The sequence below is a fragment of the Ostrea edulis genome, chromosome 2 (assembly GCF_947568905.1).
Source record: "Ostrea edulis chromosome 2, xbOstEdul1.1, whole genome shotgun sequence".
Classification (NCBI taxonomy): domain Eukaryota; kingdom Metazoa; phylum Mollusca; class Bivalvia; order Ostreida; family Ostreidae; genus Ostrea; species Ostrea edulis.
The window spans coordinates 39,880,368-40,002,139 of record NC_079165.1 but is presented as its reverse complement, the minus strand read 5'-3'; the positions used below and the strand labels follow the sequence as shown (position 1 = coordinate 40,002,139).

The 121,772-nt window shown below is 35.5% G+C and overlaps 4 protein-coding genes, 4 long non-coding RNA genes and 1 other non-coding gene across 17 annotated transcripts; 7 read left to right on the top strand and 2 right to left on the bottom strand.

The window, feature by feature from the left end:
• Nucleotides 1-10,273: 10,273 nt before the first annotated feature.
• On the top strand, nt 10,274-19,763 carry LOC125679400 (uncharacterized). 7 transcript variants are annotated; one of them, XR_008799937.1, is made up of 8 exons: nt 10,355-10,472; nt 11,143-11,528; nt 12,019-12,133; nt 12,752-12,879; nt 15,829-15,876; nt 16,130-16,244; nt 16,476-16,585; nt 18,872-19,763. XR_008799937.1 is itself a non-coding variant. In XM_048918620.2 (7 exons), exons 1-7 carry the CDS (start codon nt 10,424-10,426, stop codon nt 18,967-18,969), a joined length of 663 nt encoding a protein of 220 aa, XP_048774577.1. In that variant the 5' UTR covers nt 10,274-10,423; the 3' UTR covers nt 18,970-19,763. The 7 variants fall into 7 exon arrangements, 5 of the variants coding, with proteins under 5 accessions (XP_048774577.1, XP_056009952.1, XP_048774580.1 ...); XM_048918620.2 differs by lacking the exon at nt 11,143-11,528 and having other exon boundaries at nt 10,274-10,472; XM_048918621.2 differs by lacking the exon at nt 11,143-11,528 and having other exon boundaries at nt 10,359-10,472; nt 16,130-16,232.
• A 10,988-nt stretch (nt 19,764-30,751) lies between these two features.
• Nucleotides 30,752-42,740, top strand: LOC125682808 (uncharacterized). Of its 2 annotated transcripts, none has more exons than XM_048923395.2 (12): nt 30,752-30,955; nt 33,258-33,314; nt 33,568-33,673; nt 35,521-35,648; nt 36,058-38,526; nt 38,644-38,808; nt 39,333-39,400; nt 39,495-39,600; nt 40,031-40,101; nt 40,877-40,928; nt 41,366-41,440; nt 42,625-42,740. In XM_048923395.2, the coding sequence occupies exons 5-12, from the start codon at nt 38,467-38,469 to the stop codon at nt 42,682-42,684; spliced, it is 657 nt and encodes a 218-aa protein (XP_048779352.1). In that variant the 5' UTR covers nt 30,752-30,955; nt 33,258-33,314; nt 33,568-33,673; nt 35,521-35,648; nt 36,058-38,466; the 3' UTR covers nt 42,685-42,740. The 2 variants fall into 2 exon arrangements, with proteins under 2 accessions (XP_048779352.1, XP_048779355.1); XM_048923398.2 differs by having other exon boundaries at nt 30,772-30,955; nt 38,647-38,808.
• A 13,658-nt stretch (nt 42,741-56,398) lies between these two features.
• Nucleotides 56,399-57,937, top strand: LOC130051664 (uncharacterized). The gene is made up of 3 exons (XR_008799936.1): nt 56,399-56,481; nt 56,963-57,033; nt 57,902-57,937. It is a non-coding gene; the product is annotated as an uncharacterized LOC130051664 (long non-coding RNA).
• Nucleotides 57,938-58,091: 154 nt separating this feature from the next.
• LOC130051663 (uncharacterized) lies at nt 58,092-59,378 on the top strand. The gene is made up of 2 exons (XR_008799935.1): nt 58,092-58,162; nt 59,265-59,378. It is a non-coding gene; the product is annotated as an uncharacterized LOC130051663 (long non-coding RNA).
• Nucleotides 59,379-66,286: 6,908 nt separating this feature from the next.
• On the top strand, nt 66,287-67,392 carry LOC130051662 (uncharacterized). The gene is made up of 3 exons (XR_008799934.1): nt 66,287-66,356; nt 67,167-67,218; nt 67,353-67,392. It is a non-coding gene; the product is annotated as an uncharacterized LOC130051662 (long non-coding RNA).
• A 7,035-nt stretch (nt 67,393-74,427) lies between these two features.
• On the top strand, nt 74,428-84,901 carry LOC125679399 (vacuolar protein-sorting-associated protein 25-like). Of its 2 annotated transcripts, none has more exons than XM_048918619.2 (6): nt 74,428-74,654; nt 77,634-77,779; nt 78,038-78,091; nt 82,387-82,478; nt 83,646-83,721; nt 84,352-84,901. In XM_048918619.2, exons 1-6 carry the CDS (start codon nt 74,443-74,445, stop codon nt 84,462-84,464), a joined length of 693 nt encoding a protein of 230 aa, XP_048774576.2. In that variant the 5' UTR covers nt 74,428-74,442; the 3' UTR covers nt 84,465-84,901. The 2 variants fall into 2 exon arrangements, with proteins under 2 accessions (XP_048774576.2, XP_056009951.1); XM_056153976.1 differs by lacking the exon at nt 74,428-74,654 and adding an exon at nt 76,315-77,239.
• Trnas-gga (transfer RNA serine (anticodon GGA)) lies at nt 75,774-75,846 on the bottom strand. The gene has a single exon. It is a non-coding gene; the product is annotated as a tRNA-Ser (tRNA).
• Nucleotides 84,902-88,218: 3,317 nt separating the features above from the next.
• Nucleotides 88,219-112,485, bottom strand: LOC125682802 (transcription initiation factor TFIID subunit 5-like). Its single transcript, XM_048923391.2, has 19 exons — nt 112,303-112,485; nt 112,073-112,185; nt 109,501-109,579; nt 109,239-109,317; nt 108,516-108,639; nt 105,987-106,105; nt 104,894-104,971; nt 104,344-104,444; nt 102,982-103,073; nt 101,667-101,786; nt 97,626-97,771; nt 97,181-97,318; nt 94,991-95,072; nt 94,596-94,707; nt 92,253-92,366; nt 91,797-91,851; nt 91,543-91,665; nt 90,230-90,326; nt 88,219-88,761 (listed from the first exon to the last, which is right to left on the bottom strand). Exons 1-19 carry the CDS (start codon nt 112,453-112,455, stop codon nt 88,620-88,622), a joined length of 2,067 nt encoding a protein of 688 aa, XP_048779348.2. The 5' UTR covers nt 112,456-112,485; the 3' UTR covers nt 88,219-88,619.
• Nucleotides 112,486-112,598: 113 nt separating this feature from the next.
• On the top strand, nt 112,599-117,629 carry LOC125679406 (uncharacterized). Its single transcript, XR_007371810.2, has 4 exons — nt 112,599-112,669; nt 112,780-112,806; nt 113,303-113,358; nt 117,224-117,629. It is a non-coding gene; the product is annotated as an uncharacterized LOC125679406 (long non-coding RNA).
• The last annotated feature ends 4,143 nt before the right edge of the window (nt 117,630-121,772 follow it).

Sequence of the window (121,772 nt, the reverse complement as noted above, 5' to 3'; positions counted from 1 at the left end):
CCTTGTTGTTAAATTCGAACGAACTTCCTTCCCTTAAGTATGGGCACGTTCCGCATCGCCGATCGTCACATTTGGTAACGGTGAAAAAAATTTTGTTGGACTTTTCCTGAAAATTAGATTTACATAACAGTCTCCTAAGATTTTTCGGTTGTCTCTTGCTGTTGATAAAAGTATATTTCTTCATAATTTTCCCCTGAAACTGGAACTACTCTGCGAACTCGTATACGAGTTCATAAACAACACATTTCAGCACCCGAATACAGAAAAATTAAAGTTAGTGAACATATAGATGTGTGTGGCCACGGACAATTCAGTGTATTTCCGTTTTATAAACTGTATACAGAAAATACTATTTCCCGACGAGAAAAAGAAAGACACTTTATTAAGACTTTAAAACCGGCTCTCAATAGCTTACTGTAAAATATGTTTACTGTTATTATCTATGACGTCATAATATGCTTAACGTAAAATCCTTTTCCCTTCATTCGTTTATGACGTCGTTATGTACGTGAAATGTTAGGACGCCTTTATGACGTCAAACCATTTCAAAACTATTTTAAAATGTAACGCCTGAGGATTATAAAATGAAAGCGCTTGCGTTAAATCTTTAACTTTGTGTACTGTTTATTCTATTTCTTTTAATATTTTATACCGGACACTGTGATTTTTTTTAAAAACACAATTTGGACATATATATATATATATAACATATATAGTGTATACATGTATATTAGGCCTATATTTTGTTTTAACGGTACCAATACCTCCGCGGGACCTATCCAAATGAAAGCATTTTCCAAATACAGCATTTGTAATGTCACATTCATACAAACTTGCACAACACACAAAATCCATTACATAATTACGAACCATGCTACATTACAAATGTATATATAACGAACGTGATGGGCAAATACGGAACCCTGGTTATACCAGAGGTGGGACCAGGTGCCTAGGAGGAGTAAGCATCTTCTGTCGACCGGTCATACCCGCCGCCAGCCACATGTCTTGATCAGGTAAACGGAGTAATCCGTAGTCAAAGTCAGTGTGCCAAGCACGGTCTAACATTCTGTATGACATTTGACCCAATAATTGTATTAGTAAACTAGGTCATTTTATCGACCATAACTTTTGTGAAATGCTGACTTTAAACAAGACTGTTGAAATCCCTGTAACATCAACTTGTTTGTTAGTATCCTGCCCCGATTAAAAACCTGATCATACGCAAAACAAGACAAAATCTTGCGTATCGAATCAGTTGGAATATGTTAACACCATATGCCGGTGATGATGGAATATTGCTCCATAAATATGGTTAGTTGACGATGGAGTAACTGAAATCATTCCGTTTATCATAAAATTGAGTCGTTAGTTTGTCGTTAAGGTAGTACTCTACATCGTCATAATGGCTGACTTCCTTTAAAAACATGGATGACAAAATCGATATCAGCAATATTTGACTTTTCCTTTTCCATTTAAATACCTAGCCGAGTAGCTCAGTAGGTTAGAATACCGACTGCTGAACTGTAGGTCGCAGGTTCGAGTCCAGTAGGGGTTTTAAACTTTTTTCAGATTACCTTCTACTAAAACTGTATTTTTTGACAAAATAAATTTGAAAATTTTCCAATTCAAAATATTTTTATACATATCCTACACTTTTCATCTACATAAAATTTCTCCGGTGTAGCATACCTCCTTAATATTCATTTTCAAGAAAACATCTAAGTACGAAGCAGATGTGGAGGACTCGGGTGTCTTATCTCGAGCACACAAGGATGTATCGCATCGACATATGAATGTCTAGAATTAGCATACAAATAATGTAAGTATGCATCTATTCGGTACAATCATTTATTGATGAATATAGTGCGGTGCATATATTTCCTTTTCTGTATTTTGAGCATTATTTACTGGTTGATTTGTGATATGGTAAGTGATTCCAGAGGTAATTTTTTCGTGAAAATTATGTCATTGTTACTGTAATTTATAAAACATGGTTAAATCTGTTTAATATACTGCCAATAGAACTGTGTTTACAAAAGTTTGAAAGTGTTTACAATATCTTTTTTATCATGATGGTCGATGTCATATTTTGATCAATAAACGTTTCTTTCAACACACATTAGGTTTGTTTAATTTTGATGTGTGGGTAATGGAACAAGGAGACATAAATACAGTACATACATACATTGAATTACAGAAGTTATGGTGCGCTAATTTAGAATTTAAACACTAATCTGCTTTATAAGCAAATACCACACCTTTACAACATTTAAAGACTGACCGGCAGTATGGGTAAATGTCGCCCTTATTCAGCAGTTAAACAAACAAAATCAAATACGGATAATGACAAAATAGAGCACTTTGTCAACGAGATTATTTAGAAATTTGGAGTAGCTTTCTAAACAATGTAGATCTGCAAAGAAAGCACCTTCTTATTCTCATTTTTTTTAATTAGTATATTAAAATAGTATACCAGTATCGCTTGTAACGAGGGGTTACGAAGGCAAATACAGTAAAACTCGAATATAGCGAACACGGATATAGCGAAATTACAGCTATAGCGAAGTGAAAACGATTTCCCCGGCAAATTCTTTATATATTCTATATAAACATTCGCGTCTATAACGAACACGGATATAGCGAATTTACGGATATAACGAAGTAAATTCCTAGTCCCCTTGAATTAAAAATGAACGTAAAAATCACCTTTTATAACGAATTTATTTTTTACTTTTTAAGCTCTTTGTGATTTTTACCAATCGTTTTCCATTGGCATAAAGGATCCACACTTATTACAAAATTTCTGTTTGTATATTTTCAAAAAAGGTTGTTAACGCAAAACAATACTTACACATACATTTAGGAAATATATTGTCGGTATTATTTACTATTCTCGTTAATTAAATTTGAAGTTTGATTGCATTTATTTTATCGTACACTCCTTTATTTGTGCAAAGTAGCAAGTATATGACAATTGCAATAGACTGTACTTGTATGTATTGCGCAAAATTTTGTTGACATTTCTCTCTCGACATGTTCTTGCATGACTTAATAATCCATCAAGATAAATTATCATATATAAATCAATGTGTATATGTCTTTTATAAAAATATTTCTTCTCGAAAATATATAGGCTTCTTTTCTCTTAAAGACGACACAAACGCAAGTATATCGATTGCTGCTTTCTTATATAACTGGTATACATGTAAAACAAATCAGTTTTATAACGAATTCGTTGTATTTGAATTATGAATTCGCTATAAACGTATAGCGAATTACGCTTATAGCGAATTTTTATAGAGGGTCCCCAGAAATTCGCTATATCAGAGTTTTACTGTAATAGGAGGACCTTTCTCTGAACCTCCCTTTAAAAGTTTAAGACACCATCCTTGGATGTTGTTCCCAAGACAAAATCTGAAATTTGGCATCATTAACGACTTGTCATTCCCAGATGGAAATTCTATTGTATCCCATCTTCCAAAAGAGTGCTCTGAGGTTCGTGATGCTTCCATTGACGACGTTCTCTCTCTCCCTCTCTGAGCTACCTTTCTTTGTGACGTATAGGCGCAGTGGTCTGCGTGTCGTATTGTACCAATGAATCCTGGAGACTGTCGTCTGTTTAGTTATTGTTGGAATAATAAACTCTGTCATAAACGCTGTCTTCCAAAGAATCTGTAATTGAGTTCAATCGTACAATGTATGTCGCACATTCATACAAAGATAAAACTCGCACTAGCAAACACACGTACATTTCCACAAATGCTGATTAGTCATGGAAATTTATTATGAAATCAAGGAGATGCTGACGAAACGTTATTCGGTTCCGTTACCTCATACATCATTTTGTTACATGAATAGGTGAATATAACGAGTATCGATCAATCTAATAACTCCCACCAAGATTATAAAATTAAGAGCTGGACAAACACGGACCGCTGGACACACTAGAGGTGGGGTCAGGTACATGTACCTAGAAGGAGTTAGCATCTTCTGTCGACCGGTCACACCCGACCCATACAGCATGGGAATATGTCTTTCAAATTTAAGTTTTGATGCAATATGATAATGGCCAATGGAATTTAGAAAAAATTGCGAATTTTCAAAGTTGGAGCAGAGAATTCTAATAAAAGGAGATATCGTTATAAGTGTTTCAGTGATTATTCCGATATCTGTGTTGATTCTTACTTGTAGGGAATTTAAAATTAAATTTGTATCTCTTTGACAAATAATGAATTGTCTTCCTCTTATTTTCAGCGTACCTGTAGACGTCTAATAAGTTATTGGGCTTACCTGGCACTGTCCAATAAGTTGACAATTACTGACCATAATTTTTTTTAGAACGGATAGTATCTGCCCTTTATTAAAAATAAATGGACAACAAGTGTCAACGTATTGGACACCTACAGGTAGCCTTTTCACTACAAGTCGACTTTTTTCTATATATAAAATCCTAATAGTAAAAAGATAAAGGATGGCGTAACAAAAATGTTTTAATTTTCATATAGATACAGACAATCTGCAACCAGTCATTTCCCTGCTCACGTGACTTTTGATGACATTTATGATTAATGTCATTCATTCCTATGGGCGGCATGACAATGTTGCAATTAATATTTAATCATTGAAAGGATTTCCATGTCATGTCCGGAAAATTGGTAAAAGGTCTACTAAATACATTTTTTTTTAAAAATCACACAGCTACTTTTATTAAGAACCGACATTTACTGGCAGCTCGAAAATATGAAAGCAGCCCTACAGGACCACAATGTAAACTAGTTTGAATAATTGTGCGATCCAGTATTTGAATAAAGGATATCATTATTATTATATGAAAGCAGTCCTCGAACTTCTACATGAAGCATATCCAAGTGTTATCCACAGATTATTAATCGTCCTACTACCGTTTTCACGGCTTCACGAAAATAGATTAGTAATACATGTGCAATCCCCATGCTATTTCTATTCAGGATCAATACTCAAACATTGGACGGGGACTGCATACATTGGGTCAGACGCATTTTCATATCACTGAAAGAGAATACTATAGATTTTGTTAGCGATCAATCACACAGACTTTGCCGCGTGAGTTGCACCCTAATGAAGCTTTCTGACTAATTCGAAACCGACAAATGAGGGAGGTTTCTTCAAGCTTGTTAGGTAGAGGTGACAAGTCATTTGACTGCCTACTTAGTGTTAGAGTTCCATAACAGATTACTATGCGGATTTTAACTGGCTTTACTTGTTTTATCGGGGAAGCTGTAATTTTCTTCCAGGTGGAATTACACACCAACTGGTGATTTTTGTTTTGTACCAATTCCTCATATATTCATAAAATTATCTGTAATGATCCCATATCACTAGTTGTCTTTTATTTTTCACAATTTTCGAAATTCATTGGGGGGGTTGGGTTGAATTTCATCACTTTTAATTGCATACTTTAGATACTCATTTCATCTTTTGATATATTCTTGATTACCATGTCTGAATTAAAATAAAAAAAACCATTATTTTGAGCAGTCATACATTTTACAATTATTTATCTTCATTTTCTTGAAAACTGGTCGTTAAATATGTACTAAAATCTACAAATAGAAAATGCACAATCATGTGCGTTAATGATATGCAAAGGTTAAATTGAATAAGAAGTTTCTTCCAATCATAAGTTCAAAACTTTCGGACAGAAGAGTTATCTTTCTTAAAACTGCAAGAACCAAACTTTTGGAAAGTCTTCCCGCGTTATAACGCCTTTTTTCACGTTATAACGCCTTTTGACTGCGTTATTACGCCTTTTTTCTTTTTTTTTTTTTGGCGTGATATTGTCTTTCTATTTATTTTTTCCCCCATAGTTTGATCCTAATAGGTTTTCGTACATGTAGCTATCAAAGAAGAAACTACAGGAATAAAAATTATGAACTGTTAGTATAAGAATATATTTTTGCATACATGTAAGTTTAGAGCAAGCTATATACGAATAATTATATTTACATATATGAGCAAAGCAGTAAAATAAAATGGATAGTCTGTGAAGTCCCTCCCTTGCATATGATGAATAAAAGAAACAATTGCTTAAGCATAGATTGCTATCAACTTCCTCTCCTCGACGATTCTGCTTCTTTTTTCCAGCTCTCGCAATGGTTAAAGCGCTGCTCATACTTGTCTATCTCAAATATTTACTCTTATATAAAGCTTTGAAAAGATCTTCTTTACTATGCAGATACATTTGATTAAACGTAAAACGGTATACCTATATTGTACCTACCTATCCTCTTCGGCTCATAAGGCTTGACAGTATCTTCCGCCATCTCACTCTGTCATTTGCTACTGTAACTGCTTCGCTCCAAGTTTGCCATCCTAGTTGTTCGCGTTCTGCCTCTGCACTTCTTCGCCATGTTGTTTTTGGGCGACCTCTCTTCTTTTACCCTCTGGGGCCCATGTCAGGGCTACTCTGGAGTTGTTGTCATGTGGTTTCCTCAGAGTATGACCTATCCATCTCCATCTTCGGCATTTAACAATTTCACCTACTGGGCATGTCCTTGTCCTACAGTATAGTTCATCGTTACTGAGTTTCATGGGCCAGAAGATGCGAAGTACCCTTCGTAGACATTTTCTCTGAAAAGTTTCCAATCTGGTGACATCACTTTCAGTCAGTTTCCACATTTCTGCTCCATAGAGTAGCACATACATTACATTACTGTTAAATACTCTGATCTTTGTTGCTCTGCTATATTTGGTGGACTTCCAAAGAGGATTAAGCATTGCAAATGCATTCCTGGCTAAACTCAGTCTGTGCTTGATGTCTTCTGTTGTCCCTCCTGTCTTGTTGACAATAGCACTAAGGTATGTGAAAGTGTCCACATCCTCAACGTTTCTTCCCTTGATTGTGATAGGATTGGTTACCTTATTGTTAATTCTCAACACCTTGGTCTTGTTTGTGTTGATCCGGAGACCAATACTTTCAGCATGTGTACACAGTCTTTCGGTCTTTTCCTGCATGTGCTGGTGCTTACTAGATAAGAGGGCAATATCATCAGCGTAATCAAGGTCTTCTAGCTGGTTGATAAACTTCCATCTGATGCCTGTTCTCTTTCCGCCATGGCCGGTCCCAAGCCCGGGTGAGAAAGGAGGAGGGTTGGGCAAGGGGTTAATCACCCCTTCCCGTAAAAAATTCTGATTACGGAAACTTGGACAGTAAAGTAAAACGGTATGTGCCTATGTTATTCCCTACACACTAAAATCAATTTTAAACGGAAGGCTATGAAATTTTACCGGGATTGCAGCCATAATGACGATGGCTCATTTTCTCTTAAATATGAAAATAATTCAAATGCATATAATAAAAGCAGTTTCGAGTTACTGCCGGAACACGGTTTTTACCCGAATTTTATAAACCCCTTTACATTTTGATGGCGTTCTGAATTACGATTTCTTAGGGGAAGAAAATCAAAATCACGACAGAATTTTATAGGTTAAATGTACCAGAGCTTAAACAAACTTTTTCCAAAGGCGGGTGTTACATATTCGACAGTTTTCAAGGTAGAACTGGATAGTGCAAACATGAACTTGCAACGTGTACCGTGTACTTCTCGATATAATACTAGCCAACGACCTGGGGGGAGGAAGGGAGGGAGGGGGAGGCAAATTGTGGTGGCGAAAATTTAGTCTACACTTTGCAGAAGTTATTATTCTTTGTATTGAAACATGAATATTTCAAAATAAAGTTCTCAAAACTACAGACATTGTGTTGGCCTAATTCAACTTTCATATTAAGCGTTTACCATGTGGTTTCACGAGGTCGTACGAGCGTGAACTTTCCGACGCAACAAAGTCAACCAAACTCACCTACTTTCTCGGGTATCTCTTCACAGGAACCGATAATTTTGTCTGTAATATTGATAGTATGGGTATATACCATGTACCATGTGTTTTTTATTAGTGGGTGGCACTAATAAAAACACAAGAAATCAAACGATTGTTTACTCAGAACTTCCGAATTTTTATTAAAAACTTCGATTCAAAATAGCTCTTAAATTTTGCTTAAATCATTGTCACCCAGCTCGAATTTCTTTCTGATACAGTAATTTCAATATCATAAAAATAATCATCATCGACGCGAATAACACAGTATTTGATAGTTTTATGGACTAATTTTCGGCTCATTCCTTGTTTGTCCTGGTTGCCATGAATAAAGTCACTTCCCGTAATGAGATATCTCCATTTACATTAATCGAATAAAATTATATGAACCTTTTTTATGTTAACACATTTATGTATGATATAACTCCATCACAATATTGAAAGAGACCAGTTGGTTTTCGATATTCAAATATAACATTTGGCTTTCAAACTTGAGATTTATCTGCTTAAAAGAGCTATCGGAAGTGGCGTTGTTCAAGGCCACCCGGGCAAACAAGGGAATGAGCCAAAAAGTGGTGCAAAAAACTATCGAATACGTCGGTTTCGAGACACGTCCGAGGTATTTCCCTTTGGAGAACTCGGTCTCGAACATAGTAAGGCGCGAAACAATTTGTTTACATGCGGGAGTGTGACAAATATTCATCACTGCATAATTCAATGTGCTCAGTAAGTTTCTCATATGCAGTTCATCACCCGAATTCGACTAATATACAAACTAAGTAAGTAATAAGTATTCAGGAAGTAATTAAATACGTGGAATTCTTATTATATCACGTATTTTTGTTGGTTATACGTATCATATCCAGGCTATTACTTGCAAATATGACATTGTTATTATGTTTCCAGTTTAGTAAAACATCTGTTTTGATAGTATTTGGTATTTCCTACATTTACATATTTAAAAATAAGCCACTTTTAATGCATTTTATTGTCTTCCTCACTGACTACATGTAGGTCCACTCTGTCCCACTTCTAAGGATTTCAAAGTTCCACTAAATGCACCTCCTACACAGAAGAGCTCTTATCTCGAATCTGGCGTATTCTGTGTGTTATACGTGTCGAAGATGATTGTTTTTATGGTAGATCAATGACATAAATTATTGAAATTACTGGATTAGAAAGAATTTTAGGGTGGATGACGTTAAAAGAAGAATTTTAGAATTATTTTGAATAGTCTGGATCGAGATGGAGGAGTGCGGGTGTTCGAACCTATCTAAATTTCCATCAGCATCTTTACAATTTTAATTTCTTCTTTTTTTCATTAACCTTATGACACATTTTGAAATAAAACAATGTTCAATCTATATGTTTTAAATTGCATGCCATGCAATTGTAAATACAGCAAAATAGCCACAAATCACATTTATTTTCCATTGGTTGATTGTCAGGTCAAACTTTAATTAAAAAAAAAAAGCACTATCATCCAAGTATTGATGGTTCTGGAGCCCTTCGAAAACGAACCAAAATGAACCACAATTTCAAGACTTTCTCCGTCGTTTTTAAATACGGTAGTAGTAGCCTGAGCATTTTTACCAAAAATATTTTTTTTATGTTATCAATATCAACTTTAACAATATTCAAATATGAAAACATCTAGCTGGTTCTGTGACTCTTCTGGTATTTCTGACAATAATATTGTGTCATTTGCATGTAGAAAAAGAAATAATTTTGAATAAATGTTAAGAATAGTTCCTAATTTTTCAGATAAACGAGAAAGACTTTTGACATTGTTGCTATACCTGAATACTTTAAGGTTATTCAGATATAAAGCAAACAGAAATGGTGAAAGATTTTCACCCTGTCAAACTCCAACATTATTGTAAAATGAACTAATTGATGAGGAAACACAAGGAGAGCTTACGTCTTTCTTCACTCTAGTCTGTCGGTAGAAATAGACTACAATGTTAAACATTATACACGCATGTCTAAAATGAAAATGCATTTTAGATTCAATGGCAAACTTAGATTCAAAATCGTTTTTCGATAAGCAGAGTGGGGAGGGGGGTGGTATGATAGAATGCGTACACGCTCGCTCGTTTCATTAACTTTAGTTTTACATCATGTGAAAATACTTAGTACTAGTATAACACAGTATGTTAAACTATTACTCTTCCTTAGTTCCAACTTTTATAATTACATACCTACAGAGTGAATTCATCTCTATTTTCTGTTCCTGTAAATACAAATGTAGCATGAATCGAATTTGACTTTTTATTTAACACTAATGAGGATAGGGACGGTCGATTTGAAGATAAACTACATGTATGTACAAATATTTTTGATGGTCGATGCAAAAGGACAATAAATATTTCATTTAAGAATTTCTGCCGATAAAACACACTTTGACACTTTCCCCGATTATCGAACGTTCAATGTTTCTTAAAGGTGTGTACTATTCATTTTAATAGTGAATAGATATAAAAGGGATATTTAGTATCCTTGTGTTTAGTTATTTCATATACAAGTTGTTATAGGTACATCCGCATAGTGTTAATTATCGTAAGCAATGAAGATATGGTTTTCAGCAGTATTCATTAATTTCATCACATACTTTGGTAAGTGGAATTTAATTGTTGTAGTGAATGGTTTGTAAATCTTATTCTTATTCAACATTTACCTATCAACAAGAAAAAGGGGCATATTTCTTTCTTTATCATTATTTAGAAACAGAGAGTCAACACAATTCTCTGACCCTTAGGTAATTTAAACTCGTTCTCATTTGTCACCCGAAAATTTTGATTAGCTTTAATTATGAAGTTATTATATAAGTATTACAAAATTTGTTTATGACTTCATCTAGCGTAAGAATTACATGTAAGTAGTTCAGTTCAGTCTTGACGCTCGTTCAGAACAGACGTGGGTGTTGTTGTTTATGTCGTCCCATATTACAATCGAAAATTTCAATATGCTCTGTTTGTTCTGTATTAGTACTTTAGTTTTAGTGCTAGTTTGAATTTTTTAAAATTTAGTTTTCATTATTGCCATTCAAATATTTTGTCCTGAAAAAGGGACATATATAATTATATATATATACATGTGTATATATATATATATATATATATATATATATATATATATATATATATATATATATATATATTATATATATATATATATATTTGTGTAGGTGTTTCCATAATTTACAAAGTATTGAAATCACTAAAATGATAAATTCTAAATCATTTGAAAGCGTAGTGGAAGAATCATTTTTGTTTCATTGTGTAGATCTGTAGAAAGAAAACCCAGAAACGGAAACGGAAATGCAAAAATATCGCCAAACACACCACTCACAATTCTCTACTTTAGTCCCGTGGGAACCCGGGTTAGAATAGGTCCTCAGTACCCTTTGCTTGTCGCAGAAGGCAACTAAATGGGGCGGTCCTTCGGATGAGACCGCAAAAACCGAGGCCCTGTGTCACAGCAGGTGTGGTACGATAAAGATCCCTCCCTGCTCAATGGCCATAAGCGCCGAGCATAGACCTAAATTTTGCAGCCCTTCACCGGCAGTGGTGTCGTCTCCATATGAGTGAAAGATTCTCGAGAGGGACGTTGAACAATATTCAATCAATCATTGGTGCTTCCTTTGAATCCTCATAGACAACCCTTTAAAGGTAATAGAATACATGTAACCAAGAACGACTTCTTTAATTAGTACAATTACTAGAGATTTTTTTAGTCCCTCTATGGTCGTTATAACGATCTAGTTTGTCAATACAACCTATCAATCATTGGATCAAATGCTGTCTGACGTGTTTCATACCGATTGTTAAGCCGTTCTTGGCACACTGATTTTGACTGCGGATAACTCCGTTTACCTGAGCAGGATATAGGGCTCACGGCGGGTATGACCGGTCGACAGGGGATGCTTACTCCTCCTAGGCACCTGATCCCACCTCTGGTGTGTCCAGGGGTCCGTGTTTGCCCAACTATCTATTTTATATTGCTTGTATGAGTTGTGAGATTGTTCGCTGTTCGTTATCTTCACCTCCCTTTCGGTCTCTCTAAATGTACAAGTATATGAATTGTATACGAATTTTGAATATATCTCCTTCCAAAAACAATTGAAATTTATTTTTCATTATAATGAAATCAACATTGTAGTGCCAAATGATGGTAGCTGTTCTGAGAAATCATTGTCATCAGCTATTATCAACTGTACAACGACTTTTAATGTCACTGTATTTAACAACCCACATGACAGGAATCTGGTGTGCAGGTATAGAACACGTACACGCATGTGACTATGTTCATGTACGTATATATAATAGTTAAAGTGTCTATTTTGTACTATAATCAGGGTCAGCAGGATCCACAGGAATGGGTGTGTCCTTCAAGCAGAGATTACATTGCATGTCTTAGTCGGCATTCTAATCTTCAAAGCTGGGTCTTAGTCTATAAGACTCGATCCTAATCTTTTGTCAACAAGGACAGGACCTATTCTACAAAACTGGGTCCTAGTCAATACGACTGGGTACTAGGTACAGTGCACATGAATACTGGGACCGGTCGCAACAGCTCGGTGATTGAGTGTTCGCTTCGTAACTGGGAGCTCGTGAGCTCATACCAAATTTAAGACGTAACTATAGGTAGGGATTGCTCCTTCGCAAAACGCTCGGCTTGTAGAAGTGAGAATCACGGGTCTTTCGGATATTACCTCAAAACGGAGGTCCCGTGTAGCGGTAGGCGTTGGCACATTCAAGATCGGCTCTTCAATTCATCCAAAAGTCTTGACGTGCAAATTCTCACGAGCTCTAAAGCATGCATTGATTCATGTAACTTAGATGACATTTTCATTTCTATATAAGCCTATTTACCGTAATTTTGATTATTTGAGGGCCTTCCGAACATCCCTTACTTGTCCTGAGAAGGTATTTCGGGATTGTGACAGAGATCCTATACTCATAGCGAGGAACAGCATTGCTCTACAGTACGTTTCAAATGTATGTGGATGTGTTGGTGAAGGTAAGATGTTCTAAGCAACGTCTTAAGCATTGTACAGTCACTTGACGGAAGTGAGCTACCAAATATGGAATGTTCGATATGAAGTGAGTTTAGATTCAGTTTTGATAGAATGAACATTTAGAAAAAAAACATTATTGAATATTAGGTATATTCAAAATTCATGTCTCTGCAACAGTTTGTCATGAAAGACACTGTAGAGTATTTTAAAAAAAAAGAGATGGTTTTCAAAATACATAGGAAGCTTTTTCTTTATTTGGAAACTCATTATCTCCTCGAAACATACATTTTACGTAACAAGTAATGTCCTTGTATATTCAAAATCCATGTCTCTGCAATAGTTTGTCATGAAAGACACGATAGAGTATTTTTAAAAAAAAAAGAGATTATTTTTAAAATACATAGGAAGCTTTTTTATTTGGGAACTCATTATCTCATCGAAGCATACATGTCCTTGCAGTGAAATACGAGAACTTCATTTAAAATGCATGGCAAGTTAAACGTTGAAATATTTGATCATTTGCCTTTCAATTGTATATCTTATTTGCAGTGTATAATTTTCATTAGCATTTATATGATCCCTGTATCGTATATTTCTTATAACAATTATTTGCATTCCATATTTTTCATTTTCCTTCTTGTATTTTATAAAAAAAATTCTATTTTTATTATGTAAATGGCCTATTGCATTACTTCAACAGCTTGGTTTACAATCAGACCGGTCACACCCACTGTGACCCCTATATCCTGATCAGGTAAACGGAGTAATCCGTAGTCAAAACCAGTGTGTAAAGAATGGCCTAACTATTGGTATGAAACACGTTGGACAACATGTTACCCAATGACAGGTTGTATCGGCAAACTATATCGTTATAACGACCATAGAATATGCAAAATGCTGTCTTTAAATGAGACTGTTTAAACCCCTGTAACATCAGCTTGTTTCTCAGTAGCCTGCCTCGATTTAAAAACTGATCATACGCTGAACAAACTCTTGCGATTCCAATTAGTTGAGAGAGATAAACACCACATGCAGGTGATAATGGAATATTGCTACATAAATATGGGAAGTAGACAATGGAGAAGCTGACGCAGAAGACTGTCATAAAGTTGAGTTGTTAGTTTGCCATCTTGTACATTTCTTGATATACTTGTTTTACTTATATCGTGTTAGTCAGTGGTAACCTTTTGAAAGTTGATCCCACCTCTCGTGTGTACAGGGACCCTTGTTTGCCCCACTGTTAATGTATTTTTATAGGATTTTTGAGATTTGGTCACTGTTCGTTATCTTCACTTTTTCATACAATACAAATGGAAAATTTGATGAAAATATAGAATACACATAAATTATATGCATGTAGTACAAATGTACGGAAGCCGATATGTGCCAGGGTATAGAATTAATATTTATTTAACTGGCGGCCGCCACTTATTATCTGGCGGCCGCCATATAAATTAACTGGCGGCCGCTACTTAATTTATCTGGCGGCCGCCACTTAATTTATGTGGCGGCCACCACTTATTATCTGGCGGTCACCAGTTAATTTATGTGGCGGCCGCCAGTTAATTATATGGCGGCCGTCAGTTAATTTATGTGGCGGCCGCCAGTTAATTTATATGGCGGCCGCCAGTTAATTTAACTGGCGGCCGCCATATAAATTAACTGGCGGCCGCCAGATAAATTAAGTGGCGGCCGCCACTTAATTTATATGGCGGCCGCCACTCAGTTTAAATAATTTATATGGCTGTCACCAGTTATTCAATTCCTCTCTCTTTCTCTATCTCTCTCTCAAAATGAAAGGGGTGCAATCCCTCCCAATGCTTAGTAATATGTACATGTATGTGATATATATATATATATATATATATATATATATATATATATATATATATACAGAATTAAGAGCATTAAATTATTGTTTTTCGATTGTACTGTTAAATACGTAGACCCACGGAGCTGACCCTCCATTTTTTTGACAACGTTCAATTTCTATTATTTTCACATGCAAACTATAATTATTTTTACATGTGAAATAAGATTAATTGGCAGATTGGCCCCCACCCCACTCTTTTGGTGGTAGTAATGAATGGTAAAAATGTAATAATGAATGAACTGATCAATTGAAGAATGAACGGAGCCCTCTCCCTTCAATTTAGGAGTACGAAGTTTGGACAAAAGAGACATTTTAGGTTCCTTTTCTGCTTGTCAACAATTGTAGAAGACAATTTCTCCTCCGACTGTTCCAATACACTTTGAAAAACGATGCTGCGTATTTGCGTACTATTCTAAATCTTTCCAAAATAATCACTCAGCGATACGAATTACATTGTTTTAGCAATTGGCAGCCGCCATATATGAATTAAGTGGCGGCCGCCAGATAAAATAACTGGCGGCCGCCAGATAATAAGTGGCGGTCGCCAGTTAATTTATATGGCGGCCGCCAGTTAAATTAAGTGGCGGCCGCCCGATAAATTAAGTGGCGGCCGCCAGTTAAATAAATATTAATTCTATACCCTGGCACCTATCGGCTTTCGTACAAATGGAAAATTAGTGCCTAAAATACTTACATGTACATGTATTTACATGTAACTCTAGAATAGTCCCGTGGGGATCCGGGTTTAAATAGGTCCTCAGTACCCCCTTGCTTATCTTAAGAAGAGGCGACTAAATTGAGAGTGCTTCGGATAAGACCGCAAAAACCAAGGCCCCGTGTCACAGCAGGTGTAGCACAATAAAGATCCCTTCCTGCTCAAAGGCCGTAAGCGCCGAGCATAGGCCTTAATTGTGCACCGCGCAATGGTGACATCTCCAGTCTCGATTTGGAACGTTAAACAATATACATGTACAATCAATCTGCGCAGAGATAAAAAAAAACAACAACACCCCAATTCAGGATTTTTGATAAAGGATATGTACACAAGTTCATGCTAAACCTTTCTATCCTGTTTCAGAAATACCGGTATGCACTCAAAACTCGATTGAAGACAAACTTATCCCTGGTGAGGTTTTTTTCCTGATTTACTTCAAAAAATTTATAATTTGTCAATTTTAAAATCAAACTACATGTACATGTATCTAAATTGAAAGAAACAACGGAAGGCCTGGGTTTTTTTTAAAGATTTGATCAAATTTGTTCATTGTCGATATTTTTTCGTATATACCATTATAAATCTAACAGACACTCATGATTAATTAGTATTGTAATACTATTACGACATGAAATGGTCAACTATGTTTATAATTCACCCTTAGACAAACACAATACCAACTGTTCCGAAGAGGGATTTCAGAATACAAATAGAAAATACTACGATGCTTTCAACTCATCTGTGTTGGCGAAACCATATGACAAGTTGTATGTATGCAGGTAAACCTTTTTTAAATAATTGAAATGTCCTAAATAATGTGCTGAAGTATATTGTAAGTGAAGTCAAACTCGGGTTCTATACAATGGTAACCGTGATTTTGCTGTGTGAATAATTGTTTATTTTCCATATTGACTTTATGCATTTTGAAATGATCAAAGTCTATTAGTCCACGCACACAACTTATCTAAGTTCTTGAATTGTATTTATATTATATTTTCCCACAATCACAGTGCTTTTAAAACATTGGTGTACAGTACCATTAGGGACTTCATGAGTTGTAAACGTGAAGGAGCTAACATTCTTGCGATGAAATATGTTGCCGATGCATGTGATTGTACCAGTAAGTATGCAAGTTTTACGAGTGGTATCTTGATGTTTTTAGTTTGTGTTTAATATACTTAAAATCGATAATCTCAATATTTTAAAAATCTGGAATGATCTTCGTCGTTCGTATTTTACGAAAATCCAACCATGATATTAGATTGTCACAATTTGATTTTCCTCATTTCTTGGTCACTAAATGGTCCTGTTGCTTTCCGAGGAACACTTCTAGTATACCGGTCCCCAAAATATCGCGCTAAAATAAGTGCCACCAAAGGCGGTTTAGTACATGTGTATATATATATATATATATATATATATATATATATATATATATATATACGATGGCGTGAGCTATCGGTGAAATCGTTAAAACGGCAAAATATCGTATAATTAAGCCCAAAATTGAATTCCCTGTGTTAAATAATATTTAAAAAACTGGTTTTTAAACACAATTTTTAGCTCACTTGAGCTGAAAGCTCATGTGAGCTTTTCTGATTGCCTGTTGTCCGTCGTCTGTCCGACTGCCTGTAACCGTTTTACATTTTCGACTTCTTCTCCAGAGCCACTGGACCAATTTCAATCAAACTTGGCCAAAAGCATCCTTGGGTGAAGGGCTTTCAAGTTTGTTCAAATGAAGGGCCATGTCCCTTTCAAAGGGGAGATAATCACAAAAATAGGGTTGGGTCATTTAAAAATCTTCTTCTCAAGAATCACTGGGACAGAAGAGGTGAATATTACATGAAAGCTTCCTGAAATAGTACAGATTAAAGTTTATTCAAATCATTGCCCCCGGGGTAGGATGGGGTTGATCAAAATTTTACATACAAATATATAGGTAAAATCTTTAAAAATCTTCTTAAGAACCACTGAGCCAGAAAAGCTGATATTTACATGAAGTCTTCTGACATAGTGCAGATTCAAGTTTGCTCAAAGCATGGTCCCCGGGTCCCGGTAGGATGGAGCCACAAAGAGGATCAGTTTTACATGCAAATATATAGGGAAAATCTTTAAAAATCTTCTTCTCAAGAACCATCGGGCCAAATAAGTTGACATTTACATGAAAGCTTTCTGACATAGTGTAGATTCAGGTTTGCAAAAAAGCATGGCCTCCAGGGGTAGGTTGGGGCCATAATAGGAACTAAAGTTTAAAGGGTTTTACATGCAAATATATATGGAAAGTCTTCAGATATGGGCCAAGGTGACTCAGGTGAGCGATGTGACCCATGGGCCTCTTGTTTAAATTCAAAATGAAAACAGAATGCAAAAAGACGAATGTTTTATGTTCCAAAATCGATAGAATCCGTTGTTTAGGAATATTGTGACGTGTGCGTTATCTTACGTAATTCTCCTGAATTACGGTAATCTTCACTGATGTTGATGAAAGCAAACTGAATTTCTTTGGGGATTGAGAAAGGATATTGATTCTTCCTTTTTTACAAAAAAAAAAAAAAAATCTTGTACGTGTAACATTTGGGGAAAAACTTTTTTAAAACGTTTTGATTGACATTTTAACCAACGGATACTTCCGAAATGGGGGCTGCCCAAAACATCCATGCTAAATTTCTTTAAAATCTAAATGATAGACTCACATGATCACCTTTACTTATCGGGGCTCCGCCCCCAAGCCCCCGCTTAATTACGCTCAATCGCCGCTGGGCTTTCTAATCAATTTATTTCACGAAACATTGGCGAGTTTCACGTCTCAGCTTCCGAGGTGAAAATGCAAATACCTGTGTGTTTACAGTCCGCTTAGCAACGGCAAGGGGGATAACTGTTCATATACAGTCGCGTGCTATTGAGGACCGGTTTACTAGAAACTTCCCCTTTCCGATTGCACAATCGGAAGGCTTCAGCGATCACATCAGTGATAATAAGCGAGAAGTTATTGTATGATAGCGGTGGCTCTTGTTAATTTCATTTATCACGTGTTTTTCACAGCTATTAGTGGCTTATTTAGCGTCTTCTATATTCCGCGTCCCAGTATCGGACCTTAATACACTGCACATAGAAGAGTGTACTTATTAATACAAGTTAATTTGATCAATAAATACTTCCGCCAACCAAAACATTACATAAAGTCCTCAAAACTGATATATTTATTCTCGAATCAAAAGATAAAAGGCAGCACTGAAACTAAAATCATTTTTACATTTATTCTCACAAAAGAAAGAAAATTAAATTATTTTTGTACTTAGAGTAATCTTCCCTTGAATGGTACTCTAAAATGATTTTATTGCTCTCAATACTGGTATGTACACTAATTACTTTGATTATTTTAATGAATGATTTATTCTATTTTCAGAAAAGTGTGACTCTAACTCGACAGAGAGAAAATTCGTTGACTTTCGATGCAGTCTATTTCTTTTTTCCATCAGATTAATTTACAAGTTATACTTTTAAAATCTTTGTAATATTTGTTATTTTTATGCCCCCGAGATAGAAGATCAGGGGGAGGGGGTATATTGTTTTTGTCCTGTTTGTCATTCTGTCTGAAACTTTAACCTTGCAAATAACTTTCGAACAGTAAGTGCTAGAGCTTTGATACTTCATATGAGTATTCCTTGTGACAAGAACTTTCTGTGGGTACCAACATTTTTTTACCCTTGACCTTGGAGTTTGACCTACTTTTTGAAAACTTTAACCTTGCTAATAAATTTTGAACAGTAAGTGCTAGAGCTTCGATATTTCACATTAGTCTTTCTTGTGACAAGACGTTTCCGTGGGTACCAAAATGTTTTACCCTGTGACTTTGGAATTTGACCTACTTTTAAAAGAAATCGGCATTCGTCATAACTTCTAAATGGTAAATTTATATTAGAGCTTTCATATTGCATATGAGCATTTCTTGTGACAAGATCTTTCTACTGGTACATGTACCAATATATTTGTCCTTGTGACATTGACCATCTTTAGCATTGGCCATTATTGGGGGCATTTGTGTTTCACAAACACATCTTGTTTGGTTTGGTACATGATATAATGTTGTACTACGAACACACCTATGGACCGTTAATTACATTTATGTATACTAGTATGCTGTATTTTATTTAGTGACGTATGCTTCTTTATTTCCAAATGCATCAATGAACATGTACCGCTTCTTTTCTTCGTGATTTTCTTTTTAAGAATTACAACTATGTTTACTTCACCTCATGAGTTATCAATTTGTATACTAAATAAAGGTTTAAACTGTCTATTGTATACTCATTACTGTTGTACGTGAGAATTTCGTAACATGTGAAAAATTGTATCGGAACCTTTTTCCTTCTTTAGTGCAGCAAAATATAAACTCAAAACAAGTAGGTATTTCATTGTTAGTCCCAGCTGATTCAAATAAATACAAGTATCATTTGGATCAAAATTCTTCGCTCTATCAGACGTGTTTCCCCGAGTCGTGTTTGATGTACAGTGTACATGTAATTACTATGGAGCCTATGCCGATTGAACAGACCTAGAGATCAACCAATTTTGTGCTATTTACAAATAATATATAAATTCATGGAATGCATTTTACAGATTTATTACTAGTATAGGAATTGAATTACTTTTATAATACTAATAATAATAATACCATATTTATATAGCACCCTTTTCATACACTATGTACGCTCAAAGGTGCTTTACAATGCATATATACCTTACAAGGGAATGTTATACACATAATACATAGAAAATAAATAAAACATTAAAAGCTGTACCTATCCTCATTGTACATATAAAACATGAAAACACAAGATACCATAAATATGCTAGATAAGAATAAACATCAGTTTCAGGGCGTATTAAAATAATAATGAAATACACACACGCACACACACCATATAATGTCTCAGGTATAATACATTAAAACATACAATTCCCCCCCCCCCTTTTTTTTATAGCACTTTTCGTTTATTTTGTTATAAGGACAGCTTTTACACACTCTGTAAAACAAACATCTTGTTGCAGAACAGGTACAATTTATCAACATCTACAATGATTTGCCAGTGACTTGAAATCGGCCATAGGTGGGTTCCTCAGTCGCTACCCCTTGAATCATGCGGTAAATTCTGGAATTTATTCCCAGCGCCGAGCATACTCGTAGGCCTAAATTCTGCAGCCCTTCAGCGGCAATAGGGTAGTCTCCATATGAGTGAAAAATTCTCTCGAGATGGACGTTAAACAAAATATAAAGTCAATCAATTATCCCAGCTGAGAGAAAATGCACAAGAAAAACTAATTATACTACATACAGTACGACCACGACGACAGGTGGGATCAACACCCAGTAAAAATCGTGTGAACATCTCCTATGGGTAGTAGAAATAAATTTCATTTTTAAAATACATGAGAATATGAACTGCAATGCTTCACGTCGGCAAACTTCATGAAGCGCTTAAACAGACATATACACATATCCTTTAGATACAAAAAGATATTGCAAAAGACGTAAACATGTTTTCTGAAATCCATTTGTTTCACTCCCTAACGCAAAATTACTTTATCTTGGGGGATGGGGCATGTGTTTTCTTTGTTATAACATTAAAATTTAAATTTTCATAATAAAACTCCGAAACATTTTCTTTACAAGATTAAATGTAATAAGACCTCCATTCAAACACCATATTCAGCATTCGTGGTTTTTGTCGCAAAATTATGTGTGTTTAGTGCAAGAATCATGGTGCATTCTCATTTTAATCGGAATTATATTAGGTGCAATAAAGTAGCCCTCTCCGATTTTTAAAATTCTCCCATCTCCCCCATATATCAGAGAAGGCTACATTATTGCAGCTAGAATATTATGTATGATATCATAAAGATAATGTGCTGCCTTTTTTCTGCATTTTGACATAAACTAGCTATTTTTATGCAGGGTTTCTTCTTGAAAAGATTGAGCGAAAGGAAAAAGTTTATATTCATTTTTATACCATAAATGTATCTTTCTCGTGCAAATAAATGTGATCGAAAGGTGTGTTCCATGTTTCCGGGGGGGGGGGGGGGGGGACCCGGTTACTAAAATTATCATTTTAATTAAGTTTGGAGATACTGGGTCCCTTTTTATGCTACAATACTCCAAATAACTATATACAAATTATACCAAACTGTATTGAACATGACCCGTTGTATGAAATACTGAATTTAGTATTTCTTTACAGCTTTGAATTATACACACAAATATCACATTCTTTATCCCTTGACTCTATGTCCTGTATGTATGTTAACATTGTTCTGTCGTATGTTACATGCAACTGCTCAATCTAACACGCATGTGCTTTCATTTAAAACAAACATGCTTTGTTCTTCTTGTGATTTCTATCCCCTTTTAAAAGTGCTCACTTGATTATTTACCTAATCATACATGTAACTACCGGAAGAACATTCGGCACACCTTTGTTGTTTTCCTTCATGCAAGTTCTCTCCTTAAGAAGGATAGGACATTATCATAACTATAGACTGTTCAATATCTTTACGAAAAGAGCCAATGACAGGAGGCCATGATGATATAGTAACCCTGGATAAACTCACTCCTATTTCATTACACGTTCCCTCAGTAAAACAAATAAGTAGATCAAAAGCTTGTCTATGTGTTTGATGGCCCGCGGTCTGATTTTGTCAGTACTGTATTTTTACAATATGCAAGTTATTAAAACAATGGAGACACTGCTGTCCTGCTATATACAGGATACTATTAGGAGGTACATTACAATGTAAAGTACTTGTAAATGAGACCGCATGAAGAATTAGTTCATTTAGTTTTGTCTGTCAAAATTCATCAAAGAGGATTATAAGCCTTAGAGGAACGCGTATTGTCCAATATCCCTGAAACAAAATAAGCTTTTTATACAACACTGAGGACGACTTTCAGAATGACGTTCTCATGCTAACCCGAATAACCTTCTCCATATTTCGAATAAACGTCTTGGGCCTAATTTGATGCGATTAGTCTTCCTCCAGTGCAACTGTAGGTAGTTAAACTCTAAACTGGTGACGTTTAAATCCGAGTAATGTATACATGTAGGTTATGTCTGTTGTGCTTCATACATAATAAAATATTGTATAAATCACTGAATATAAAAAGAACGTAGCTCTCTCTTAACTGTATTCCTGTGGGAATCCGGGTTAGAATAGAATAAAAAACAAACTGAGACCCGTGTCACAGCAGGTGTGGCACGATAAATATCCCTCCCTGTTCAATGGCCATAAGCGTCGAGCATAGGCCTAAATTTTGCACCCCTTCATCAGCAATGGTGACATCTCCATATGAATGTAAAATTCTCCATAGGGACGTTAAACAATACCCAATCAATCAATCAATCAATCTTACTTGTCAGCTTTATGTTGAAACACTTTGGATTGATTGATTATTGTTTAATGTCACTCTCGAAAATTTTTCACTCATGGAGACGTCACCATTGCCGATGAAGGGCTGTGAAATTTAGGCCTATGCTCGGCGCGTAGGGCCTTTGAGCAGGGAGGGAACTTTATCGTCCAACACCTACTGTGACACGAGGCATAGGTTTTTGTGGCCTTATCGGAAGGACCGCCCCATTTAATCACCTCTTACGACAAGCAAATGGTACTGAGAACCTATTCTAACCCGGATCCCCACGGAAGAAACATTCTAGATATATTCCTACAAACTTGTTAAAAAAAAGTTGAAAGAATAATTTCTTTTAAAACGCTTCAAGATCATGATCCATGACTACGCGAATTTTAACAATTCCCATCATCTGCACTAAAAGTTTAAGAAACTGGCTTACATACTAGACTTAAATATCTTATAATGACTGTGCTTATGTTCATCTTATTTAGGATATGTCTGTACCTGATCAGTGTGTACAAACATAATCATTACGCCAACTTTTTTTTTATCCCAGAAAAGAGTAACTCCTCTTATGCGTTTAACCCATTCTGATAATGTATCAAGTTCTTTTTCATAATTAGCCCATCGTCTGGCATAATCTTCGACAGAATTCAAAATAGAGATGAAGTTCTGTCGCCAATTAAAAGACCGAGGTTATCTGTATTTAGAACGTTTTAGAATAAGGGATTTGAGGTCCTCATTTTCAACTATATTATCATCACCAGTAATGACATGTCCAGCTGGACTATAGTTGAAAGAAGATGAAAAACAAGAACACGTTGGTGGATTACATATAAGATGGTCTATATCTAGGCACTGCAAAGTTGATGTTTTTTTTATAATTAAAAAGTTTGGATGCAATAGTAAAAGTATAGTTGTAGGATATACAGGGTGTAGATATGGTGTCCGGATAGGGTCATTTGCAAAAGCGTGACTGCGCGTTAGTCACAACACGCCGTCACACCAACAAGCAACGCGCTCTCACGCCAACACACAACGCGCAGAAAAGCAACACGCCTTCGCGCTCTCACGCCAACAAGCAACGCGCCTTCGCGCTCTCATGCCAACAAGCAACGCGCCATCACGCCAACAAGCAACACGCCTTCGCGCCGTGTTGCTTGTTGGGGCGAAGGCGCGTTGCTTGTCGGCGCGAAGGCGAGTTGTGTTAGCGTGAAGGCGCTTGCTTGTCGGTGCGAAAGCGCGCTGCTTGTTGGCGTGAGAGCGCGAAGTCGCCGTGCTTGTCTGCGCGAAGGCGCGTTGCTTGTTGGCGTGAGAACGCTAAGGCGCGTTGTTTGTTGGCGTGACGACGTGTTGTGACTAACGCGCAGTCACGCTTTTGCAAATGGCCCTATCCGGACACCATATGTAGACTTAAACTTGAAATAAGTTAGAATACACGACTGAATCCTTTTATGACGAAGGATGTTGCTTATGCTTCGATCGACCTTTTGATTCAGATGTGCCTGGATTTACGCAATAAACACGTTGTTTTCAAACATTTAACAGTAATGCACAAAACTGTTACAAGGAAATCAACACTAACTTGTTTTTAATCCATTTTCAACATGTCCCGTCCCGGGTTTAAATCACAACTATGATTACGTCAGCCAATTCTTAACTGGTCCCCTATTGTGACAGCGCTTCTCCCAAGACCAGTTAACGTAAACCCGGGACAGGGGACATGTCACTTTTACCAGGGTCTGTTACTACAGGTATTCCATGCAAAGTTGGACTATCATCTCTGGTTATTAACACATCTATGATGTGCCCATGAAGATGTGTTGCATCGGAAACATGCTGCAATAATCCAAGTTCCTTTAACCCCTTCTCTACCGTACCGGTCAATTTGACCGATGGCGCGTAAAAACGGGACAGCGCAAAAGGAGTGCCTCTAAATCTTTCAAACTACGGTCATAAGATATATGATCTATATATCATATTTTTGGAAATTTTCTCTATTTTTTAACTATGTAAAAATCAGTTAAGTAAATGAAGCTATTGAATTAATAAAAACATTTAAAGCGAAAGATGGCTTCGTCTAAATATGACGCAACGCTTTGTCGCAAGGCCATTTTCCCCCTCGATACGATTTTTTTAATCTCCCGTATGAATGCACTATTTTTTATATTTTTGAAAAGCATATATTCTCTGCTTTCAGAACATATAAAAATAATTTCTAATGCCTGGCAAAGTTATAAGAAAATAGCTATTTTTTGCACTTGTACGCTTTCTTACAATTTTATTTCTCAATGTTTAAACAGATCGGCGTTTTACCAATATTCATATATGGAAATAGGGAAAAGTAAATACAGCCTGTAAAAGTACAGGAAATTTTCTTTTTGATGGGCCCTTATTCGTGTTGTAATTCTGTTAGTTTTTATATTACGATAAAATGAAATTGGGACATGCTGCGCGGTTTTCTTTAAAATTAGCGATAAAACGTCGGTGCTGAAAGCGATCGACGCGCATCGCACAATAAAGTAGTGAAAACTATTTGTATTGTCCTCTGTTGGTAATATGAATACTTTTTGATACACTAAAACAATATACATATATGTATGAAATAATCAGCCAGGTATTCTCTGCTTTAAAAAAAAAAAGAAGTATAAAAACCATTATTGGTAAATAACAGTTACACCACCTACTTGTATTGTAACTTCATAAAACACCTAATGAGAATGTTACATCGGTAAAGTGAATAAAAAAAAATACTTCAAATTCAGATATAAACGTTATGTACTATTTATTCGGTATAGAAATAGTTTTTTCTGCCAAACAAAGAAAACAAAAAGACCAGTCTGCATATTGTATATATAATACTTTTTCCCCCGTGATCCGGATCGCGGCCGCGGGCCCGGGGTTTTCTGAAAGTGTCCACGGGCAACACACGTGTTTCCGTTTCAACGAAAAAAAACAACACAACAAACGCTTGTATTGTATTTTACCGGTACATCTTGAAAACGACCTGATGTCAGATGAAGAAGTCTGAAGGTACCTTGGATATCCTGTTGCAGGATGACCCAAACGATCATGCATTCAGTATAAACATGTAAGTTGATGTAGCCACATAGGCCGACTAGAAGAAAAAAACGTTCGCGGTTATGTCATGTGTTATGAAAAATGCACGATTAATATATTAACCGCGATTTGATGCCATAATTTGTCGTTTCATGAAAGAAAATATTTATATTTTATGATATCTAAACCAAGTGTATAACACCCAATTGTTTATTAAGAGCTGAACATATCTGACATCAATTAATCTGTCCTGGCCCGGTATTAATCAGTCTGACCCCCCCCCCCCCCTTTTGGTATCTCCTCACCTGACGCGCGAGTGTAAGAAGAGGGTGGATTTAGTGTACGATGAGAAAAGGGTGGGATGGTTTTAATCAGACTGGGCATTCATGACCATTGGTGCGGAGGCTATTTTCCAAGATTTTCTATGTTTATAAAATTTTTTTATCTTTCTATGAAAAGAAAACACAATCTGTTAGGAAAGCATATATTGCATTATTGTATTATCGTAATAATAGAATTTATTACCGTAATTTGAGGTTTTTCTTCATATTGTAACAGAAATAAAAACAAAATGTGTGTTTGGGACAAAAGGTGTGTGCGTGGGGGGGAGGGGGGGGGGGGTTAACATCAATCAAAATCTGGTTATGACAGGCTATTGAAAAAGCATTTAATTATATGATCCATACATGCTGGTGTGCTATGAGCTGATGGGCATGTGCCCACTTCTTGCTTAGATTTTCTCTAATTTCGACTAAATCCACACCCCATCAGAGTACCATGCCAGGGGATTTAGACACTGTGTACAAATACTTTAAATCTGGGGCCATTCAATTTCCCTCAGAGGCACAATATTTTCGCTGGACACTGTATATTTTTTAACCTGAATTTCTTCAGTATTTGCTCCCATGTATATGTTGGGCATAATGCTAACACCTCCATGATGTATAGTGGGGTGTTTTTTTTTTCAATACACACTCTGCTACACTCGCAAAGTATAATGAAATATTCCATTCATTTGATTTCTAACATATGTATGTAAAACTTATACGGTACCAGATGCGCATTTCGACAAATAATGTCTCTTCAGTGATGCTCAACCGAAATCTTTGAAATCCGAAATAACTATGTATGTAATCCCTTACCAAATAGCACTTCAAATATAGGACATCTCTATCTTTAAATAAATATGATCAGTACTTTCATGCGAAACTGTCCCTTACTATCATGAAGCTTATATTTTGCTTTAAAACACAAACCAATAATTCTTAATTGTATTTTTTCATCTTTAAAAAGGTTATTGACATCCCATTATTTAGTGGGAAGCTTCCAGGTATCTTCCACTAGTGACAGTCTACTGGCAAATCCAGACATGCATTGGAAGTATGTTGATGTGGAGGACACAGGGACACCTGATCCAAGAACTGTGGCATTTCATTCGGAGTGACAACCTGGCATGCAGTTGGTATGACTCTTTGAGGTTGAATATAGGGTTAAATCCGTATACATTTAGTTAACATTCAAATGAATCCAGATAATACATTCACAAATGGAATCATGGCATTATGGTACACTGATATACGTGTACCATTTTACTGTTTATCGTTGCATTACTAGATATAACATGCATACAAAAAGAGACAAACCACGGAAAATCATTATTCTGTTTCTAATTATAAGGTATGCTAAGTGTTTTAAATGCTGACAAATAAGGTATGATGGCCAATACTGATTTTATTTGCATTTTTATTTTCAGATATGGGACCTGATTATTCAGAGAATTGCAGATTTTATGAAGCTGTTTTTGACAGAAGATTTGGTTTTCTCCATCTGTGTTGCCACCAACCATTATGCTGTGATGGTCATATCTAGGGGGAAGGATTGTCATATGCTTCCCGAGGAAGTTCGAAGCCTCTCACTGAAGAGGAACTGTACAGGTATTACTAGTTTTAAAGTACCGATATTGTGACAGTGATTTCCAGTTTAAAACGAATAATAAAATGCATTTTATAAGATTACCTTTACCAAAATTAATCTGGCTGTGCATCTAACAGATTTATTAAATGTGTATTACAATGTACCCCAGATAAAATTTTACAAGTAATTAAACGCATAATATTCAGAGGGCCTTGATTATAGAAAACATTTACAGAGCCAATTGAGTATTCAAAAGCTCTGAGAATACATCAGTATATTGGGGCTAAGTATAAACAATCTTCCTTTTTTTCTTCAGATTTTTGGGCATTATCTTATACATGTCTGCTGAGAAGTTCCAGTCGATAGACAGATATTGGTCAACGCATGCCCCTATCGGAACAACCTAGTATCAAGAATTATGTCTAGAAATATGTTTTAAGAGGTTGAATATAAGAAGAACAATTTTTATTAAATATAATGCAAGTACATTTAAATTTAGTGATTGAAAGTAAGTACTTGAACATTCGTATACAAGTACAATTAACTTGGGGAGGAAAAACGGGCATTATTTTCGCATAGCATTTGATATCATAATGGTGTTGTTGCTTAGCAACCAAATATATTTGAATATTTAAAAAATGATTATTTTTTTTTAGATTTTAACAGGAAAGATCTTTGTTTTAATGTTGCAATATTTATACTATTTAGTGGGATACAATGGCAAAACGTCATATTATTAGAAAATGATGAATATGTATATGAAGTACGAAATTTTCATTTTATGACCTTTGACCTTAATTCTCTTCATTATATTTTTTGTTAAAAACCTTTTAAAATGATTAAGATCTAGTCAAAGATTATATTTTTAAAATAATGTGACATTTACTAATCATCATGCAATGTAATTATGTTTGAATTGTGTCGAATGGATGTAGAAAGGCAAATTATGGTCAAAATTACACCATGAGTGTTGTTACTTAGCAACCAAAACTATTTGTTTATCAATAAAATTGATTAATTTGATTGTGATGTTTTTGTAGTATTTTAAAAGACATATCAGCTCATTATGGGCCGGTACGAGCCGGCCCATTCTATGAAATAAGAATTTGAGAAGTGTATGAGTTTCTGCGGGATGAGTGTGTATTTTTTTTTTAAGTTGGATTACTGATTATCATGATACGTTTTCATTTTGTATGTAAAGTAATTCGGTGGTGTTTTCTAAACATTTGTTTTTGTTTGTTTGTTGTTGTTTTTTTGTGTAACACACAGGTCACGTGCGCTTATCTGCTGACCTATTTATAGAGGTGGCGTCATTTTTTTTTTATTTTTTTTTGAAAAATGCATAATTCCAAGGGTGCTAAAGAATGTTTTGATTATTGCATTATACTATTTTGTTAAATATTGTCACAGGTTGTGCCAATAAAATTTTCAATCTTGAATAAATCTGATTTATTTCACAGCGAAAGGTTATGATATTTGGATAACCCAAATTAAATGTCACAGTTTTAATATGGAAAGTGTGAAATTAAATTAATGCAGTATTCATGCAACAGTCATTGGTTGAATTATTTTGCACATTAGAAAATGTTTGCTTAATATATTCAAGTGATAAAAGCTCAATATTTTCCAATAATGAACATTGTAAATATTTATCAAACTTGAGCAGAATAACCCATATCTATTATTTTGAGGTCATTCAGATGAGGCTTGTAAGCCATGGTCCTGTGTCACGATAGGCGTTAGCACGATAAAGAACCCTCACTGCTCAATTCGCCCGAAGGTGACGTCTCTATAAGAGTGAAAAATTCGAGAATGAGACGTAAAGCAGCATATAAACACATTATTCTGAGGTCACAATGGTTTACGGTTAAGGTTCAGACTGCTCTTTAAAAAAGTCCACTGGAGAACCTTTGCCTACTGGACATACACGTAGTTCACAGATCTTTAAGGAGTAACAGATTACTGTTCATTTTGTATGTTAATGGGTCGAATTTGGACACTTGTCCAATCAATATGTTTACGAGACAGTTTTAGTTTATGGAAACAATGATACTCTCTTGGAAATTTGTTCGGCCCATAACTTTGGTGCGTGCACCAATGTTTCTTGTACATTTAGAATTTCCTATTTTTGACTCGAATCCAGTGAGAGGGGTCGTAATATATATATTCCAGAGAAAAAATATTGCAAAAATGTGCACTTAAATGACCTTTGACCCCGTAGAACTCCTTGGGGTCATGGGATAACATGACAAACTTTATGAAAAAAATGTTCCCTGTCCAATTCGTAACAAAATTATATATCACATGCCTACCTAAAATCGTGATACATGCAGATGTAACTCGATTTAAAAATATTGTCATTTAGTCTTTAAAAACCTCTAAAATGTGCCGGTAGAGAAAGGGTTAAAAGGTCTGTAATATCGTGAAAGTACCACCTATGATTTTCAAGAAATGTCATTGCAATCTCCTCTTTTCTTATCTTTCCGTAACCAACGACACACAATATTATTGATTAGCCTATCAATTGTGAACAAACACCAAGCACATGTATCGTGTGTATACAAAAGTTCAAAACTGGTCATCTGTTACGGTATTTTCTTTCTTTTTTCAAATATGCATGTTTTGGAAATGACATGACTTCAGATTTGAAATTTTCAATTTCTTTATCTATATTGATAGTTTATCATATCACTGATCATGATGTTTTTATGAAATATATCCTTAATGTTCGTACATGTAAATATTGCCTCTGTAAGTATTGTAAGCCCAGTGTAACTCCTTGAATATTGACTAAAGTGTAATTAAGATCACAACAATTATCCCATGCACCCATATAGGAGTTCCAAACTCAATGCGACTTTTCTTTACAACCAAACCACATTAACCAATCCCTCTATACTGAATCCTATTTTTTGACAACCAATCAATTCACAAATAAGCTGTGTAGGATAGACTTGGTTTTTTTTTTTATCAAATGTGATATATTTTGTTCATCTTCCTAATTAAATGTAGAAATAATCCTTCAAATATTTGGATGCACATATTGTGACGAAGCAGCCATGAAATTTGGTATAGGTGGACCGACTCTGATATTGGCCTTATTTCTAATAGGTGGGTGCTTCTGTATTTAAACTTAACAATAATGTTTAATTGGAGATCTTAGAAAAATATTTTACGATATAAATGTTGAATTTTAAGTGAATTTCTGAACATTTTCTCGTAAGTTTTCTTGTGTTTGCTATTTGCCTGACATTAGAATTTTTCATACAAAATATCTTCTTTCCCTTCCATGTGATGAATATGCCCATAACACCGATAACACAATCTCTGATAAATCTACCAAAACAAAATATTTACTTTTCCAATGTTTTGCCTTCGATATCTTTACCAATTGAAATGATAGCCATTTCCTCATGAATGTGATCCATTTGTTAACAATGTGTGTATGAATCTTGATAAATATAATACGTCTATTTTTACATCTGGGAATTCCGACAGAAATGAAAGTATACGTAATGGCAACGCTTCAGGCTGACATACAATTAAATACGTGCAATTTAAATAAAATATCGACATAAGCATTTAAAACAAACACTACCTATTTAATTAGTACAAAATAAATTAAGCAATCAAAACATCAAAATTTTAACGAGCAAAGTGGAAGCGTATCTGCCTGTCACCATCTTGGACTAGGGAAACGCACTTTACACTAATTCCATTTCTACATAGTGAGGATGAGCTAACGCGCTTCGTGAAGTATGCTGGCGTGATGCGACACAGTTCATGCCCTCGTATATTTTGAAAAAGGTCAACTTGAAACCGTCGTACATTCTCCCCCCCCCCAAAAAAAAAACCTCATTTAATTACATCTAAATCTGTTTTTGCTCGGTTCTTATTATTCTTCCGCTTCTTCTTTCTCGCGCTTAAAAATGTCCGCAACCGTTATGTGTAACCATTTGAAGAAAGTATTAGATATTCAAGGATTATCCAGTTGTGCAGATTTGATTTTGTTTTCAGATTGAAAGGGGTTGGGTTACATATGGGGAGGGGGGAGGGTGAGGTTCAAATGGGGGCGTCCAATATAGAACTCTTTGGGGGGGGGTAATTCCAAAATTCAACAGATATAACTTGATAGATAAAGTCCTAGGGCCTTCGGAAATGAGAAGGGAATAACCTGGCTGTTCTCTGACTATTAACATAAAAACTGGCTTAAAAACCTCGGAACTAATAGCGACGTAAGATCTTCAGAAATGATAAGAGAGTGACGGGACCTACAATCTAGGATCAAGATCAGGTGATTCCAGTGACCTTGACCTTGGAACATAAAATTGGTATTACTTCAAAAAAATAGAGACACGGGATCTTCAGAAATGATAAAATATAGTGATGAGATCTACTAATTAGTATCAAGCTCAAGTAACCTTGATCATAAAAACTCGTATTACTTTACAACAGGGACCTATAGAGACATGAAATCTTCAGAAATAATAAAACCATGTTGTGACCTGCAAACTAGTATCAAGGTCAAAGTAACCCCGGTGACCTTGACCTCTTACCTTGAACATAAAAGCTGTTATAACTTCAGAACCAGGTCTGATAGGGATCTGGGATCTTCAGAAATGATGAGAGGATGGTGGGACATATAAACTAGTATCAAGGCCAAGTAACTCCAGTGACCTTGACCTTGGCAATAAAAACTTGTCTAACTTTAGAACTGGGACTGAGAGACATGGGATCTTCAGAAATGATGAGAGGATGTTGGGACCTACAATAGAACAGTACTTCGTTTGGGATTTTTTATATTCGGTATCTTCCTCAAACAGTGAGATCATAAACCTCAGTAAGGCATCCCGATACTGTTTTAATCTGAATTGCGTGTTGATTGGCATTTAAAAATATATGCAAACTTATGCACTATTCTTGATATTCTAATAGCCTAGGAAAATTTCCTTAGGAGATTATTTTCCAGAGTAGGAAAATTTCAAAATCTCATCTCAATATTTTAAGTCATACAGCCATTTGGTGAAATCCTGTATAGGATTTTAAATCCCTAGGTAATTTTTGTTTCTTGAAATCCTCACTTACCAGGTTAAATACTCAAAAACAAATTTATATAACTGCCTAAATTTGCTCGATTACCTTCTTTTCTGCCAGGATCGATGGGTTTTCTATGTAGCGTGAATTCATTGCGAATCCTAAGGACTGCTGTTTTCTTTTTTTCCTTTTTTTTTTTTTTACCTAACATATCAGTGCTGTCAAAAATATATTATATATTCCTATTTTAAAACGTAAGTTAAGGGTAGAAAAAAGTTGCAAATGTTAATAGTTCTATAATGATCCCGGCAGATTATGGGATTCATTTAGTTAGAAAAAAACTTGTATCCTAATTATTCATTTATATTCTGTGTTTCAGAAACATGCATTGCACAGAACTTGACAACAGAAATACTCCCCACCATAACAGTACCCGGTAATTTTCTTACATTTTTGTTTGATATAATCATTCTGGTGCTCACTTCGTAAGTACTGTACACATTCTGACAATGCCATTGAGGTACCCCCAGTTCTCTGGTTTTCTCCTACGTCAATGATGCTCTCGCGCCTCTATGTGAGCCAATGAAAGACAACATATTTAATCTTTGTACAATGAATAAAACATCTAAATTAGACAAGATGTTCACTAATACCAGTGTTTCACTTCATTTTCGTTTTCAATTTGGAAGGTGGTGATGAAAAATGTGCGAGTTATTATGGCGCCATCAGCAACTGCTCCGAGACGTTTACTGTACGAATGATAGCCGATCCAAGCAACAAGGCTTTCGTTTGCAGGTATATCTAGTAATAAATACCAGGGCCGTAAATTAACCTTCAATTTGGAGGAGGCAGGATATTAGGCGGGGGCCTGGGCGGCCCCCAGACGCTGAGCACATTTTGTGCACACTGAACACGTTTCGTGCAAAATCCTTGATTCTAGGGCCTTCTAAGATGTTACTTGACTAACTCATTCTAAAAGAAAGATTTGGAATGCTTTTTAAGGGAGGTATCATGTTCTTAGTTATTGGAAACAACATAAATTCTAATGAACTTTAAATTTTAATTTTTTTTGGCTCAAAAGTTGGAGGAGGCAGCTGCCTCCTCCGCCTCCATGTAATTTACGGCCCTGAAATACTATTTAACTTGTGTGCATACCGTCATATCACGGAAACCTTAACCTCTGCGTAAGGGAATAGTAAATTTTGCCTCAAATACAAACCTCTAAAACACTTTCAGAACATTTGTAAGTCATTCTCTTTGGGGGATACAAATTTTACTTCAGCCGACTTCATCTTTTAAAGCTTATATGTATTATGCGTCGGAAAGGTTTAATTTCAAATTGCTAAATGTTTTGTCTACCTATCGTAGTTTTCGTTTGATCACTGTGTACAAGGTCAGCTTCAAATGTGACAGAAAACATATCATTTACATGTGCATGCATGTACTTAATCATTATTCTGTTGACTGAGTAGTTTAGCGAGCCCTTGTATTGGGTTGAAATATTTCAGTGGGCACGTTTGATGCCCCGTTTGATAACTATGGCATTGTGGAAGGGGGCAATAAATCCCTTCTACTTAGCACTATACGGAAACTTGAGCGTAGATACCATTATTTTCCGTCGGACTAGAATGACGATCTATCATTGGATAAAATGCGTCACGTGATTGTCATCTAAATTTCTTTAGATGACGAGTAGTAAAATATCTTTCGTACGTATTAATTGTCGGTTGTTAAAGTCCATTTAAGATTTGGCTTCGCCTCGCCTTCTATGGACTTTAACAACGACAATCAGTAACAGACCTAATAAGTAATATTAATTATCATGATTAGTAAAGGATATTCTGAACAGAATTCTTTCCCTCGGATAACCCCTCGGGATGCAGTTTCTGTCGAGTATAAGTATGATAAAACACAGTACATGTATAATGTACAATTGTCCACTGGCTGTGCAGCGAATAGCTGTTTTCCCTCGGACTTTTATCAAATTCTTGATAATTTTTCCCACCAAGGGCTTTCCCCAAAACACTTTGCCAAGGGTCTGAAAAAAGAATTACTCCCGCACAGAGGGTGGTGGACAAGTGTTTTATACTCAGGGCCGTAACTGCCGATGAGGCAGACGAGGCAACTGCCTCGTCTGATTTTTTGGCAAAAAAGAAAATAAAATTATATAAATGTTATATTATAGGATATATGTTTAAAATGAAGACAAGCACCTTTGTCTTTGACACCATATTACGATTCTTTACATAGTACAAATGAAACACAAACATGATAAATTGGGATTTAAAAAGTGTCATTTTCAGTCGTAAAGTCAATCGGCGGCCCCCAATCCCCTGCCTCCCCTGATTTAGAACCCTACTTACGGCCCTGATACTGATGGGTTTCCCCCAAAAAATAATATCAACGATAAAACTTACGGCTCCCAGGAGATTTGATTGTTTTATTGCATGAGACAGTACTTAGTCCTTTCGAGGGAATACCCCATGAAATTGTTCTATACTAACACCACTCCCCATACAGGTACTGCAGATGTTATTCACCCGATGCAAAACAGTTCTTATCTTTTTTAACTTTATTTAGGCATCATTTTGACAGACGTGTAACAAATGATTTTAACTTCGCTGGATTATTTTCTCTTGAAGTGAGTTAAGAACACTCTCATCGTGCCTCAACGTGATTCTGCAGGTCTGCTATAAGGAGGATCTATACACACAATATACCATTTTCAAAGGTATTGCGGATGCGTGCGGATGTACCCCGGTATCTACAGGTAGAAAAATTGCATGTGATCTCTCTGAGAGTTAGTTGCGTTATTAATAAGATTAAATTTTGATTAATATACAAGCTTTATATTGTAACCATGTAAGCGATAGGCAGGGTGATAGTATCATGCTTTCTCCGTCTTTTCTCATAATTATGAATATCTAAATAGTGACGTATACATTGTATAGCATATGTGTCTGATTAGCAATAAAATACGTTCAGATCATAAGAGTAAAAATGACCTCATACTAGCAGTGTACATGTATATACGACAGTTATTACAATCTCAACTTTAAGTCTAAATATGATTAATTTACACATCTAAATGTAAATCTATTTTAAAATGAATACAATAATTACGATTGTGCATTATGAAATGAATTTTAATCTTATTATTCTTGATATTTCTGCTGCAGGTAATAGAGTGTCGGACAACAGCATCCTGTTCATTCTGGGTTTAATCATTTGTGAATATATCTGTATGTACATGTACTGACGTTCAAGAAGTTTTCAATTTCATAAGAGTTGACAATAGTTTGACTGTTCAAAAACGCCCTATCTATATTTCGATATATTTTTAAAATGAATTGAATATATATCTCTGTGCATTAATCCAAAATGCAGACAACAACCATGTTTGGTGATAGGAAATAAATGCAGTATCACTAACTTTCTTCAAATGTTTTTATTTTAAATCAAAGATCTACATGCTACACTGTACGTGTATTTGAGAATGGAAGCCCATTTACTATAAGATGAATAAAAAATATTTTTGTTTTAATTTTGAAATAACGAGTTTCATTATTTTGAATTTAATTCTTATTTCAAATTTTAAAACTCGGATAAAAGTTATAACGAATTCTAAAGTTTGAAATAACGAATTCAATAGGAAATAACGAAATTAATTCTGAAATTCTTATTTCAAATCAAAAATATAGTTTTGATAGGTCCTAAATGGGCTTCCGTTCTCAAGTGATCTCAATGATGTCGAAATGAAATATACCCGTACAAGGGGAAAGGTTGAAGGATGACAAATTAAAAATAGCCAATCAGGGTCGTCCCAAGAATAAAGAACTGCGCCGGAGTGATGAAACCGTATGAAAAGTACCGGTTACAAAATTTTATCACTAATTAGAAAAATATAAGCACTAGTCAGAAAAGAAAATCAATAAGTTAGAGATCGAATGCTCAGCAGTTAGAATTTTTTTTATCATTTATTAGAAAAATATGTGCAACAGTCAGAAAAATATTATTCTCAATTGGAAAAAATATAGCAACCAGTTTGAAATATGTAATCACCATTTGAAAGATAAAAGCAATCGTCACATAGATACGGACTATTTTTTAAAAATTATACATTTCGTTACCGTGTAACTATCATCGACAAATACATTTCATTTTTATCATAACGTGTATTATGTTCTTTGAACATTTTTATTCGCACCAAAATAGGGTAAATTACATTTGGAACGATTCCAAAATGGTTTAGCATACATGAACCCCTGGGAGGTTTCCATTAGAGATGTTGTAACCTGCGATCACCAGCTGATGTGCCTTGTATTAAAAAAACCCACAACGAGTTGATGCCAAAGTTGTTCGTGCAGTTCATCGATTGATATTCAGATCACACACAAATCATTTAGTCGTTTTGAGATTCTTTTAGTGTGATGCTACAATTACAAAATATGGGAAGGTGGACAGTGATAGCGAGTCGACAGTTTGCCTCCCTTCCTCTTTTTCCCTTTCCTACCATCTCTCTTCTCCCATCTCCTCCCTTCCATTCTTTCTTTTCCCCTCCTTCCTGTACTCCCGTCTCTCTATCTCGTCTACTGCACGTACATCTGACATCACCATTGAAAGGGCATCATAAAATACAACATACTGATGTCAGCGTATCTCTAAAGAGAATCGTACTCATTCCTTAGTATGATGGCCGCGTGTCTACGGGAGGTAAGAATTATATTTGTGCATCTTTAAGTTACAAAAAACATTCATGTATTGATATTTGTAATTTTAATGATTTTACCTTCGATACTTTTTCAAATTCTAATGATACCTTTTTCTTGAGGAATGTGTTACACCGGCATAATCTCACGATCCGCTAACACGCTTCATGAAGTCTGCAAGTGTGAAGTGTCGCAGTTCATGTCCTCATGTATTTTTTTAAATGAAATTTATTTCTTTTAAAATTGACATGCTCTAGAATGAACACTGCATCATTATATAGAACGGGAATTTTTACGTAACAGTGTCATTTGCAAGTCTGAATTCTTCATGGAGGAGGCCATACGAATTGTAAACTTAGGCCTTCTACAAATGTATATGTACATATGTAGTACTTAGATGTCTGTTTACATCACTGTTTCCTGTACACGTGTATCGCAATTCAGTTCACATCACGTTTTACGTGTAGAATCGAATATAACCAAAAAACAAACAAACAAAAACAACAAAAATAAATAAATATAATTTTTTTTTAATGTACATCTACAACGTCACAATACCTGCAACGTCATCATTCAGTTACGTCATAATTATGATCATGCGTTAGGAACGGTCTGTTGAAGTATATATATTTAGATTGACAATGGCTAGTTCACTTGAGGTGAGTTGTAGATACAGAGTGATTGTAAATTCGAACCCAAGCGATATAATTGCCTGTGTTGTAGACCCAATGTACAATATATTAAACGGAGTCTAAAAAGTGAAAAAGGATAGCATGACTTCAAACCGATTCTTTGCACTAAGTAAATATAAACGACGCTGAATATCCGTAAATTCTGACCAATACATGTACATACTTTTTTGGATATTTGTAGAAATCTATGGAGTTGCGAGAATGTTTAAAAAATGGTAGTTTAACGCTTAGAGACCTCGACAATAGGGTAAGTCTATGAACGATATTATTGCTTAGTTTGTGGGTTTTTTTTTTATTTAAATGAATGTAATATATAGTTACTAAGGTGTTCCATACGTGTGCTTTGATTGTCAACTTTTCGTAGCAGAAACGAGGATCCTCAAAAGGGAGAAGAAGACGAGGAAAAGCGAAGACTAAAAAAGAGGCTGTAGTCGGTGATGCTCAAACCTTGGTAAAACCCCGAAGAAATTCGTCGGTGTTAAATAATATAGACATCGGGCTGAACTCTGGTGATAAAGACTCAGAAATGGTTAGATCTATCACGTATATTTTCACACACACACACACACACACACACACACAGAGAGAGAGAGAGAGAGAGAGAGAGAGAGAGAGAGAGAGAGAGAGAGATCTAATAAAACTAACTTTAGATAACTGCATTTAGTGTAAAGAAATACATAAGGAAGAATTATTTTCTTGCAAGATAATAATTATTTAATCACCAAAATGCGATGCATGTACCTGCTATGAGGTTAGAAAGTGTTTGAAATAATTATTTTCTGGTATTATTACTGCGATATATAATATCGAGCAATTTTGATGACAAAATAACAGCTAATGCTCCTATGAATAAAATCCAAAAGTATCATATGATAATCAGCGATCAGTTCCTGCTAGTACTTTCGCCTTTCGACGCTACTGAAAAGATTCCAGAAGAAACGTGAGGCGAAAGTACTAGTAGGAAGTGATCGTTGATTATTATGTGATTATCTTTTTGTATTCTTTATATATATATATATATATATATATATATATCGTCTTGTCCTGTTGTAGATTGTACGTGGTATTATTGATGATGTATTTGACGGTGCGTACAACCAATGCGCCGTAATTGACTACAGGTTTGTACCTTGCCATTTATTGCTGACCTTTTGCAACAATTGATATCTTGTAATTCACAGAATTTCATTGTATTTTACTTTATATTATTTTCAGCATTGCCAAAGAAAAGGCAAATGAATTGGCCAACGTCTTCCTCAAAACCGAAAGAGCCCGTATCACACACAGAGAGAACACTGAGCAGAGAGAGAGGACATTAGAGGTACAGTCTCTACTGAGTTCTGTTGTTGTCAGTACAAACCCCACTGCAATGTACACGTGATATGTTGCAGGCGGGGCTAATAAATTTGTTCACGCAAGTGACGTTTCAACGCTCTCCTACCTCTTTTCTCCTAAACACCCCCCCCCCTTTTCCCCTTACCACCACCACCACCTTTTCCGTCGATTTATAACATGTTCATGAAAGCTTTAATTTGCACGTCACCCACTGCGTATACGAGTTTTAAACTAATTCATAATTCACATGGAGTCATTTGATATGTACAGTATATATTAGTGTATGTACATTTTCACGAGTTGTGATTACACCGTGGACAATCTAGCTAGCGAACTATGCCAATGTTCTGCAAGAATATATCAAATATTTAGACATACATGTTCCCAATCTAAAATTCAATCTTTGTTTTTGACAGTTGTTGTACAAAGCCGCAGAGGAAAATGTAGATGACGTGATACTGCGTGCAACAATGCCCAGTAACCAAAGGTGGGTAGTACTACGTGTAGTATACAACGTAACATACAACTAACATAAATGTCATTCATTTTAGTACATGTACACTTACTTAATTTTATTTATTTACATTAGACATGAAGAGGTATATAAAACCAGTATCACCAGCGTTTCCTGAACGTCACACCTAGTGTCCTCCTCAAAAATGACTGATAATCACGTTAAAACAATTAGAATCAAAGGAGGGAGGGGGGACTCCAACTCTCATTTTACAGCCTTAAATCTCCAGGGTGTTTTTATTTGCAAAGTAAGATAAATTGGCCGATTCCCTACCCTACTAAAATTTAGGGTATTAAAGTTTCGGCTGGAGAATATTTTTATATAGTTATGTATATACATGTAATATTTTAGCAAGTCAAGAATTTCAGACAAGTGTCATGAAATTAACTTCTACTATGACTACCCCGCCCTTTTAAAATGATTTCATGTTGCTGTGTTATGGAACAAACCCAATATAGATCTTGTTATATAAAAGCATTGTGTGAAATAAGCTTGCAGTATATCTATAATAAAAATTGTCTTCCTATAAACAAAATATTCTGTTTAAAGGAAGGCAAGGTTTGTTTTTTTTTTTTTATCGTAGACTTAGATATTTTTTAAAACGTCATTTTTTAAATTATAAATATCTATAACGTCGAGTGCCTGTGATCTATGTATGTGTAATGCAGGGTTTATGAGTTCATTTTCAGATTTTTCAAAAGATTGTGTTCTGCGGCATTGTAATAATACTGATTTGTATTGTTTGCAGCATGCACAGCGTGTCTGGGACAGACCAGATCCTCGGAGAAATGATGGTACAAGTACGTATTTAACATTAAAGTCAGGGCCGTAAATTAACCTTCAATTTGGAGGAGGCAGGAAATTAGGCGGGGGTCTGAGCACATTTTGTGCACACTGAACACGTTTCGTGCAAAATCCTTGATTCTAGGGCCTTCTAAGATGTTACTTGACTAACTCATTCTAAAAGAAAGATTTGGAATGCTTTTTAAGGGAGGTATCATGTTCTTAGTTATTGGAAACAACATAAATTCTAATGAACTTTAAATTTTAATTTTTTTTTTGGCTCAAAAGTTGGAGGAGGCAGCTGCCTCCTCCGCCTCCATGTAATTTACGGCCCTGAAAGTTTCCTTAATCCTTTTGATTCGTTTCTTGGGAAAAGCAGAGAAAACACCATGGGGTATTTCTTTCTATTGCAAAAGAATGCTTTCTCAAAAATGATTTTTCTGATACATACTAGGATGAAGATAGTTATTTGCCAAAGAGGAGCTGGAAGTGGTTACTATGTGGTTCCTGTGTGTCAAGGCCATATCAGGTAATTATGAGAATCCGCATATTACGCCATATCTAACAATGTTTTGTCTGCGGTATAGTCTGTCTGTGAATAGTAATTATAGCCATTTCCTCATGAACGCGCTATAGTTGTATACAATGCGCGTATGAATATTGATAAATTTAGGATTATGTCTGTTTAACTACTGGAAATTCCGACAAAAATGAAAGTAGAATATAAATATAAAGAATGAATTTTATTCTAAGCTCACCTGAGCTGAAAGCTCATCTGAGCTTTTCTGATCGCCTGTTGTCTGTCTGTACGTCTGTAAACTTTTCTCATTTTCGACTTCTTCTCCAGAACCACCTGGCCAATTTCAACCAAACTTGACCAAAAGCGTTCTTGGGTAAAGGGTTTTTAAATTTCTTCAAATGAAGGACCATGCCCCTTCAAAGGGGTCATTATCACCAAAATGCAAAAATAGGCTGGGGTCATTTAAAAATCTTCTTCTCAAGAACCATTGAGCCAGAAGAGCTGAAATGTATATGAAAGCTCTCTGACATAGTGCAGATTCAAGTTTGTTAAAGTCATGACCCCGGGGGTAGCATGGGGCCACAATAGGGGATCAAAGTTTTACATACAAAAATAGAGAGAAAATCTTCAAAAATCTTCTCAAGAACCATTGGGCCAGAGAAGTTTACATTTGCATGAAAGCTTCCTGTCATAGTGCTGCTTCAAGTTTAATTCTAAAAATCATGGCCCCAGGGGTGTGGTGGGGCCACAATAGATACTAAAGTTCTACATGCAAATATATGTGAAAAATCTTTAAATATGGCCAAGTAACTCAGGTGGGCGATGTGACCCATGGGACTCTTGTTGAAATTCATGAAGGTGTAACCTGCCACGTTTCACGCTGGCATACTTCATGAAACGTGTTAGCTTACAAATTTAGTTATGTCTTTAAAAAAAATAATTCTCACTTTAGGCCTATATGCAATGCTTTTTCCACAGGTGCCTGTGGACATAACTACAAAACCCACCTTTTATTAGTTATTGAATATAAATTGTATAAAATCATTTTCATTTCTTTACTTATTTTTGAATAAAAGGAAAAAATGCAATTATTTTCCACCTTTACTATGTCTCCAAAATCGACTTCATACTATTGTGTTTAGAATATAGTCATATCCATAGGCAACTGACAGTGTTGTCTTTCTTTATTTCAGCAAAAGAAAGAGAAATCAGGATTTCTTGCACGGCTTCACCGCTTGTTCAGACGTCAATAAATGTATTGCTAGTGTTATTATTATTATTAAAAGATTCAATTATTTTTCAAATAATATACAACTTGTTGTTGTTTCTCGCAAGTCAATTTATACAGAAGGAGTATAAAAATTGTATTGATTTCCATTTTTAAAATATAGTTTCAAATTTAATCAATGACCAAAGAAAATGTATGTTGCCACCATTTTAAAGATGTTAAACATACACAAACACGCGCGCACACACAAACACACACACGCACGCACACACACACACACACACCACGCAAAATTTGATGGTGGGGGGGGGGTTAAGCGAATATTTTAGCAAATAAATGGGTCTTTTGCAGGGGGAATGTTATCGCCATTACTATTTATGTCAATGATTTTGAGATAAATTTCGTTAGGGTTACAAAATATGTTAAATTCTCTCCGTAATTATTCTGATGATTGGGATTTGATTGTAAATGTGTCAAAATCCAAGGTTGTTATTTTTAGAAATAGTGGAAAAATTGATATGGAAACTGACAAATGGATGTAAAATGAACAATTTCTTGAAGTTGTAAATACATGTACAAGCATTTAGGAATGTTGTTTAATTACAGTGGCAATTGTTTCAAACACAAAAACATGTTGCCGAACAAGGACGTAATTAAGCACGTTTTTCAATATCTAATTCTTTGAGAAATCATTTACGCAGAGTTAAAGTCTCTAGAATCTGAGGAGGTAGGAATTATACACAGAGTTAAAGTCTTTAGATCCTGAGGAGGTAGGAATTATACGCAGAGTTAAATCTCTAGAATCTTGGGAGGTAGGAATTAAAGTCTCTAGAATCTGAGGAGGTAGGAATTATACGCAGAGTTAAAGTCTCTAGAGTCTGAGGAGGTATGAATTATACGCAGTTAAAGTCTCTAGAATCTGAGGATGTAGGAATTATACACAGAATTAAAGGCTCTAGAATCTGAGGAGGTAGGTATTACACGCAGTGTTAAAGTCTTTAGAATCTGAGGAAGGAATTATACGCAGTGTTAAAGTCTCTAGAATCTGAGGAGGAAGGAATTATACGCAGAGTAAAAGTTTCTAGAATCTGAGGAGGTAGGACTTATACGCAGAGTTAAAGCCTCTAGAATCTGAGGAGGTAGGAATTATACGCAGTTATAAGTCTCTAGAGTCTGAGGAGGTAGGAATTATACGAATACCAATTACCATTTTTTTTAACCAATTATTGCAATATTCAACTTGTGCATGCAGTGTCATCAACTCAAAAATGTTCAAACAAATCATCCTGCATGGCTCAAGGCTAAGCCGAAAATATTGTGGAATACAAAAATAAATTTGAAGAAAATCTTCAGTCTTTGATTTACAACAAGTTACATACTGAATCAGACATTACAGAGTATATAACCAAACTGACCAAGATTTTACATACATATGCATACGAATGCATTCCCTCATCATCCTTCAACCCATTTATCCGTTCTGGTTGGACTAACTCTGTTAAAGAACTCCATAAAATCGAACGAGCCAAACGACGCACATGGATAGAGGAAGGTAGACCCCGAGGAATGATGTTCACATCCTACCGCGAAGACAAAAGGGCAAAAAGAAATTTCCTTAGGGCCTTCGATGGGGCACATGAACGTTATATGTGCGACGTTTACAAAGACATTGACGAAGCTGCAGAAGTACACATTCAACTATTCTGGAGGTTAACAAAACGCAGAAAACCTAGCGTTTCTCCAATATACCCCGAGATCCGAGATGATGAAGGGACAATTCACACAAATCCCGAAGCTGTAGCAGAAAATTTTGCGAAATATTACGAGAAAATATACATCCCTTTAGAAGATGACAACTTTAAGAACGACTTTAAATCTCAAATAGAACTTGAAATCATTCGTATAACTGAAACTTGTGAAAGTAATATACAAAATTTCCCTGGAGGAGACATTACTACAATAGAACTAAATGCTATAATCAACTGTCTGAAGCTTCACAAAGCCCTCGGTCATGACTCTATCACTAATGAACACATCATACACGGAGAAAATTCCCTCGTTCTCTGCCTCGAGAATATACATGTGTATAACACAATTGTGTCTTGTGGTAAAATACCCCTAGAATGGAAACGAGGATTGATAGTGCCCTTGTACAAAGGTGGTTCAAAACCCCAAAATACGTGTGACAGTTACAGACCAGTAGCGTTACTACCTTGCTTTCTTTAAATTTTTGATAAAAATATTCTGTCTCGCATATATGAATGTTTGATATCAAATGAGTATTTCCCCAAGCAACAGCAAGGATTTCAAAAATCGTTCAGCTGCCTTACCGCCTCATTTGATTTACAAGAAACAATTTTTCACATTATAGAGCAAGGAAACAATATACATGTATATGCAAGTTTTTTAGACTCTAGCAAAGCGTTTGACACAGTTTGGAGACAAGGCCTTATGTTTAAATTGTATAATGTTGGTGTTACTGGCAAAATATGGACATTAATTAACAATTGCCACCAAAGTACTATAAGCTCTGCTGTGGTTAACCAAACTCAGACAACATGGTTTCCTGTCAATGAAGGTGTTCGACAAGGAGATGTATTGTCTGCATTTTTGTATCTTGTTTTTATTAATGATCTCTTAAACGATTTAGAGAGTTGTAGTAGAAATATTGGTGTACTAAATGTTCCCAGTAACTGTCCCTCCTTAGCGGATGATATATCATGTATCAGCTTATCTCCAACAAGTCTCCAGTCCCTTTTGAACACTGCCTTAATTTACTCAAACAAATGGCGATTTAGATTTAATGCAGCCAAATCATGCGTGTTAATATTTCGTTCGAAAAAATGCAAATTTGATTGAAATAAGCAAGGGTTTTTTGCGAATTATTGATTTCTAATGAGGAAAATTATAATCATTTGGGCATAATTGTTGATCATAATTGTAGACTTTCTACAAGGATAACAGAAACATGCAACAAGGGACGTAAATCGTACTTCGCACTTTCCGACTTAGGCTCGCAGTTTCTCAATCCAAATACAATATCCCACTTGTACAAAACGGTTGTACAGCCTTCCGTTTTATTTGGCTGCGAACTCTGGAATTGCATATCTCCCTCTGATTTCCAGAAACTAAATACTTTTCAACACTTCGTCTGTAAGAACGCACTGAATCTTCCAAGATTGTGTAGATCTGACATTTGTGAATCCTTTTTTGATGTTCTACCGATAGCAGCAGAGATCGACGTGAGGAAACTATTATTCTTCGGAAGACTGTGTCGTTTGAATTCTGCTGCTCTTACAAAGAAACTATTTTTGACACGCCTTTATTCATTCATCTATAACTAAGCACGGACTCAATTTGGTTTTATTCCTGAAATTCTAAAAATTATGGAAACGTACGGACTTACAGAACACTTGCAAGACTGGTTACAGGAAGGGTCGTTCCCCGATAATCCGGTATGAAAGAAGATCCGTAGGAACTTTGTCTCATCAGTGCACAAACTACAACACCACACCCGTTTATTCCGTGACTCCGACTTCTCCCTCTTTCAACTTATTTTCGACATTACAGAACCGTCATCACTTTGGAAAATGCCTAGAAATTGCTACGAAATCAACTTGTGCAAATTTATTTGCAAACTTACCTCAAGTATCTGGAAACCAACGTGATACATATGGAGCGCCAAATTAACATAAACTCAAATAATTGAAGATATCTTCTATTATTTGAAGATATCATTAATTCATTTGATGCGCGCAACAATTGAATTAAAGATCTCTTCAAATAATTAATGATATCTTCAATTCTGAATTATTGCGCGCATTAAATGAATTGATGATAGCATTAATTCTTCTGCTGAATTGATGCGCGCTTTAATTGAATTAATGATCACTTCAAATGAATACGCAAGATCGCGACTACTTTTTCCGTCTTGGTTTTAAATTTTACTTTCCCCTTTCGAAGTCTCGCAAGACCCAACGTATGCGAGAATTTGGGCATGTTCGTAAATAATACCAGTTCTGAAACTTTTGTCGTGATCGATCCACCCGATTTTATCAATGGTGCACTATCATTGCATTGCATTAGACTGTAGTAATGATTCAAGAAAGAAACATAATACGCAGAAATATCCACAAATGATAGATTTTAATGGAAATGTGGTGGATTTTTTCCCCACTACTGTCAGCCAGGAAATTCTCAAAGCTGAGAAGAGCTTGCGTCAAAATATATAGCGAGCTAAATTCAGAAGTTCATTTTTCCTGTATCCAGACGTTTTTACACACCTTTCATTTGAAAATGCTTTTAATTGCGGAAAGCACATGGATGTTAAATCGTCTTCCGATCCAATGTTTTGAATAAACAAAAAATGCCCAAGATTGACACGCTTTTCCGGACTTCTTTACAAGAGAGTTCCACTAACTCGGTATTTACGATCTTGCGTATTAATGATATCAACAATTGAATTGATGCGCGCTACAATTCAATTAATAAAAGAATTGGCTTTATGACCATGACCTGACCTAGGGTGTGTTAAATTTACCTAGAGATGCCATTGTGCTAAAATAAACTTAATATACAGCACAACCAGCCACAAGACATCTGACCTACTACCCGAATTGAATAGTGACCTTAACCTAATATCTGAATAGACCAGTAGGTGTGTCGAAGCTTAATTGGCTGCCCTGTAATCCCTCATAGGCTGCTTAGCAGCTGCAATGACAAGAGTGATACAAGTTTAATATTAATTAATTGGATCAGAAACAGGATGCAAATTTACATATATGGTGGAAAGGGTCGCATGCAAACTTTTTGTGGGGAACTGGGGAGGCGGCCAGTGTGCCAGTTTGACTACCAAATTAGGGGCAACACAGGGGGCCCTATGTGGACATAGGTGCCCGAACCTGAACGAGTCCCCACGTTCTAAGGGAGGTAGAGATCTCTGCGCATCTCACCGGTCTCCTGCGTGCTACCTGGTTTAATTAGCAAGTGCGGAGCAAGCTTGTAGACCCTCCTACAGTTGTCGCAACATGCACCAGCCTGTAGCATCCCCTCCCATAGTAGGAGGTGGATGTGGCCCCAGTTATGAACTAGCTGAGAGCCCCACGAATTAAACTTTAGCAACTTATGCAAGAAATTAGTATTTTCTATGAATATCCACTGACCCTTGACCTAGTTTAATGGTCGTCTGGAGGGTACACGTGAAATACCTGCCCCCTGCTTTAGTAGTAGGTGGGAGGAGAGCCGGTTTTGGCGCAGAATTAGTGATCAACTACCCCAACGCACTCCCCAGTCCGCCACAGACATTGGAACAATGTCCCCCACAAAAATTGATATTTGTATGTTTCCTTTTTTCTTTATGCATACTTGAAATTGGAGGCACTTAAACAGTGGGGTGGGCGACGTGCACCCTCGTCGTCGCCCAGGGCCCGCAGGCGCGAGGGGAGAACATTTATCTCTACGCTCCCCTCTCCGAACCCCCTGTGCACTCTCAAGCAATGGTTACTAAGACCAAGTTATCACCAAATTGACACATTTCGGTAATCGCTCTCAACTTGAAGATTACCTGCATTTCCTGTAATTTTCGTGGGAATATTTAAAACTTTCAGGATTTCCGACCAGTAATTAGATTGAATTTGCAGTTGACCATTGGAAAAAGTGTAACCTCGAAGGTAATAAATTAACAAGGTCATCTGAATTCTGCAGGGTGGGCGACGTGCACTCTCGTCCGTCACCCAGGCCCCCTGGAGGCACAATGGGAGAGCGTTTATCTCTATGCTACCCCCTTCGAACCCCCTTGCGTACTCTCAAGCAATGCATGGTGACTTAACCAAGGTCACTGGTATCACCGAATTGACACATTTTGATAGTGATTATGAAAGTTGTAAATTATTTAAATTTCCTGGATTTTTCAAGGGAATAGCTAAAACTTAGGATTCCTGACCAAAATTAGACTGAATTCTGAAATGACCATTTCAAAATGTGTAATCTCAAAGGTGACGTAAGATTAACAACAAAGTGGTCGCAGTTCAGGCGGACTATAAAACTTGTCAGCTCTGAATAACTCCTATGATGGAAAGCAAAAATTGGACAAAATTTCCAAACACCAATTTAGCAAACCATCTCCCAGTCCTACTGAAGGAAAATTACGCCCCATAACTGAAACTGGTATACCTCTAAAGGATTCCGATTGATTCTGAAGAGTTTCAGCAGAAAATTCGAGAATAATTTTGAAGTCTGAATTCCGTCAAAAAAGATCTAACTACAAGTCCCAAATACTTCCGTAAAAACCAAGGTAATGATAGCAGAATGGCACATTGCTAAATACCATTTTCGACGATTCCTAAGATAAAACAATAAACTGTAATGGATCAAACTTTTTCGACTGGAAATTCCTCATAAATTCGTCAAACTAATCCAAACGTTCCAGAGCCAGTGAGAATTAACCCAAACTCAGCTAAGAATTAAAATTAAGACCGATTACTCGAGCCAAAATACGAAAATGACCCAGCCCATTAACACCCCTAAGCCTCTACCCACAAAGCCACGCCTCCTCGAAAAAGTTGGATAACAAAACATAACACTTCCTGGCGTGGTTTCTCGACTGCTGGAACCATACAAACTCCAATAAATGCCTATTGAATGAATTATGGAAAGAAAAATTCAACGCCGAATACATCTGAGACAAAACCAGTCAATTATTTACATGAAAATGGAATGGAGTGTGCTTGACTTAAAGTTAACCAAACAATAACTTTTGGTTAGGCTTGACATTGAGAATAAACAACAACGAACCGATCAACAATCTGCAAGTCCGAACTTAAATTGAGATTGTGGACAATTATCGGAAACAAAAACTGCAATTAAATGCAACTAATGATATGGAACTAGGGTCTCTGTGCTATGGAAATTGCTAAATATCCAAAGAACGACAAGGTGAGAATATACTGCGACTCCTACGTTGTGATGCTGGTTCTAGCACAAACCTGAAACGTGTGTACGAAATAGCATATAGCGCTCCACGTCACGTACGTTGTCGGAATCATCTGTAAACTACATAAAATAAAAAGAGGCAAATTGCTGAAATAGCAAGAATACCACGTAATTGCATAGGGATGTTAATAATAGATAAGTACTATGAAGTTAATATCTCTGCGTAAATTGACCGGTGAGGTCCTTGGTACCTAAAATTATGATCGTGCGTAGTAAAAACCCGTGAACCCCTGTGGCCGTGAATAGCAATGCCTACCCTGAAACTTGGGGCCAATAATGCCTACCAAGTAAACCTAGCGAGATGATGTAGTGGTTGGCCACATTGCAAATTGAACCTCGTGGTAGGTTGAGGTCCGAGCCCCTGATCTATGCAGTGCCGACATGGCACACTCAGGTATACCTGAACGTTATCCAGGTTCATCTGTGTATGACATGTAATTGAATAAATACAAGTAACGCGACATAATGAACTGATTACAGAATGGGACGAATTAAGAGTAAGCAAGCCTTGGAATTTGTAGCATGATCTGACTATCTGGTACCCTTTGCTTGACCGACTCGCTAGCCATGCCTATGAAAGGTCATGAAACCTACGTTAACCAAGTACCTTGAATCATGAATGGCATTTTGACCAAATAGATACAATGAAAATTGTGCCATAGGTTTGCCATTGGGATACATAATAATAGAGCACCGGCAATGCTAGGTATATTAGGTGGTGTAGGACATGACCAGGATATGAATTTACATATGACGGCTGCCAGAAGATACATACAGAAACTAAGTCTGAGTATGGTATCGCCCTATGGGCTATGTTGTGCGAGTGCTTTACGACAGCCGGTAGAATTTGAACTAAGTGAATATTAAGGAATATCAAATAAATGCAGCGACTCACCATGTTGACCTTGAGAAGGGATGGTAGCCTTCGTCAGAGATTAGACGACTATCGCCGGCTGAATAGGTACCTCCTGCCTTCAGGGGAGGGGGAGGACCAGCGTTGTCGTGCTTCACTGCCTGGCTGGTATGCCGTCCTGGTCTCGAGCTCCAGTCCCGTGGAGATCCCGGTTAGAAAGGTCCGTGTGTGGTGGCAGGATAAAAATCGCTCCCCACAAAGCGGCCGAGCACAGGCCAAAATTTGGAAACCCATCGCCGACACTGGTGACGATTCTATTCAGGTTGACCTTGAGAAAGGCTAGTAGCGTTCGCCCGGGATTAAACCTCCATCACCGGGTGAATGGGTACCTCCTGCATTTAAAAGAGGGGGGGGGGGGGTGACCATAACGTTGCCGTGCTTCACTGCCTTGCCCTCCTAGTCTCGGACTAAAGTCCCGTGGGGATCCAGGATAGAAAAGTCCACAGCTCCCATCGCAGTTGTAACAGGTCGTCAAATTAAACCGCGGGTCCGAGTCACAGGTGGCACGATAAAAATCGCTGAGGCTCTCCGCTAAGTGGCCGAGAAAACGCCTAACTCAGGCCAAAGTTTAGCAACCCATCGCCGACAGTGGTGACGATTCCATTGTTGGAAGAGATGTTTTATTGTATTGCTTATAGGAATTAGATATGTCACAGTTCGTTATCTTCACCATGGACAAAACAAATCAAAATCCAATCGATCGGTATTGCTTCTATCTGTAACTTTTTGTTTTTTTGTTTTTTTTTTTGGCTTCATCCTGTTGCTGCACTGATAAAGGATTGTTTGGCTGCGTATACGATTGCACGATGTTAATAAATTAGCTCGATGGCAATGGATTGTCATTAAGAAAATCATTTTTCCCAATGTGTTGAATCTAAGGTTTGAGCAGAATGAAAAGTTAACTCGTTCCCCGTTAGGCGGAATTGTAAGAGGCAAGATAGTTCGAACCAGGTTTATTTCGTAAACGGTACAAACTGTATTAGCCAATCTTAATTAATTGTGGACTATTTGATATGTATCAAATAATCTTGATTAAAGAGAGCAATAATTGATATAATGCGCACATTAAATCAATTGATGAGAGCAATAATTGAATTGATGCGCGCATTAATTCATTTGATGAGAGCAATAATGGATTTAATGCGCGCATTAATTCAATTATTGCTCTCTTCAATTGAATTCATGATATCTTTAATTCATTTGAAGAGAGCAATAATTCTTTTAGAGAGAGCAACTAAATAATTAAAGATATCTTCAATTCAACATATCCACAATTGAATTAATGATCTCTCTAATTGAATTGTTGCTCTCTTTAAAAGAATTGATGCGCCCATTAATTTCTTATACAAAAGCATTGTAAATAATTAAAGATATCTTCAATTGAATTAAAGAGATCATCAAATTATTTATACCGAGCTCTAAATCAATTATTGCGAGCAATATTTCTACGAAATTAATGCTCTCATCAATTGAATTGAAGAGAGCAATAATTGAATTAATGCACGCATCAAATCTATTATTGCTCTCATTAATTCAATTGAAGCTATCATCAATTGAATTGAAGAGAGCAATAATTGAATTAATGCGCGCATTATATCAATTATTGCTCTCATTAATTCAATTGATGCTCGCATTAATTCCATTGATGCTCGCATTAATTCATTTGATGAGAGCATAATTGATTTAATGCGCGCATTAATTCAATTAAAGAGAGCAATAATTGAATTGATGATATTTTCAAATAATTGAAGATATCTTCAATTATTTGAGTTTATGTTAATTTGGCGCTCCATAGATACACGTTTGCTCATTGTGTCAAAAACCCTTCACGAATGTATTTGTTCACGCCTCCTGCACTTGCCTGGCCACTGTCGGCATTTGAGATCAATGGTTGTACAACATCGTGAATTACTACGACATATGTGTTTGCACAACTATCAACTTTGTATTGCTTATAGGAGTTATGAGATTGATCGCTGTTTGTTATCTTCACCTTTTATGGTTGACAGCAGAGCTATGTGCTCTTACAGAAGACGATCTATTTTTTATTCTACTTGGTCGGCGATCTTTTACTCAACTTTGTAATTCAGCAAATGTGTCCTTCTGCATGCTGAATTATAGGCCTGTGTACAACAGAGCATTATCCTTCATGAACACATCAATAGGATTTTGTCTGTTATGTACTTTTCCCCTTTTCACTATGTATATATGTTTATAAACTTCCTAATAATTTTTCTTGTACCTAATTGTACTTCTACTCATTTAGTAATTTTGTAATGTTATGATTATATATGTCATGTCATGATCCTCTGCAGAGGGAAATAAAATATGAATGAATGAATAAAAATAAATTAATAAAAATAAAAAAAAAAATTAATGCACATCTACAACGTCACAATACCACAACGTCATCATTCAGTTACGTCATAATTATGATCATGCGTTAGAAACAGTTTGTTGACAATCAAAGGTTAAAGAAGTATATTGAGATTGATAATGGCTAGTTCACTCGAGGTGAGTTTTAGATCCAGACTGATTCTAAATTCGAAACCAAGCGATATAATTGTTGGTGTTGTAAACCCAATGTACAATATATTAAACGTTTTACGTGTAGAATCGAATATAACCAAAATAAATAAATAAATGAATAAATAAAAATAGAGAAAAAAAAATAATAATGTACATCTACAACGTCACAATACCTGCAACGTCATCATTCAGTTACGTCATAATTATGATCATGCGTTAGAAACGGTCTGTTGAAGTATAATGAGATTGACAATGGCTAGTTCACTTGAGGTGAGTTGTAGATCCACTGCAGGCAATTAGAGTCATTGTAAATTCGAACCTGTGTTGTAGACCCAATGTACAATATATTAAACGGAAAGTCTAAAAAGTGAAAAAGAATCAAAATACACGCACAAAGTCTTAGAAATCAACTTTATTAAGCACGAGCGCCGGGCGGGATATAGCTGCAATAATGTAGCCCTCTCTGATTTTTTTTTTTTTTTTTTTTTTTTTTTTTTTTTTTTTTTTAGGGAGAGGGCTACAACTCCTTAGGATCTCCGTAATGGTGCAAAATGCGGGAGTGATTCACTCCCGCAACATTTGCACTCATTCTAAACATTTCCTGACCTTTTTTACGTAAATAAAATGATATTCTATGTTTCTTAGTCAATATATAAATTTACAACCTGCAACTTAAGATTTGTGAGGCTCTATTCTACCGTTTTCAACAATTTCGATAAATTCCAATTTCTCGATTCATATTTGTGCGCCATGTTTGATGTACTGAAGTTTCAACTTCCGATTGTCAAGTCATTTGCATATGCCATATAAGGTAGTATTTACATCAATGGACAAGTATGGAGGCGAAAGCTATTTCGTGGGTATTGAAAAGGTTTGAATTTAATATCAAGTTAAAAACCGAACGGCAGAGTGTAAATTCTTTTTGCAACAATATGATTTTCCTTTCTTTGTCGAAGTGGCTCGAGTAACTACATTTTCGCGCTGATTGTCAATGTTTAGGTTTTTCATTAGATCCACCTACGAGATCTCGCGATAACAAGCATGGCGGAGCAGACGAAGAATTTTGCATGCTGTACATTATATTTAATGAAAAACACCTTTATTAGACATGCCCGAGCACAAAGTTGGTATTCCTTTTGGTGTAAATAACATTTGGGACTAATACACAGAGTTTATTATCGGTTCTTCATAAAATTAATTTGCACCATTACGGAGATCCTATGGAATTGTAGCCCTATCCCGAAAACGTCAGAATAGAAAAAAAAATTGGATAGGGCTACATTATTGCAGCTAGGCGGGATAGTATGACTTCAAACCGATTCTTTGCACTAAGTAAATATAATCGACGGTGAATGTCCGTAAATTCTGACCAATACATGTACATACTTTTTTGGATATTTGTAGAAATCTATGGAGTTGCGAGAATGTTTAAGAAATGGTAGTTTAACGCTGAGAGACCTTGACAATAGGGTAAGTCTATGAACGATATTATTGTTTATTTTTGTGGGCTTTTTTATTTAAATGAATGTAATATATAGTTACTAAGGTGTTCCATACGTATGCTTTGATTGTCAACTTTTCGTAGCAGAAACGAGGATCCTCAAAAGGGAGAAGAAGACGAGGAAAAGCGAAGACTGAAAAAGAGGCTGCAGTCGGTGATGCTGAAACCTTCGTAAAACCCCGAAGAAATTCGAAGGTGTTAAACAATATAGACATCGGGCTGAACTCTGGTGATAAAGATTCAGAAATGGTTAGATGTATCACGTATATTTTGAGAGAGAGAGAGAGAGAGAGAGAGAGAGAGAGATCTAATAAAACTAAGTTTAGATAACCGCATTCAGTGTAAAGAAATATATAAGAAAGAATTATTTTCTTGCAAGATAATAATTATTTAATCACCAAAATTACACGTGCATGTTCCTGTTTGAGGTTAAAAAGTGTTTGAAATAATTAATTACTGGTGCTATTACTGCGATATATAATATTCAGCAATTTTGATGACAAAATGACAGCTAATGCTCCTATGTTTAAAATCCAAAAGTATAATATGATAATCAACGATCAGTTCTTGCTCGTACTTTCGCCTTACGACGCTACAGAAAAGATACCAGGAGAAACGTGAGGCGAAAGTACTGATAGGAAGTGATCGTTGATTATCATGTGATTATTTCGTTTTGTATTCGTTATATATATATATATATATATATATATATATATATATATATATATCGTCTTGTCCTGTTGTAGATTGTACGTGGTATTATTGATGATGTGTTTGACGGTGCGTACAACCAATGTACCGTAATTGAATACAGGTTTGTACCTTGCCATTTATTGCTGCGTGACCTTTTGCAACAATTTATGACTTGTAATTTACAGAATTTCATTGTATTTTAATTTATATTATTTTCAGCATTGCCAGAGAAAAGGCAAATGAATTGGCCGACGTCCTCAAAACCGAAAGAGCCCGTATCACACACAGAGAGAACACTGAGCAGAGAGAGAGGACATTAGAGGTACAGTCTCTACTGAGTTCTGTTGTTATCAGTACAAACCCCACTTCAATGCACACGTGGTATGTTGCAGGCGTGGCTAATAAATTTGTGCAAGTGACGTTTCAACGCTCTCCTACCTCTTCTTTCTTAATCACCCCCCCCCCCTTTCCCCCTTACCACCACCACCACTTTTCCCGTCCTTTTATAGCATGTTCATGAAAGCTTTAATTTGCAGGTCACCCACTGCGTATACGAGTTTTAAAGTAATTTATAATTCCCGTGGAGTCATTTGATATGTTAAAAAGTGTTTGAAATAATTAATTACTGGTGCTATTACTGCGATATATAATATTCAGCAATTTTGATAACAAAATGACAGCTAATGCTCCTATGTTTAAAATCCAAAAGTATAATATGATAATCAACGATCAGTTCTTGCTCGTACTTTCGCCTTACGACGCTACAGAAAAGATACCAGGAGAAACGTGAGGCGAAAGTACTGGTAGGAAGTGATCGTTGATTATCATGTGATTATTTCGTTTTGTATTCTTTATATATAGGCCTATATATATATATATATATATATATATATATATATATATATATATATATCGTCTTGTCCTGTTGTAGATTGTACGTGGTATTATTGATGATGTGTTTGACGGTGTGTACAACCAATGCGCCGTAATTGAATACAGGTTTGTACCTTGCCAGTTATTGCTGACCTTTTGCAACGATTTATATCTTGTAATTCACAGAATTTCATTGTATTTTAATTTATATTATTTTCAGCATTGCCAGAGAAAAGGCAAATGAATTGGCCGACGTCCTCAAAACCGAAAGAGCCTGTATCACACACAGAGAGAACACTGAGCAGAGAGAGAGGACATTAGAGGTACAGTCTCTACTGAATTCTGTTGTTGTCAGTACAAACCTCACTTTATATACACGCGATATGTTGCTGGCGGCGCTAATTTTGTTCACGCAAATGACGTTTCAACTTAGTTGGTAGCATGATATTTCTTACTTATCGAAGGAGGGCTGGGGTTATCCCATCTTTTTTCTCTTAAACACTTCCTCCGCCTTTTTTCCTTACCACCACCACAACCACCACCACCTTTTCCGTCCTTTTATAACATGTTCATGAAAGCTTTAATTTGCACGTCACCCACTGCGTATACGAGTTTTAAAATAATTCATAATTCACATGGAGTCATTTGATATGTACAGTATATATTAGTGTATGTACATTTCCACGAGTTGTGATTACACCGTGGCCATTCTAGTTAGCGAACTATACCATTGTTCTGCAAGAATATATCAAATATTTAGACATACATGTACCCAATCTAAAATTCAATCTTTGTTTTTGACAGTTGTTGTACAAAGCCGCAGAGGAAAATGTAGATGACGTGATACTGCGTGCAACAATGCCCAGTAACCAAAGGTGGGTAGTACTACGTGTAGTATACAATGTAACATACAACTAACATAAATGTCATTCATTTTAGTACATGTACACTTACTTTTTATTTATTTACATTAGACATGAAGAGGTATATAAAACCAGTATCACCAGCGTTTCCTGAACGTCACACCTAGTGTCCTCCTCAAAAATGACTGATAATCACGTTAAAACAATTAGAATCAAAGGAGGGAGGGGGGACTCCAACTCTCATTTTACAGCCTTAAATCCAGGGTGTTTTTACTTGCAAAGTAAGATAAATTGGCCGATTCCCTACCCCCACTTTTATGACAGTAGAATTAAATGGTAAGCATGTATACGCTTGAAATGATGAATTCAACCTATTTAAGTAGAAAAGTACGAATGCCATAACCCCACCCCAACCCGCCCACCCGTAATTTAGGATATTAAAGTTTGGGCTGAAGAATATTTCTATATAGTTATGTAATATTTTAGTAAGTCAAGAATTTCAGACAAGTGTCATGAAATCAACTTCTACTATGACTACCCCGCCCCTTTAAAATGATTTTATGTTGCTGTGTTAAGGAACAAACCCAATATATACATGTATCTTCTTATATAAAAAACATTGTGAAATAAGCTTGCAGTATATCTATAATAAAAAATGTCTTCCTATAAACAAAATCTTCTGTTTAAAGGAAGGCAAGTTTTTTTTATATCATAGACTTAGATATTTTAAAAAACGTCATTTTTTAAATTATAAATATCTATAACGTCGAGTGCCTGTGATCTATGTATGTGTAATGCAGGGTTTATGAGTTCATTTTCAGATTTTTCAAGAGATTGTGTTCTGCGGCATTGTAATAATACTGATTTGTATTGTTTGCAGCATGCACAGCGTGTCTGGGACAGACCAGATCCTCGGTGAAATGATGCTACAAGTACGTATTTAACATTAAAGTCTCCTTAATCCTTTTGATTCGTTTCTTGGGAAAAGCAGAGAAAACACCATGGGGTATTTCTTTCTATTGCAAAAGAATGCTTTCTCAAACAAGATTTTTCTCATACATACTAGGATGAAGATACGTATTTGCCAAAGAGGAGCTGGAAGTGGTTACTATGTGGTTCCTGTGTGTCAAGGCCATATCAGGTAATTATGAGAATCCGCATATCTAAAAATGTTTTGTCTGCGGTATAGTCTGTCTGTGAATAGTAATTATAGCCATTTCCTCATGAACGCGCTTCGCGTATGAGTATTGATAAATTTAGTATTATGTCTGTTTAATTGCTGGAAATTCCGACAAAAATGAAAGTAGACTAGAGATATAAAAATAAATAAATTTTATTCTAAGCTCACCTGAGCTGAAAGCTCAATTGAGTTTTTCTGATCGCCTGTTGTCTGTCTGTCCGTCTGTAAACATTTCTCATTTTTGACTTCTTCAGAACCACCTGGCCAAGTTCAACCAAACTTGTCCAAAAGCATCCTTGGGTAAAAGGCCTTCACATTTGTTCAAATGAAGGACCATGCCCCTTCAAAGGGGTGATTATCACATAAATGCAAAAATAGGGTGGGGTAATTTAAAAATCTTCTTCTCAAGAACCATTGAGCCAGAAGAGCTGAAATTTATATGAAAGCTCCCTGACATAGTGTAGATTCAAGTTTGTTAAAATCATGACCCCGAGGGTAGGATGGGGCCACAATAGGGGATCAAAGTTTTACATACAAATATAGAGAGAAAATCTTCAAAACTCTTCTTCTCAAGAACCAATGGGCCAGAGAAGTTTACATTTGCATGAAAGCTTCATGTCATAGTGTTGATTCAAGTTTAAATGTAAAAATCAAGGCCTCCAGGAGTGGGTTGGGGCCACAATAGAGATTAAAGTTCTACATACATATATATGGAAAATCTTGTTGAAATTCATAAAGGTGTAACCTGCCACGTTTCACGCTGGCATACTTCATGAAACGTGTTAGCTTACAAATTTAGTTATGTCTTCAAAAATAATTCTCACTTTAGGCCTATATGCAATGCTTTTCCACAGGTGCCTGTGGGCATACATGTAACTACAAACTCTACCTTTTATTAGTTATTGAATATATATAACCATTTTCATTTATTTACTTATTTTTAAAGTAAAAAATGCAATTATTTTGCACCTTTACTATGTCTCCAAAATCGGCTTCATACTATTGTGTTTAGAATATAGTCATATCCATACACAACTGACAGTGTTGTCTTTCTTTATTTCAGCAAAAGAAAGAGAAATCAGGATTTCTTGCACGGCTTCACCGCTTGTTCAGACGTCAATAAATGTATTGCTAGTGTTATTATTATTATTAAAAGATTCAATTATTTTTCAAATAATATACAAACTTGTTGTTTCTCGCAAGTCATTTTATACAGATGGAGTATACAAATTGTATTGATTTCCATTTTTAAAATATAGTTTCAAATTTAATCAATGACCAAAGAAAATGTATGTTGCCACCATTTTCAAGATGTTAAACACACACACACACACACACCACGCAAAATTTGAGGGGGGGGGGGGTAAGCGAATATTTTAGCAATGAAATGGGTCTTTTGCAGGGGGAGCGTTATCGCCATTACTCTTTATGTCAATGATTTTGATATAAATTTCGTTAGGGTTACAAAATATGTTAAATTCTCTCCGTAATTATTCTAATGATTGGGATTTGATTGTAAATGTGTCAAAATCCAAGGTTGTTATTTTTAGAAATAGTGGAAAAATTTATATGGAAACTGAGAAATGGATGTATAATGAACAATGCCTTGAAGTTGTAAATACATACAAGCATTTAGGAATGTTGTTTAATTACAGTGGCAAATTTTTTCAAACACGAAAACATGTTGCCGAACAAGGACGTAATTAAGCACGTTTTTCAATATCTAATACTTTGAGAAATCATTTTTGAAACACAGTGTTCAATTTTACGCAGAGTTAAGTCTCTTTAATCTGAGGAGGTAGGAATTATACAAAGGGTTAAAGTCTCTAGAACCTGAGAAGGTAGGAAGTATACGCAGAATTAAAGCCTCTAGAATTTGAGGAGGTAGGAATTATAATCAGAGTTAAAGCCTATAGAATCTGAGGAGGTAGGAATTATAATCAGAGCTAAAGTCTCTTGAATCTGAGGAGGTAGAAATTATAATGAGTTAAAGTCTCTAGAATCTGAGAAAGTAGGAATTATACGCAGAGTTAAAGTCTCTAGAGTCTGAGGAGGTAGGAATTATACACAGAGTTAAAGTCTCTAGAATCTGAGGAGGTAGGAATTATACGCAGAGTTAAAGTCCCTAGAATCTGAGGAGGTACGAATTATACTCAGAATTAAAGCCTCTAGAATCTGAGGAGGTAGGAATTAAACGCAGTGATAAAGTCTCTAGAATCTGAGGAGGTAGAAATTATAATCAGAGTTAAATCCTCTAGTCTGAAGAGGTAGGAATTATACGCAGAGTTAAAGTCTCTAGAATCTGAGAAAGTAGAAATTATACGCAGTGATAAAGTCTCTAGAATCTGAGGAGGTAGGAATTATACACAGAGTTAAAGTCTCTAGAGTCTGAGGAGGTAGGAATTATACGAATACCAATTACCATTTTCCCCCCAATTATTGCAATATTCAACTTGTGCATGCAGTGTCATCGACTCAAAAATGTTCAAACAAATCATCCTGCATGGCTCAAGGCTAAAGCCGAAAATATTGTGGAATACAAAAATAAAGTTGAAGAAAATCTTCAGTCTTTGATTTACAACAAGTTACATACTGAATCAGACATTACAGAGTATATAACCAAACTGACCAAGATTTTACATAAATGTGCATACGAATGCATTCCCTCATCATCCTTCAACCCATTTATCCGTTCTGGTTGGACTAACTCTGTTAAAGAACTCCATAAAATCGAACGAGCCAAACGACGCACATGGATAGAGGAAGGTAGACCCCGAGGAATGATGTTCACATCCTACCGCGAAGACAAAAGGGCAAAGAGAAATTTCCTTAGGGCCTTCGATGAGGCACATGAACGTTATATGAGCGACGTTTACAAAGACATCGACAAAGCTGCAAAAGTACACATTCAACTATTCTGGAGGTTAACAAAACGCAGAAAACCTAGCGTTTCTCCAATATACCCCGAGATCCGAGATGATGAAGGGACAATTCACACAAGTCCCGAAGCTGTAGCAGAAAATTTTGTGAAATATTACGAGAAAATATATACCCCTTTAGAAGCTGACAACTTTAAGAACGACTTTAAATCTCAAATAGAACTTGAAATCATTCGTATAACTGAAACTTGTGAAAGTGATATACAAAATTTCCCTGGAGGAGACATTACTGCAATAGAATTAAATGCTATAATCAACTGTGTGAAGCTTCACAAAGCCCCCAGTCATGACTCTATTACTAATGAACACATCATACACGGAGGAAATTCTCTCGTTCTCTGCCTCGAGAATATACATCTATATAACACAATTGTGTCTTGTGGTAAAATACCCCTAGAATGGAAACGAGGATTGATAGTGCCCTTGTACAAAGGTGGTTCAAAACCCCAAAATACGTGTGACAGTTACAGACCAGTAGCGTTACTACCTTGCTTTTTTTTTTTTTTTTTTGAAAAAAATTATTCTGTCTCGCATATATGAATGTTTGATATCAAATGAGTATTTCCCCAACAAGCAACAGCAAGGATTTCAAAAATCATTCAGCTGCCTTACTGCCTCATTTGATGTACAAGAAACAATTTTTCACAATATAGAGCAAGGAAACAATGTTCATGTATATGCAAGTTTTTTAGACTCTAGCAAAGCGTTTGACACAGTTTGGAGGCAAGACCTTATGTTTAAATTGTATAATGTTGGTGTTACTGGTAAAATGTGGACATTAATTAACAATTGCCACCAAAGTAATATAAGCTCTGTTGTGGTTAACCAAACTCAGTCAACATGGTTTCCTGTGAATCAAGGTGTTCGACAAGGAGATGTATTGTCTACATTTTCGTATCTTGTTTTTATTAATGATCTCTTAAACGATTTAGAGAGTTGTAGTAGAAATATTGGTGTACTAAATGTTCCCAGTAACTGTCCCTCCTTAGCGGATGATATATCATGTATCAGCTTATCTCCAACAGGTCTCCAGTCCCTTTTGGACACTGCCTTGATTTACTCAAACAAATGGCGATTTAGATTTAATGCAGCCAAATCATGCGTGTTAATATTTCGTTCGAAAAAAAATGCAAATTTGATTGAAAGAAGCAATGGTTTTTATGCGAATTATTGATTCCTAATGAGGAAAATTATAATCATTTAGGCATAATTGTTTATCATAATTGTAGACTTTCTACAAGGATAACAGAAGCATGCAACAAGGGACGTAAATCGTACTTTGCACTTTCCGACTTAGGTTCGCAGTTTCTCAATCCAAATACAATATCCCACTTATACAAAACGGTTGTACAGCCTTCCGTTTTATTTGGCTGCGAACTCTGGAATTGCATATCTCCCTCTGATCTCCAGAAACTAAATACTTTTCAACACTTCGTCTGTAAGAACGCACTGAATCTCCCAAGATTGTGTAGATCTGACATTTGTGAATCCTTTTTTGATGTTCTACCGATAGCAGCAGAAATCGACGGGAGAAAACTATTATTCTTCGGAAGACTGTGTCGCTTGAATGCTGCTGCTCTTACAAAGAAACTATTTTGACACGCCTTTATTCATTCATCTAAAACTAAGCACGGATCGACTCAATTTGGTTTTATTCCTGAAATTCTAAAAATTATGGAAATGTACGGACTTACAGAACACTTGCAAGACTGGTTACAGGACGGGTCGTTCCCCGATAATACGGTATGAAAGAAGATCCGTAGGAACTCTGTCTCATCAGTGCACAAACTACAACACCAGACCCGTTTATTCCGTGACTCCGACTTCTCCCTCTTTCAGCTTATTTTCGACATTACAGAACCGTCATCACTTTGGAAAATGCCTAGAAATTGCTACGAAATCAACTTGTGCAAATTTATTTGCAAACTTACCTCAAATATCCGGAAACACAACGTAATACTCGTTTGCTTATTATGTCAAAACCCCTTCACGAATGTATTTGTTCACGCCTCCTGCACTTGCCTGGCCACTGCCGGCATTTGAGATCAATGGTGGTACAACATCGTGAATTTCTACGACATATGTGTTTGCCTATAACTATCGACTTTGTATTGCTTATAGGAGTTATGAGATTGATCGCTGTTCGTTATCTTCACCTTTTATGGTTGACAGCAGAGCTATGTGCTCTTACAGAAGACGATTTATTTTTTATTCTACTTGGTCGGTGATCTTTTACTCAACTTTGTAATTCAGTAAATGTGTCCTTCTGCATGCTGAATTATAGGCTTGTGCACAACAGAGCATTATCCTTCATGAATACATCAATAGGATTTTGTCTGCTATGTACTTTTTCCCTTTCCACTATGTATAATATGTTTATAACTTCCTAATAATGTTTCTTGTACCTAATTGTACTTCTACACAATTAGTAATTTTGTAATGTTATGATTATATATGTCATGTCATGATCCTCTGCAGAGGGAAATAAAATATGAATGAATGAATAAAAATAAATTAATAAAAAAATAAATAAAAAAATAATGCACATCTACAACGTCACAATACCTGCAACGTCATCATTCAGTTACGTCATAATTATGATCATGCATTAGGAACGGTCTGTTGAAGCATATATTGAGATTGACAATGGCTAGTTCACTTGAGGTGAGTTGTAGATCCAGAGTGATTGTAAATTCTAACCCAAGCGATATAATTACCTGTGTTGTAGACCCAATGTACAATATATTAAACGTTTTACGTGTAGAATCGAATATAACCAAAAAATGAAAAATTGATAAATAAAAAAAAATCAATGTACATCTACAACGTCACAATACCTGCAACGTCATCATTCAGTTACGTCATAATTATGATCATGCGTTAGAAACGGTCTGTTGAAGTATATTGAGATTGACAATGGCTAGTTCACTTGAGGTGAGTTGTAGATCCACTGCAGGCAATTAGAGTCATTGTAAATTCGAACCTGTGTTGTAGACCCAATGTACAATATATTAAACGGAAAGTCTAAAAAGTGAAAAAGATTCAAAATACGCACACAAAGTCTTAGAACTCAACTTTATTAAGCACGAGCGCCGGGCGGGATAGTATGACTTCAAAACGATTCTTTGCACTAAGTAAATATTATAATCGACCCTGAATATCATTAAATTCTGACCAATACATGTACATACTTTTTTGGATATTTGTAGAAATCTATGGAGTTGCGGGAATGTTTAAGAAATGGTAGTTTAACGCTTAGAGACCTCGACCATAGGGTAAGTCTATGAACGATATTATTGTTTAGTTTTGTGGGTTTTTTTTTAATTTAAATGAATGTAATATATAGTTACTAAGGTGTTCCATACGTGTGCTTTGATGGTCAACTTTTCGTAGCAGAAACGAGGATCCTCGAAAGGGAGAAGAAGACGAGGAAAAGCGAAGACTGAAAAAGAGGCTGCAGTCGGTGATGCTCAAACCTTGGTAAAACGCCGAAGAAATTCGAAGGTGTTAAATAATATAGACATCGGACTGAACTCTGGTGATAAAGACTCAGAAATGGTTAGATCTATCACATATATTGAGAGAGAGAGAGAGAGAGAGAGAGAGAGAGAGAGAGAGAGAGAGAGACCTAATAAAACTAAGTTTAGATAATCGCATTTAGTGTAAAGAAATATATAAGAAAGAATTATTTTCGTGCAAGACAATGATTATTTAATCACCAAAACTACACATACATGCTACTTTTCGTAGCAGAAACGAGGATCCTCAAAAGGAAGAAGAAGACGAGGAAAAGCGAAGACTGAAAAAAAGGCTGCAGTCGGTGATGTTCAAACCTTGGTAAAACCCCGAAGAAATTCGAAGGTGCTAAATAATATAGACATCGGGCTAAACTCTGGTGATAAAGACTCAGAAATGGTTAGATCTATCACATATATTTTGAGAGAGAGAGAGAGAGAGAGAGAGAGAGAGAGAGACCTAATAAAACTAAGTTTAGATAATCGCATTTAGTGTAAAGAAATATATAACAAAGAATTATTTTCGTGCAAGACAATGATTATTTAATCACCAAAACTACACATGCATATGCCTGCTTTGAGGTTAAAAAGTGTTTGCAATAATTAATTACTAGTGCTATTACTGGGATATATAATATTGAGCAATTTTGATGACAAAATGACAGCTAATGCTCCTATGTTTAAAATCCAAAAGTATAATATGATAATCAACGATCAGTTCCTGCTAGTACTTTCGCCTTACGATGCTACAGAAAAGATACCAGGAGAAACGTGAGGCGAAAGTACTAGTAGGAAATGATCGTTGATTATCATGTGATTATTTCGATTTGTAATATATATATATATATATATATATATATATATATATATATATCGTCTTGTCCTGTTGTAGATTGTACGTGGTATTATTGATGATGTATTTGACGGTGCGTACATCGAATGCGCCGTAATTGAATACAGGTTTGAACCTTGCCATTTATTGCTGACCTTTTGCAACGATTTATATCTTGTAATTCACAGAATTTCATTGTATTTTAATCTATATTATTTTCAGCATTGCGAGAGAAAAGGCAAATGAATTGGCCGACGTCCTCAAAACCGAAAGAGCCTGTATCACACACAGAGAGAACACTGAACAGAGAGAGAGGACATTAGAGGTACAGTCTCTACTGAGTTCTGTTGTTGTCAGTACAAACCCCACTGCAATGTACACGCGATATGTTGCTGGCGGGGCTAATTTTGTTCACGCAAATGACGTTTCAACTTAGTTGGTAGCATGATATTTCTTACTTATCGAAGGAGGGCGGGGGTTCTCCCATCTCTTTTCTCTTAAACACTTCCTCCGCCTTTTTCCCTTACCACCACCACCACCTTTTCCGTCGATTTATAACATGTTCATGAAAGCTTTAATTTGCACGTCACCCACTGCGTATACGAGTTTTAAAATAATTCATAATTCACATGGAGTCATTTGATATGTACAGTATACATTAGTGTATGTATATTTCCACGAGTTATGATTACACCGTGGCCAATCTAGCTAGTGAACTATACCAATGTTCTGCAAGAATATATCAAATATTTCGACATACATGTACCCAATCTAAAATTCAATCTTTGTTTTTGACAGTTGTTGTACAAAGCCGCAGAGGAAAATGTAGATGACGTGATACTGCGTGCAACAATACCCAGTAACCAAAGGTGGGTAGTACTACGTGTAGTATACAATGTAACATACAACTAACATAAATATCATTCATTTTAGTACATGTACACTTACTTTTTATTTATTTACATTAGACATGAAGAGGTATATAAAACCAGTATCACGTTCCGTGAACGTCACACCTAGTGTCCTCCTCAAAAATGACTGATAATCACGTTAAAACAATTAGAATCAAAGGAGGGAGGGGGACTCCAACTCTCATTTTACAGCCTTAAATCCAGGGTGTTTTTACTTGCAAAGTAAGATAAATTGGCCGATTCCCTACCCCCACTTTTATGACAGTAGAATTGAATGGTAAGCATGTATACGCTTGAAATGATGAATTCAACCTATTTAAGTAGAAAAGTGCGAATGCCATAACCTCACCCCAACCCGCCCGCCCACCACCACCTCAAAGTTTAGGATATTAAAGTTTGGGCTGAAGAATATTTTTATATAGTTATGTAATATTTTAGCAAGACTAAGTCAAGAATTTCAGACAAGTGTCATGAAATCAATTTCTACTATGACTACCCCGCCCCCTTAAAATGATTTTATGTTGCAATCTATAATGAAAATTGTCTTCCTATAAACAAAATACTCTGTTTAAAGGAAGGCAAGGTTTGTTTTTTTTATCATAGACTTAGATATTTTAAAAAACGTCATTTTTAAAATTATAAATATCTATAACGTCGAGTGCCTGTGATCTATGTATGTGTAATAGAGGGTTTATGAGTTCATTTTCAGATTTTTCAAGAGATTGTGTTCTGCGGCATTGTAATAATACTGATTTGTATTGTTTGCAGCATGCACAGCGTGTCTGGGACAGACCAGATCCTCGGAGAAATGATGCTACAAGTACGTATTTAACATTAAAGTCTCCTTAATCCTTTTGATTCGTTTCTTGGGAAAAGCAGAGAAAACACCACGAGGTATTTCTTTCTATTGCAAAAGAATGCTTTCTCAAACATGATTTTTCTCATACATACTAGGATGAAGATACGTATTTGCCAAAGAGGAGCTGGAAGTGGTTACTATGTGGTTCCTGTGTGTCAAGGCCATGTCAGGTAATTATGAGAATCCGCATATTACGCCATATCTAAAAATGTTTTGTCTCCGGTATAGTCTGTCTGCGAATAGTAATTATAGCCATTTCCTCATGAACGCGCTATAGTTGTATACATTGCGCGTATGAATATTGATAAATTTAGTCTTGTGTCTGTTTAACTGCTGGAAATTCCGATAGAAATGAAAGTAGAATATATAAATATAAAACATGAATTTTATTCTTAGCTCACCTGAGCTGAAAGCTCATCCAAGTTTTTCTGATCGCCTGTTGTCTGTCTGTCCGTCAGTAAACTTTTCACATTTTCGACTTCTTCTCCAGAACTACTTGGCCAATTTCAACCAAACTTGGCCAAATGCATCCTTGGTTAAAGGGCTTTTAAATTTGTTCAAATGAGGGACCATACCCCTTCAAAGGGGAGATTACCACCAAAATGCAAAAATAGGCTGGGATCATTTAAAACACTTCTTCTCATGAACCATTCAGTCAGAAGAGCTGAAATTTATATGAAAGCTCCCTGACATAGTACAAATTCACATTTGTTAAAATCATGACCCCGGGGGTAGCATGGGGCCACAATAGGGGATCAAAGTTTTACATACAAATATATAGAGAAAATCTTTAAAACTCTTCTTTGCATGAAAGCTTCCTGTCATAGTGTTGATTCAAGTTTAATTGTAAAACTCATGGCCCCCAGAGGTGGGAATTGGGGCCACAATAGAGAGCAAAGTTCTACATGCAAATATATAAAGAAAATCTTTAAATATTGGCCAAGTAACTCAGGTGAGCGATGTGGCCCATATGACTCTTTTTGAAATTCATGAAGGTGTAGCCTGCCACGTTTCACGCTGGTATACTTCATGAAGCGTGTTAGTTTACAAATTTAGTTATGTATTTTAAAACAATAATTCTCACTTTAGGCCTATATGCAATGTATTTTCCACAGGTGCCTGTGGACATAAGTACAAAATCCATCTTTTATTAGTTATTGAATATATATAACCATTTTCATTTATTTACTTATTTTTAAATAAAAGTAAAAAAAAAAATGCAATTATTTTGCACCTTTACTATGTCTCCAAAATCGACTTCATACTATTGTGTTTAGAATATAGTCATATCCATACACAACTGACAGTGTTGTCTTTCTTTATTTCAGCAAAAAAAAGAGAAATCAGGATTTCTTGCACGGCTTCACCGCTTGTTCAGACGTCAATAAATGTATTGCTAGTGTTATTATTATTATTAAAAGATTCAATAATTTTTCAAATAATATACAACTTGTTGTTGTTTCTCGCAAGTCATTTTATACAGATGGAGTATAAAAATTGTATTGATTTCCATTTTTAAAATATAGTTTCAAATTTAATCAATGACCAAAGAAAATGTATGTTGCCACCATTTTAAAGGTGTTAAACATACACACGCACGTGCACACACACAAACACACACCACGCAAAATTTGATGGGAATATAAGCGAATATTTTAGCAATGAAATGGGTCTTTTGCAGGGGGAATGTTATCGCCGTTACTCTTTATGTCAATGATTTCGAGATAAATTTCGTTAGTAACAATTGTCCATCTGTTGAATTACAATTGATTAATATTTTCTTACTAATGTATGCTGACGACATGGTAATTATATCGGAGATTCCGTCAGGGTTACAAAATATGTTAAATTCTCTCCATAATTATTCTAATGATTGGGATTTTATTGTGAATGTGTCAAAAACCAAGGTTGTTATTTTTAGAAATAGTCGAAAAATTTATATGGAAACTGAGAAATGAATGTATAATGATCAATGTCAGTTGTAAATGCATATAAGCATTTAGAAATGTTGTTTAACTACAATGGCAAATCTTTTGAAACACAAAAACATGTTGCCGATCGCGAACAAGGACGTAAAGCACGTTTTGCAATATCTAGTACTTTGAGATATCATCGTTGAAACGCAATGTTCAATTTTTTATACTCATATACATAGTATTCTTTCATATGCATGTGAAATTTGTGGTTTTCATAAAGCACCGGACATTGAAAAGTTGCATTTTTCTTTGTGTAAAAAAAAAAAAAATTAGGAGTAAACAAAAGAACCAGCAATAGTATGTTAGATTGTGAACTTGGTAGATTTCCACTTTACGTTAGAAGAAAACTGAGAATTTTTAAATTCTGGTTAAAAATTAAAACCACGAATAACTGTATTTTGAAAGATTGCTATGAAAATATGATTGCAAACAATGACAGCTGGATTGTTACATGTAATATTTGTTTGAAAAGTCGTGTGTGAATCAGCTTAAAGGGACATGGACACGATTTGAGCAGAAAATTTTCAAATTTTATTGTTTTGGATTTTAATGTTTAGAATGCTTAACTAAGGTATTACTAAAGATCAGTAAAAAGTCTAGGTACATGGGAGATAGAGAGGTCACAAGTCCTTGTTATGTAAAGAAGACTCGTGCCATGTTTTTGTTTACATAGGTTAAATATACTAGTAAAAGTTTCGTTTAAAGCAGACTTTTTCAATTGATAAGTGAATTCTGAACACAATTAAATATTTTTTAGTGTTTGGCACATCTCATTTTGTTTTTAAACACGTTATTTTCTATTAATTAGTCATGTTTACATAACAAAGAATTGCGAATGCTGTATCTCTCTTATAACTCAACAACTGATATTCAAATTTTGGTTGACCATTAGAAATACTTTACTTCAGCACTGTAAACCAATAAAAATGGAAAAATAAAATTTGCAAAGTTTCAGCTCAAATCGTGTCCATGCCCCTTTAAAGATTATAAAATAATAGAATTCAGAATATTGGATATTTACAGACAAAACCCAGTGTCGTCTCTTTCAACTTCACCAAAAAGTTTACAATCATATCTCAAAAGACCAATCAACTTAAAGGGGAGGGGGGGGGGGATTATCATTAAATTCAGAATGTCTTCACAGTCTTTGAATATTGAAAAAGGCAGGCATAACAGTGTCTTAATTATGTGATTATAATGATATAGAAGATGAGTTTCATTTTAACCTGAAATGTCCATTTTAAAACGATTTGAGAAAGAAATATAATAAGGGTTTCTATTACACAAAACCAAGTGCCTTAGTGTAGACAATACTAAAGAACTCAATAACTTGGGAAAATTCTTAGTACAAGCTGTGAAAATACAAAGTTTAGCATTGTAAGTCAATAATGTAATTATAGTATTTTTCTAATAACATGTGCATCTCATAATGTGATTACATACATACATACATACATATATACATTGTTTAAAAAATCTACTGACGAGCCCGCAGGGCGAAAGCGATATAGATAAAAGTTTGAGTATTGGATTTTATTTTTTGGCTTTATTCTATCCCGATACCCAAAAAAAAAAGAAGAATAAAAAGAAGAATTTATTGAATATATATATATATATATATATATATATATATATATATATATATATATATATATATTATCAAGGACAATAAAGAATTGAATTGAATTGCACGCACGCACACACACACACACACACACACACACACACACACACACACACACACACACACATTGTAAATGATGTCATAAGACAGTATACAGAGCGTTGACTTATTGCACACGTACAGGACACCTCCAATCATCTCCTAAAAGATTATTTGGCTACTGCATAATATGTAAATGAGTTCTGAGAACCAGGCTCTGCTACACAAAGTCGTTTTTCAACCCCCAATGAAAATGAAAATTCTGAAGCCTCATTGCACATCTACGTATACAGGACGTACACCACCAATACCTCAAAAGATGATTTGGCTACTGTGTAAAATGTACGAGTTCTGGGAACCAGGGGGTGTTGTTGTTGAAAATATGTCATTTTTTACCCACATTTGGCCCCAGGATGAAAATGAAAATTCCGAAACCTTACTGCACATCTACAGGACACCACCAGGTCTTTTTTATATAGAAAAAAAAATCTGTGGTGTTTTTTTATCCACATTGGGCCCCCAGGGTAAAAGTGAAAATTCCGAAACCTTAATGCACATCTACAGGACACCACTTATCAAATATCATTTGGTTTCTGCTTGAGGAATTTGAGGAAGACGAAAATATGACAGACGGATGGACAGACCAAGGTAAACGACAAAAGACCCTAACTTTCTTTAGAATGTGCAGATATTATTTGAACAATTTAATAAAACTGCTGCTTTATAAATATAGATAAACAGACATCGGACCGTCGGACCTGACCGATGTACAGTGCTTGAGGTCCGATGCATCATTTTTTACACCGGACCGAAATGTCCGATGTCTCAGTGTCCGATTTTGAACTTTACTATTTTGATGCGGAATCAATTAAATATTTGTTATAAGAAAAAATAGCACACAAATCCAAATATGTAAATGAATGTGATTAAAACCGCATGGACCGTCTAAAGTATTATACAGGAGGGATCCCAAGTATAATAAATAAAGATTTCCTTGGTTTTGCATTTTCACGTGTTTCACTTTTTTACATTAGGTTTTTCGGTCTGACAAAATTTGGTTCGGTCCGGTGTGTTCATTGATTACACAGGACCGAATGTCCTATGTGGTCCAAAAAAACTTTCGCATATAGACTGGATAAATTAATTGTGGATACCAGGGAAATTAGAACAGAATCTCAAATAGTACAGTAGTATATAATAGACATTCCAACATAGGAGTTATTGCCTTTGAGAGCATTTTAAGTTAATATAGAAATTTTTTACTTTTTCTGTATCAAATAGTTTATCAGATGTTTTATTGTACTTTGTTACTAAAATTCATACAAACGATACATTTTTATCAAGTACAAAGTTTAATTGATTAAAGATTTTGCAAAATTTCCACGATGTTTCACGGGGAGAGCTACCTGGTATACGCGGTTACACAAATGACTCCCTTTATACAGATGGAGTTCAATTTCACGCCTAGATTGACATTAATAAAAGATACTCCTTATATTTCTACATGTATTTTGATTTTTACATGTCATGGTGTTATGTCAAAAGGAAAAGTCAGTGCTTTTATCAAGAAATTAAGTACGTTAGATTAAAACAGCATATGATCAGTGGTTTCAAACAAAACATTGGTAAATGACTTTTGATTTACTGGTAATAAAAAATTGAGATATAAAACTGTAGTGAAATGTAGATGTAGTTTTGTTGTATGATGTACGCGATTCAGTTTCCGTTACAAATTCAATCCATCACATCAATATTATACAGTCTGGTTGCATTTCTTTTCGGGGTGGAGGTGGGTGGTGTTACACGTGTAGCGACAATACACACCGTATGACCAATAAGTCACTGAAGAGTGGGTCTGATCTGGACACTTTCGACCACCGGTTAGCCTTTGAACTTTCTTATACTTATCTTAGTAGTTATCGATATTCATGAAGAGACTAGATATACTCCCTCAATCACATTACCAAATAGGATGAAGACAAATGAACATCCCGCTTAAAAGATACGCACACTTTGAGTTGGCAACTTTTACCACCTTAGTTCCGAGACATTACAGTATATATTCGTCTTTCAATTACTGTTGATAAAATTGAAAAAGTATTTCCTAAATCAATCACATTTCCACCGTCTTGATTGGTCAAAACATAGTAAACAGTTTCTTACAGTGTCTAGAATATCGCTGATCCGTCTGGCGAGGTGTTGACTTCCCGTTCGAGGACTGAAGACTTACGTAATATTCCGTATTCCTGGTGACGGCACTAATTGAGAAGTGAAAATCACATATCGAAAGTTATCTAATATTTTGTATCTAAATCTTTCACATTCTGTGATCCCGTGGGGACCCGAGTTAGAATAGGTCCTCAGTAACCCCTGCTTACATGTCGTAAGACGTAAGAGGCGACTAAATGGGGGGGGGGGGGGGTGAAACCGCCAAATCCGAGGCTCCTGGTCACAACAGGTGTGGCGCGATATATAAAGATCTCTCCCTGCTTAAAGGCCGTAAGCGCCGAGCATAAGCCAAAATTTTGCAGCCCTTCACCGGCAATGTCGACGTCTCCAACGAGTCCATATACAATCAAGTGAAACACATAATGAATTCTAGAGCGGGACACCAAAAACAATATACAACCAATCACATTCTGAGGGTCACGTTTATACACATCTATGGAGACTTAATTTTTGTCCTCGTAGTGCATCTCTCAGGTCCTCACAACTTCCGTCAAAATGAAATGGTTAAAAATAGTCCTTTCTTTACGAGTTTTATCGACCCATTCTCTTGTAGAGATCCGGGTTAAAATACCCCGTGCTTGTCTTGAGGGGCGACTAATGGAGTGGTCCTTCGGATGAGACCCGGAAAAAAACCCGAGGTCGCGTGCCACAGCAGGTGTGGCACGATCTCTCTGAGCCCTGCTCAAAGACCGTAAGTGTGGAGCAGAGGCCCAAATTTTGCAACCCTTCACCGGCAATGGTTACGTCTCCATTATTCATGAGTGAAACTCGGCTCTCTTTCTCTCTCTCCATTTTCAAATGACTCCTCCTGGTAAAGATCTTGCAAATGCTGTCAGGGGCATCCGTGGCCGAGTGGTTAGAGCATCGCGCCCAAAATCACACGGCCTCTCACCTCTGTCGGCGCGGGTTCCAATCCTGCTCGCGCCGGTAAGTGAGAAAGTTTCCCAGTTTACTTTCGGAAGGTCGGTGGTCTCTTCCCAGGTACAGTGTATCTGGGTTCTCTCTTCCACCAATAAAAACTGAGCGCCACCAGATAACTGCAAAATTGTTGAGTGTGCAGTGGCGTAGCTTCCATTGAGGCAACCGAGGCAGCTGCCTCGGTAAAAAAAAAAAAAAAAAAAGAAGACTTTTTACGTTGTTAAAATGTCGACACAGACCCCCTGCCTCGGTAATATTCGAACCCAAGCTACGCCTATGGTGTGGCGGAAAATTAATCAATCAATTGCAAATGCTGTCAGCCTTTACAGCCTTTATTCCGGAACATTTCAATTTACGGATGCCTTTACAGCCTTTATTCCGGAACATTTCAATTTACGGATGCATTCTGAATTCGAACCCAAGCTACGCCTATGGTGTGGCGGAAAATCAATCAATCAATCAATCAATTGCAAATGCTGTCAGTCTTTACAGCCTTTATTCCGGAACATTTCAATTTACGGATGTATTCTGAATTTTAGTTCGTACTTTCATTTTCTTGCAATGGCTGATTTCGAATGGCCATGGCAGTACAATTTTCCACCCTTTTTCACGTAAGTAACGTTTTAATTAAAATTTCACGCTATGTTATCATATTTAGTTTTTGTCAATCCAAGGAACATGTTATTGGCGGTGCCGGTGAATTGATAAGGATATGATTACCGTGAATTTGATCGATAGTCTCAAAGATTTTTTGTGGACTGTTTTAGGATTAAATCAATATATATCCTGTTACTTTTATTTTTCCCTGGAATGAATTTTAAACTCATATTAGATATGTCTAAAGAATTATGCATGCTACAATTATTTGAGTAGACCTAGATGGCAAGTTCCAAATATCGGTCCAGTTACGCGGTACATAGAATCACCAAAATTACCGCTAATCACCGAAATTACCAAAGAAATGACCGAAATTACCTCATTGTATGTTTATCTATATACTATCTAGTCACACATCAAATTTCATGAAGATTGGTAACAATTTAAAGGAGTTATGGTCATTAAACCGATTAATGTGAAGCGTAAATTTATACAGTTATTTCTCATGTTATATATATCGTATTCATGGTATTGATTTATACAATGTGTGATAAATAGATAAAATAAAATATTTGTCCTGAATTTTATATTGCCATTTGGAACTTACTGGCTATTCATAGTTCGCTTACGGAGTACCTATCGGTAAAGGGAATTAACTCAGATTCACACGTCACAATAATAGGTTTTATGGAAACAATTCCTTCAAATCATTGCTAATCTTCATGAAATTTGATGTGTGACTAGATGGTATATAGATGAACATATACTGAGGTAATTTCGGCCCCTTCATTGGTAATTTCGGTCATTTCTTTGGTAATTTCGGTGATTAGCGGTAATTTCGGTGATTCTATGCACCCCAGCTACGTATGTAACAGGAAGGGAGAAAATGCAACGGAACAGACCGGGATTCGAACTCGGGCCCCCTGAATCTCCAGTCAGGTGCTCTAACAACTGAGCTATCTGGCCACCGGCGATCGAACCCGGCTGACCGTTACATTCCTCCCTCCTTAAGTGTCTTCACACCTGAAGACTGAAGACATCAACCCAGGATCTTTATCCCCATGCAGGCATTTTCACCAGTTCCAGGGGCTGGTCTACATCACCTAATGTAACAGGAAGGGAGAAAATGCAACGGAACAGACTGGGATTCGAACCCAGGCCCCCTGAATCTCCAGTCAGGTGCTCTAACAACTGAGCTATCTGGCCACTGGCGATCGAACCTGGCTGACTGTTACACGTACTTACTAGTACTCAGTACACACCTAACCTTAATAAAGCAATACAAGCTGTATAACTGACGGCAAATAAGAAACATTTAACATACTTGTGATTGAATATAGATAACTTCATAGAATCGGAGTGATTCTGAAGCAATAAACCCGTCAAATTAGCAGAAAATGTCGGTTCACGAACCACTGTCAGTAATTCCTGCTCATAATCTCCAATGTGCATTGACCTTGGAGGTCACCAATTCGGAAAAAGTGAGAGGTTCTGAGCAAGTATCAGATTTGTAAACAATTAAACATGCCAATCTTGTAGAATATTCATTATCAAAAATTATATTTAAGTGGCAAATTTGCATAATTATTACTTTCTTAAACTTATAGTACTTCTTGTCATTCATGAAACTATGTAATATTTTAAAACAAACGACATGCGTAGTTACTCCAGGGACTGACACTAATTTTAATACCAACCTGTCCCTTCGGACAAGTTAACATGAAATTTAGGTTGTCCGAATGGAAAATGTACTTGTCCGAAACTGACCAACAAAAAACTGTAATGTATATGCATTGCATTCTCATGAGTGTTTTTTTTATTAATAGTGTTACCCTGGTTTTCTTGTGATCTCCATGTGAAATCATTAATTAATAATAATGTATTGAATGGTTTCAAAACTCCTGTCACTCAGACAGCAATCTATGTATATACATTTTTACCTTAATGTTTGCAGGCAGAACACTTAGTTACAGACAGAAGTTCTTACGTCGTAATATGTTTTATTTAAGACTATAATGGATCAAATAATCAGAGAATATTCCCCTTAAATTCTTTTTAATAAATTATTATTTGATAACCTATTGATAATTTTTCATTTTGGACATGTTTTTCGTAAAAATTATTGAATTTTAACTTCGGAAAAAGTGTTCTATATCTGTTTGTTCACTTCCAAGAATCACGCGACAATAGAGACATCTGATTGGCGCGATTAAAATACACCGTGAAGCTGATTGGTCGATATTAATGAACAATCTAAATTTAGATCAGGGAAAACCAGAAAAACGCCATATTGATTATCAGATGATTTCTATCGACGAGATGTACTTCAAAAACTTTAAGGACTCTTTTCACGTAGAATTTATTAAAATTTCACGGATACCCTTCATTTATTTTTGGTTGTCCCATCGGACAGGTAAACTACAGAACTTAGTTGTCCGACCACCGTTTTAAGTTGTCCCGGACAATCGGACAGCCGTTAGTGTCAGTCCCTGTACTCATGTCAGTTTTTGTCCGGTCTCAGCAACCCGATTATGCTAGGCAATCATCGTTCCCATGTCTGTGTATATGACGCAATGACGGTTTATACGAAACGCTCATTGTAGGTGTGCTCTCAAACAATATTCCCTTGTTTATTTTACTGAATTTTTCTTCAGATCTTGGGGATTATGTTAGTGATACTGATAGGTGTTATTTGGTGCATAATTGGATTGTTGAAAAAAACACCATCAGTTACAGTTTGTATTGCTTTAAATACATACATGCCAACTTTTAGAATTCCCATGGGGAATTTTGCGTGTGACAACCTTTTTTTGAAGCGCTAAATTTGTGACATTTAGTTGTGAAAATAGATATTTGTCTTTTATTAACATAACACGGGGAAAAAACAAAACACACACTTTGAAAGATATGCATATTAATTATTCTATCAAAGTCATAGACTATAACAAACTCTGCTTTTGTCCATATGTAGATGGATTTGAATTAAATTTCAGAATTCAACCAAACCTTGACACAAGGAAGAAGCAGCTTGAGGCTTGGTGTGCCCTTGTTCTGGATTACCACAAAAAAACCAAATCATACAGTATAGATGTCACCGAGATTCAGTCCTCACCACTCTTTTTCAACAAAAAATTGAACCGTATCCTTGATGACAGTGAATGTAGATTTCCTGACATTTGACTTTGTAATGTTGTAGGGACTGAAGTAAAATAGATACTGAACTTTAATAGTCATTACATTCATCATCAATAGTATTATTATTTTTCCCTTGTAACTGAGTTGGAGAGGATATAGTATTAAATGCAGTGGTGTGGATGTACAAGTGAATGCAGTTGTTGTGTTGTGTGCCTTGGGTTGTTGTTGTTTTTTCAATGCAAATTTTCTTAACCAGATGAAGGCAAATTACCTGTTGATGGAATTCATACTGTGTTTGAAGAGTTAAGAAAACAAGGTAAGCTTAAAAAAAATCATATCATGCAGACACCCCCCCCCCCCCCCTTTCCAAACCAATAAATATCATGTTCCGATTGTTTGTTTCTACACATGTATTGGAGAAAGTTTTTAAGGATGATAAACCTAATTTTTCAAGCATTTTAATAGGGATTTTGCTAAAACTTTGGTGATATATGATAGATATAAGAAAAGAACCTTTGTTGAATAATATCAATTGAAAACAAGGGGCCCATGGGCCACATCGCTCACCTGAGTCACCTTGGTCCATATCAGAAGACTTTCCATATATATTTGCATGTAAAACCGTAGTCCCTATTATGGCCCTAACCTACCCCTTGAGGCCATGGTTTTTGCAAACTTGAATCTACACTATGTCAGAAAGCTTTCAAGTAAATGTGAACTTCTTTGGCCCAATGGTTCTTGAGAAGAAGATTTTTAAAGATTTTACCTATATATTTGTATGTAAAACTTTGATACCCCCTTGTGACCCCATCCTACCCCCAGGGGCCATGATTTGAACACACTTGAATCTGCACTATGTCAGAAAGCTTTCATGTAAATATCAGCTTTTCTGGCTCAGTGGTTCTTGAGAAGAAGATTTTTAAAGATTTTCCCTATACATTTGTATGTAAAACTTTGATCTCCTATTGTGGCCCAATCCTACCCCCAGGGGGCCATGATTTTCACAGATTTAACTCTGCACTATGTTAGGAAGCTTTCATATAAATATCAGCTTTTCTGGCTCAGTGGTTCTTGGGAAGATTTTTAAAGATTGTCCTTATATATTTGTATGTAAAAAAATTATCCCCTATTGTGGCCCCATCCGACCCCCGGGGGCCATGATTTTAACAAACTTGAATCTGCACTATATCAGGAAGCTTTCATGTAAATATCAGCTTTTCTGGCTCAGTGGTTCTTGAGAAGAAGATTTTTCCTATATATTTGTATGTAAAACTTTGATCCCCCTTGTGGCCCCATCCTACCCCCGGGGGCCATGATTATAACAAACTTGAATCTGTATTATATCAGGAAGCTTTCATATAAATTTCATCTTTTCTGGCCCAGTGGTTCTTGAGAAGAAGATTTTAAAAGATTTTTCCTATAGATTCATTTTGAAAATGGTTATCATGAGTCCAGCGGACTCCCCTCGATTACAATAATGAGTCCCATGCTAAAACCAATGAGTCCAAATTTCATTATTTCAAACAAACAGCCTGACAATCACAGGTATAAACAAACCAAGTTAAGGAAGAAGCTTAGTGTTGTCACCCCCTTCTAGAGAATGAATAGTTCGCTTTTTATTACAAGCCATCATTTGCAGAAAATGCTTGTTCGTAGCTAGTTCATATTGCAAAATGATTTTCAGGTGCTTAAAGTTGAATGATGGAAGTTTTTATTCCTAGCTACTTTGTTCATGCCATTTAGTTTTTTTGTTCTGTGCAAATGCTGCAATAAATAATTTTTTCTCCATTTTCTTCATTTTTCTCAAATCTTAGCCAAGAATAAAGTGTAAGTCATTTTTGATGACATTTTTTTCACCTTTCGAATTTTCTCAACCTCTACTTCGTTTTCACTTTCAGGACTGACGTTTGATTTTGGGGACTCCGCGTTTGTTTTTTACCCGTGTATAGTTACTGACAATATCATCATTCATATCACTTTGCAAAACTTGTTAACTTTCCCTGATTAGGAAGTTTTAAAACATAAAAAAAAAATTGGAATCGGATTATATGCGAGGAAATTCTAGTTCCCAGTTTTGTTTACCCATTGTAATGCCTTATATATCATTTGGTTTCATTGGTTAATGCAATGCGAGTTGACCAATGAAATATCAATATTCTTAATTCAGAATATCTCGGGTGTGTAGTACGTTCTGGAGCTTAGATTTCATACTAATTACCGGGGGGTGGGGGGGGGGGGGGGGAATGAAAACATTTTCATATAATTTTGAATGTTCATGCGTCCGCCTGGATGCACAGTTATTGAAATCATGCGTCCTGAGCAAATTCAATGCGTAATTTACGCAGGACACACGCCAAAATGAATCACTGTTGTTGTAAAACTTTGATCCCCTATTGAGGCCCCATCAGACCCCCGGGGGCCATGATTTTACTAAACCTGCATCTGCACTATATCAGGAAGCTTTCATGTAAATATCAGCTTTTCTGGCTCAGTGGTTCTTGAGAAGATTTATAAGGATTTTTCCTATATATTTGTATGTAAAACTTTGATCCCCTATTGTAGCCCCATCCGACCCCCGGGGGGCAGGATTTAAACAATTTAGAATCTGCACTATATCAGGAAGCTTTCATATAAATCTCAGCTTTTCTGGCTCAGCTGTTCTTAAGAAGAAGATTTTTCCTATATATTTGTATGTAAAACTTTGATCCCCTATTGTGGCCCCATCCAACCCCCGGGGGGCCATGATTTTAACAAACCTGAATCTGCACTATATCAGGAAGCTTTCATATAAATCTCAGCTTTTCTGGTTCAGTGGTTCTTGAGAAGAAGATTTTTCTTTTATATTTGTATGTAAAACTTTGATCCCCTATTGTGGTCCCATCCAACCCCTGGGGGCCATGATTTTAAAAATTTAAAAACTGCACTACCTAATAAAACTTATCTATAAATTTAATCTTTTCTGGCCCAGTGGTTCTTGAGAAGAAGATTTTTTAATGACCCTACTCTAATTTTACCTTTTCTTAATTATCTCCCCTTGGAAGGTGGCCTGGCCCTTTTTATTTTAACAATTTAGAATTCCCGTTACCTAAGAATGCTTTGTGCCAACTTTGGTTGAAATTGACCCAGTGGTTTTTGAGAAGAAGTCAAAACTATTAAAAGTTTACAGACAGACGGACGCTGGACTATGGGTGATCAGAAAAGCTCACTTGAGCTTTTAGCTCAGGTGAGCTAAACATGTAAGATTAAAGGAACTGATTTTTATAGGGAGCATGTCAAAAGTTGATAACAGTTCATCACAGTTAACATAATACAGGGTTTGAAATTAACTTTTTCAAGCACTAGTCCGTACGGACTATTAACTGTTGATGTTCACTAGTCAGCAAAGCATTTCACTAGTCCATCCAGTATATAATAAAATGATCTTCATTTTATTCAATAGTATTTAATCAAATCAAACACATCACAGTTGCAAACAATTCAATTTCTGACACCTATAGAAGAAAAAGAGACCACCATATTTTATTTCGCATTCAAGATCTTCAGAAGCATACAATATTAACCTCCGAGTTAATCCTTTTATAAATGTCCATAAGTGCGTTCGAGATCGACGTTCCTGTTGTTTTGTTGCTCAGATCTTAAAGTCACAAGAGTTCGAAATTTTATCAATAAAGTAAAAAAAATTCACTCGATTTACCAAGTCATGAGCTATAGTGTTATGAACTACTGTGTTACGAATGTCGAGAACATGTGCGCACAAACGTGCATGTTCTCAGACCACACTACTTGCAATTCTTGCACCTAGAACACGTTCTCGTGATGTGTACTCGGCGTTCGGAATCAGCAGGAATTTGACAATTTGTGCACGTTCGAAGAACGGCGGTCTCGAACACACTCCATGTATTAGGAAGATCAGGCTGTCATAGTCATGCAAACACTTGACCATGCAGGTAATCAACCATAAGTTCAAACATCTAAGAGACTCCGACAAATCTTGCTAAAAATCTTTACCAATTCAAGATTGATTTCTGGATTTTCACTAGTCCGTACGGACTAGTACTATAGAGAGTTCACTAGTCCGACACGTTTTTTTACTAGTCTCGGACTTACGGACATGAGTTAATTTCGAACCCTGTAATAGAATGCAGGCGTACATGTAGATTCTTTGGATTCAAAATCTTTAGATATTCTTCAAAACTAAGTTCAGTCACATTGTATGATTGAAATCAATGGCAGAAATAAAATGTCTTTGGCTAAAATTTTACAGACCTGTTGCAAAGTGTTACATTTTACACTATGACATATTAAAATTAATTGCTAGAGAATGAGTTGCATGTCATAAAAGTATTGTCTGTAATATTTACAAAATTTATGATCATGAATTTTAATTATTTATATATAAAACATGATAAAACAATTCACAACAGAAAACATCTTACTTTTATATAGGTATTGAGAAGTTGCCATAACAACCACATTTCGAGTATTAGCATAGCTAAAATATGTTAATAAGATTAATCATCCCTCTGTCATCAAGTAACTGTCTTCAGAACAGCATTATCTTGATCTCAAGATATTAAATTTTGTAAGCTGACATGGAATGTTGTTTTGTAGGTCATATAGAATGGAAGGACCCTAAAACCAGGAAACAGGGACTGTTGATGTGGAGAACTCCTGATGAGTGGGGGAAACTAATTTATAGCTGGGTAAACAGAATATATACATGTAGAATAGATTCATTGTTATAGCTGGGTAAACAGAATATATACATGTAGAAATGTGGAATAGATTCATTGTTAAATTTGGTTAAACAGAATATATACATGTAGAAATGTGGAATAGATTCATTGTTAAAGTTGGGTAAACAGAATATGTAGAATAGATTCATTGTTATAGCTGGGTAAACAGAATATGTACATGTAGAAATGTGGAACAGATTCATTGTTAAAGTTGGGTAAACATAATATGTAAATGTAGAAATGTGGAATAGATTCATTGTTAAAGCTGGGTAAACAGAATATGTACATGTAGAAATGTGGGAAAGATATTTTACAAAAGAAATGTACATTACACTGTTCATAATACACATATTATGGGTTCTATTCCCATGTAATATTCTTGAACACATTAAGCAGTGACCTGTAGCAGTTCGAGGTCTGTATTTATTACCAATGCGTGTACTCTGTTATTACTGAACAAAGCTTAGTACAAAGATACATTACATGCATGCCATTAATTTGCAAGAAACCTCAGTAAGTGTAGATTCAATTTTTTTTAATGTCATATAAATGTTATTGCTTAGGTGAGTGGTGTGACCCATCAATATTGATCATTTTCATTAGGGGAGATAACTCATATAAGAAAGGTCAAGGTCACAGATATGCATAGATTTACAGTTCTCAAACATAGTAACCCACATTCATAAAATATTTAACTAAGCAACATGTATTAATTTTGTAATTTGGTCTTTCTTCATTTGCGGATTTTTAATGTCATTATACATTTATGAATGAAGTCTGAATATGATGAATCTGGCAGCAGAAATGTTCAATTGAATCAATTTCATATACTGTATGCATCTTTAATACCCAGGAACTAATGATTTTCCTCTGTGAATCCATAGTGGCCAAGATATTTTTCTGCTGATGCAAATATTATATGACAAAACTCTATAGATGAAAAGGACAAATTGTCCATGTACGTGTACATAGTTGTTCGTGGATGACAGTGTGTATATAGTTTGTTCGTGGATGACAGTGTGTATAGTTTGTGTGTTCGTGGATGACAGTGTGTATAGTTTGTGTGTTCGTGGATGACAGTGTGTATAGTTTGTTCGTGGATGACAGTGTGTATATAGTTTGTTTGTTTTTCAGGTAACGTCCAAGAGTTTACAGAACTCTGTGTGTACTTTGTATGAATTATCAGAGGGGGAGGAGTCGGAAGGAACAGGTGAGAATAATTTTACACACAGTCAGACACAATGGAATACCATTAGAATGTGAATCAATTGTGTTTTAACTAGAGTCGTCATAAGATATACAATCACTACATGTACACAGGTATAGAAATGGTGGTAGACTTTCTCTCAAATCTCTACATGTAAAGTTTTTATCATGTATCAATCTGACTAAAGTACCGTACAGATCTATTAAATAGTATAGGTCTGTACCTAAGTCAGATTGTATCATGTATCTGCTCTCTTTCAAATCTGTTTTATATTGCCAGAACATATACTGATGCATCGTCAGAACATATACTGAGGCATTGTCAGAACATATACCGAGGCATTGTCAGAACATATACCGATGTATCGTCAGAACATATACCGATGTATCGTCAGAACATATACCGAGGCATCGTCAGAACAGATACCGATGTATCGTCAGAACACATACCAATGTATCGTCAGAACATATACCGATGTCTGCATGCCTATCTGTATCAGTTCAAAGCTTAGTTGTATTGTTTCTATAAGCTGTATCATTTACAATACACCAGCTGCTAGTGATTGTGACATGTGACAACAAAGCACCCTTGTACCTTAAAAAAATGTCTTATATTTACTCATGTTCATTCCAGAATTTCATGGACTAGAAAAATGGCTATTACTAAGAGCACTGCAGACTCTTCAGGATCAGGGGAAAGCAGAACTAATGAACTTCGATGGGAATGAAGGAGTGAAATTTTTTTAGTGCTGATAAAATAAGCATAAATTTCATTTGAGTACTGCCAGGACACAAAGACTGGTCTACCAGCTAGAGTCGGAGCTTTCAGTGAAAGAACCCTCTTTTTATTTTATAAGTGATCAAGATGCTCTTTGTAACAAAATATCAACAAAAGGTTTCGATTCTTTTGCAATGTATTGATCAATTATTAATTTATTTCTTGTCATAATTAGATAAGTTATATGTTACATGTATATACCTGTATTGAGCACTCTCTTTCTTTTCTTTAGTCATCCATGTTAATTCTATCAGTTTGTTGGTTAACTTGTGATAATACATGTGCATGTGTACAATGGAAGTTTCACTTTTTTTGACAATTTTGTTTTATAAAATTGCTGACATAGACCGCGTTTACATGTTACTGATAATATTGATTTTTGTAATAAATCTCTACCTATAAAACATTTTCGCTTGATTTGATTAAATCCTCAGGACAAAGTCAGACTCACGCAAACTACTGGAGTGGGTAGTGTTCATGATTCCTATATCCTACAATATAGAAAAAGCTACCATAACAAACACACGAATATATACATTACATTGTACAGGTACATACAGTATGTGACTATGCATTTCGGTGATGTAATAGGTTCTGTGTTGGTGAATTTGTACATAGGCATGCTGTATTTAAGTGATAACTATGGTGACTTCCAGCTTTTCTACAGTAAAACTGAAATGTGAAAATTGCTACAAGCATTCTTTTTAGCTTTACCCAAGTAGAAGGTGCAGGTAACCTTTTCTGATCAAAAGAACTAGGTACAATTGTATACATAAAAAGGCCCAAAACTTTTCTCTCTATAAAATGTGTCTGGAATTAACCTTAATCGGTATTTTATGAAAGTAAAATATATGCCAGGTATACTATGTCAACAAAATCAGAATGATATTCCTAAATGGATAGCAGCATGACATCATGAATAAGACATTTCCCGCCCTTTTTCTCAAAATAAGCCTGAAAACTGTCAAATGTCACACAGATTATTGCTAAGGAAAAGATGTGCGCATTTGTCGGGCAAAATGAAAATGATACATATTGTGTATTATTTTAAGATGAAAAACATGCTTGAATATGAATTTGCTCAACGCATGCACTGTATGTTTTCTTAAAGGAAAACCACCTGAATTTGTGGATATTTTCATTGAAAATGGCATTTTTGCAATTTTATGCCAACTTCAAGCTTTCGTCCTATGACACAAATCATTTTGCTGATTAAACTGAGTTAAATTTGGGTCTTCTAATCTATTCCTTATTTGAATGCCAGGATTTGAGCTCCCAAGTGAAATCGTCGATATTTTGGGTCAGATGACTTTAGAAACTGTACCTACTTCTTTGTCATCAGCATCATAATTGCTTTTTCACATCATTTTAAAACTACTCAGAATTTGCCGGACCAATTTTAACCAAACTTGCCACAAAGGGTGAAGGGGATTAAAATTCATTTGGTTTATATGAAGAACCTGACCTTAAAAGAGATTATTTAGGATTATGAAAAATTGTATTTTACATTTAAGAAATCCTTTCACTCGAGCACCACTAGACCAATTTCAAAGAAACTTGGCACAAAGCATCCTTGGTGATAGGGATTTCCATCAAAGGGAAGGTAATTTAGAATTAAGAAATTTGAAAAAATCTCCAAGAATACTGGACCAATTTCAAACAAACTTGGTATAAAGCATTCCTAAATAATGGGATTTTAAGTTTGTTCATATAAAGGGTAATTTCCCTTTTCAAAAGAAGATAATTAGAAAATGAGACGAGTATATATATCTTTGATGGACATTTAGCAGTCAGCTACAATGAGCATGGACACTTCTTCTAAATTCATGATCTTTGGGGCAGATAAAGAGGTATAATGTTATTGATTGTTATCTGTTGTGCTGATAAGAGGCAATAGTTTACAAAGAAAGTAACACACTTAAAAATTCTAATTCTAATCTACTGAACGTCTAGCAGACAAATTGGGGCTATGTATTTATATAATGAGCATAATAGGTTCTTAAAACTTCACTGCCCTCAAAAGTGCATACACTGATGAAAGGCTTTAAATAATACGTGTATTAACATTAAAACATCAAAATACATGTATATGACTAATTTGGACTCATCCTAAAGTCATAACCCTGGGTTGAGAAATTCCCCATTTTTTGTACATCCTTTATAGCTATTTCTACGTATGCATTTAGATTTCATACAGTATCGGCAAACTTACACATAAATACTATATATACTAAGTCGGGTCAAAACCCTTACTCTGGGGAAAATCAGATTTACAATTTTGGTAAAAGACTACCTGCTCTATCCATTTAGTTTCAATTTAGTATCAAAAGCACTAAAGAAAATGTTATTTAAGTGTTTTACACATAAACACTATATAACAAGTTTGGCCCCACCTTGGGGTCAGAACCCCTACCCCGAGGATCATGAAATTTATAATTTTGGTAGAGGCCTTCCTGCTCTACATCACTTTCTTACATGTATGTGGTCATTGAGAAAAAGATTTTTGAAAATTTGTCATTTTTGGGCAGTTTTTGCCCCGCCCCCAAGAGTCCTGAAATTTACAATTTATGTCCCCCTTGTCCCAATGATGCTTCATACCAAATTTGAAAAGAATTGGACTGGTAGTTATTAAGAAGGAGTTAAAAATGTTCAATTGTTAAAGCACAACGGACGAAACGAATTGCAGTAGGTCACTTGAGTTTACTCAGGTGACCTAATAACTAGCAAACAAACTGGGTGTCTTGTTTATCAGTTCTATGTCCTCGGTAGAATCTTGTCTGTCCATCTGTCTGTCTTTCCATCCCACTGTGTGTCCAGGCCATGACTTTATAATAGAAATTAAACAGAACCTCAAGTTTGTCACAGGTTGTTTATAACCAGACAATAAATTCTGAGCTTCCATCTTGGGTGAGCCAAAAATAAGATTATGACAATATCTGCCCAGACCACAGTTCTGTAATGGAGAAATACTTACAGAAGTAATTGTCACTAGTAATAACAAAATATACTGGTTCCAACAGTTTAAATGATGCACTCGCTGCAACATCAACACTTTAAATACTTGATTTTCCTTGTGTGGTACTCAACCCATAGAACTCGTATGTAAATAATGAAATCCAATCTTTAATCTAATTGCCCCAATATCCATATACATGTACAAGTATCCGAGTATTAAAAACAATTTCTTCCTCTCCCTTTCAGATGAGAATCAATTTGCATGCCTAAAATAACTGACAGAATTCTGATTTTTATCACATGGTTGCTAATACTGTTAGACAGACTTTAAAGAATCATTTGATTAATGTTTACAGTGAACCAATGACAGATACCTGCAAACAAAATCAATTTGGTTGGCAGAGAATGAGAATTCATTAGTCTGGTTGCATGTATCTGTTTGTGAGTGAACATAAAGAAAACAATGCATTGTTGACCTAATTAAATATCATATATTGGCTATTGTCACAGTGACATATTTTCTCAGACACCAAATTCAACAAGTCACTGGTTCAGAACACTATGATCCTGGAGTGATCCTAAAACAAACTGGGTTCATGGTATTTTGCTGTTCATTTTGAATACATCTTTATCCCTTGCTGCCTGAATTTTCCCTTTCATATGGCACCCCATAATTCAATTTTCAGAATTAAATATATCAAAGACTGGAATTTACAAAGTAGGAACTGGAGATTGTATGTGGCTCAAAATAGATAGTGAAGCATGTCAGAGTTTTCTCCGCATATTTATTTTCAAAAACAAAGACATTTCATTTGCCAGTAACATCTGAGAAACTGCATATATGCATGTAACTGACATAATAATTCTAACACTATATCAATGTTTTTCACTGTGTCTATGCTGCAACACAGTACATGTACATGGAATGATGTTGCTGTAAAGTTCCATATAAATTCATTCAGAAGTTTTGTATAATTGCAGCACAATACTTCCGTTTCTCTGCAAGACATCCATACTTGTCCCAACACTGCAACAGCTAGAAATATTTCAAGCAAATTGCTGATGATGCACAAAGACTTGATTCCAGACGTCCGAATCCATTTTACATCATTTGAGATGTTCTTTTGATGTTAAAATAATCAAACATTGTCCTCATTTTTGGAAGGATTTCAAGTTTTGTGAGGAGACCTATCCTCCATAATTGCTGCTGGGCCACTGGCTATCATGAGGTTCTTGCGAGTGAAGTGAACACAGAGTACAGGGGTGGCCTTGGTTGCCCAGGAACCAATCAGAAGTCCTGGGCTGTCATTTCTACAATGGGAGGATTCAATATCATAAACATGAACATACAGTGTAGTATAATCAATATATATGTGCCCAATGAAACAAAAATGCTAATTAAAATAATTGATAAAGAAATAAATCATTTAAAATGGGATTCAATGTTATGTAGCATGAATTGTAGATTTTCAATGTTGAATACTTTAAATATGTGACTTGTGTACAATGGAAGGGACCATTTTTTAAATTTCATGTAGCAGCCATCTTCACAAGTCAAGGTTATTGATTCGTTACCTCGCACTTACCTTTGACATCAGTGACTACATGTATCAAAAAGTTGGGCTCGTTCTGATTCTTTCCACAAAAGATTGGGAACCAATGAGAATGCGGTTCTATTTATAACAATGCGAAGCGAGAGATTCAAATAAAAATGTGTGTATTGATACCTACAGTTATGGCTATTTCAATCGTTTAAGCAATATTGTCTTAAGCAAAAAGGTTTCCAAACTTGATCTACTATCAATAAAGTTTAACGTAATTAGTGGTGTAAATATTACAATTGCGTGTGTTTATCAATACAGCAGTATGAGATCGTGTCATTTGTATCCATGTACACCATAACAAGATGCAGTGATTTCATTAGATGTTTTATTTATAGTGGATTGCATAATGGTCTAATGAGCCCAATTTTTATATAGCGACTGATGTCAACGGTTAATGTGAGGTAACGAATCAATAATCCTTGACTTGTGAAGATGTGTAGCAGCATTAAAAAAAAACAGTTATCTGACACCAACAAAAATGTCATTTCCAATGGTGTTGGATTTCTGTTGTTGGTTGGATTTTTTTTATACCATTGAAATATCAAATTTGAGCCTATAGATTTGCATCACTCACATAAAACTAACCAAATCTGATCATGTAATGCACATTTTTTCCAGTGGTAGTTTGCAAAACATATTAATTAACTTTTTGTTTCCATGATGAATAGTATTCAATCATCAGTCAAGGAATATAGTCAAATTGGATGTGTATACATGTATGCTTTACATCAAAATAAGGATCATGTTGTGTTCAAAACAACATATCAATGTAACAGCTAGTTTAGTAAATATTCCTGTCATCCAAATGAATTAAATTTCAAAATGTCAACTAGTCATTTCTTATCCACTGCATTAAGTTTTTGTGCGTTTCCATCAAGCTCCACAAGAGGCTTTTCCGAGCTTGCCAGAAAGGCTCAAGTGGTGGGGAGCATGCAGGCATCCTGTGTATTTACATTGTATGTCACCAATTCCAATATCATATTATAAAAGTCATTATGTATGCAAATTTCTAATTCCAGTAGAGCAATATGTGTGTGACTAAAAGCAAAGAAGCAATTAGCAATCTACATGTACATACAGTATAAATGTATGAATATCTTTTCCCCCTCAAAGTGTGATTTCTCTTTAAAATATTGAACTAATGGTCAAGGAATCAGTATTAGTGTACAACTTACACATGTACAGAACTTGGTATGCTGGTGTCTGCTTCAGTATCCACTTCTTGCAATACTTTGATGACATCCCACAGTTTAACACTGTTATCCAAACCACCTGTTACAAAGTGTTGAAAAACATGTACATGTGCAGTGTATCAAAATTACTTTTATGATAAGAAACAATTTGTAATAAGTTGTCGGCCCCTATAGCCAGCTATCACTCTGTTATCCATACATGTATATCAAGAATTGGGAGAGAGAAGTGTTATGTTATTGCATCTTTGTTGCTCTGGGGATTGCTTTTTATCAAATGGAATAATGCAGTATTGTATTGAAGGGAATTAATCTTTAATTTTTGGGGTTTTTTTGTTAGTAAACCTTGCAAACGAGACTTTGCTTTGTTTTTGATTCAGGCAGGCAAAACCCAACACCAATTGAATTGAAACTTGTCATTTTATGATTTATCATATAAATGATACAGTTGAAAATGTACATACAAAATACAGAAAATATATTTGTAAGACTCTAAAGTGCGATGGTTGCTCCAAAGTGCGATGGTCACGCCAAAGTGCGATGGTCTGTGCCAAAGTGCGATGGTTTGTTAACGTTACGGACGCCAAAGTCCGATGGTACGGAGTTCAGTAACATTTGTGACGTCACGTCATTGTGACGTCATGCTTAACGTCTTTCAAAATGAAACCGAAGAAATGCGACACGGATGACAGCAACGGCGAGGTATACAAGGTTGAGGATAGTGAGAACGGCAAAGTACATTTTTTGTCGAACTATCTACTTCGCCCAAAAATTCTTTAATTCATAATCATTTATTACTTGTGACGTATACGTAATAAAATCCTTGGGATATGCTATAATGCAAAACATTCTATACAATTTGCGTTGGAAAATTTTGTGTTTAATAACATGACGTCTAGATGGTAATGAAATAAGTTGGAACTTCTTATTTTTTGTGCATGGATTTTGCACTGATATTTTAGTGAAACAACACACGGTTGGTACAGTCTGTACCAAAACACTGTGTCATTTACAAACCAATGTATTTCGGCATGTCACACCATCGCACTTTGGCGCATGAGTGGGGCCATCGCACTTTGGCGTGTCACACCATCGGGATTTGGCGCAGACCATCGGGGTTTGGCGTGGCCATCACACTTTGGAGTCCCATTGCACTTTGGAGTCTTACAGTGTACATATTTAAGGGTTCTGAAGACTAGTAAACATTGGACATATTGATTTTAAGTGTTACACTGACTAATCAAGTTATCCATATGTTATTATATCAGTTAATCTTTATATTCTTTGCTTTCACTGACCTGAGGCTAGCACAGCTCCATCTCTGCTGAAACACAAACTGTATACAGTCTCTGTGTGGCCCTTCATCTGAGCCAGAAGTCCCCCCGTGGCAATGTCCCACAGCAGTACAATACTGTCTACACCTAATAATATCACAACATGTTCAAACAGCACTGTCTTCTGATTTTCTCAAGATTTTAATTTAAAAATGTTGAAGCTACACTGTAACATATACTTTACAAAACATACATATACTAGTTTAGCTGGTTTTTACCTGAAGAAGCTAAAAACCTTCCATCTGGAGAAAAACAAAGAGCATGTACTGATCCCTACAATGAAAAAGTGAATGAATGAGTTCTTACCAAGATACAAAAAATATTAAAGTACAAATTGATCTTTTGTAAGTGAATTTGATAAAGCTAAATTTCACCTCAAATTTTGTCAGACAATGGGATGGAGGAGAAACAGGTGAACATGTACTTGAGTTTTACAATAATCTTATTACTGTAAACCAACTTTTATCCAATATGACTTTATTTCACGATTTATTAGTAATGAATTGGTTTGAGGTGACTAAATTTCATAACTGAGATTATCTTAAAGATACATGTACAAGAAACATTAAAGGACTGGTTTGCAGTGAGAACTATTCATGATGATGAAGTTTTTGTGAATCTTGCAAAAATTTCTCGCTGGTGAATAAAAGTGGTTTGAGTGAAGCATCACCTACCTTATGACCTGTGAAGACCCTGACACAGTTCCCATTTAAGATGTCCCACAGCCTTACAACACGGTCGTTCGATCCTGTAGCTATATAGTTAGAATTGGGATGAAACTTCACACACTGAAAGTAAAACAAATTTCTTTTATTAATACATGTATCCACAATTTCTGCATTGTGACTGACAGTGAATACATTGAATAATAAATAAGGAACCGAGTAACCATCAAACTGTATCATAAGACCACTGAACAATAAGTGGCAAGAAATGAAATACACGGCATGCATGATTTTCATCAATTACAGTCAAAACATTTGACGTTACAATGCAATGGGCAGATACTAACTCAGAGCAAATTTAAAAGATCTATTGCCGCACCGATGGCAACATTTTTCAGCAATGAGTTAAATGCATAGCGACGTCAAATATTTTGACTGTAACATACAAAAATCACAATTGCTGTACAATTCATTTCTTGCAACTTAATGTTCAGCTGTCTTATGATTCTGTGCATATGAAGTTACAAGTAAATATATAATCTTAAGGACAGACAGGACACTGATTGCATGTTTGAAGTATGAAGTATATCTTTGCTTTATTAGATATGACATCATGGCCTACTTTCTTCATGTTAAATCGTGTAGTAGGTTGTGATAACATAGCTGTTATGTCCATATACATTATGATGTCAGTCTTGGGCTGTACATTGAAATAAAATACAATCATTTGTGCATCAATATTTCAACACAATATATGTTGTTCCTTTGTAAAAGATCTAATACACATGAACATAAACAACGTAAAGTGTTGGGTGTCATTTTTTATTTGACAGACATTCCCTAAAAATATCCAATCTAAAATGACTAGAACTGTCTCAATCTTAAAAGAGTTAGTTCAAAAGTCAAATCATTGACAATTGTTTGAAGTGGATGCTAGTGTCACCTAATTGCACATTAATTGCTAGAAACAGCCAATTTTGAAAGTTAAGTGTGAATTTCCAGACAAGAATTATGGACTAATCAGAGATTTGGTGAAGGTGTCAGTCCAAATAATACAGCCGAGCCAAATCTCAGCTGAAATTACTTCCATACCATTGATAGCCATGTTTGTTTTGTTTTTTTTTCTTCTAGACTCTTTGATAATCCTGTGTAAAAACACGAAATGAATAAAAACGGACAAGACAAATTAAACCTCTAACTTTTTACAAAAATAGTGATATGATGATGTAGCATATTGATATGTATTAAAGAGGCCATACCATTGGTATCATCAATATATCAGTATCAATATACCACCCTAGATGTCACAGTGATAAGGTTCTCAAACCTGAGCAAATTAGACCCACCCTAATGTGACTAACACCCCTGCAGGGTTCATCTATGTTGGGACTAATTAGAAATGTGTATCATTGAAGACCAGAAAAGCATGAAATTCAACACAATTCATGTTTTCACTGAATACAAGTCACAGGATACATTAAATTCCTTTGAACTAAAAATTTACCAATAATGACATAAAAAAAAGTGAGTACAATTTTTCTGGAAAATCCATGCAATAGCCTCTCAGAAAATGTCTGAATAACACAGAAAGATGGACATGTCTACAGAGAGATGGACAAGCCAATTCCAATATTGTGTAGAAATTAGAAAATCACTGAGACATGATTTTTTTTTAAAAATTCCAATGCTCCTTTGACTTTGACAAAACATTTTAACTATATATGATGATCAAAAGCAAATTAAAGCAGTGAAAGTGCACAAAGTTCAACATTGCATAGTTCAATTTTGAGGTCAGCTTCAGTACTTCGCATTGCCATGATGTGCATTTTAAAAGTACAAAAACATATTCTATTTGATGTGTTTTGAAAAACATCATTGATCCATTTTTCTCATAGAATCATGCAGATGTGTCTGTACATCTAGTGAAAACTAGGTTTTGTGTATAAATCAATTTACATGCATTATCGACTATATCTTTGATCTGAAAAAGTATTAAAAAGAAATTGAATAGGTATCCATTCCCTACAGTCTGTGTGAATTTCAAAAATAAATTAACTTCAGGGAAAGTTTAACAGGACTTTGATGTAATGTTGATCAGTTGTTCACAGATTTTCCATACCCAAAACTCCCTACAATAAGAAGAATACCCATGATTTTGACATACAGGCACTTTTATTTAGAGCCCCTTATACATGTAATAGATTTTTATAAAGTATGGAGAAAAATTCACTGACACAATTTTTTTATGCCACTGTCCTGCCTGTCCTTGGGATTTGATTTGAATGACTGAAGACTAAATAATAATGAATTTGATACAGGTATCATTGGATTGATCAATATCCACACACTTACATCCATGTCTGACAGATGTCCAGAAAATATCCTGATAGGTACATGATGGTCTGTGGCCCACAGTCTGGCCGTCCTGTCATGACCAACTGACACGAAGTAGTGACCATATGGACTGTAATTCAAATACAATTGTTTCCCAGATTATCAAAATACAGTTATGAAATATATAGAAAACACAGCAGACAGGAATTCTCAAATATTGATGTAGCACAGGATTGTTTAAATCATGCTAAACTATATACATGTACATCCCACATTTGTGCAAGTAAGGGTTGATGTCCCATGCAAAGCTGTAATCATATCTCATCACATCAAAACAGAGATTATCAATTCATTTTTTACTAAAGGAAAATTACTGTGATTTAAAGGTAGATTTGCTAGTCAGCCATACTGACCTAAATTCCACATCCCACACTGGATGGTTGTGTCCTTTGTAACAGACCAAGTTTGTCCACGTCAACAAGCTCCATAGCCTCACTGTGGATATGAATACACACAAACACTTTGAATTAATATAATACATACCAATTATTGGACTATCGTATATATATAAAAAAAAAAAAAAAAAAAAAAAAAAAAAAAAAAATTTTTAACATTTTGAATAGATTTAATTTTGTGAAGTTGCTAAGTGTATCAAAATTTGGTAAATAATTACTTCCTGCTATAAAAAAAAGACATGAAGGTACTTTTAAACAATTTATTTCACATATTTGTCTTTTTGGAAAATCATAAGATGCCAAATTTTTTAAAAAGATTTATCTACAGCAAAAAAAAAAAAAAAAAAAGAAGAAGAAGAAAAACAAGAGGCCCATGGGCCACATCGCTCACCTGAGTTACCTTGGTCCACATCAGAAGATTTTCCATATCTATTTGCATGTAAAACCGTAGTCCCAATTATGGCCCCAAACCTTCCCCTGGAGGCCATGGTTTTTGCAAACTTGAATCTACACTATGTCAGAAAGCTTTCATGTAAATGTGAACTTCTTTGGCCCAATGGTTCTTGAGAAGAAGATTTTTAAAGATTTTCCCTATATATTTGTATGTAAAACTTTGATCCCCTATTGTGGCCCCATCTGACCCCCGGGGGCCATGATTTTAACAATTTAGAATCTGCATTATATAAGGAAGCTTTCATATAAATTTCAGCTTTTCTGGCCCAGTGGTTCTTGAGAAGAAGATTTTTTAATGACCCTACCCTATTTTTACCTTTTCTTGATTATCTCCCCTTGGAAGGTGGCCTGGCCCTTTATTTTAACAATTTAGAATCCCCTTTACCTAAGGATGTTTTGTGCCAACTTTGGTTGAAATTGGCCCAGTGGTTGTTGAGAAGAAGTTGAAAATGTGAAAAGTTTACAGACGGACGGACGCCGGAATACGGGTGATCAGAAAAGCTCACTTGAGCTTTCAGCTCAGGTGAGCTAAAAAGCAAAAAATAATAATTTGTGCATCAAATGTTCTGGTTTTTTAAAACGGGAATTTTTGTATTTAAGAGTGTTAAATTCATGTAATTTACTTCATCAGTGTTGAATATCCAAGTTGTATTTAAAAACCGAGCTACTAAACACGGCCCTATTTTACCAGGTCAAATTTCAATAATAATGACTATAGGTTTAATTGTTTGCCTAGATTTGATTAATGTAATGACTGTTGCATAACTCTATCTCATCCATGGCTCACAGCATTAGTGCCTATTTTGAGAATAATGACTGTATATCAATTATGCATATGATACAAATTTATCACACATTAAACTTAGCATTTCATTTTATTCCATCAAGGCATGATTTTTCTCTATCTCCAGAGAAATTAGCAGAATAGCAGCACTATTTGCATAAGATAATTGGGATTGGGAACCGAACACTTTTTTAAACCAAGTAGAGTTATCTCTCCCAGTGACATCGTATCGCTTACCCAAAAAATTGTGTCCTCATGAACCAGCAAAATTTTGCTTAATACCCACAAACATTAGCCCCCATGAATTAATATGATTCCACAGTATTTGATATTAAAAGTGGTCTTTTTTTTTTTTTATTTGCAAGTGTACGTCACAGAAAAATATAGGTAGTACATGTACATGTACATTGTATATGATACAAACATCCGACTTCTTGTCAATTTCAAATGTGTATATACATATATAGACTATAGATGAGTGTTTTCCACTGTGTTTCTTTTTGGGGCTTCTCCCTTAAAGATATCATTCCACGCCTATTGCCTGAGAAAAGTGTACACTGTACATTTGAAAATCTGTCTTTAACAAGTAAGATATCAAATGCAAACTTCACATGGTCACATGATCAGATCTTGTAATGTTCAAAGGACATTTTAGTGTATTTGATCATGTCCCAACTGGATTACAATGTACAATCATTCTAATGAAATATCTATATCGCTATCTTTTTAATTCAATATTTTCATCACTACGTTACATTTGTGCAAATCATGTCAACTTTTTCATAAAACATTTTTAAAAGCATTTTTTTTCTGGAGTTGTTTCATATACATGCATTCAAAGATATATTTTTCAAATCAGTTTTGTTACAAGTGTAGAGGAAAATTTACAAGAAAAACTGATAGGAACTGACCTGTGCCATCCTCTGAACAGGAAACGAGGTACTTCCTGTCTTTACTGAATCTAGCAGCATACACTGGGCCGCTGTGACCCGTTAGGAGCTTACAGTCTGTGGACGATCTGTCATCCATCATCCTCTCTAGAACATCATCTAATCATTCACAAAAAACAGGTTACATTACTAATCATGGCCACTGTTGTCAATCACACTATGGCATTACATTTCTACAAAACATTTTTACTTAGTACTTTAGAAAATGAGAAAAGTCTAATACTGCATACAAAGAAAAGTTCAACTCTCCTTTTAATTTTACCCATTTTTAAAATGGATGGTTTTAAAACTGAGCGAATATGAACTCATTCTTTACTGTAAGTAACAAAACAAACTTTTGAAATATGGGCGAAATCACGGGGTGAAAATTTTTCTGTACACAGTAATAATACTGTTATGTACAAACCTGCATCCTTATCTATACTGTCCAGTTCAGCAATGGTCTTCATGCTTCTCAGTTTCTGGCTGGATGTAGTGAACACACGAATGGTAGAGTCTGCAAAGCCTGCACACATTAAGCTGGAGTCTTCTGACATGTCAACAGTTGTTACCCTAAAACACAGCGAGATACAACAAACGATACCCTAAAACACAGCGAGATACAACACATGCTACCCTAAGTCACAGCGAGATACAACATACCTTACAGTTGTTACCCTAAAACACAGCGAGATACAACAAACGATACCCTAAAACACAGCGAGATACAACACATGCTACCCTAAGTCACAGCGAGATACAACATACCTTACCCTAAAACACAGTGAAGTACTGTACAACAGAAGTCACCCTAAAACACAGTGAGATACAAGACGTTACCCCAAAACACAGCGAGATACAACAGATGCTACCCTAAAACACAAAGAGATAAAACAGACGTTACCCTAAAACACACAGAGATAAAACAGACGTTACCCTAAAACACAGAGAGATACAACAAACGATACCCTAAACCACAGCGAGATAGAACAGACGCTACCCTAAAACACAGTGAGATAAAACAGGCATCACAGTACCATAAAACAGATAAAAAAATTAATTAATTAAAATCTGAAAAATCATATGAACAAGAGGCCCAAGGGCCACATCGCTCACCTGAGTCACCTTGGCCCATATCTAAAGATGTTCTCTATATATTTGCATATAAAACTTTGATCCCCTATTGTGTCCCCATCCTACCCACAGGGTATTTTAAGATTTTAACAAACTTAAATCTGCACTATGTCAAGAAGCTTTCATGTAAATTTGTACTTTCCTAGCCCAGTGGTTCTTGATAAAAAGATTTTTAAAGATTTTCCCTATTTATTTGTGGCCCAATCCTACCTCCGGGGGCCACGAATTTTACAAACTTGAATCTGCACTATATTAGAAGGCTTTCATGCAAATGTAAACTTCTTTGGCCCAATGGTTTTTGAGAAATAGATTTTTAAAGATTTTTTTCTATATATTAGGATGTAAAACTTTGATCCCATATTGTGACCCCATCCTACCCCTGGGGGCCATGATTTTAACAAACTTGAATCTGCACTATGTCAGGAAGCTTTCAAGTAAAGCTCAGCTTTTATGGCCCAGTGGTTCTTGAGAAGAAGATTTTTAAAGATTTTCCCTATATATTTGCATGTAAAACTTTGATCCCCTATTGTGGCCCCATCCTACTCCCAGGGGTTATGATTTTAACAAACTTGATTCTGCACTATATCAGGAAGCTTTCATGTAAATTTCAGCTCTTTTGGCTCAGTGGTTCTTGAGAAGAAGATTTTTAAATGGCCCCATCCTATTTTTGCATTTTGATGATTATCTTCCCTTTGAAGGAGGCATGACCCTTCATTTGAACAAACATGAAAGCCCTTCAACCAAGGATGATTTTTGCCAAGTTTGGTTGAAATTGTCCTAATGTTCTGGAGAAGTCGAAAATGTAAAAAGTTTACAGACAACGGACAACAAGCGATCAGAAAAACTCACTTGGGCTTTCAGCTCAGCTAAAAAGTAACTTTACACCCAGTTACATCCAAAACCTTTACTATAATTTTTTTTTCAATTACTGCTCTACAATATACATGGAGGTGTTGTCTCCCTTTGCAATGCTCAAGCACGAACATCCACCCTTTTATATTCCTGATATTGGAATTATTTTAAAATGAAGCTAATACATGTACATGTATCAACAAATAAGGAAACACTGATTACCTACCCTTTGTTAAGACCTGAGAACTATGGCTACACATATTGTGTTGGTTAAAACCTGAGAACTATGGCTACACATATTGTGTTGGTTAAGAACTGAGAACTATGGCTACATATATTGTATTGGTTAAGACCTGAGAACTATGGCTACACATATTGTGTTGGTTAATACCTGAGAACTATGGCTACACATATTGTGTTGGTTAAGAACTGAGAACTATGGCTACACATATTGTGTTGGTTAATACCTGAGAACTATGGCTACACATATTGTGTTGGTTAAGAACTGAGAACTATGGCTACACAATTGTGTTGGTTAAAGGACACATCTCATGTTTTCAAAGTATACAATATTACATGCATTTTGTCTTCTTTATGCTTATAGTAATTAATTCTAATAGTTCGTTGGCCGAAATTTTGCGATAATTAACCACAATACAGACTTAAATCTAAGCCCCGATTTCAAAAAGTCAAGTTAATTAGGTAGGTATTCACGTGGTACAGTGACGTCACATGCACCCTTCGGATTGTGAAAGTACTGCGAGATATTATTAAAACTCAACTTTTAGGGGCCTAATTTATTTACCATGGGCAACATTTAAATCGATGTTGACAAGTTGTCCCAGCTTTATATGTGTTCGCCACCAGTGCACACATATAACGATGTAAATACCCAAATATAGCGAGTAAAGCGTGTATGAAATCAGCAATATTGTGAGTAAATAATGTTTACATGGGTCGCTGTCTACAAACTGTTTGGGGATGCTATTCCTTTATACATCTGTAATTGGCGCTGTTTTTCTAAAATAAACAGTGCAATCATTATCTATTTTTGGATTAGACAAATTATGATACGTTAAATTGTTGACAACAAGGCCCTATGCCAAGCTTATTGTCACGTGTGCATTTCAAAAAGAAAGAAAAAGACAACACACACAAATCAATAAAAATATCCTAATTTAAAGTGGTAATCACATTATTTTATTTTGATAAAGCAATCTTATTACTATTTTTGAATTGTGATCTGCACGTCTTTAGGAAGTACGAAGTGGGAGCACGGCGTTAGAGCCTACTGACGCACTCAAGATGCTACGAGTTCAATAAGGAAATAATTTTATAATTCAATTTAAAGTTAGGAAATACAATATTCTATTATTTGTATAATCAAAAGTTCAATTATTTTGTATCTTTAATTTTTTTTTCTTGTTTGTAAATCTACCAGTTGGTAGAAGTTACATTGTATCGTCGATATATGTTGTTACAAGGTGAAGGTCAGTTGATCCGAGTGTGTATTGAATTTGAAGAGCAAAACAGAATGTATGCTATAGGCCTACCAGTGCTTATAGCTTCGATATATCCATTTTCTCGCAGTTTATCAGGGTCTCTGTCCAAGCGGTGTTTGAAAAGGTGACTGGGTGTGTTTTTTTTAAGGTAAAGTTCTTGCTCCAACAAAAATATATCCACCTCTTTTTTCTTGTACCTTCCTTCGAAAAATTGAAAAATACTCAGTCTAAATCCTTTCTACCGACAACTAGTACACCCGAGCACGGCACAAAACATCTTAATGCATTATTATTTACAAGTCGTTAACTAGATAATTGGTTTTTTGTCGATTAAATCTAATCTGTTTATGAAATGGCTTATAGATGTTTTCAAACCCGAGGGCGCATATGACGTCACACATAATGGAGCGTAAACTAGCGAAAGAAAATATGCATATCACAAGATTTGAATTTCATCGCTTTCAAACTCGAAAACTACGCAAAATATTTCATTTAAAACACATTTAAAGTAGTTTTAGACATAAAAAGAGTTAATTTTGCTGAAAAAATGAAAAAGTTTAGAAACATGTGTTGTGTCCTTTAAGACCTGAGAACTATAGCTAGACATATTGTGTTGGTTAAGACCTGAGAACTATGGCTACACATATTGTGTTGGTTAATACCTGAGAACTATGGCTACACATATTGTGTTGGTTAAGACCTGAGAACTATGGCTACACATATTGTGTTGGTTAAGACCTGAGAACTATGGCTACACATATTGTGTTGGTTAAGACCTGAGAACTATGGCTACACATATTGTGTTGGTTAAGAACTGAGAACTATGGCTACATATATTGTGTTGGTTAATACCTGAGAACTATGGCTACACATATTGTGTTGCTTAAGAACTGAGAACTATGGCTACACATATTGTGTTGGTTAAGACCTGAGAACTATGGCTACACATATTGTGTTGGATAAGACCTGTCATCACCTACCCTTGGTATGAGTTGAGAAGCGTGTAGAAGCATATTGTTGGCAAATTGTCCCTGCCAACCTTCACTCTCTTTAGAGCCTCTCTGTAGGCCATAATCTTCTCCATTTTGTCCTGGTCTTTCCTAAGAAAAATTATTCATACGATTTAAACATGATTTTCCATTCAAAGAAACAACAATCTGATTAAATTTAGATCCTTTGATCCACTCACAAAAAAGGATCTGATTTTAATTAGATTGAAGAAACAATAAAACCTGAAATGTGTTGTTAATTCAAAAAGAAAATCTCAGAAGAATATTTACTTTTTTAAAGAAGGAATAACACAACATCAAAATGGCCAAATTTTCTTTTGAAAAATGAATGAAAATATAAATACAGTCTCAGCAATACTTGTACAAAATATTCCTTTTAAATCCAACTGCCGTGCTAGGTAGCTCAGTAGAGTCTAGCGGGTGTTTTATTTTTTTCTACTAAAACTGCATTTTAAAAAAAACAACTACAGGTAACTCTCGAATTATCGCCACTCAATTCATCGCCATTTTCGTTATAACGCCGCATTTTTCGAGGAACATTTTTCCTGTTACTTAAAACTCTCGTTAAAACGCCAAATTCGCTATCACCATTTGCCACAGTGTTTTCATTACAAAAGTATATTTCACCGTGTTAATTATCTCGATAAACCGCCATAGGTGCACGTGGTCAGTGAAGCAGTAAATTGGTCATTATCGATCTCCGGCGTATACCTGGACAGAAGGATCACAGTAATTGCTGTATTGAATAAACAAGAAAATTACTGGAGATGAACCGTAGTCAAGTTGTTTATACATCATAGAAACACATTTCAATTTAGCTATGGTTTCGCCACGAAAGAGGGTCCTGTTAAATTTCGATGAAAAAAAGCAAATCATTACGTACCAAGAACATCATCCAAAATGTACCCATCAGGATATTGCAAATCATTGTTTATGTGGTTTATGCAAGTAAGGACAAAAGATAACTCTTACATATAAAAGAATGGTAACTCTATTTCTTCAAGATGGCAGTAATTCAATTCATCACCAAATTCGTTATAATGCCATAATTTCATAAGAACAAAAGGTGGCGGTTTATCGAGAGTTGACTGTAAATAAGGTAAATTTGAAAGTTTTCCATTAAAATAAATCATTGTACATATCCCATAACCTCTACTTTCCATCCATATTGTTTATCTGGTGTTATTCCTCCTTAAGTGTATTTACTTGAATATATCAATACTGGCATACACAGCATAAAAAATAAACATCTTTTGAGTTTTTTGGGGGGAGGAAAGCAGCTTACAGTTCAGGAAGAGGAATTCTGGTGAGTGCAGGTGCATGGGGATCGTTCTTGGATTTCTTCATCATAAGAGGGTCCTTCTTCGGTTTCTTTTTCTGTAATCAGATCAATAGTGCAATTTTAAAATGACTGAGCATAAACTGACATAAACTTTCAGTAGATTGCAGAGTCCTTCTTCAGCTTGTTTTTCAGCATTTTTAAAGTTGGTTTTAAGGTCATAGGACACCCAAGATTTTGGACGTATCAAATGTCAGTAAGATTCTGCTGAGTTTACATGAAATTTTCATTTTATTCAATTGCACAACAATAATGTAAATCGGTCAATATTACATAAAATGCACCAATAAAAAGACATTTATGAAGGATTTCAATTTTTGAGTAATGTTTTTCCATTGACTTTCAAGTCAAGATTTGCCGTAGCCAGATTTAGCATGCAAGATAACATAAAGTAGTAGTTACTTTAGCACTGAGGCTGAAATGATTCACCACATTTGGTATTGTTCAATCTTTCTTTGTTTGGTTTGGTGTTTGCTACATTATTGCATTAATTAAGGTTTGGATTAATACACATTTATGATTACCAGTAGTAGCATCCTAAAATCTGACAGTCAGGTTTTGTTTCACTTCATCATGAAATTGGTGGTAACAAATATAACAACATGAGAATTAAAATGTTTTCATAGTTAACTGCATTGCTGGGTTCACAATTATAGTGTAGGTTAAAAACAAGATTGTTATTATGAGTAGCAAGTCATGCATTGCCTCTTTGTACGTATATGTACATGTATTCAACTTTTAGTTGTTTACAATTTACATTCTCATTGGTTTACAAGTTATAAACTTTATGCTTGTTGAATTTCTGAAAAATGTAAATCTCATAAAATTCTGCTATACACATGCAACATATTGGTGAACCGCAGATAATTATATCTCTTTGGTTGGTGAACCACAGGTAATTATATCACTTCCGTTGGTGAACCGCAGGCGTTGGTGAACCGCAGGTAATTATATCTCTTCGGTTCAAATGTACTATTAAATGGTAAATTTAGACCCAAGTGATACAATTGCCTGTGTGGTGAACTTAACACACTGATCTGAAACTTAACTATATGTACATGTAACTTATCAATCTAAAGTGATCTGAAACTTGACAATAAGTATATGTAACTCCCCATGCTAAATAACAATGCAACCCCCTCATGCATATTGCCAATTATGTATAGATTTATGCTTCCAAATTTGTTTTATTGCCCCCATCATACAAGATTCATGGTGTATTTTTAAGTTTCCGGGTCAAGTTGAAGGCTAATTAAGTATTAAGCAATAAAGGATAAGTTACTTTATTGTGACAAGGTTGCTGATTACCTTTGGTTTGTCATCTCCTTCTGTAGCCTCATCTTCATCATCTATTGGCATATTAATGTCAGGTTCCTTCAACAGACCATAAAACACCTTCACTTTGTTGGCTGAAACAAAGAAGACCAGTCTCTCATACTTACAGAGATAAAGTAGTTATAATTTTAACCTACCATAGATAAACAATAATACAGTCTCTCATACTTACAGAGAAAAAGTAGTTATAATCTAACCTACCATAAATAAACAATAATACAGTCTCTCATACTTACAGAGAAAAAGTAGTTATAATTTTAATCTACCATAGATAAACAATAATACAGTCTCTAATACTTACAGAGAAAAAGTAGTTATAATCTAACCTACCATAGATAAACAATAATACATTCTCTCATACTTAGAGATAAAGTAGTTATAATCTAACCTACCATAGATAAACAATAATACATTTTGTACTAAAAAATCACCACAGATAACCAACAAAATCTATTGTAAAAGTAATATAATCATATCTTTATAGTATGTGCAATATTTTGACAGAACTCGTTGACAGCTGTACCATCTCTTTCACTCTCTCCTAGTAGGGCTCCACTTGTGGCATCAATCTGTTGCTTTGTTCTTGGTACTCCATCAAATACTGAAAATACACAGAGTTAAATTCTGCATAATTACATTACACTGTTGCTAACATTGTCGTTAGTAAAACATTAAATCATACAATATCTATTGAGGGAGGGGGTCATAAAAGCTATTTACTAATAATACAAATATATACAATGTAATTTTACAAAATCTCTGGTGGGTAAAAGAAAATCAGTTAAATCTGTCTTCATTAAATGAACACCCCTTTCATATTCAACCCTTTTTCCCAATGACCTTAACTTAGACTTTGGTTCAGGGTCAAGACATCATCCATTTTAATCAATCTTAGACTAAGTATGAGCATTTTTAAAATGTAACATTATTACCAAGTTATGACCCAGGCAAAAATATCAAATCTTTTTATATATAGAAGTGACCTTGACTTTGGTCAGATGGCCTTGGTGCAGGTTATGAAACATTTTGTCAAAAGCAAATTTTGTGCTAAGCATGCACCTTCTATGTCTCTCCATTGAAAAGTAATGGTTCTGACAAAGATCTCAATTGGTTTTTTATTTAGAAGTAGCCTTGACCAAATAATCCTGGTTATGGTCATGTCAAACCATCTGGATAAAAGCAACCTTTGTGCAATGTGCATTATAAAGTCATGGCCCATACAAAAATAATTAATTCAATCTGGTGACCTTGGACAAATGACTTTGGTTACAGGGTCCTGGGATATCATCTGGTGTGTGTGGGGGGGGGGGGGGGGGGGGTATAAAAATACATGTATGTACATATTATTCATATAGACTACAAAATATGGATACCAACACAACATATCCTTCCTTGTAAGCACAAAATTCTTGTTACATTCATTTGGGAACGAATATGACCATGACCTTTATCTGACTTTGAGATTTAACATTTGAGTTTATCGAGTATGAAATTTCTATCTCATATAATGATCACCAAGGTTTATGCTGGGACAGATAGACACCAAAAGCAATATGCACATCCTGCAGGCAAAATAAAAATCTTATAAAAAAACATGTTTCCTAATTTTTAATTACCGTCAATAAATAAGTGTTCTTGTATGATGGTTAACAATGGCTTCATCTTGTTCTCTTGTAGATAACGTTTCAGATGGTTGTAAGAATCTCGAGACATCTTGATCACAAATTTACTGGCTCTGAAATAAATATAATTTGTTTTTGTTAAAAACAAATGTCTCCCAAGCTCCCCAAATTTGAAAGTAGCTCCAAATTACAACCTCTCCTTTTCATATACTGCATGGTATAGAGGAGAAAGCATGAGCAGGAACATTATGATCTGCACTTTGTGCATTGAGGAAAAGAATGGAGGAAAGATTCAACATTGATGTGACCAATGTTATTGTTGTATATGATACAAAAATATTGACTGTTATGCTGAAGTACAATATGTACCAGTAGGAAAGTGAACATGTTCCCTTGTACATAAAAAAGCTAGAAAACACTCCTCTTTGACCCACTGTAAATTGTAGGATAATATTAGACCCCTGGTCAGAAAACAATGTGAACATAATTAAATGATAATAAAGTATTATTTTTAAAAATTCAAGCCTATCCAATAAGCCATATAGGAAAAGTGTTCACAAGCTATTTTACACCCTCCCAGGGTTTGACACTATGGCATGTCCAACCGACTGAGTCTACTAAATAATAGGTCCGGTCGGGTAAAATGTCCATTCACTAGTCTGACTGGTCGTGTTGAAAAAATAAACAATAAACTTTAGTTTAAAACCATAAGATATCTTAATCATAACTAAAAAAAAAAGTTATTTATTTAATAACATTAACTTTAAAGAGTTGAATTGCATGCTAACATAATCTCTGTTTTTAGTTCTTATGAATAAGTCACGGTCGGAAGTGATCTTTTACGACATTTACTCGATGTTAACGTGTGTAAAGTTATGTTTCAGGTAAATAGATATAAATTGAATTCATTTTCTTTAAAAAAATAATTTGCATTAAATATAAGAAAGTGTTTATGGAATTAATAAATTACGTCGTAAACAGCCATTTTTCGGTGTTGACATGTGTGCGGGAATGTCTCGATATATATTCAAATATGACTTCTCGCGATCTCGTCCTCAAGGAAAGATGTCCCAAGAGGGAAAAAAAGGAAATGGTTGGGAAGAAACAAAGCAGGGCTAATGAAATGGAACTTTTAAAAAAAACGGTTCTAATTGGACTAAAGAATTTCTGTGCCATATAGAATTTAAGGAAATGGAAAATATGTTAGAAAATAATAGCATTAAATTGATTAAGGAGACTAAAGATTTTTTTTGAGACAATGAAATATGTTTTAGTTCAAACTTAATGTTCGTCATTTGAATCAAGTACATGTATTTAAATACGGAGAAACTATCAGTTTCTTTCTGAAAAGTTGGTCAGGGCTAGTGGATGTAAGGTCAGGTCTAATAAAAATCATTTGAAGTAGCCCCACTGGTCTAGTGCTCAAAAAAGTAAATGTCAAACCCTGCCTCAAAACCTCTTAGATCCACTATAACTTTAAAAATAACAATTGGATCCTCTTGTCCTGACAAAATGCACATCTGTGAATGGCAATGAAGTATTGTACAAAGTTTCAAGTTTATCTGATAAGCCATATAGAAAAAGTGTTCATAAACTATTTTACATCCTCCAACCCTCTTAGATCCACTATAACTTTTAGGAAAATAATTAGATACTATTGTCCCGACAATATGTCATAATGCACATTTACAAATGGCAATAAAGCATTGTACAAAGTTTAAAGTTTATCCGATAAGCCATACAGGAATAGAAGCATTCACAAGATTTTGTGACAGATGGACAGAAAGTACAAAAACTATATCTCCCCCTGGAAGAGGGGAGCCATAAATATACTATAAATATACTGCTATAATTCCAATGTTATTTATTACAAATGTTTTGATTGGACAAAAATAAATTTAAACGAGAATTTACTCGTCAATAAATCCAAAAACGCTATGTATATATATGCACCTGAAAACAAATAACATAAAATGATTCACACTTTTTATTCAGTTTGTGAGTAAAATGTCCAGAGTGTACACATCAATAAATTCTTCGAAAAGAATGTAACATACAATTATTTCACATGACCATCAAAAGCTGAAAAATTGTATCCCAGTGTCAGATTACAAAATTTTAAAGTTCCAATAATAACTAAAATGTTGCCTGCAATGACATCATTGCTCATGGTATATAATTGAATGACTCTTACACAAAGAAAGCATACATTAAATATTAAAATTCTCATAAAGTTGTAAATATCTAGGATGTGGCAGACTGACTGACAGAAGACAGACAAAGTAATTTCTGAATGTTGTTCATTTTGAGAGATTTAGATGCTCTCTCTCTCTCTCTCTCTCTCTCTCTCTATATATATATATATATATATATACATATATATATGTATGTATGTACTTTAATACAATAACTTTATATTTCAAATGTTTAAATATCTATTACATGTGCTGGCATATTAAAATTACATTCAAATACATACTTTGTAATAAGAAAGTTCCCAGTAATTTAGTGGGCTTCACTTACTTGAAACTCTCCATTAGCTCATTTCCTTTCATGTGTTCTTTTTTCGTGACAGTTGATAACTTTCTTAAATCATCCTGGTAAAAATCTTCTTGTTCGTTAGAAAATCTCCGGAAAAACAAAATAGCTAAAACAAAAATCCACCAGAATATATGAAAATAATATCATAAGTCTATTCTATAATTTACATGACGCACATTAAAAACACACACAATTCTTCCATTTCAACATACATGTGGGTTCAAAACCTTTCACTATTCAAAATACATTGATCTATCAAAGAATGGTACATTTATGTACTTAGACTTTGCAAAATACACTCATACATGTATTGAAATACTAGACTGCATTGTTACAAAACATGGTAAAATGTATGATCCCCTCCTGAGTGAAGCAAACTCTTGACTATGACTAGACTGCTACTCCAATACTTTTGAAAGGATTCAGGTTTATTGTATTTTAATACACTAACTCAATTGCTCGTGTGATTTCTAAGTACAGTAAAACACGATTATGTCGAACCTCCAAGGCCAGTGAAAAACAAATCATTCAAACCAAACTTTGTTATATCCAATAACTATTTTGGTATTCCCTTCTCATATGGGAATAAATATCACTTCACAATAAAAATAGATTCACAATAAGCGTGAATACATTATAAGCATGTTTTACTGTATGTATATAACCTTGCTGACTTTTTTTCACTTGTGAGCACTGGCTACCTACCATAAGATTCATGTTCATTGTAGACCATCTCAAGGTACATGTGTATAAATACTGGATAGAGTATCATGGAAAGCTCAACCTGTAATCAATTCAAATAACAATCAACTGTATATTCATTATATATGCACTTAAAAGACATGCAGAGACATCTTTTTGACACACATTATGATATGAAGAAATTCACTGTGTTATAGTGTTACAAGAATTAGTGGTTAATTTTTCTAATCTATCAATGGGTATATTACCCATAGTCTGGACTTACCTTGTGGGCATCCAAGCAAGACTCTATAAAAGTTTTGAGATCAGTATAATAGTCTGCGAACAGACTTGGGTCATCTGCACTGTAAAGAGATGGGAAATCCAACAATAAAATTGAGTATTCAGCATGTTCATATAAACTTACAGTGTTTGAAATTAACCATAGACTGATAGACAGAGTCTATATCAAATGACACTGGTCTATGCCAATTGTAATTGAGATAGACCAAATTGTCTAAGCGGATTTTCTAGATTTAAAGCAATAAAGTTATCCCAAAGGACCCTGCCTGGTCAGTCAACATTTGATAAACGTCATGAGGAAAGGAGGATATTGTTTTGGAAATGGAAAGAAAATATGCTTTTTAAGTACATTAGAAGTAAATAACAATGTTTTGAATTTGCGTTTTTATTCTTTTTTCAATGTTGCGGTTTATGCCAATTCGATGAGGTCTATGTCATTTTGTTTTGGCACAGAACCATGGTCTATACCAAGTTTTAAACCAATTTCGAACACTGAACTTATCAACAAACACAACTATGCATGCTTGTAGAATGTCTGAGACCTAGAGAGAGAGACACAGTGATGTAAACCCAAAATAGGCTAATTGTAACTTAAGACTATCACAGGTGCTCCCCAATGTCCAAACTACCAAGTGGAGCCTTTATTGTTAAAGCACAAAGTAAGATAAAAGATTGTGTACATAAAAAAGCCCCACAAAAATTCTGTTTCAAATGTGTTATGATCTGTGTTTTAAGTTATTTAAATATATGCCAAGTATATTATATCAACTTAAATCAAAGTATTGCTTTATTAATCATAGCATTATTACATCATGAATAAGACTTCCCCCTGGTCTTTTTCAAAAAGAGCTTGATAACTGTTAAAATTTCATCCGGATTACTACTGCCATACAACACAAAGCAATTTTGGATCAAATTAAACTTAGTTCGGGTTTGCTTATACATGTACATTCCTTATTTGAATGCCAGATTTTGGGACTCCTATTGAAATCATCAATTTTCTAGGCCAGATGACTGTAGAAACTGTACCTGCTTCTTTCAATTGAATCGTTTAATAGATACTGATATTATATATACAAACAGTATAAATTTCAATCTATTTCCTACACCCATATTTATAAGAGAGCACTAGAAGTTAAAGTATTATTCAAAATTAATCAAACACACATTTGTATGCTGGTTAGTAATTTTGACCATGTCAATCAGAAGAGACTTTCATTATATATTTTTGGTACATTTTTTAATATAATGTATGTATAAATGATTTTTGTAAATGCACACACATACATTCTCACATACATACAAATATGTATATTATATATCATAATTCAGGGTTCGAAATTAACTTTTTAAAGCACTAGTCCGTACGGGCTAGTGACTTCCAATTTTCACTGGTCCGCAAAGCATTTCACTAGTCCCCCCACTGTCATAAAAATGATGTTGTAAAAACCAACACAGAAACTTCACTTATCATCAATTTATTTAATGATATTGTGTGCATCCAACTGTAACAACTTCCACTTGGTGGGAGATGATCAGATCAAATCATGATCAAGAAAACTTTTAAATTAAGTGCATTTGTTTTTCATTTAGTCTATACATATCAAAGACTCAGAAAAAGTATACTGAAATCTGAACCATCTGGTTATTAGCTAGTCCGTAAGGACTAATGCTATACAAAGTTCCCCAGTCTGACACATATTTTACTTGTCTCGGACTTAAGGACATGAGCTAATTTTGAACCCTGCATATAATCATCATGAGGGTGTTGCTTGCTTGTGTGTTTCAGCATTTTTCATATTACTTTATAGCGAGCGCAGCAAGCCAGCGCAGAGCGCTGGCTCGTACTGCGAGCTCTAATGACTAGAGCGCGGGAAATAATCCGAGCTAAATCTAAACCTCTAACAAGAATTTTTTTTTGGACGCCAATCCCAGAAGTCCCTCATACAAAATGGCGGATGGTTCGATTCGTAAAATAATAATTAAAAAAAATCTTTGAAGTATTACAAACCTTTCTTATTTGAAAGGAAAGTATGACAATCATATTCTTCCCCCTTTCTTTTTCTTTTTAAAATATTGTCTAAAGAAATGTAAACAGTCACGTCACAACTACCAGGCTACGTCACAACACGCTCATTGCATTTCCCGCTAAACTGGTTCCTACATTGGCGAAAAGAGCAAGACAGTAATCCTACGTATTGACAGTGAACCAGATCAGTTTTCCTTGTTTTCAATATAAATTATTTGAAAATGTATTCAGATATGCTGCGCTCGCCCCAATGGTCACACCGTAATCATATTAGGAACATTATATTAAGTATTATCCAATCAAAATTGAGTGCATAATGCATATCTGAGCCTACACCATCTGCTCCTTTTATGATATGAAACGAATAACACAATATTTTCAGGTATCATACCTTTATCTATTATGATTATAAAAGCACAGTGGCTTTAATAAACACCTCATCATGTGATTCCTGGTGGTTGTATATATGGGTGAGATGATAAGACGGAATATGTGTACAAACAATGAACATGACAAAGTTGCATACCTTTTGTAAGCTGCCAAAGCATGTGAAACATCGGTTTCCGATTGAGAAGTTGCTTGTGGACGGACATCATCATCTTTAATAGATGCTTCTCTTTTCAACAATTCTTCTGTCCCCTTTAAATGAAAAATATTTACATTGAAAGGATTTTCACTCCTTTCAATAGTTAACATGAGCTTTCAACAACAGAGGAAATTCGAAAATAAAAGTTTCATTGGTTCCTATCCGTATACCTTCAAATTATTTTTCTTTAAAAACTGTAAAACTGCTAAAAGTGTTTGTTTGTCGGACACATCTGCCTTTGGGACATTCTGAAGAGGAAGAGTTTGCTGCATATTCCCTTGTGTTGTCAAAGAACCAGTGAACGGAACTTCGTTGCCCGCCATATTGGTATCTGCATAAATATAGCCTCGAAATATATGCTTTCGGCGGATTCTTGTAGACCCAATTATCCATCCAATAAGTAGAAAAATTAAACTTTTCAAAGCAATATAATTCTCTAGATTTCAAAAAAAGGAAAATACATATTTTATAAACTTTTTACAAATCTCACCCTTTTCTTCCGTACTATCTTTCTCTTGATACTTCCGTCTTGACCAGGTGAGTCGTGTGTTGGTGAACTTTAGATTAAATCGGAAGAAATCGTAGTTGAAACTCCATCATCTGTGATATACTATATTGAATTTGTTTATATCTTGATATATTTGTAGATATCCCTGATCAAGATGCGAGCAAAGGTATGCTACAATTATATTAAATCGGGAAATACATACACCCCCCCCCCTTTGGGGTCTGAAATGCTTTTCTACACTATTCCCTAATGAATTTCTGTTTTGATCATCTGCATGGCGCTGTCAGGCGGACGAAATAAGTAATTATATGATTAAACCTTTGACAAAGATTTTCACAAGCCATGTGGGTTCTTTTTCTCCAGTGTTCTGGCATTGGGCGACCAACATGGTGATCCTGCTGCGCAAGTTGCGCCACATGTTCTTGTCATTTACAGTGATTATCAAAAGCACATGTTAAACTTAGCCTAGTTTTGCATGAGTTTTGGCTTGTTTAATTCCTTTTGATTTGCCCTCATAAAGTAAGCATTTATACTAAATTACATGCTGCATTTCAAAATATATCTTTAAGGGAAAGCTAGTCCAACGTTAGTCTCTAGCCTAATAGTGCTTAAAGCATAGTGTGTACTCGAAAGGTTTTTAACTTTGTGCAATTTGTTTTCAGTGGAGGAAGAAGCGCATGAGGAGGTTAAAGCGCAAGAGGAGAAAGATGAGGGCAAGGTATGTGTAAATAAATACTGGTGGGACCAGTTAACCTGATAAAAGATGTGCGACTTGCAACCAGTCAAAACGTTTGTTCAGCAAGCATGAATGATGAAAAAGTCTACAAGAGGTCCAGGGTTCCAACTTCGACTGAATACCTTGGAGGCCAAATGGGCCCCTGAATAAGAAATTCTGTTAGCCATCATGAAATTGAATAACGGGGGGGGGGGGGGGGGGGTTACAAGAAAAAAAGAAACATCAGGTCGCATTGCAATTTATTTAAAAAATTAAAATATCAATATTCATATTCTGTTTCCTTCTCCGTAATTCTTTCAAATACCTCTCTCATTTCATCATCCTAGCAACTTAATGATCTTCGCGGCGTCTGACTTAACACACGTTTCTTCAGACTTTTTATGTTATTTCAAAATTTCTCAGCTTTTCGATGTTGTCAAGTTTATAACATGGGCAAGCTGTCACAACGACTGGACCTTTCATGTCATGTTTTGTACACGCAACACGTCATACCCTTTTTGCCGTCATCGAGCCATATTTTCCACTTTTGGTTAAAAGCAGACGCTTTCTTTTCGTTTGAAGTAACCCTTGCGTTGTTCAACTTCTGGTTTAAATACATTTTGGAAGGTTTGATACCCCAGGAATCATGAATGTCTCGCCAAGTGGCAAAACCCAGTCTTCGACGTTAACCAGTGGCCCAATGCCCGAGGCCAGTAAAATCGGGATCGGGCTTCTTAAAATATTAAACCCAGGAGTCCGGCGGGCCTGTAAATGTTTTCTTATATGTTCTGTATATATTACAAATAAAGCGTGAGATTGACTCAGACTAAATGTCATGACTTAGTAGTCAAATTTCGCATAGAAAAATGATCAACCATGCTGCCTTTTCTGAAGTATAGGGAGGGGGCTGGTCCGGGAAATTCAAAACCACCCAAGCGTATTTCATAATCACAACCATCCGATAAAAAAAAACAACCCAAAAACCTGTCGTACGAGGAGAAAAGAGCGAAAATTCATGCCCCATTGGACCGAGGGTAGGCCTTGGCTAACATTTGATTCTGGAGAGAACAAAATGTTTTGTACGCGGTGTATACAAAACAAAGTTGAACATGAGCTGCTGATGTATCTGCGAGATTAATATGTTGAAAAATAAAATAAGACAATCCTTTTAATGTCAGTTGTTCTCTAACTATGATCATCTTCATGATCTTGACCTGTATTTTCCTACAGTAGAACATGCATGTATCTATAGTGTAGAATCAGCAAATGACATGTGGTCAAATAAAAATAAAAAAACATTTTGGGCCTGTAAAATATTGTTCGGGCTTGCACAATTATTATACTGGGAGGCCCGAAGGGCCTGTGCTTTACAAAGTTTTTCGTGAAGACTGAAAACCTCAACTGGAAATTGAACTTCAATTATAATTGGACTCAGGTCGGTCAGAAAGAAAAATGTTGATCGGACAATTACGGTCGCCAGGTGGGCAACGAGAACGAAAATTTTGGGTGCCCACAAGCAAAGTTTAGTCGCCAATGCGAGTGGGCGAGCGGTAATTTGGAACCCTGGAGGTCCATTGATATTTTTGCCCAGATGAGCAACTGTAGACACAGATAAGGTCAAAATGAATTGTTTCGTATCACCCTTTTTTTTATAGTACAAGATAATGAAGTGGACACGTGTAGATTGGGGGGAAACCCCCCATTTATTTTGTGTAATTACGTAAACTGAAAATGAAGCAGAAAATTTATAAAATGCTGGGTTTGGTGGATTTTTTTTTTGGTAGGTTGGGGGAAACAAATGTATTATATCTGAATTCATGCATGATTATATATGAAGGAAAATGTTTTCCTAACAATACAGGGCTTGAAACACTTATGTCACCGGTCTAGCCGGACTGATATGGTATAATTTCAACCAGTCCATAAAAAATTTACCAGTGTTCCAGAAGTAATTAAACATATTTTGTTAATGTTATCAAAATCATGTGAAATGGAATCTAACTCGATATGCCTCGAACAATATTTTAACACATGTAAGGTTTATAGTTACTAACCGGGTTTGTCTTGATATCTACGGAGGAATGCCAAATGCATGTACAAGATTCCATAAGAATATTTTTCAAAATGATGCTTTAGAAAATTGACCAGTGCCATCGAACTGACTTAAACAAATGTATTTCAGTCCCTCGGACTTTTAACCAGTCACAGACTGACGGGCATATGTTAATTTCAAGCCTTGCAATTAGTGATGAAACGATTGTTGGTCGTTGAGAGATCTACAATGCTACTTATCGATTACAATATAAAAGTCGCCGACATCGTTGACCAAACAAAATCCGGAAATCACTTTAACTTTGTTCAAATTTTATTTTCTGTATGTCAAACCCAATCAAATATAAGCAAACAAAATGGCGGGAGATATGAAGGACGGCAGCAAGAACGACATTCAACAGTCAAATAAAGGAGTCTATCTGATATCTTTGATACATTGAGATTATAGATAAATTCCATTACTTGATATATTGAAATTCTGATTTATTTACCCGTGAACAAACGTAACAAAGAAGAATTCAAATGTTGTTTCCATACATTTAATGATTCTGTTAGGAAAACACTTAAATGCCAATTCCGATTATAATCAATTACATGTATCCGATTATTGCCGATAATCGATTATGGTTTTTGGTCCGATTGCCCATCACTACCTGTAATAGTGGTGAGCAATCGAACCAAACACCGTAATCGATTATCGGTAATAATCTAGCACATGTAATCGTTTATAATCCGACAATACACCAGAGGTGGTATGCAGATTATTGGAAGAAGATAATCGGAATTGTACTTTAAGTGTTTTCCCCCTCAAAATAGAGAACAGAATCATTAACATATGGTAACAACATTTGAATTCTTAATAGTTTTATTTGTTCAGTTAAATAAATCAAAATTTCAATATATCGAGTAATGAAATTTATTTGTAATCTCAATATTTCAAACATATCAGAGATATATTCCTTTATTTAAATGTTGAATGTCATTATCGTACTTCATATCTCCCACCATTCTGAATGCTTGATTTTGATCGGGTTTGACATACCGAAAATAAAATTTGAACAAAGATGAAGTGATTACTGGATTTTGTTTGGTCAACGATCATTAGTGACAATCGTTTCATCACTACCTAATTTAGGTATTTTGTATTTGTAGAGCTGAAATAATGATTATTTGCAAAAATATAGCTTAGTTAGATAATATACTTGTATGTATTGCAAAATTAAATTTTGCAGAAGATTCCAGAAATGAATATCGTTTAATAAAATATTTTGGCTTTTGGTCGTAAGTAACGTGTCAAACATGAAATGTTTACATTTGACATATTTTAGCATCACTCTATTATGAGTTGCAATGGAAAGCTTTCCGTCTTGTTCATTCTTGTTTAATAGCCTTAAACATCAGTGAATTGGCCAATCAAAATGCAGATTGCACAAAAGTTGCATTACTGATTAGATGCAGTATAGGCGGATTCAGGAATTGGGGGGGGGGGGGGGGGTCTAGCACTTGATCTTTTAGGTACTTTTCACAGCGTCCACTCCTACCCCATTTGCTTGTATAAATAACAAGTTAGGGAGATCTTGAGACAGTTTTCTATACATGAAAATGATGAGTTTATTGACTACTTGTGTCCATAGTTCCCATAAACCCATTGGATCCGCCCTTGAGATGAAAGTTAATGTATATCTCTGAAAAATTGAGGTCTGTTTGAATGGTGCACTTCAATATCTGTTTTAGGGGAAATCAAGTGTTAAGTATTGGATGTCGGTGGGAAAACGTGTTCGGCACACTGTTTACAAATATTTTGCTTTTTCTTCAGGTCAAAGTAGACAGCCCCCCCCCCTTCACGTCACAAGTGTAAATCAGGAACATGAAAGGACTTGGTGTGTAAGCCATACGACCATTATTGACCCATTTAAAACTGAAGGAGAGAGAGAGAAGAAAGGAGGAAGAAGTTAATGTAAAGCGTGTCCAGTCCATGGTTCAGGCTTTACATGTCGTGTGGCATTTCACTCTGGGGGCAGCGGAAATTTTTCATTTACCCTCATCTTCATAGACATCATCATCATATCTTTTTACTGGACACCCAGGGAGATTGTGAAATTGACCGCTGAGTGTTCTTTAATTAGGATACCAATGCTGTCACTGCTGAAACCATTGGTCAGAAGCAGCCATTTCTGTTCTTGATTTGTATTTGAGTAATTAAAAAAAACAGTAAAAATGTATTTATCTAGTTTTAAATTTGAGATCCTGTTTGACGGGAGTTTATTTCATTGAAACTATGTTGGATCATTTATTGTTTGGAACTACTGAGTTCAATAAAATAATGCAATTCAGCTAACGGTATATGAAAACCATCGAAATTTTAGGTCATTGTTGAACAATATAGAACAAATCTGAACAGCAAAAAATTGTCTTGTCGGCTAAAATTTGTTTTAAACACCGTAGATGTGCACTGTGAGCTTGATTGACTTGTGGCAGTCATACGGGTTCAATCACCAGTGGCAGTACAGATCGTAGCATACCTGACTTGAGATTCTAGAGGCCCGAATTTTTTTTTGGAAGTGGTCGTCCTTTAACAGTTGAACATTTCTAACTTGATGTCTACCATTCCAATGCTTCTCGTATTTGGTATGAAGCACCATTGGAACAAGGGGGGCGTAAATTGTAATTTCTTGACTCCTGTACCAGTGGGGGCAGGGCAAAAATTGACCAATTTTCAACAATATAAATTGCACGTGTAAGGAAAACGAAATGCATAGTGATGAAGATCAGAAAGACCTTGCCAGAACTAAATTTCATGAACCCCGAGTCCACGGATGGTCCGAACTTGGTATATATGTATACGTGTAAAACAATATAGATACTAGTACCTGCCGCGGTGGCCAAGAGTGTTCACCCCGGCAGCGACAGACTTGCGTCGTTAAAAACAGGTTGGGACAGTTTAATTGGCAGGTGTGAACTCTGAGATGACCTTAAAAACGGATGTCCCGTGGTGCGCTTATAAACGACTACTAAATGGTCGTATGCGCCGAGCATAGGCCTAAATTTGAAGTCCTTCACCGGTCTTGGTGACGTCTGCATGAGTGAAAAATTCTCGAGAGACATTCAGCAAAATGAAATCGATCAATATTTTGCTTTCATGAGCCTTCTGTCCGATTGAGCTTTTCTGAACGAAATCTGTCGGGGCGTCGTAAACTTTACATTTTCATCATCTCCAGAAACACTAGTCCAATTTGAATTTCAGCCAAACTTATAAAGACAAAGAATCCTTGGGTGAAGGGGATTGAAGTTTGCTGAAATAGAGGGCCACGTCGCCTTCAAAGGGGAGATATTCGCAATAATACGGTGGGGGTAATTGAATATTATTTAACGTCACTTGTAGGGACGTAGCCGATGAAGGGCTGTAGAATTTTGTCCTGTGCTAGCCATTGAGCAGATGGGATCTTTAATATGACACGGGAGGCTTCTAAGATTACATGAAAGAATCGAGTTTGTTAAAATCATGACCCTGGAGTACCTCGGGGGATTTTTTTTTTTAACATGCGAATATATACTAAGAAAATCTTATTAAAAAAAACACTGGACCTTAAGAGTGGAGATTTAAGTGAATTCATCCTAATATAGAGAAGATTTGAATTTGTTAAGATCATGACCCCCAGGGGGCAGGGTGGGGCCACATTAGTGGATGAAAGGTAAAAGATAACGAACAGTGATCAATCTCGTAACTCCTATTTTAGAAGCAATACAAAATAGAGAGTTGGCCAAACACGGACCTCCACGGTTAGATCATCCCGCTCAAAATCACACGGGTTCGAATCCCGCTCGCGCCGGTAAGTGAGAAAGTTTCCCAGTTTACTTTCGGAAGGTCGGTGGTCTCTTCCCAGGTACATTGTATATCTGGGTTCTCTCTTCCTGGGCACCACCAGATAACTGAAAAATTGTTGAGTGTGGCGGAAAACATTAAAAAAAAAAAAAGAAAAACGGACCCCTAGATAAAGCAAAGGTGGGATAAGGTGCCTTGGAGTAGTAAGCATCCCCTGTCGACCGATCATACCCGCCATGAGCCACAGAGGCTAAGCCCGTTTTGGGCCCGAACTCTGTGATACCATAAATATAGAAAGGGGTCTAACTCTGACACAGGTAAAAAACTAACCACTCGCTTCAAATGCCTAAAAAATCTTAAACTAGGTAAGCTATGCGTAGTTTGTCGTTTTCCTTGCATAGATTAAAGCTGACATGAATTAATAAATACGTACACCTTTCTCATCTTATCCGCCATATTTCTTTCAGGTAGCCTAATTTACTCTACCCGTATATACCCCAAATGTGATTGTCACACCTGAGTGATTTTTCTAGGTGGACTCAACCAGTGCACATCTCCGATAGTAATATATAGGGAATGAGAAACAAATAAAATAACATTTTAAAACATTATGCTTTGCTCAAAATTACAAAATATTGATTGTATACTAATGCAACATTCTGGAAGTTTAGATAAGTTACACAAAAATGCCAAAAAACAAAACAAAAAAAGCTTTTCTTGCATACTTGTAAGTGCATGCAAGTATTTGCATTTTCTAATAAAATAAATGCGGATAAATCATTTGCCAATTACATACTGATAGAATGGAATAGGCAAAGAGCATAAAATATATTATTGATATCAATTCTTGCAAAATAAAGGTGCATGCCATATGCATAATATGCAATGCACAAGGTATAATCGCCAAAAAAAAGTATCAAATACGGGCGTCTATTCAACAGGTATCGGAGATGTGCACTTACCGAAAATATTAGATTCTCTTTATTCTGATAAATCCACGAAACAAAATGATAAACTCCATTTGTATCTCGTTAGAACTTTACAACACGTTCTCATTCCATTATACAGACTGCGACACACTTCACCCGTGCCAAACAGTGTGTCCTCAATCAGGGGAGATGTCAGAGTCGAAAATTTTTCCTGTATTGAATGCTTGTCTGGTCGAGGTTTTGCAGTTTATAGAAATAGGGAATCTAATATCTGGTTGGATATATTGCGTGCACAATTCAAAATTTCTCGATGATCATATACAAACTTGGATATACAAATAAGGGAATAATGATCGAAAATATACATCTGTGTGCAAATGCGTGTATTACATTTGCAATCCACAATAAACAGTTCATTACACAAAGACACATATGAAAGGAAATTTATAAACGAAAATATAGTTTTGTTGTCTCTTTTGGAACCACATAATTATTTACGGTCTCTGTGTGTCCACAGGGCCGTAACTGCCGATGAGGCAGACGAGGCAACTGCCTCGTCTGATTTTTTGGCAAAAAAGAAAATAAAATTATATAAATGTTATATTATAGGATATATGTTTAAAATGAAGACAAGCACCTTTGTCTTTGACACCATATTACGATTCTTTACATAGTACAAATGAAACACAAACATGATAAATTGGGATTTAAAAAGTGTCATTTTCAGTCGTAAAGTCAATCGGCGGCCCCCAATCCCCTGCCTCCCCTGATTTAGAACCCTACTTACGGCCCTGGTCCATATTCATTGAGAGAGAGAGAGAGAGAGAGAGCGACCGTCCTACTTCTATTTATAATATACCATTTCACAGAAGGAAAGAAAATTGATCACTTATATAAATGTAAGCTTTCAAGCATTAAAAATGTCCAGCTATTTAAAAATTTGTGATTGACAATATATTGGAAACTTACAGGAGTTGATGCCTATAATTGAATTCATTACAAATAAAAAAAAAAAAAAAAAAATATTAGTTTGAACTGTGCATGTAGAAAATACTGACTTTGTATGTTAGAATAACGGGAAAAAAGAAAATTGTCAAAAAAAGTGGGGAAAGCAGACCAGCCTTCCTGCCCACCCCAACCCCCTGTTTTCGTGCCTGAAACAACATATCAATTCGTGTTGAAAGAAAGGTGCATATCTACATTTCATTAAATTCCAAAGGAGCTCGAATTTATGTGTTCCCCTATTAATTATTTTGTATGCAAGATTCGTTCCCGAATTTCAGTCAGAGCAGAAATGAATTCATGTTGAAGTATATCTAGTTTGAATGCAAATGTAGGGTTCCTTCTTTTAATTTCATCAGACTCATTAGAAACCCCTCTCCCAAACTATGCAGCTTTGTTTCTATTGATATCTAAATCGGTATATGAATCCGGATATAAATTATATCATGTTTTTTCGTGATCATATAGATATTGCTACTGATAACGAAAAAAGAAAATGTTTATACTCTTGCCTTCTGCATATCCTACTAATGCATTACAGTATATTGACATTGTATCATATCAAATAAAAGCTCAACACGAATTTTACTGATTTATGCATACTAAAATCT

What these genes read in the sequence shown, in the direction of transcription:
- LOC125682802 (XM_048923391.2), bottom strand. Translation starts at nt 112,455, where the DNA reads ATGGCGGGCAACGAAGTTCCGTTCACTGGTTCTTTGACAACACAAGGG. An exon ending in CTTGCTTGGATGCCCACAAG is followed by an intron (nt 109,318 to 109,500) that starts GTAAGTCCAGAC and finishes AATTGATTACAG; the next exon opens with GTTGAGCTTTCCATGATACT. An exon ending in CTTCTCAACTCATACCAAGG is followed by an intron (nt 97,772 to 101,666) that starts GTAGGTGATGAC and finishes GCTGTGTTTTAG; the next exon opens with GGTAACAACTGTTGACATGT.
- LOC125679399 (XM_048918619.2), top strand. Translation starts at nt 74,443, where the DNA reads ATGCATTCTGAATTCGAACCCAAGCTACGCCTATGGTGTGGCGGAAAA. An exon ending in TTTCAACAAAAAATTGAACC is followed by an intron (nt 77,780 to 78,037) that starts GTATCCTTGATG and finishes AACCAGATGAAG; the next exon opens with GCAAATTACCTGTTGATGGA. An exon ending in TGAAGAGTTAAGAAAACAAG is followed by an intron (nt 78,092 to 82,386) that starts GTAAGCTTAAAA and finishes GTTGTTTTGTAG; the next exon opens with GTCATATAGAATGGAAGGAC.
- LOC125682808 (XM_048923395.2), top strand. Translation starts at nt 38,467, where the DNA reads ATGGAGTTGCGAGAATGTTTAAAAAATGGTAGTTTAACGCTTAGAGAC. An exon ending in ACAATGCCCAGTAACCAAAG is followed by an intron (nt 40,102 to 40,876) that starts GTGGGTAGTACT and finishes TATTGTTTGCAG; the next exon opens with CATGCACAGCGTGTCTGGGA. An exon ending in GTGTGTCAAGGCCATATCAG is followed by an intron (nt 41,441 to 42,624) that starts GTAATTATGAGA and finishes TCTTTATTTCAG; the next exon opens with CAAAAGAAAGAGAAATCAGG.
- LOC125679400 (XM_048918620.2), top strand. Translation starts at nt 10,424, where the DNA reads ATGAAGATATGGTTTTCAGCAGTATTCATTAATTTCATCACATACTTT. An exon ending in ATGTGGATGTGTTGGTGAAG is followed by an intron (nt 12,880 to 15,828) that starts GTAAGATGTTCT and finishes ATCCTGTTTCAG; the next exon opens with AAATACCGGTATGCACTCAA. An exon ending in CGATGCATGTGATTGTACCA is followed by an intron (nt 16,586 to 18,871) that starts GTAAGTATGCAA and finishes TTCTATTTTCAG; the next exon opens with AAAAGTGTGACTCTAACTCG.